General features: G+C 42.8%; 2 protein-coding genes across 2 annotated transcripts; both read right to left on the reverse strand.

Moving 5' to 3' along the window:
* Window positions 1–629: 629 nt before the first annotated feature.
* On the reverse strand, window positions 630–82,800 carry lrpprc (leucine-rich pentatricopeptide repeat containing). The gene is made up of 38 exons (XM_049600437.1): window positions 82,592–82,800; window positions 81,585–81,787; window positions 81,327–81,449; window positions 81,085–81,206; window positions 80,897–80,955; window positions 79,908–79,994; window positions 79,673–79,799; window positions 79,380–79,524; window positions 79,114–79,271; window positions 78,909–79,014; window positions 78,603–78,710; window positions 69,263–69,381; window positions 69,009–69,099; window positions 67,591–67,660; window positions 65,532–65,559; window positions 64,782–64,839; window positions 63,724–63,830; window positions 62,298–62,375; window positions 61,986–62,057; window positions 61,016–61,129; window positions 60,765–60,895; window positions 60,385–60,470; window positions 51,843–52,050; window positions 45,689–45,813; window positions 42,737–42,843; window positions 32,566–32,634; window positions 32,330–32,420; window positions 31,595–31,737; window positions 28,754–28,880; window positions 25,925–26,051; window positions 22,480–22,568; window positions 22,187–22,391; window positions 19,451–19,578; window positions 19,210–19,325; window positions 12,822–12,896; window positions 10,064–10,148; window positions 5,129–5,271; window positions 630–929 (listed from the first exon to the last, which is right to left on the reverse strand). The coding sequence occupies exons 1-38, from the start codon at window positions 82,795–82,797 to the stop codon at window positions 858–860; spliced, it is 4,308 nt and encodes a 1,435-aa protein (XP_049456394.1). The 5' UTR covers window positions 82,798–82,800; the 3' UTR covers window positions 630–857.
* A 1,379-nt stretch (window positions 82,801–84,179) lies between these two features.
* On the reverse strand, window positions 84,180–86,414 carry znhit2 (zinc finger, HIT-type containing 2). Its single transcript, XM_049600411.1, has 2 exons — window positions 86,339–86,414; window positions 84,180–86,078 (listed from the first exon to the last, which is right to left on the reverse strand). The coding sequence occupies exon 2, from the start codon at window positions 86,023–86,025 to the stop codon at window positions 84,280–84,282; it is 1,746 nt and encodes a 581-aa protein (XP_049456368.1). The 5' UTR covers window positions 86,026–86,078; window positions 86,339–86,414; the 3' UTR covers window positions 84,180–84,279.
* Window positions 86,415–106,698: the final 20,284 nt, after the last annotated feature.

The following is a 106,698-nucleotide window of genomic DNA, read 5'->3' on the forward strand; positions in this document are numbered from 1 at the left end:
ATAAACAAATGTCAGTATAGTATGTCGTAAAAAATGTCATTGTATGTCGTAAAAAAGTCATACTTCAATGTTATAAAAAATGTCATAGTATAGTATGTCGTAAAAAATGTCATTGTATGTCGTAAAAAAGTCATACTTCAATGTTATAAAAAATGTCATAGTATAGTATGTCGTAAAAAAGTCATACTATAGTATGTTATAAACAAATGTCATGGTATGTCGTAAAAAAGTCATACTTCAATGTTATAAAAAATGTCATAGTATAGTATGTCATAAAAAATGTCGTGTCGTAAAAAAGTCATACTATAGTATGTTATAAACAAATGTCATAGTATAGTATGTCATAAAAAATGTCGTATGTCGTAAAAGTCATACTTCAATGTTATAAAAAATGTCATAGTATAGTATGTCATAAAAAATGTAATAGTATCGTATGTAATAAAGTCATACTATAGTATGTTATAAAAAAGTCATAGTATAGTATGTCATAAAAAAGTCATACTATAGTGTGTTATAAAAAAAGGTCATACTTTGGTATGTCGTAAAAATGTAATAGTATAGCATGTTATGAAAAATGTCATAGTATAGTAACAGACCACTACATTTCAAACCACACAAAGGACTCAGGCTCAGAATGTGGCATTTATTAGCATAAATACTTTTGTACATTTTTCATCATCATCGTCATCGTCATCATCATCACCATCACCATCATCAATATTATCAATTGCGCATTGGACAGAGTCTAACACTCAGCAGTTATAACACAGTACTCAACATTTCAACAACCTATATAAAAAAAGAGACAAAGGAGGGTAACATTTGGATGGAGGGCAGAGGAAGAGGAGGATGAATCTTTATGCCTCAGCTGTCGCCGAGGATTTGGCTGTTTTCTCTCTCAGCTTGTCTGCATAAAATTTAAAGGACTCCTGGAAAGAGAGAGAGAAAGACGATTCAGCATCAAACATACAAACCAAACAGCAGTGAATGCTCATCTGTGATGTAGTAAGGCTGTAAGTTGTGTGTGTGTGTGTGTTTCTGTGTTGCCCCTCTCTTCAAAAGTAAGCAGCAGTGGAGCTCTCCTGAGTCCGCCTAAACAGTCTCCACTCTCCAGCCAGGTTTGTCTCGTTTCATCTTTAAATCCCCACTAATACACAAATTAGGGATTTGTAGCACACTCCCTGAACACACACTTTCGCTCCCTGCCTCTGTTCCTGGCTAATTAATCAGTGTTTTGATCCAGACAAAGTGTTGTGATGGGTGTTTTTTTTTTTGTTTTTTTTTTGGAGGGGAGAAGGTGAGAGCTTTTCTGCAGATTACGCCAGCGTCTTACTTTGTATGTTTGTTTATTAATGTCATCATCAATGCTGATAAATAGCTGCTGGAGAGAGAGACAGAGAGAGATTCTGACAGGAAGTTAAAACACTTCGATAAATCATCAGTTGAACCTCATCACAAAACATATTGTCTCACTAGATTTGGTTTGATTGCTGCAGGCAGGTTTTGAGTTAACTGTAAGAGATTTGGGCCTCTTCAAACATACTGTAGAGATACACTGGAAAGATTGAATTTGAAAAATTAAACTGCAGCATTTCTTTTCAGAAACGATGTCGGTAATATTCAAGCTAATCCACAAATCTCTCTGTGAGCACTGGAGCTACTTTCTATTGAAGAAATAGTCCCTATGAAAACTGTTGACAGTGTGGTTTTCATGTTCTTATGATAAATAACTTTCAAGTAAAATTCTACAAACTCTCTGAGCAACTACACAAACTTCTTGTAAATCGCTCGTTTCAACTAGATTAATTCATGAGATTTGATGTCAAGCATAACTGACGCCCCCAAATTGCTATATAAAGCCACCTGCTCTGCCCCATTTGTGGGCAATTTCATTTACAAAATGTTACTCAAGAGTAAAAAGAAGAACTTCCCACAGTGTGGAGCTTCAGGATGATCAAACAACACATTCAGCAGCGTCAGTAGTCGTATTAGGGAACCCAAAATTAAAGAGAAACATTCCGGTTGTTGTCATAAAAGCCGTACTGTGATAAATAAAGAGATAACAGTTTGATATGAAGTTAGTTTTGCTATAAAAATTGCAGTCACGAGCACGGACCATGAGGCTACAGCTGATGTTCACTGTCAGGTGTAACAGAGGTCATCTGGACAGCGTCCAACATGAAGACGCCGTTGGATTTTTGCAGCCAAAATACTCTATATACATGACTATAATCCAAAAGCAACTGTGAGGTGTTTTTTAACATTATTTTTTGAGCCTTTGGCCTTTATATGATGGGACAGTAGTAGTGTGAAGAGGTGGACAGAGAGGGGATGATATGCAGCAAAGGGCCACAGTTTGGATTTGAAACCCATGGCTGCTGCAGCAAGGACATGGCCTTTGTACATGGGGTGCTAGCTCTACCAGCTGAGCTACTCATTGCTCCTGCAAGGAGGTTATGAAACAGTCTGAGTTATATACTGACGAGACCGTCATTCTCAATGTCTGCCCCCACAGTCCGATTCCCCACAAAAACAGACCAAACGATTTACAGCGAGCAGACCAGAAGAGCCTGTGTTTACGTCTTTCCAGGCAAAGTCTTGAGATAATTTTATTTTGACGTTATATTTGTGGTTATGACTGATATTGAGGCAGAATCAGCAAAGAGAAAAAGAAAAGAATTGACCAAAGAACAAAACAAGGGACAGTGATAGAGCACAGGTGAAACACAAGACAACTTTGGTCGCTCACTCAACAGATAGAGATGCAGGATTTAAAAGGATTCAAACCTGATCCTAAATTCTTCCTCTTGAACAGGTTTGTAATTTGTCTTTTTATTTAATAAATTAAATCATATTAATATGCTTCAAAGCCACAAAGACTTACGTTACTTCAACGCTGTGCATCCTGCAAACAGCTGTGTTCAAAAAGTAAAATATATACTTAATTGCATCTTTCATTCAATTCCTAAACTGCGCTCATGGAAACATTACCGCTTTTGTCCACAGGGGTCGCCAAAATCAACACTAAATGAAAGCTCCTTGTTGTTGCTTCAAGGCATTGATTAAACACTTCATTTTCCTGCAGTCTGTATCCATCAGAAAACTTGAAATAAATTTTGTGAATACAAGTTCTGTTTACTTGTTGCTGTACATGCCACTTAACAAATAAGGTTGTATGTTTCTACTGTGGAAAAATGTTGTTACTATTTCTGCAGCAGCCTCTATATAAATGTAGAGGAGGTAAAAAGATGAGGACAGGTGGATTTCTACCTGAAACATGTTTGCAGAAACTTCTGAGCACCACGACTCTTCACCTTCCCCTCTCCTTGTGACTACTCTTACTCTCCTTTGCTTATAAAACCCTGCATCACTTAACTACCCTGACATCCGGTGAATAATGCAGCAGCTGCTCTGCCTTCATCCCTCTTTCCCCTTCTATCTTTGCACTGCAGGTGAGTGACGGGAAGGTAAGAGGTGGGCTCCGTTCTATACCTGCCTCCAGGGGACAGCGCATTAAAGTGCTGGGGCTGAGAGGGCTGTGTGTGTGTGTGTGTGTGTGTGTGTGTACGAGTGTGTGTGAGTCCTCTGCCAAAAATAGGGCTGCATCAAGTTACAAAACGTGCAACGTGCTGAAATGCTCAAAAACACTCAGAGCCAGAAAGAGAGGGCGGCTATTGCAGTGACACCATCTCGCTTACACAATGTATGTACTTTGACCTCACACACACACTCGCTCACACACACATACAGGAGGCCTGAGTATATTGAACTACCCTGAGCAGGTGGACCGCTCAGTCACATTACTGCGGGTCACACACAGACCACAGCATACACACACAGTGGCACGCATTACAACGCCATCCGGACAACTGCCAGCACCAGTTTAGAGGCAGTGATGTGTGTGTGTGTGTGTGTGTGTGTGTGTGTGTGTGTTTGTATTTGTACACAGATCTGTTCATGATATGTTGTTCATGGTCGAATCAATATGGACAGGTGTGTGTGTGTGTCTGTGTGTGTGAGTACAATGAAGAGTTGGAGGATGACTGAATGAGCATTCATCGACTTTCAGTGAAATCGTATAATTACATGATCGTGACACGTTACCTGAATTATTGATTTCAATCACACTGTAATAAAAACTAATTTAAACTTTGAGTTATTTAACTTTTTGTTATCATGTGAGGAGTCATTTCAAATTAAATTTCTAACAACGGAGCACAGATCACTGCACCGAACATTAATTAATGTGCCATATGGGGACATTTCTGGACATATCAGATTATTATTGTGACACTAATTTCACCCAGAGATGCAACGATTAATTGATTTGTTGATTAGGTAACTGGCAGAAAACTAAACGCGCAAGTATCTGGATAATCAAGCAATCATTTTAGTAATTTTCTTAAAGTAAAAAAAGCCAAAAGCTTGTCAGTTCCAGCTTGTCATTTGTGTGGATTCGCTGCTTTTATGTGACAGTAAAATTCAAGATTTTTTTAAAATATTTTGGACAAAACAAACAAACAAACAAAAAAATCCACAGATGAATCAGTGATAAAAATAATCAGGTAGTTGCATCCCTAATTTCAACTCCATCGTCCTGCCACACTGTACAGCACTGCAGTAAGAGACGTAACAAGGTGAGAGTGGAAATTATCAGCACTCAGAGAGTCAAAATTGTTTGTGGCAAAACAACGTACCCAGTGCAGCCTGGCTCAGCACTCATCCATCATTTCCTAGTGCTTTTCTACTTCTGTTCCCTGCTGCCGGCCACTAAGCAGCAACACAAGGTCTGAGATGTTGAGTGTGTTATTCAAGGGCGCATCAGAAGTGGCGACTGAATGACGCGGAGAGAAGTTATCTATGCTAATATTTTTGTGCTTGTCTGTGGAGCGGAGGTGGCAACAATACAGGCACAGTCTCTGACTTGTGTAACTAAGAGGACGCAGGATCACTTTTTGTTACTGACAATATGATCTGAAGTCTCTGCGTCTGTGGGACATTCAAATACATTCTGTGCAACATCCTTAAACACTGGAGTCAATCACATGTACAAGTGAGTGACTGTGTAGATCAACTCCTATTTGTGTGTGTGTGTGTGTGTGTGCGTGCGTGTGTGCGAGAGACTCACGGGGGGCTCAGTGAAGGGCACCGTCTCTCCTGCATCGCGGTAAAGCCCAGCCAGCCGTTTGAGTGACAGCTCGTCTACCTCAATCCCCTCCTTCTGCATCTCCTCATACAGAGCCTTCGCTGATGGTAAGTCCTTATCCAGAACTGCCAGATGAGAGAGAGCGAAAGGAACAGTTAGCAAATGACACAAAACTTAACATAAGTGCTCAATATATCGTATTTCTTTAGTTAGTTATCTGAAATTATTTTTTGTTATTGTTGGTGCCTTTTGTTTCAAATGTGTTGTATCTGAGCATGTTGACATATAACCACATAATTGAGCAAGTACTGTATCTCAATACACATACATGGGGTTGGATCATAATACGCTCTTTTCCCTTTTTTCTGAACCTAAGTAATAACTTAAGTAATTTCTAAACAGTAATAACTGAGAAAACATATATACACATACACACATACCCACAGCATATACATGCATACACATACAATAAAATGAAAATAAAAATACAGTAACACCACCCCACCAGCCCTGGCCTTCCGTCAAAAATGCCGATTTTAGGTCATAGAAGTAAGATAATTAGTGAGAGATGACCGAATCTTGTCAAAATATGAACGTTTGTCCGTAAGTGTGTCCTGTTCTTTCCAGGCGAAGTGCGTTTGTAAGGTCCCTGAGCCAAATCTTTTCTTTTGCCACTGAATAAAGAGCAGTCTCTGCAATAATGAGACTATAGGACAGGAAACATTGCATGGTGTTGCTTGATTTTCTGACATCGTAAGACATTCCTTAAAGGCGCTGTATGTAAGAATGTGGCCAAAACGGTTACTGCACTCAAATTTTTGAGGTTTTCCAGCGGACCGTTCGAGCAAGTCCGGCTTCTCTGCTGCTAACGCTGCTGCCGGGATACAGCTGAGGAGAAGCTGGCTGCTAATGCTATGTACTGGGACACTGCTAATGCTGCTCGCCGTGCTGCTGTAGCTCAGTCGAGACTGTAACTGATGCTGAGACTCTACTGACTGCGTGACTGGTAGACGGTGGTGGGTGGTGCAACAGGCGAAAACACAAATTCAAAACTGAGGCCCAATCCTAATACACCCCCTAACCCTACCACTTGCCCCTACCCCTCCGTTTTGTGCGTTCACGCATAGGGGTAGGGATGTCCTGATTCTCATTGAGGCAGAGGGGAAGGGCGGAGTGCTAGGGCTATATGGCCCTCAAACGAAGTTTTTTCAGAGGCACACTTCAAAGCGAGTGCTACGAGAAATCTCCCAGAATGCCTTGCGAATCACCGGCAAGATGGCAGGGAAGGCTTCACAGGCAATGAAAGAAAACCATAAATGTAAGTATTTTCCTCGTAACTAAAGATTTAAAGACTATGACAACCATCGGAAATGTCATTTCAATGTATTATATGCATTTGTTCTAACAAACATAACAAAAAAATAAATAAAAAATCGCTAGTTGTGAGGTTTCCCTGGCAACATACTCGTCGCGTCTTTTTATGACATCACTGACGACTAATGATGATGTTTCTGGATATGAAGGGTTGTCCCATTTCATAGGGGAATATTTCAACCCCTACCCCTTGTAACTTTGTTGCAAGAGGCAAGGGGCACCCGAAAAAGAGGGGTAGGGGTAGGGGCGAAAATGAGAAATGGGATTGGGCCTTAAACATGATATGCGGACCATAAAATTTTTTTTTTAAATACAAATATTCTGGCTGTACTGTTGTTGTCAGTGAGATCAGTATGTTATATGAACATTATTCCTTGTGACATATTAGGATGATTTTACAACTATTTGCTTTAGATTTCTTACATATAGCTCCTTTAATGATTGATATATATATATATATATATATATATATATATATATATATATATATATATATATATATATACAGTACAGGCCAAAAGTTTGGACACACCTTCTCATTCAATGCGTTTTCTTTATTTTCATGACTATTTACATTGTAGATTCTCACTGAAGGCATCAAAACTATGAATGAACACATGTGGAGTTATGTACTTAACAAAAAAAGGTGAAATAACTGAAAACATGTTTTATATTCTAGTTTCTTCAAAATAGCCACCCTTTGCTCTGATTACTGCTTTGCACACTCTTGGCATTCTCTCCATGAGCTTCAAGAGGTAGTCACCTGAAATGGTTTCCACTTCACAGGTGTGCCTTATCAGGGTTAATTAGTGGAATTTCTTGCTTTATCAATGGGGTTGGGACCATCAGTTGTGTTGTGCAGAAGTCAGGTTAATACACAGCCGACAGCCCTATTGGACAACTGTTAAAATTCATATTATGGCAAGAACCAATCAGCTAACTAAAGAAAAACGAGTGGCCATCATTACTTTAAGAAATGAAGGTCAGTCAGTCCAGAAAATTGCAAAAACTTTAAATGTGTCCCCAAGTGGAGTCGCAAAAACCATCAAGCGCTACAACCAAACTGGCACACATGAGGACCGACCCAGGAAAGGAAGACCAAGAGTCACCTCTGCTTCTGAGGATAAGTTCATCCGAGTCACCAGCCTCAGAAATCGCAAGTTAACAGCAGCTCAGATCAGAGAGCAGATGAATGCCACACAGAGTTCTAGCAGCAGACCCATCTCTAGAACAACTGTTAAGAGGAGACGCGCGAATCAGGCCTTCATGGTCAAATAGCTGCTAGGAAACCACTGCTAAGGAGAGGCAACAAGCAGAAGAGATTTGTTTGGGCCAAGAAACACAAGGAATGGACATTAGACCAGTGGAAATCTGTGCTTTGGTCTGATGAGTCCAAATTTGAGATCTTTGGTTCCAACCGCCGTGTCTTTGTGAGACGCAGAAAAGGTGAACGGATGGATTCCACATGCCTGGTTCCCACTGTGAAGCATGGAGGAGGAGGTGTGATGGTGTGGGGGTGTTTTGCTGGTGACACTGTTGGGGATTTATTCAAAATTGAAGGCACACTGAACCAGCATGGCTACCACAGCATCCTGCAGCGACATGCCATCCCATCCGGTTTGCGTTTAGTTGGACGATCATTTATTTTTCAACAGGACAATGACCCCAAACACACCTCCAGGCTGTGTAAGGGCTATTTGACCAAGAAGGAGAGTGATGGAGTGCTGCGGCAGATGACCTGGCCTCCACAGTCACCGGACCTGAACCCAATCGAGATGGTTTGGGGTGAGCTGGACCGCAGAGTGAAGGCAAAGGGGCCAACAAGTGCTAAACACCTCTGGGAACTCCTTCAAGACTGTTGGAAAACCATTTCAGGTGACTACCTCTTGAAGCTCATGGAGAGAATGCCAAGAGTGTGCAAAGCAGTAATCAGAGCAAAGGGTGGCTATTTTGAAGAAACTAGAATATAAAACATGTTTTCAGTTATTTCACCTTTTTTTGTTAAGTACATAACTCCACATGTGTTCATTCATAGTTTTGATGCCTTCAGTGAGAATCTACAATGTAAATAGTCATGAAAATAAAGAAAACGCATTGAATGAGAAGGTGTGTCCAAACTTTTGGCCTATACTGTATGTATATATATATATATATATATATATGATATTAATTTTCCTGAGCCAGATGCTAGTTGAAGGCATCCGTTAAAACTGGAGGCTCTAAATTACTGGGGCTTTATGTATTCAGTTTAATTTGTTCAATTAAAGAATGTTAATCATTTCCTTTCTTTTTTTTAATTCAACAAGCAATTTGTTGTATTTTAGTGGTATACTGAAAGCAGCGGAGAGGCCGAACTGAGAACACATTTAGTCGTGAACTTAAAGCTCTCAGGCTTTCATACAGTCTCTTCTCGTGAGCATGGTAAACATGACCCCATATGAACACAGCATTTAGTGGTACTGAGAACTGATGTCTTGAATGCCCATGCATACCGTCCAATATTTGCATTCACTCCTGCTTTTAGCAGGACAATGCGTTACTTCTAAAATGCTGCTGGTTTTGTTGTTAAACAAGCAGCAGGCAGAAAAGAAAAACGTGTGTAGTCTAGTTTGTTTCCTCCAAGTGTGACGTGACGATGGAACATGGGAGAGACGGAAAAAAACAAAAGCAAAATCAAAAATGTTGTCCGAACTTTGAGTTTCACTGCTTTAAAAGACCCTAAAATTTCACTTGCACAAACAAAACTTTGTAAAATAAACACCATATGAAGATAAAGCCCCATCTCCCTCTGCAGGCAGATGAACCCTGAATGACGACTGAAATCATCTTCTGTAACTCTGAAACAGCACTAGTGTGTGTGCTGTGTGTTTCAAAGAGACAAAGTGGAAGGTGAGGTCACTGTGGTCCAAAAAAAAAGAAAAGAAAACCCCTCAAAGAGGAAAAAAGAAAGACGGGGCAGAGAACAGAGGCGAGCAGAGCATCGCTAATTGTGTCCCCTATGGCTGCTCTGACCGACCAGCTAGCTGATGCTAATTAAATAGTCATGTCTGCTCATCTCTGGTGTGACAAGGTACGAAAGAGGGGAGACGGGAGGGTGAGAAGGTGAAGGGAAGGGGAGGACGTGAGGAGAGGAGGTAGGTAAAATAGAAGGAGGAGAGGAGGATGAAAAAATGAGGAGAGTAAAACAGACAGGAGTGAAAAGGTGGAGAGGGCGAGAGGAGGAAAATGTGGGAAGGGGGGAAAAAAAGAAAAGTTGAGTGGTGTACTGTGTTGCGATTAGCACGCTAGGCTAGCCAGGACAGCTAACTCATTAGAGGACATGTGTTCTCCTAACCCCTGAATGTCTGCACACACACACACACACACACACACACACACACACACACTCACTCATTGACCTGATGCATTGTTAATGCGTCCGCTAATGTTGACTTAGCCACAGGCCAGCGAGCCGCCTGCTGCACAAGACTAACTGTGTGTGTGTGTGTGTGTGTGTGTGTGTGTGTGTGTGTGTGTGTGTGTGCGCACGTGTGTGAGTCTTACCATGACACTTTATCAGGTACGCATTCAACAGCCCCTTTTCAGCCAAGTCTGGAATCAGGCTCAGCAGGGTCTTGATCTTTCCCACCTGCACAGACAAACATTAATTTACACACAAGAACAATTAACGCCGGGGTAGGCGGATATTTGGAAAACGCCTCCTGGAGCTCTCCTCTTTGTCTGAAGCTCCTCCCACCAGACGACCACCGGCATACTTCATACAGTGACCCAGTGTTTCCCAATTACTGATTTATTCAGGTCTACTCTTATTTCATAATCACTCAGCCCCTCCTGACCCCGCTCTGATACCCCGTTTTAAGCTGAGTTCGACCAAAGATTCATGACGAGACGAAACCGTTTAAGAATGTTGCAGAGAAAAGTTGAAGCGGTGTGAACTGGCCGTCTGAGCTCGACTCAGGCCGGCTGATGGTGTCACCTGCAACTCAGCTGGTCAAATCACCGGCAGCTGGTTCATATTTTTTTTTTTTGAACACTTTATTTGTAATTTTCCAAATATCCTATAAAACAATCATATTCTCTGTTTTACAAATAGCCATAGCAAAAACAATCCCAAAAAGAGACAAAAACAAAGACAAACCAAACCGAAAATCAACCTGATCAAAATCAAATCAGAAGACAACTGACAGACCAAAAAAAAACAAAAAAACAAGTGCACCTAGTATTCCTTATCCAAGGGCAGGTATAAAAACTCAGAGTTCCAGTTCCAGACCAGGTAAATTGTTCACATAAGTTATTAGAGGGTCCCAGGTTTTGTGGAATCTGTGGATGGAACCGTTGAGGGTACATCTGATCTTTTCCAGCTTTACATTCTGCATAACATCCCTAATCCAGTGGTGGTGTGATGGAGGAGCAATAGCCTTCCATTTAAATAAAATCAAACGTCTAGCTAACAAGGAGGAGAAAGCAATGACCCTCTGTAAATGAGCGGGGAGGAGATCCGACGGTTCAGAAAACCAACCGAAAACAGCAACCAAGGAGAAGGTGAAATGTTATAACCATACGCATTAGAGATGACTTCAAAAGGATGACCAAAAGAGACAAGTTTCGACAAGACCAGAACATATGATAGGAGGTAGCCGGGGTCTGTTTACATCTATCGCACGATGGATCTATATTCTGAAATATTCTTGCTAGTTTAGCTTTTGAGAAGTGTAACCGATGCAACACTTTAAACTGTATTAAAGCATGTCTGGAGCATATGGAAGAAGAGTGGACTCTAGTAAGAGCCATATCCCATTCTTCATCGGACAGTGGGACCCCCAAATCACTTTCCCACTGTTCTCGAATATGGGAAATGGAGAGGTTGCAGCTATCCATGATACGGGAATAGATAAATGATGTTCTCCTCTTATTCAGCATATTGACCCTTAATAGAGAATCCAAACAGGAAGGAGAGGGAAGGGTAGGGAAATTAGCAAACTTTTTACGAGTAAAATCTCTAATTTGCAAGTATCGAAAAAAATGATTACTGGTCAGACCGAATTTTCTGGATAACTGTTCAAAGCTAGCAAAAGTATCATTAACATACAAATCTTCAATACTACGAATTCCCTTGTCATACCAAATTTTGAAGCCATTGTCCACTAAAGATGGTTGAAAAAGATGATTACGTATTATTGGTGAGTGAACTGAAATACTCTGAATAGCTGGTTCATATTTTAAGAAGCTACAAATTATATTCAGCCACAAAATAAAACCGGAAAGCTGCAATTCAGAATGTAAGTACAGAGAGTTGTTGGCAGAGAGATGATACACCATCTCATCTAGTTGCACTGGTGTGAGCCGGCAGGTTTTTAGAACATGGCAGAACGGCACATTGCAAGTTGTTGCCTATTTCAACTTGTCTTGTCGCGAATCTTTGGTCTGAACTGGGCTTAACAGACCACAAATGAGTCAAAAATTTGCAAGCTAGCCACCCTAAGCTCTGCCAGGTTTCGCCAGGAAGAGAGCAGGCAGCAACGACAGAGACAGACCTCCTGTAGTGACTCACTTTCGATGGCTATAACCTGTGTAACAGCAGCAACAGAAAGTTTGCTGATCCAGTGGCAAGTCAGAGCTGTCTGGTCCACTAGAGCTGGAGTTTGTGCCAACTGGATTAAGGTGTCTTAGTCGCTGATTGGGGGTCCGTCTTGGTAGCTTCTGCCAGCTCTCCTCTTGGCAAGGTGGTGGGTAGCGGCGTGGGGCAAGGCAAAGCACACACTATGATTCCAGGCTGTAGCGAACGTTAGCTACATAAATGTGAACATGAAGCCGCAGCCATGAGTCTTCTGCTTCAGTTAGCAGAAAGCTAAACTATTAGCAAAGTTTCTCTCCATCTCTGAAATGCTTCGCCAATATGGTTAGACTCTCTTTTAGACTCTCTTTTTAGGAAGCCCGTCTTCCTTAGCTTTGACGTGTGGGCAGTTGTTGCCAATGCAGGAATAGCAACTTTCTCTGCTTGCTCAGCTTTCACTGAGGGGACGTGCACACGCATCTGCACTCATAAAACAGCTGATAGGAACATCCTCTCTCTCTGAAATGACCCGTGACTGAGTAAAGGCTCCCATCACATATTTTCTAAAGCCTAAAAAAAAAGTGCCAAGAGGAGGTGCAGGAGTCTAGTTTTCTCTCAGTCCACTTGAATTACAATTTGCTGAAAGGTTATGAGATTTTTGCCCAAACGCCAAAATAAAAGTGACGACCCTAACACAAGTTATCCTTTACAAGTGTAGATCCTAAAAAGAAGAATGTGTGATTTTACCTGTCCAGGAACCTGAGCCTTCTGAGTCAAGTAGGACAACAACACCCCCTTCTGTTCAGCCACGGCGTTACAGCGCTACAGCAAGACAAGAGGGACAAAAGAAAGGTGTGAGTGATAACATGAGGGGAGGTCAACAAGACTCTCCAACTTATGCTCTTTCACATATATGTACAGTATATACAACACACATGCACTCCAACACACCCACGCATCCATATAAACACCCGACCGCCCACGCTCAGGTTAAAAGGTTAATTATGGATTTAATAACTACTCGTTTCTTTATGAATTTAAATGCACAGCGCTGATCACATTAGAAAGCCTAATTATCCTCACTTATCACACTGAAGGCCATATTTAGTGCTCAGTGGAATTTTAAGTACAGCCTGAGCTGTTCATGTCTGTGTAGCTGAGAGACTTGAATCAATTACTGGAAGACTGAAAGTAAAAGACATGAAAGGAAAAGAAGAGATTTAAAACAAACCTGACGACAATAAATTGTCCAACATTCATTTTGCAACATGCTACAAAACACACATTTTTGATAAGGATCCCTTGAAGCTGTTTTTCATAGAGTTGTCACAAATATATGAACTGTGCGGGACATTAAAAGCAAAAACAGTGCTAAAATATTTTAAGATAGCACTGTTTCTATATCTACATTTTTGGCATTTATCCTCAACATTTCTGTTTTACTAACTGACCTACGTGTACACCGAAACAACATATCGGTGATAGCAGGGTTCTTACAGGTAGAGGCAAGTTAGATTTAATACTGCTTAAAACTTTTTTAATGCCATTCCAAATTACACTTAAGACCAATTTTACAAAATTGAAGAGAAAAAAGTTTCGGGACAATTTTGACCAAATTGGTTTTATTGTAACATAAAACACGACTTTTTTTAGTCAAGTTAGAAAGTTCAATGATCTGCTTCAAATGTGGGACACATACATAAAAAACAATGAACATATTTTATTATTATAAAATAATCCATTTGGTTTTCTTTCTTTTTTTTTTTTTTTTTTAAATAAAGCTTGTTTATTTGTCATTTGACCGGATGTGGTAAATATATGCGAGTTTTGTTGACCCCTCTCTTCTCACCTGTGTGACATTAGCAGTGGCATTCAATAAGTTATTTAAAAAAATAGATATTATTGATTATTTGGGGATGTAATGATGCAACATCAGAAAAAAAACATTTTATAATATCCTACTTTTCATGTGTAAGCAATTTTTAGGACTTTTAAAAAGGTTGATTTAAGACATTATGATGCCAGTTAAGGCCGTACTTCATGATTTCAGTGCCTTTTAAGACTTTTTAATGATCTGCGGGAACCCTGGATAACATAATACTGTCCAATGTATCAGCATGAGGAAACACTAAACAGGACAAGTTGATGTGGAGTTCAAGATGCAGGATAACATTGCATTAAGTCACGGCAGAAGTTAGACAATTTTTACAGGACTGAAACTGTAGTAAGAGATGTACGATATTGGATTTCTGCAGATATCTGATCTGCTGGTATTTTTCAGCTCATTTTGGCCGACAGCCGATGTCATACCGATGTATGCACATGTATTTTTTCCACCTAAGTGCAGAGAACATCCAGTCTTTCCTGTAGTGGAACTGATATATTACTATGCTTACTCTTATCATGTTGGCCCACTGGCAGATGTAGACATAAAACACAGTGTTTTTCAAAATGTACAAACTCACTTGGCAAAATAAGAAAACTGCTTTGACTTAGGGAAGATGTGAACCATGCCATATTTATTGTTTTCTAACATTTTTTTTTTTTAATAAAACTGTAAAATTCATTCTATTTCAACAGGCTTATATGATTTGGACAAAATTTGACTAATAATGACTAATTAAGGTTGCACAATTAAAGAATCATCTTGTCGGCAGAAATGTTCATTGCAGGCAGAAGCTGCTTTTTTATTTTAAAGCCTTCATAACAGGGGTGTCTAATTCATTTTAGTACGTGGGCCACATACAGTCTGATTTGATCGCAGGTGGGCTGGACCAGTAAAAACCATTACAGAATATCCTATAAACACCTCAATTTTTTTTTTGCTTTTTTGTTTTAAGAAGAACATTTAAAAAATGCTAATCCATTTACAAAACAGATGACTAACAGCCTGTGAACCTGGCACCTCTTAGTCTTCACAAGTGCTTCACTGTTAGGCGTGCAAGGCCATCCAGTGGGCCAGACTGCACCCTTTGGTGAGCCGGTTCTGGCCCCTGGGCCCTAACTGTAGTGGTTGCTCCTTAGGTAAAACTACAGCAGATCCTGAGTCTGTATTGGCAGTAATGCTGCAAAAAAAAGAGCGATTTGAGTGCACTCGACCTCAATAATACGATATTGATATTCAAACATGGCACAAGACTTTGTAAATGAAGAAAATCTGACAGTGACAGACTCATGGTGCTGAATGTTAAACCTGTGCACGACTGCTTATGATGAAGACATGCAAGCATACATACCATATGTTATGTATTTACAGTGTGTGTATGTGTGTGTGTGTGTGCAGGAGGTGCATTAACGTTGCTGTGCTCTGAGTGAGTGTGTGTGTGTGTGTGTGTGTGTGTGTTCTCTTGGCTGAGCAGTGATGAGGTCCGATTACCAGCCAGTCATAAACTAACGTGTTTCACTCTTTCTGCACCTCGTACAGAATTAAAGGCCTGTAAGGCTTTTAACAGGATGACACACACATTCTCTCTCTCTCTCTCTCTCTCTCTCTCTCACACACACACACACACACACACACACACACACACACACACACACTGAGCAAGCAGCCTTCTTTCGGAGCCACCAAGCGGCAGAATGGCTTGAGTACAATCAGGCAATTAGACCGACACTATGCCACTTCACTCAACTTTGCTCCGCGCTCTCACTCACCCTCTCCCCCGTGTTTTTTTCTACCCCTCGCTACACCGACCGCTCCCAAAGGTGACGCCACAACCGACTGGGCCTACCGTCTCCCCTGCTCCTCACACATACTGCCTAAAAGCTCTGGATACCCAGGGAATGCTTCCCCCTTTTCCTCCATGACCCCCCCCCCCCTTTATCCCAACACACACATGCACAGCTCCTCGCTGCTTCTCTCTGACACTGTTTCACGTCTTAATGACTAACTTCATCCCTCTCGCTCTCCTCTCGCTCCCCACCGACCTCACCTCCTTCCCTCCCGATAGCCTTGTCATCATTATTGTCTGCTCGCCTACTTAAAAGCTTTTCAGAGTTTTGGGTCCTGCTTCACTTATGAGGGAGGGATGGAGGAGTCGGGCCACTACCCTCCAGTGACCCTGGAAGACCAGCTTTGAGCAGACACAGTCGGGAAGACGGGAAACAGGCAATGATGACGGACGGAAAGGAGCACACCAGTTTAGCCTCGGCAGAGTCTGAACTCAACACAAGACAAATAAGAGAACAAATAAGTTTTAGAGTCGTTGTTGCAGCGAGATGTCCTTGTAGTTCCTGAACATCATGATGTTGTGGTGCTGTATAAAGTTCAAGAGGTACAACTAAACTTTTACATCATGCTGGACGACCAAACGTCCTCCCTCTGTCTCTATTTGATCTTCTAACTGTCTATCTCATAAAGAGAAAGAGGAAGAAAAAAAATGGAGCCAAGATGCATATCAAGCAAGAAGCATATTATGGCTTTGAAATCATGTAATCCATAGTTTGTGTTTAAATAGTGATGAAGATGAGAGTAGTGAGTAATGTATCTGTTCATTAACATGCATGCTCGTCAGACATCCCTGTTTAAAGATTGAGAGGGATAATCACTCAAGATGTCAGGGAGGGATGAAGAGCAAACGCATGTCGCCTTCATGTCTGAGTATATGATATATATATATATATATATATATATAAATAAATAAATAAATAAATAAAAGATGTAAAGACGAAGCCAGGCCTCAGCACAAAGGCCATTTTACCTTTTCTTACCAATAAAGAACTGTATGCACCCACTTTAACACCTATCTCTGACCCAGTTTCACAGTGTTTTTACATGTAATTACTAAAATTTGTTTTAAACATACTGCTTTAAATTTACTTCGGTTGCATATTCAACTTATTATAATGTGCTGCCCCCCTGAAAGTCGAACATCAGTTGGAGACCCCTCAGATGACTGAGATTCTTCTAGTCGAGCAGTGTACGGTGTACTTCTGAGGATGCAACAGTCCCCAGATGTAGCTGCAGAGTGAGTGCTCCTTGCTTTCATGCTGTTCTCTAGTACAGGCAGCTGTAGACCCAGTGTGAGTCGAAGTGAAGGCACATGTCCAGAGAATCTGTCATTTCCATGCTTCTCATTTATTGTCTATGCAAGAGCTGTGCAATGCATTCTGGTAGCACCACACTGCATTTCGAGACATTGGATGTGTGTTTCTTATTTGCATTAAGTTGAATCTAGGCTACTTTATGCAAATCAGAGGCATCCTGCACAACTTTAAGTTTTTCAGAGGCGACTAAACTAACCACTGTCAAACTCTGGTGTGGCTCGTTTGTGGTGAGAAGGTGTTCTGACCTGGATGTGAAGCAACTGCAGACACATTGTTTGGGTTAAACATGAGCATGTTACAGTCCTGGAGGATTATTAATGTGCACCTCCTCCTGTACTGCCTTAATATGCACATTCAGCACATCCAATGCATCAAAACATTGTTTTCTAGTTGGAGCCGCGCCTCGTTTTCAAACTGTATGGTTTGACTAAAATGAACAATGACAGCAATATAGTCCACGATGAGCAGCGCTAAAATCAACCTGCGTAGTTGTCCCTCCATTGTGACATTAGAAAGTGTCACATTTATCTTGCAAGTGTACTCTTCTTCAACGTTTGCTTTACTTCCTGGATTTTTCCCACATGGAAATTCTGACCAATCAAGAGCAGCTTTCTCACACAAGGCATTTGATCTGGTCCGCTTATAAATGCTGCCGTGAGAACATGAACCAACTCTAGGCAGTTATACAACAAAATTAGTCCCTGATTCAGACCAAAGCAAGACAACTCTAAGTCTGGAAGCACCTGTTTTTGCAGCGTTATAGTTTTATAATTATTCAATATGTCCAAATCAGACAGCAAATGCATGTCAGAGTGAAAATATGAGCAGCTCAGATCGTGTGACAAGAACATTTTAAGAGCTGAAAACACAGATTCATTTTGTTTGTGTTTAAAAAGTGATGAAGTGTAGTAAGTGAGGACAGTGAGTTATATATCTGTGTTCATCAGTGTGCATTTTCAGTCACACGTGCAACTGAATGACTGTCAGGTAATAACTCAGCAAGTGAGAGTGAAACAATCACTGTTAGAGAGAGGAGCATCTTCATCTCCATCTTTGTGTCTCTGAGTTTTTCTTGATCTCATCCTCTTCCTCCTTCCTCTCGTCTCTCACCCATCTAGCTTATACATATTCATGTCCCCAGGCTCAATGCAAAGTCATTGAGCTGTAATGTATGAACTGTGTTAAATAAGTGAAGCAGTTGGAGGCCAACTTTCAGACCACCAGACTCACTGGTGGAAATGTGGGGGAGCACTTCCTGACATAAATGTGAGGTGGGATGAATAAGTGAACGATTGTGGCGGAAGAATGTCTCCGCCATCGCTCGGGTCTGACAACTGGACGAGTGCATCAGCAGCTCCCTTGTTGATTTGTGTTTTTCTGCAGATTTTAATTACTTTGATGCGATAATTTAAAATGTAGCCAAGAGACACTCAAAATGGAGGAGTGCACACCGGGACAGAATGCTCCAGATGATTTAAAATTTAGTTAAAGTGGTCACAAAAAGTAAAAAGAAAACATTTCACAGAGCTTTCTCCTCGTGGTGTGCAGCCTGAATAATGAAGAGCAGCAGCTGCACTATATAGCAGATCGTTGTGTTAACGTATTTCTATAGTAACAATCACATTTTTTTATTTATTTAGAGGTACCACAGCATCATCTCCTCTTTACATGAGGATAAAACAGAGAATACTAAATGCATGTATGACGAGAAACACAGCCTGACCTGAAAACCCATGGATTTCTTCACTTCATGTTTAAATAGTGATGAAGAGGAGTGAGTGAGAGCAGCGAGTGATGCATCTTTATGCATTTGCATGAATGCTTGTCAATTTCCCTCCAGTATAAATAAAAGTGCATCTCATCTCAGCCTCTGGTGACCACAACTGAAAACCTTACACACACAGTCATGCAACAGCTTCCCCATCCCAAACCCAGCAGTGAAAATAAAAAATAAAGTACTGAATTTGAATCTCCTGACGTGCCTGTGGATAACACTCAGCTCAAAATACACTGGTGATTCTTAAATGTGTTAGCTCTCTTGCTTCCAGCTTTGGGACGCACACACAAACACACACACTCTCATACTCACAGCCAGCATGAACTTGGCGTCCTCGACTCTGCCCACATCCAGCAGCTCGAGGAAGAGGTCTGAGGCTGGTCTGTAGCAGGCAAAGTGGTTGGCTAGCCGCTCTGCCATAGCACTCACTGCAACACAGTGTGCACAACTGGTCAAATGGTTTTATCGTAACGTGTTTTTTCAGGACTCTATGACATCATTCTTATAGTCATTTTACATAGTTTGTATTTCTTGTGTGGATTCTAGGTCTTACACTTGTCCAAGGCTTTGTCGTTGTCATTTTCCAAGATCCGTCTGAAGACGAAGGCCATACTGGGGTTTGCGTTGTCTGGACTGGTGTAGATGGCCTCCATAACCTCCACTGCTGAGTCAAAGTCACCACTGAAGAGAGTGGGAAGGAAATAAAGGGTTAGAGTAGATCAAAACAACGCACAAAAAACTGTACATGTTTGACAGGAAACAGGAGGAACAACCCTATCCCGAAACAAGAAAGTCAGTATTGGACAAGTCTACAAAACTTCTCTAATGGCCTCTAATGGCCACTTGAGGACAATCTCCAAAGACCACCATGTTGAAATGCCGAAATTTAACATGTTTACAGTCTGGTACAAAAAAAGGTTTTGGTCTCTACAGCTAATTTCTCCCTTCATGACAACTGTACAGGGGATGAATTTTTATGTAAGTCACCCATTTACAATCTATTAAGGCTTAAAGTTAATAGTCTGTGAGTCAGATCCACTCCTCGCTCCTCCACTGCTCCACCCTCCCCTCCAAATATGGTCACTTCTGGCCAAAATGCCGAGGCCGTAAAATGGGAGTCCACAAGCCAACAGATGACATCATGGAGGTGTCCATTATTTTTATTCACAGTGTATATTCCAATGCCCGTGCATGGCAACTAAGGTGTGGTTTAGATTAGGGGAAAACTGCGTTATGGATTACGAAGGCGAGCAGGTTACTCTGACGTGTCCGCACCTCTTCTTTCATTCTTGTTACATAAAGGGCACGCTTCCTTCTGTATTGACGCTGAATGCTCACTGGATGTAAATTGTGAGATTGTGAGACAGCTAGGGTTGAAATAGTTAACAAATTCACAATAAATTATGGTGAAATTTTCCATGATTAATATTGTTGTTTCAGATTTATTTATCATTAAATCCAAGTTAGATTACTGCACTTTGAAAGACTGACATTAAATACTGTCTAGCTTCAACCAAAGTTCACAACAGCCTCCAAGATGCATAGCCACATAGTTCCATCCCTAATATTAATGCACGTTTAATATGGTTTTCATATGTTTACATTAAGGTATTGGCTATGTTATTATTTTAATACTTATGCAAACAAAATGCTAAATGCTTATTTTATTTATGGTTTTCAACATAAAACTTCAGTGTGTATATCAGTACTTTCTAAACATTTTCAGCACATTTTAAGAACGCCACGATAATACTGATAACTAATAATTTTGGTCTCTACGATAGTATAATTTTATCTTTATAGTGTTTAAGCTTGAAAGACAACAATGTATAATATGGCCGTAGTTGCTGGAGACTCTGGGCTGGGAGAAAAACAATACATCAGTAATAAGCCAAACCATGAGTCACCTCTCAGAGTGTGATTTGACCCCTTGGGGTGAGATATATTATTAATATGAGAAACTGGTTAAAGAACATTAAAACTGCTCCGACGTGCTGATTTTAGACTTTGGAAATTTTAGTACGTTAATATTAAAATGATATTGGTTTCATGTTTTTCCTCCCACAGAGTGCAGACCAGCTCGTTCTCCACTCACACTGTGAAATGTTTTTCTGCTGAGGTTGCCACAACCAAACAAAGCCTGCACACCAAAGAGCTACAAATCTAAAACAACTCAATCTGGCAACCCGACCTCGCTGCTAACACTTTACGCTCCCTGCTCCCTCCGTCAGCAGTCGTAATGAATATTTAACACACTGGGTGTGTGTGTGCCCCTGTATATGTATATGTGAGAGCGTTCCAGAGGTGGGGGAACATATCTACGCTGATTGTTGCGACTGGGACCGTCTGAATAATTCAGTGGGGGGCCCCTCTAAATGTGGTGCTACGCTTTCCGGGCCTGCTTGCTTTTCCGCCCGGGCTCTTAACCAGTCAGCTTGACTCAGATACAGCGGGGACGCACGTGTCAGAGCTGCTCAGAGCGCAGCTCCTTGGAGGTCAGGGTTCAAGCTGACAGGCCGGCGCTGCGATGGCCAATCGGGCGTGAGACTGTCTTGCTATTCTTCACTTCCTGCTGTCCCTCCGAGATGGCACGGGGACGCTGCCGCTCGAGCTGGGGGACAGCGCTAATGCGGCAAGTAGCGCAATGAAAGTTTGATGCACAATGTGTTTCATGTATTTGTTCTCTGTTGTTTGAGAAGCGACAAAGCAGAAGTGGAGGATGGGTCGTTTTATGACATTAAAAGGAATCCATGAATAATCCTATTACGCCTGTGTTTCCTATTTGTTCTTGACGCCCCACTTGCCCTGTAAGCTTTTACTTTAAGAGTGTGTCAACGTGGGTCTTGTCACACTTTGCTGCTAGTGTTGCATTTAACAGTTCATCTCTGTGTGCTGCACAGTAATGCCACACAGTCTACAAAATAATATAAAAGACTTCACACAGCACAGCAAATTGCATCATAAATTGAAATTACATTTTGCTTATGCAGCCCTGCTCATCTGCAGTGCTTTGTTTCCCTGATTGGTGTCTGTCTGCGCTCAATTTACTACACTTGGCGAGAGGGATTAGAGATGATATGATGACAATTTTCTCAAAAAGTTCAATTTAGGGAAATGTGTGTCTCATACGTGACCAAAATCCAGAGTTAAAGCCTCTTTGTGTAGACATTTATGTGTTTAAAGGATGTTTCAAATTGCTGAGATGGCTATGTTTTGTCTTTGCAGAAAAATGAGACACCACAGTCTGAAATCCTTAAATCCTACACGTGCTTTAAGTGCCTCTTCTTACTTCTTGATGTGGGCGAGGGCCATGTTGTTAACAAACACCATGCTGGTCAGGTTGAGGTTCGCGCCGAGGCCCTTCACCAGTGACTCCACTTCCTGGATCCCCTCCACGTGGCCATCATTACCCAGGGCCTGGATCACCCTGGTGAAGGCGAGCTGTGAGGGCACACGGTGTGCCTCCAGCATTGACTTCAGTTTCTCAAGAGCCTCTGTGGAGGAGTGCCGGAGGTGAGTTAATGTGAGTATGAAGTGAGACGTACATGAGTGTGTGTTTAAACATACGTGTCTGTTTCTTACCTTTAGACTGGCCTTTCTTGCTGTGTGTGATGATGAGCAAGCTGGTGGCGAGATCGCCCAGCTGGAAGTTCGGCAAATGAGACACAGCACTGAGGGAGACACAGAGGATGTTCTTGGTTTGGTATACACTTCTTATTTGTGTCATTCTCTTAGCATGCCTGCTAATAGTCATGACTGGTGTGCAAAATATGATCACGGCAACTGTTAAAATGACATTTGATGATGTACAGTACAGTGTACAGATTTGGATCTTGCAATGAGGAATTCCTGCTTTGATGTTTTGCTGAATTGTTGTAAAGACCTACTTTGAATAAAACAACTTGTGAACACAACTTGGAAAAGCCCAGACTCAGACTGGCAGGCTGTTTTAAAAAAAATGCAAACAGGCCAGAGCATTTCTTCCAAGTATAGCAGAGTAATAATATATGTTTGCAGACTTCTCTCTCGGGCTGACACGCACAGCGCTGTGGAGATGAAGAGATCTAACTACGTGAGACTACTCTACCATTAAAAGGAAATCGTTATAATCTGTGATGACTGAGTTAATATCTCTGTGACATCTCAGTCTTTTGCACTTGGGCCTTTATAAGGCATCACATCAGAAATCGCAGAGTGGAGAAAGACATGAGCTGAAAGACAGAAGACAGATGAAACAATGGGAACGAATGTAATTGACAGAACAAATCTGAGCCTCTTGTAAAGTGCTCGCTGTAACCCCGAAAATAATACAGACATCAAACACTTGATTACTTCCCGCTGAGCCGCTGCACGTGCGTGTTTGTACATATCCGTGCATGGTATTATGTGAGAGGATGAGGCTGTGTTGAGGCCTCTGGGATCTGCCCCTCATTCCTCATCACTTCCTCCTCCAGACGTTCCCTCCCTCACTTGCTCGGTCTATTTGCAGTCCTTTTCAGTCCTCCTCCTTTTCATTTCCTTGCCACTAAAACCTCAATCAAGCTCGCCTCCCATCTTTTTTTTGTATTTGTTATTATAGCCCTGCAACCAGATTAATCCGTCCGCTCAACTGAGCATCAGGCCGGCAATCCTTATCACCACGGCGACACCAGGCCAAGCAGCATCCGGCAGCTGCTGTGACAGGGTCACGGTGGAGATTGGAGCGGTAACAGGGTCGCTGACGGATTGCCGTGGAGACCGAGCAGAGGGGGGAGCAGGGTCAGAATTATTCTTATCGGGTGGGAGGAAATCTCTCGAGGCCGTCTCCCACTCACACACACACACACACACACACACACACTCTCTCACCACCGCTCTCTATCGCCTTCTGCTTCTAGGGGTATTGTGCTTCAGCCAATGAATCCAACATCCACCCCTTCCTCAGTCTCTCTCATCATCATCACTCTCTCCCAATCCCTTAATCTCGCCATAAGCACCCCGCTGCTCAATTCTGTACAGATTACCCAAAAACAAACACACACACCCACACGCACAGAGAATTAATGCCTATAGCGTCTTCATTAACCTCGTATGCGATTAAATCTAGCCCTCGTCGCCTCCTTCACTCCTTTCTTCCCGCTCATCTCTTTTTATCTCCCTCCTTTCCTCCCCACTTTCCATCTCTCTCCGACTCTCCTCTCAGCTCATTTCACTTCTCATTTAGAGTGCAGATAAACGAAGCTTTTATCCAGGCAGGGATGCCATAAACCAAATCAAACAGAGACTGGAGATGGGTTATCACTTGTATTGCCTCGCGCTTGTTGAAACAGGGGTCTAAAATTGATACGATTATTTCTCATCACATAAGAGCGTGAACCATGTAGAGAGCCTGAAAACAGGAAGAGACTGATAGTGTAATGGATGTTTTTACATGTTTTTTCTCTTTCCCTCACAAATTAGTAACCGCATCTCTTTTTTCAGTGTATCATGTCATTATATTATTATCTCTGTGCTTCTGTGTTGTTGCCTCTGCAGCAAGAAAGTGATATAAAGACAGGGACAAAAGGAGATAAAGAAAAAGCAGGAGATTACCTAAAAGGACAAACTGAGAAGATCAGCGCTGCACTAAGCTCAGATCTCTAATACCTCTGTCCGTCCGTCCATTTGTCTCCAGGCTCGAGCCCTGATACGGCCCCCGTAACACAACAACACATGATACGTTACTAATTGGAAGAAGATTGATGTTTTTACGCAAAGTCACCCGCTTCCCAGAAAACCGAAATTAATCTGCACATATGAGCGTGTGTGTGTGTGTGTGTCTGTGTCTCAGAGCTTAGTAAGAATCACTGTTCATATCCAGCAGGGCCGAGAGTGTTCGCACACAATCAGTTTATAATCCTCATGTCTATTGAGGAGATGTAGTTCTAGCCTGAGGTGACCCGGTGCCACAGACTGAGAGCATTAACCACACTACATGTTGAATTTGTTATGTTTATAACCAAGATACACTGCTGTGCTGTCTGTCTGCGCTAAGAGCGGATATTTCACAATATATTCTCATGCGATAAAGGGATAGTTTGGATCTTTTGAAGTGGGGCTGTATGAGGTACTTATCTATAGTCAGTGCATTGGTACTTCCCACCCTCAATGGTCGCCATCTTGACTACACAGCGAAAGGGGAGGGACAACTTTTCAAATGGGAAATGGCGGCCAAGGACTGTTGCATTGTGCAAATACATGTGTTTTTTGCACTAAGCACCACTATACTGTTGCTAGCAGTATGTTTGCTGGGTTGATTTAGCAGTCTGTAATGATTTGGTACCGCGAATGATAACGCGAATGCTAATGCTAGTTTGCTAACTAGCTAATTTGCAGTTGTCATTTCCGGTGAGTGCACAATGGCCGCCTTTAGTTTGAGACAACACTACCCTGTCGAAATTCGTGCACTACACCAATAAGTACATAGTGCACATAGTATACTACATGGAAGCGTACTGACGTAAGTATGTGATTTGAGACACAGCATTTGTGTGTGTTAGCTTCACCCTAGCCCAGCTCTTTGCTAACTGCGGTTACATATAGATTGTAAAAAGCTTGCACTCCTGTTTTTGTTTAGTTTAGGGAGTCAGGCCTAATATTGTAATTTTGTTTGCTTTTTTATTTGTAGGGTCTAGACAGCTTTCTGAGGCGAAAATAAGTGGGTTTGTGTGTGTTATTTTGGCCGTGGTTCACCCTGAAGTCCTTGCTTCACACTGTGCATGAATTTCTTCTGTTTAACCTGCGTTTAAGTCACTCATAGAACCCTCTGTCAAAAGATCCCAACTATCCCTTTAACTGTTTTGAGCCTGGATGATCTGAGAAACAAAGTTCACTATTAAATGGATCCTCGGTTTTCAGCTGCTGTTAATATTTGTACGGAGGGGCTGACACAGACAGCTGTCATGACACCAACTATCATGAAACCATTCAAACATCCTCACATATGTTTTGTCAGGCTTCACCAAAATACGTCATTTGTTGTTGCAGAATGAGATGTTGAGGCACTCACATGTCCTTGACTGCTATGGCTTCCTCCAAGTATCCCCCGGCCAACAGGGCTCGGATCAGCTGATCGTAAGGGGAGGGACCTAACACCATGCCCCTTTTATTGGCATCCTTCAGTATCCCATAGGCTTCTGTAGACGGAGAGGACGAGGGAGAGAAAACAGCAGTCAGAGATTATAGAGAGAAATAGAGAAATCTGCTTTTACCAAGATGTTTAAAGCTTCACGTCACTGAAATTCATATGAAATCTGGTACTACTTACTGCAGGTGACCCCAAACAGCAATGGTGGCATGTAACTAAGTACATTTACTCAAGTGCTGTGCTTAAGTGCAATTTGAGGTACTTGTACTTTACTTGAGTGTTGTCATTTTCTGCTACTACGTTATACTTCTACCCCACTACATTTTGGAGGCAAATATTGTCCTTTTTACTCAACTACATATCTTTGATAACTTACGTTACTCTGTAGATGTAGATTATTAATTCAAAAAATAATTCAACTATTAAATGATGGTCTTTTATTATCGGTAACCCAGCAGGATATGAAGTAATTAAACAAATTCCCACCTCTACCAGCTGCAAAATTCCAGTGATTATTATGACATTATTGCAGTAAAATTATGTTCAGTAACATGATACGTATGAATTACCTTCATAATGAGTAGTATTTTTACACTTAAGTATTGCAACTTTAACTTCGACAAAAGATCTGAATACTTCTTCAACGACTGCCAAATACTCAATAAATAGGCTGAAGTCTCTTTAAGGCTTTATCAAACAATATTTTTATAGCGACACTGAAGCAATAAAGCTTCAGCCTAGAGATTTAACACTGAACTCTTGCAGCTCTACACAGCTTTAAAGATGTCTGAGGTGCTTGTCAGACAGCTGAACAGCTTCTGAACCCCCCCAGGCTCAGGCTCAGAACTGGGAGGTGATGTGTCCTTCAGTTGCTTTAACTTTACAAAACAGGTAATCTAACAATTCACGTAGCAACTGGCAGAGTGTGCAACAGTGAGAAAAGATGTAGGGTCGCACTATAAATAAAGGAAAGATTCTCCAAAAGTTTGCATCCTTGTCCCCTATACATTTGAGTGTTTATCGACTCTTGCCCAGGACTATCTCAAGCAGAAAAATCCCACTTAACGCTACCTGCCTCACACAAATCAGCAGACAGCAAAGTAAACGAGTGAACTCCAGGAAGCTAAATGTTCCAGAAAGGAAGTAGAACTAAAACACAAGCGTGTAATGGACTTCCACAGAATCCAAGTGGAAGCCCATGCTGCTGACTGTGCTGTATGTTTTAAAAGGCCATTATTGCGAAAATAAAACCGATAAGCCAGAAGTAAGTCAGAGATGTAGGGCGTCTCACTCCCTCATGGTCAGAAATGTCACTCAGATCAACTTAAAATGCACAAAGGAAGTGCAGGCTCCATGGCGCTAACCACTGGTTTGTGGACTTCCGTTAGTAGCCTTGTATTTGGCATTTGGGCCGTTGCTATCTTCAAATCAAATCAAACTTTATTTGTACAGCACTTTTCATACATTAAAAATGCAGCACAAAGTGCTTCACAGAATAAAAACAAACAAACCACCCCGACCCAGACAGACTGGGGTGGTCTCCCCACATGGTGCAGAGCCCCCCAGTCCTCTGGGCCTGAGGGATCTCCAGGGCGACGTCCCCGCAGGCAGACCGGACACACCCCTTAGTGTGGAGGCCCCCCATGAGGAAACACTGGAGCTAAAAACTAAAAGACTAAAAGACTAAAAGGCAATATGATAAGATAAAACAAGTATGAGATAAAATAATGATAAAATGCATAAAAATGTAAGATTAGGAAAAATTAAAGATTTAAAGATTAAAATAATATTAATAATAAATAAATAAATGAAGATTTAGAAACTAAAATGCATAAAGATTTAAAAATAAATCATTTAAAAGCACTAGAAAGTAAAAACTAATATAACAGAAGAATTAAAAGAGTAAAAGAAATCAGTTAAAAGCTAAATTAAAAAGATGAGTCTTGAGCCTCCTTTTAAAAACATCAACAGTCTCTGCAGTCCTGATGTTCTCCGGCAGGCTGTTCCATAAGTGAGGGCCATAATGGCTGAATGCAGCCTCCTCGTGGGTTTTTGTTCTAACTCTTGGAATGATTAAAAGGCCGGTGCCGGAGGACCTCAGGATCCGCGAGGGTTGATATGGTAAAAGCAGGTCAGATAAATAAGATGGCCCAAGACAGTTAAGACATTTAAAAATTAACAAAAGAACCTTAAAATCGATCCTGAGACACACAGGGAGCCAATGCAGTGATTCTAAAACTGGTGTAATGTGCGCCCGCCCTCTGGTCCTCGTTATCACTTGTGTGGCTGAGTTTTGGAGTAGCTGCAGGTTAGAGATGGTCTTTTTGGGAAGACCAGAGAGCAGGGCATTACAGTAATCTAAACATCTTGGATTTTTGGGACTAGATGAAGGTGAACAAGAGAGTGGAGTTAACCCTAACACTAGCTGCTAGCTTGGTTGGCATGGTGCATTTACAGTCTATGGTTAGCTGTGATCCTGAACAGTTGTCATGAACGGGGAAACTAGCTATAAGAGACCAAAACCATTTTTTGTACCAGGCTGTGAACATGTTCATCTCTGCTGTAAAGTTGGGGGGTGTATGGGGACTGACTCACATCTGGAGCCGGCCTCAATGTTGGCTTCATTTTTCAGCCCCGGAGGCAGCAACTTGCTTCAAATGGAAACATTACACACCTCAAACTAGCTTCTTATGTGTTTAGTTGAGCTCTATATCATGTGGGACAACAACACTGGGACCTCCTGCTGCTTACCTTTGGCTTTGCCCCTTTTACAGAGGGCCATCACACGGGCTCTGAGTACAGCATTAGGCTCAGCTGAGGGGAGAGTTGCTGCTGCTGCCGCCTCCGCTTTCTTGATGGCAGCTTCTTGGTACCAGGTCTGGAAATGACACACAAAGGGACAACAGTGATGAAACTCAGTCTGATGTTGCAGCTACAGCCAGCATTCAAGCCAGCACGCACACACACACACACACACACACTCAACTATGTGCTGCAACGAGCTGCTGTGTGTGTATGACAGTGCAATAATGCCGGGCAGGCAGGGCAGGGTCCCCTAATGCTCGGTCACCCGTGTAGCAGTGAGGGGAGGGGGTTAAGCTGTATTGGCTAGGGGCAAATTAGGTCTGGCACCCCAGGGGCAAAAGAAAAGTGTGTGTGTATTTGCGAGTGTGTGTGTGTGTGTCGGAGTGGGGGTGTCAACTCAAGAGCCCCCAGGGGTCAGCAAGTTCATCGCTCCAGGCAACAGCAATCACTTCCTGTCTCATCATGCTTCAGGCTACTGAAGCACACTCACATGCAAACTGAAGCTGAGGAGAAATGCAGCAATGGAACACTAACAGTGTATTATTTAAAGCAGAAGTCCCCTCTGAATTTATTGTATTCAATTTATTTATTTATTCACATTCTGTCCTCGTCACTCAGCCAAATACGGTCGAGGCCACGCGCACATATATAACTAAGAATCCAGCGGCAGCCATATGGTGGCATTTAGCTGCTGGCTAAATTAGTCTGGCATTACAGATTTACAGACAGATCAGGCTGTAATTCCTTTCACCAGCCAGCCGGTCTGATTGACCACACTTCAGATCAGAGCTTCAATCCTGTTTCCTCTGCATGTAATGAACAAGAGCTTAAAGTGGAGCAGAGTGAAGGGGGGGGGGGCTGTATGGACAGAGCAGTTAATGAGAGTTTTCAGAGGTTTTTTGGGGTTAGCTCCTGCCATCAGAGGCTGGACTCAGCGTGCTCTTTGGTTAATATATGCAGTATGAAAATAGGTGGGAGTGACACCACTGCATTTTAAATAATGGGAGATCAGCTTCCGTTTCTATTTGGCTATAATCAATATAAATCTATGCAGCTCAGATGTTGATGATAGTGAACAGAATACTACTGGGCACCGTCATTGTATATACTGCTGCCTCCAAATGGGGTTGTGTTTATCATGTTCACAAAATGTTCTAAAAGCTCCAAGTTGTGACGTGTTTTGTGACATTTTCAGAGAAGGCGGATGCTGTGGAAGTCTGAGGAAATGGATGATTATTCCAACAGCCTCATCTTTTACCTCTGTCACTGTGACTTTCCATTTCCTGAATTATGTTGCCTGCTTGCTAAACTGACACCTTGGTGGAGATGTCGACAATCCCCATTGCCTAGCAGTGGTGTTCTTACAACTCACCCACTTGAACACAAAGCGTATCATCCGCACAACTTCCCCTGTTGTAACCACAAGCTCACAAGTATAATCTGAAGGCAGCATATTTACAGCTGGAAGGTCCTTTATAGGGTTGGGTACCATTTACATTTGACCCGATAACAGTACCTGGAATTTGGCACTGTTACCCAAAGGTACTTTTTTTCAATACGTTACTTTCTCTGTAATAACAAGAAATGTAATTTTTGAAAAAGCTGCAGGGTTGAAAAAGAAATTCTCCCTTTTTCTAACCAAACAGAGAGATAATCTTTTGTCTCTCTGTCTCTCAGCTTGTGTGTGTCTATATGTTTCTGCCCATTTGGCATTGGCTTTTACTAAAATAATATAGAAAAGAAAACAGACCAGACGCCACAACTATTGCGGCAGATGTGCGCTGCGTAGAGCGGCCGTGGAGCTCTATGCCCTGCTTTTTGGCTTTGGGGCGCTTCCACTTCCTGTCTGAAGTTGAACCCAGTAGCTCCACTAGCAATTAGCTCCATTGCCAAGTTGCTTCGCAGCACTTCCGCCTTTTGTTTAAGCCTGGCGTTCTCATCCAGGCATGTTCTCTGGTACCAAAATCTGGCACCGATGGTTGGTTGGTCGGTGCTTTTAAAAGTACCCAGTTCAGTCCCCGACCCTCGTCCTTTACTTTAGTTTCTAGTTAAGATTTAAATTATTTATGTTCTTATTTGATTGATTATCTTTTTGTGCCTTATGTTGTGTGTTTTAAGATTCATGTGTAATTTGAATGTTGTAACACTGCATCTTTACATAGGGATGTAAGAAAGTCCTCTATCTATCTGGCTTTTTGGAAAATGACCTGTAGTAGCTTTAATGTTTATCATATACGCCTCAAATATAAAGGGAGGGCTGCCATTTGCATTTTTAAGAACCTATATAATGTCAGAAAATAGTGAGACATAACCTTCACAAGTTGCCAGAGACCAAGGTCACATCTATAAACTGCTCTTTGTACAATAAAACGAGATTTATTCAATTTACACTGACATAAAGCAACAAAAAAAACTTGTTTGAGATGCTGTACACTGAGAATATTTGTTATTTTTGCTCCATAAATTACTTAAAACATCAACAGACAGGATATAGTAGATAAACATGGGGACGTTCTCCTCATTTCATTTAACATTTAGGGACAGAAATGTATGCATAGGCACCATTGTGATTTGTATTTGACCATCAGTGCTGCACGCTTGTGTGTTATGTTTGACCTCGGGCACTTTCAGAGTCCTTCAGAGCTCTTGGGAATCTCCTGGCCTTTGCTTTCAGCTTTATCTGCTCTGCTCCCCCCCTCAGGAACCTCCAGGCAATTATTCTTCTGAATGACAGATCTGTCTAATGAGCATTACTGGGATGTACATATTATAAAGCTGGGGTTTTACCTCGGGCACCTCAAATGGCACCTCCTGGCCATTTTCCTTCAGGATGTCTGCCAGCAAGCGCAGGGTCCCCTCCCTGGGAACAAGGTTCTCCTCCTGCATCTTCGTCCACAGCGCTTCTGCCTTCTGCCAGTTGTTTGTCTCCTCTGGAAACAACAAGAAACAAAGCAGCGGAGAGTTTCATATGTAATCAGTTATAAACGACATATCACACAGACCCGTGTGGTTGTATAGTGCGTCCATATTGCTGTAGTTTATCACTCAGCCTGCACCAGAGAGTAATTTCAGACAAAGTGCTACATGCTGGGAGAGGGCAATCAAAGCACTAATCTGATCAACTGACCGACCCTCAACGATGCTGTAATTTAGGAAACACACTAACTAGAAGGTGTGTGTGCGTGAGTGTGTGTGTGTGCACGGAAGTGGGGGTAATGGGTTGACAATCAGCTTTAACACTCCAATCACAACTGTTATCTGCTCTGCTCTCCACTGCAGCAATCACACCATGTCTTCTGCTCTTACTTCTGACTGATCCCATTCTCTGTCTCACACACACACACACACACACACACACACACACACACACACACACACACACACAGAGCCTGGGGCAAGAGCACACCCAGAGGTGAGAGGTCACGACAGCAGAGGAGATTGGGGGTAAGTGGGAGGCTGCAAACTGAGAGACAGAGAAAAAAACAGAACAAACAGACGAATGAAAGAGAGGAAGAGACTTACTGCAGAGACGGAGGATGTAAGAGTACATCTGATCTCTGTCGCACTCAAACAGCTTGGCCGTCGAGTCCACCATATGCTCCAAGGCCTCCATCTATACACACAAACACAACAATATATAATTTAAGTTGGAATTTTTGCATTTTCACTCTCTGTTTACGTCCCGCTTTTTGGCCTTGAGTCCTTCAGCCTGTATCTGTGGTTATGTGTTTGTTTGTTAGCATGTGTTTGTGTGTTACCTGATTGGACGAAATGCATCTCTCTGCATACCAGTGCAGGCGTCCAGGTCGAGCCCTAACCCCGGGGGTCTGGAAATACAAATAAAATAAAATTTTAAAAAAAGTAAACAATAGATGAGAATTTCTATGGAAAGAATCCAGTTAGCAGATAAATAAACATATCAATAAAGAGTAGCTGCTGCACTGAACATCTCCTGGGGTGGCGCCATGTGGAATTATTTCTTTTCTCACCAAGCTGGATTTAATTTTAGGCTGTCACTGTGTTCCCTGATCTCAAGCAATCAAATCATTCGTAGGAAATGTTATCATTAGTGGTTGAAATGACAACATAATCCACGTAAATAAGGTCCAAGCGAAAATAAGAAACTATAAATGTGATAAACTACAATTATCCTTTAAACCCAGTCTGCAGTAATTAAAAGCCTCAATCTGAAATCACAGAACAATCAACACAAATGTCTATAAAAAGACTAGGTTAAGTTAAATACCAGTTATATGACAGAACCAGCGTGGAGGGATACAACACTGGATTAAAGGTGAAATGTGTCCTGTATGAGCTTGTGAACTTCAGTCAGCACACTGATACATTTTCAGATGATCTTTAACTGTAAGAAGAAATGTGAAGTGAATGTTTGTGTGGCCTTGAGATGGTTTACAGCACATAGGTGCATACAAGCTGCAAGGCACACATTTAACACACCTGGTATACAGTGAAATTTGTTTAGAGGATCCTGATACATCTGTTTGACCTCAGAGCTGCAACAAAAGCCTCTTGGTTATTTTATTTTTTTTTGCTGATTCACGAATCATTGAACTTATTAAATATCAGAAAGTAGTGCAAATATCCGTCACAAGTTCCACAGAGTGTCTTCATCTTCCCGATGAACAAACGGACACACACCTTGAGACTAAAAGAAGCACAACAAAAATGTGAAATAACTCCACTTATTGAAGAGTCAAAACTCTTTTCAACAACACTGAAACAGAGCTACGAATAAATCAAACAAAAGCAATACACGAATGATGGGAAAATTGTGGTGTTGCATTTCCCACGAGGGATGGGAATCAAGAACTGGTTCCAACTTGTCTGATTCATCTGAATCGTATGTCTCTGAGCTGATCAGATCTGTTAGTGCACACTGCAAAACAGTGATGTCAAACTTGTGCGTCTCCACTGCTGGAAACTGGAAAGGAGTCATGTCAGAGAGGAAGAAACAGTCCAAAGCGTGGCTTCATTTCACGAAGAAAGATGACAACAATGCTGCTGTCTGAAACCCCAGGGGTGGGGGAGCCCTTCTGTGCAGAGTTTGCATGTTCTCCCTGTGTCAGCGTGAGTTTCCTCCAGGTACTCCAGCTTCCTCCAACAGTCCAAAGACGTGCAGGTTAACTGGTGACTCTAAATTGTCCGTAGGTGTGAATGTGAGTGTGAATGGTTGTCTGTCTCTATGTGTCAGTCCTGTGATAGTCTGGTGACCTGTCCAGGGTGTACCCTGCCTCTCACCCAATGTCAGCTGGGATAGGCTCCAGCACCCCTGTGACCCACAACAGGATAAGTGGTTACAGAAAATGAATGAATCTTTTAACACAACATGGGATTAAATTCCAGGACTGCCATGTATTAACCAGGCAGCTCGTCCATTAAAGAGGGTAAATATCCTATGTTATAATAACAGGCTGGCTCAGCAGATTTTTTCTTTGACACAGAAAACTTAAATGGAAGTTAATGCTGTACAAATATTCTGACATTTCATCCATTTTAAAATGATGACAGACGGTTGCTTCAGGTAGCCCTCAGGCTACAGGCAGCTCGACTTGCCCATCAGCCTCTCCTTTCACCCTCACTGCACACTGCACTGCAAATAAGCATAAAGGATGAACAAGTATCACAGCTGCAATGGCGCTGACAACATGTGTATGCCCACTTTTACTCCACACAGAAAGCTGATCAGGAGTCAGTTAGGTTACTGATAAAGCCCCTCAGCTCTGGAGCTCCCTGATCTGAGGATCTGAGGCTGCTGAATCAGTGACATCATTTAATCACTTCTTAAAACTTATCTGATCAAAAAAGCCTTTTATTAATTTCTGCACACTTGTTTATTTTATACATGTCTAATTTGATTATTTGTATTGTTTTATCTTGTGATAAATCTATCGCTCTGCGGGGCAGTTAGTTGCCAACTTTGCTTATCTGCTTCAGTGACTATTTTTTTTTTTTATTTTTATTGTTCTTTGTAGTTTCTTAAAATTGCCTCATTTTATTTGCTTGAATCCTGCATTGTTTTAAATCTGGGATCAACCATCTGAAGCACTTTGGAACTTTGTTTTGAAAAGCGCTTTATAAATAACTTTTATTATTATTATCATTTATTATAAATACCCATCCAATTTCCCACAAGCTTATTGTGGAATGGGTCATTTTAATTGAATTTAATTTTAATTTAATTTAATTTAATTTTTGATTTTTAATTACTATTCATGCACTTATTTCAACTTATTTTATTTTATGTCTATTTTAATACCACTGTGTTGTGATGAAATTTGATTGTTTTTTTATAAGCTGCTAGACAGTTGAATTTCCCTTTGGGGATGAATAAAGTTCTTTCTATTCTATTCTATTGCCAATACTCGTTTGAGTGGGAAAAAATGTTTTGTTTCCTCCCTCAACAATCAGGAGAAAACAGAAAAGACTGCTCAGAACAACTTTAGATGTAAATTTACAGGTTAAAAATTCAAAACGGAACAATAACTTTAAAATTTACTGAGCATAAAGTCCCAGCAGCCCTGAATAAGCTGCACTGTTGGAGATTTGTCGTACTTTTGTCGTGCTATGCAGATAGACAGTGTGTGTGGGCGGTGAAATAAGGGCTGACATAGATTGATCTGCAGGCTCGTGTCGCTAAGATTTAGCCTGATATGTGGAGTGACTAGATGATTATTATCATGGAATAACAGTGATCAGGATTTCATCTGTCTCTTTGGGGCTTTGATACAATCTGAATAAGACTAGGATTGAGAAACCTCGCCCTCCCCTCTCTTCCTGGTAATCTGAAAAAAAAGAGAGACAGAGACAGAGCGATCTGCCAGGAAGTTAATCTGAACGGGGGATCAACAGCGCTCAATCCCCGCTGGCCTCTTTGATGGGAGCCCATCATACTGTGAGAGGGTGGGGAGAGTCAAGAAAAGACGGGCTTCATCCCTTTCTCTGACCGTCCCTCGCTGCCGTCATCCTTTCCTCTGTCAATCCCCTCTTCCCTCAATCCCTCCCTCTTCCTCCAAATCTCCCCTGCTCCTACTCAGTCTTTTCCCCCTGCCTTTCCATCCCTCCATCCGGCCCAGGCAGAGGCATTATGTTCTTACCCAGCCAGCCAAAGGGACAAATTAAAATGTGTTGCACTCTCTCTGTCTCTCAGTCTGTCTAATCTTCTTAGAGACTAAGGCCCAGTGCAAGTGCTCCATCTTTTTTGCCTCCCATTCCCTTTACTTGTTAAAGTCTTGCGGGCTCAGAGCAGCCTTCTGCACATCTACGCGCTACACACACACGCAGGAATATGTTTGGCATTCTGAATCCGTCAGGACAAATCTCCCTAATCTGGGCAGAAAACAAAATCCTCAGAAATAAGACGGCACATAACTTACACACGCAGGGGTGGATCAGGAGAATGCAAAGTAGAAACAAACAACAGCACAGACACTCTCACTTTCAGGAAGAGATGACGGGAAAATGTCATCGGGTCAGATTATCAGCACAAGCCCCTGACTCACACACACGGCCGACCATCACTCTGCCTCTTTAAGAGTCTTGTGTGGCCTTTAGGTGCTTCCTTTCTCATCCTTATGTACATGTACACAAAAAGAAACACATAGAGCCGACCTTGTCTCACCTCCACTTAACAAACCCTCTCCATCTCAATTCCTAATGTTCTAATTCCACTAATCACCTGGCCACTTAGTCACACACACACACACACACACACACACACACACCCCTCTCCCTAACACAAAAACACATAATGGCTCCACCACTCTTTAGCAATACTACCTAACCTTGACCATCGCACACATGCGCGTGCCGCAATAATAGGCCCCGGCCACCTGACAATCCTCTACCTAACCTTGACCATTTAGCACAAAATTGGCCACCTTTCTCTATCATTACATTTAATTAGCTGTGATTAATCAGCTGCCAATTATACCAAACACAGCCCAAAGAGAGACACCACTCTGGACTGCCACTTGACGCTCTCAGAGAGGGGAGGAAAAAAAAGTATTTGTGTGTTTGAGTGTGTGTATGCATATTTGAGAGATAGATATGATTCTATTGTGTTATATATCCTGTCGTCAGGTAAGTTTAACAAGTGACAGTAACTTTGTGTTCAGTAAGTTTGTTCGAAACATCCACACAGGTGACATTTGTCTGATTATACAGCGTAAGTGGGCGACTGACAACTCACAGCTAGTCACCACTAAACCTGCATGAATCAATACTGTCAAATTAACAAGGGATGAAACGCGTAATCTGAAAGGGACGGCTCATAGTGATGAACCCAGACAGACTTATCACCCAACTCTGCACTTCTCTTCAGCTCTACAGGAAGAAGCATTTTCACATTTTTCAGGTTTCAGGCTTGGTTTTCAGGCTCACAACTTCACTGTTTTAGTTCACTCTCACTGCTCTCATCGATCTGATTTCCAGCTGCAGCACGCAGCTGTTTTTAAAAAAGAAAAAAAAGAGAGAGACGCTCTGGTAAACTCACTGTACACGGCCTGATCAGCACCAAACTGCAGACAGAGTTAACAACAAGCTGGTGAACACAGTGGAGCATTTCACAGCAGTTAAAAGCCAGCGGCCAGTTAGACTTAGACTTACTTTATTCGTCCCAGAGGGAAATTCGTTTCCACTAACTGTACATTTACAGAGACTGATCAGTTAAGATTGTCCTCAAAAAGCCAGTTGCTCAAAACATCCTCAAGTCCTCTCCTTAAAGGGCCAGTGTGTAAAATGGGTTGAAAACAGTAACATCAGTGGTCAAATTCTAGATTGCAGGGCTCACTCGCTCACCCCTCCGGTCAGGTAAATGACGGTGGCCTCGTAGGGACAAAAAGCCTTGCGCACAAGTTTTTCAGGAGTAGGTCTATCTAGTGAATATTTATTTAGAAATCTAAACCATGTTACGATATTGTAATGAATCCCTCACGAGCAGGAGACCAGAGGAGTGTTTGGGAAAAAGGCCCGTTTATTTGAGCACTCCAAAAACTCCGGTAACACTCCACTCCGTCCCAAACTCTGACTCTTCTAGCGTAACAGACACACTTCATAACTTTACACACATACTCGTTTACCATACTGAGTGGGGACCCCCTCCCCTCTCTGCTCCACCAATCTCCAGCCCGCACACTGACTGACAGCGTAGCCTGTAAACAGAGCTCAGCTGTTTATTTAGCCTAGCAATATCTCTGGACTATAGTAGCTGCAATGGACGACTTTGAACGCGATTTTGAAGAGTTTCTGTAGCGGACACAGACCCAGAGCCATACCTGTTTGAGCCGGAGCATACAGATGAGGAACTCCATGTGTTTGATGCTGAGCGGGCGAGAAGAGAGGCTGAATGCACAGAATGGGATTCGGTGCTACTGCTGCCATCGTTGGGGAGATATATCATCAGGAGGAAAAGCGCCGCAGAGAGTGCATCACAAGGAGTGAAGTTGCGTCTTCTTTTCCTTGCAGATGACGGTTCGGGTTCATTCTCTCCTGTTGCGTGGTAAGTGTGGTCCATTCGCAAACTTTATAACTAAAAAAACTTTTCACTACTCTCTACCGACGAACTACTAACACTCTCTGCTGTTTCTTCCTCCTTCTTCCTTCCTCCAGCTGTCTTCGTTGGTTCATTTATACACGCGAAACGCGTTCTCTGGCTGGCTGGATTGTCCGCTCGGTCTGCTGTACATACATGGCGGCGCAAGATGGCGACCTCTCTAAAGCAAGGCCCTTGCTATATATATATATATATATATATATATATATATATATATAAAAGCATAATTATAAGGCTATGAAAACCAAAAGAATTTTATTTTATAGCGACTGCACACTTATATAAACATATTAATGGGTAGAATATTCAGATTCAGATTCAGATTGACAATAAACCATGCCAAATATTACACACTGGCCCTTTAAGGTTTCCTTATAAAGTTTACTTCAGGATTTAAGTGTTTCTCCTTAACTTGGTCTTATTGCTTCTAGTTTGTTAGACTGTTGCACGGTAACCAAAGTAAGGACAAAAACATAAAGTGCCTCTGACTCCATCTTAACCACAACATGTTTGAGTTTATGGAGATAAATGAGAACAATTAAGGCATCCAGAGAAGAGCGTTCCACGGGAGGAAGAACCTGATGGACGCATTTAATGTTGATTTTGCGCTTCAGATTTTACCAGAAGTCAGTTCAAGACTGTGACTGTCTGGGGTTGGATCACTCAACTTTCCAAAGCTGCACTCTTCCAGCCCCTTTACAATGAATGATTATTCTGCGGCTTTATGCAACAGGATCTTTACAGTCAGTTATTGGCGAAGTAGTTCATATCAGCCACAAATGTCATACTTAAGGTGTTTTGTGCAACTGGCCCCAGATACATTCCTCATGAACTAAAAGAAAAAAAGAAGAGCGGAATCAGATTTACAGTCATCGTTTTACTCAAAACACAGCTTCCACGCTGTCTGCATGGTACTGTTTTCAAAATCCTGCTATGCTATGCTATGCTATGCTAAGCAACAACTACCCTTACATAGCCACATCTCTCTCCACACTTTGTTTTAGCACTGTGCATAAAAACCCACCTCCAAACCAGCTACCTACACGCCAATACATCTCTTAATGTTTTATGTGGCATTTTCTTTTGCAGGAATTTAGACATATTAATGCCAATTCCCTCCCGACGCTATTTTGCTCTGTCGTTGCACCCTGGGCTTAACACCGCCCATGATGATTGTGATTGGTTTAAAAAAATATTAACAACCAGAAGTGTTTTTCCCCCTGTCTAAAGAATTAAGATAAGTTCAGACAAAAATATCTCACACTGTGCCTTGCTATGCGAGACTACACTGTGCCAAGTAAGTAAGTTAACGTAAACGACCCTCATGACCTCACAAAGAGAGAGAAAAAAAAAATCAGATTCAACAATAGCTTCGTCACCAAGGCCATCACAGAACTAAACAAAACTCAAAAACGGCAGTGACGTGTAAATGTGTCTGTGTTATACTGTATGTTATGTGTTGAGAATCCATGTGTGTGTGGCAAATGTATGTTGTATCTGCGGGGTATGTGTATATGTCTATGGTTGGCACTCAAGATGTATGGAAGCGTGAAGAAAACTTTCCTAATAGGACAAATAAACTAATCTAATCTAGAATTTCTAAAATCGTACCCATAGTCCTGAATGTGATCGATTGCTCTTGTTTTATATCATTATAAACTGAATAGCTTTGGTTTGAGAGTTGGACAAAAACGTCACACCTTTGGCTCTGGGAAATTGTTTTTACAAATTGTCAATTTGATATCTATTACTATTAATACTATAACACTGCATCGAATACTACTATAACTTACAGTTTACAGTGTACTACAGCATCCTATTTGGTGTTAATACATTATACTGTCTCACCACATCATAAACTATGTTAAATTTCTATTTTGCTTTAATACAGACAACACTAAATATCATTATTCAGTTAAGGTATACAGTATTTTGGTGTACACTTTCTACATATTTACTAAACTAATCTTTATTTCTCTAGAACTTAATTCTGTCCTTGCGCTGCTGCAATGTCTGAATTGGAAATGGATCGATACAGGCTTATCTTATCTTTTAAAAACTAAACGATTAATAAAAACAATAAAATACAAACATTTGAGTCCATAGTCACCGTTCAATCAAAACTGTGGAATTTGTGGCATTCTGACACTTCACACACTGAACAATAGCCATCACATGTAGAAAGAGCCATATAATTAAATGTCCTCATGGGTTCAAGGTCATAATTTGAGAAATGTTGTTGTTTGTTTTCTGTTATCGAGGGGAAGATGCAACAGTTGTCGCAGTGAATCCCTGGGTAAGCACAATAGCTAACGTTCTGCTGTAAATGCTACAGCTGGGTCATCCATACACACAAGATCTGCAGCTTCACCTTCACTCTGTGTGTCCATGACAAACCAAACTCACCAGATGGGGGTGAGGCAGCTGAGCTTTTTGTCTCTCTAACCTACATCTTCCCTCTGACATCAAGGACAACATGTACATTTACAAGGCATCAACAATCACTCCTGGGCATGTAGCTGACTCTCTGTTATAAGTAGGATAACAGCAATACAATCTAGCAGAAGGGGAATGAGAGCCACAATAACATGTCGATAATATTTAAGAGGGTTTGGAAATCCTCAAGAGGGACAAATCCCTCTTTTAGTGCACACCAGGACACGAGAGTGAGCGGCGTCAGAGCGAGGGAGTTAAGGTATTTTCCCCCTCAGTTTTGTTCTCATCCTGATCAGACAACATAATGGCCTTGTTCTCTTTCCTCCCATGTCAGGCTCATCCCTCTTTTCGTTTGTTCATCAATCTCTCTGTTCCACCATCCAGTCCCCGACCGCCCATCCCGATTTATCCATGTGAAAATCGCTTCTCATCTGTCCGCTCTGCCTCTCTCTTTTTCTCACACTAATCTACAGGGCTTATAGCAGGACTTAAGATGACAAAGATATAAATATACACAAAATATTCAGGTCAGATGAGCCACAATAACAACAAGAGTATGGCTTTTACATCATGTGTGTCCTCTGTGGCTCCTGACAGTCATGCAGATGTCATCCTGACTTTTGTTCTCCTATTTTGTTGTCAGGTAGCAGCCAGGGAAATCAAATACAAATACCTGTCTTCCACTCATGTAGGAGTTCTCAGTCCTGTGAAATCAGGCCCCATCATTGTTCATTATTTACACTATTTATGCTGTTCATTAAATGATCAGTTATCCCTCTACTTGTAAAAATTTGCTCCCCCAGATCATCTGAACTTGTTGTCATGTACAGAAATCAAAATCTGACCAAGTGTTTGCTGCTCAACAGCTGCTCTGTGCTATAGACATATGATGATTGCTTTGTCACTCAGGATGTAGTCCGATTTCTTTCCGTTAAAACTGGTGAAATAACATTGACAGAGATTGTTCTCATAATAATTAATAGTAATAGGAGTTAACTTGTGTCTTGTAGAAGTTACTTTAATCTGCAGTTAAGTGTGTGAATCACACATCTGAAACACTGAGAATTTCGTCGGTGGTTAGGTTTGGGCAACAGGACAACTTGGTTATGGTTAGGAAGAGATTGTGGCTGGCGTTAGTCAAATGCGGCGACTCACAAAATGGGTTAGCAGTTGGGTTTTGGCAACAAAACTGCATGGTTATGTCTAGGAACAGATTGCGGATGTTACCAAAAACACCTGGCTTTGAATGCAACACCCGCGTCAGGGAATGTGGCAATATGTTGCCAAAAAAACAACAGCTGGTTTCTAGAGCAACAAAAGCTGCAACCAACGTTTGTTTTTGATGCCACTCTCCTGGTTCAAAGTCTGTGGTCTGTTGGACCCATCAACCTCCAGTTGTGCCCATCCTGAGCGGACTTTCAGGTTCTTGAAACTACGTTCGTTGCTCTGAGCCTAATAATGATGCTGATGGATTTACACTGGAATTTTTGGACAGCACGGTCCACCTCACACAGACACACCACGTCACAATAATGATGCTGAATGCACAGGGGCGTCGATGGCTTAGTGGACAGAGCAGGCGCCCCATGTACAAGGCTGTTGTCGCAGCGGCCCGGGTTCGAGTCCAGCCTGTGGCCCTGTGCTGAATGTCATGCCCTCTCTCTCTCTCTCTGCCTTTCACACTTGGCTGTCCTGTCCATTAAAGGCAAAATGCCCCAAAAAAATGCTGAATGCACTGCCCAAGCAGCGCATTCTGACCCTTTGGAAATGAGACCAGGCTGGTTTATACATGTCACTTTATAAAAACTAGGATACACAAAACCCAGGAAGAAGCAATGTCAGAATATCCTACCTGGCTCCCAAAGTTCCTTTGTGATTAAGTGTGTGTGTGTGTGTGTGTGTGTGTGTGTGTGTGTGTTTACCTCAATAATCTTGCGAGCCTCACGGAAGCGGCCTGTCTGCAGGAATGCAAAGAACAGATCATACAGCATGGTCATCTCTCCTCGCTCTCGACTCAGAAAGTCCATGGCTGAGGGGAGAGACAGAGACGCAGACAGCGAGACGGAGACGGGGTTAACAGAGCAGAGAAAGGCTGTGAATAAAATGCCTGCAAGGTGAACAAACACACTGCACACTTCATCTTTTTCCTTCTGATTCCATTATTTGGCACAATGTGCCAGGCACAAAGCAGCCGTATCAACTCTGCTCTCAAACAAACACACACACACACACGCGCACGCACACACAGGTCCCGAATGAAAGCCTAAGCTCTGATGGTAAAGTTGCTAAAGCGCTCTGCTCAGCGTTACGTACTATCTCTGTCCAGCAGCTTCAGGACAGGTACCACACACACACACACACACACACACACACACACACACACACACACAATGCAAACTTTCAGTTATCCAAATGGACCTGCATATTCAGCAAAGCAGAAGAAAGAATAATCCCTCTCCCTTTACTTGCTCTCATCTGAAGTCAACAGAGAGAACTTTAATCATTAAGGAATTGATTCATGGTCTAAATCTAAATGTAGACACATTTGTAGACAAGTTTCTGAACCAGTGGACTAAATTAAAGTCGCATTTTGTGGGTGCAAATCCTAAATTAAGGTTTTGGTGTAAACCTTCAATGCATTGGCTCATTAATAGCATTAATTAATTCACTTGTCCTCCTCCACCATCCTGTAGGTTTCACCATGACAGAGACCTCCAGGTTAAAAGCATGTTCTGTGTGATGACCTTTTCTTGTTTCAAAGTAGTTGAGCGGTTGCTATGGTTGCCAGGACCTCACAAAACCCCCACATTTTACTTTTCTGTTGATGCTTGAACTCAAACCAAGGTCAGACATGTGAGTCAAGATCTTTTGACAAGCAATGTTTTAAAGTGTTTTGGAGTGCTGAAGGCCGGTCTGCTGGAAGTCTGCACATTTTGGTTCCAGTACATTTCTACTTTTTTTTCTGGTGGTGTATTTTATTTTAAGGTGACTATCCATGCACTGTAACAGCACGGGTCCAAAGGAGCGTGGCGTGGCACAGCAGGCTACGGCACTCAACATGCACTCACGATGCCGTCAGGTTGAGTTTGACTCAAGGTTTAGGTCATCCCTCTCTCCTGCTGTATGTGAAGGAGTGGGAGACAGAACCATTTGTTATTCCCATAACCACTGGTAAGCTGGCACTGGTGTGCACGCTGGCCTTTGTCAGACAATCATTGTGAAAGTCATTTTGTTTTTTGAGGGTGCAGCGCCCGACTGTGAGGGTCTGTCACCTTTCCGGGGGGTCAGAGACGAGGGTGGGAGGGACGGGTGGATGAGGGAGTGGGTGAAAGGGGAGGGAAGGAGGTGGAGAGGTGCTCCACTGCACGGTTTCAACCTTTACGCACTCCAGAGCCACTTGCCCCCCGCGGCACATTGAACTTGACCTGTTCACCGCTCCGCTGTCAACATACAGGGAGAACGCTCAAAACGTGATCGTCGGACGTGCTTCACCACGACCCCGGTCTGAACCTTTCTCACTCTCCTGTCCTCTTACACACTCTTGGAGTTGTTGCCACTTGTTACGTGAAGGTTTAATGCAAACACTGCTTGGGCACTTTGGATCAGCTTTGCCCCACACAGAAATGAATAATAGAGGGTTTGAGTTAATCAGCAGAAACACAAAGTATAAAAGAATATTAGAATATATTTCTGAGAAGTAGTGACCGTGTGTACAGCCACTCTTTATTAGGACATGATAAACCTTTAACAAAATGTGATGTTTGTGCATTTTTAAATAAAACATGGCTCTGGGACACCAATGTGGCTTAGGACTTTTAGGTGCTGACAATGAACCCCAACATCCCCTGTTCAAATCCAACTGGTGACCTTTGTCTTTGTTGACCTTTGTTTTATCACTCTTTCTTGATCCTGTAATTTCCTGACATTTCTTCATGAGCCCTTTTACATAGAGATACTGCCGCAACAGCCGTTGCTTTATTACAAAGAACCAAACTAATCTAACTTGAGTTCTATTTTTTATTATTGTTGTTTCACATGAAGGGAGACTAGAAAATTAGGAATTTCACTGTATGGTGTAAACCACTGTGATTTTACTGTGCTTATGACAATAAACTTCTTGAACAACACCGTCATAATGCTGCCCCAGTTTGTGCTTTTAGACATCATGCTGGTGGCCTTGAGGTTCAGCACCACAGCGTCAGCCTCAAGTGTGACATGACAAACTTGGCGGCTGATCTTGCCCTCTGTTCGGCCTGTGAGGAGCTCCTGGACCTCATTTTGCATGACCCAATTTGCATTTTCAGTTGCCGTTCTTCTTTGAATTAACTGCTAACTACTACTAGCTGCTTTTTAAATCTTCCAGTGGTGGCTCACACACTTGGCGCATCATCAAAATGTCACACCTGCCCCGTCCTGCTGGGTGTCCCTTTTATGTACATGTCAATCAGCACTGCCCCTACCTCCACACCTGACTCTAAGGCAGAACAACTCTGTCACTCTATTCTGTGGCCCTAAGTTTTACACAGATCGGCGAGGCGGAATAATGGTGTGAAGTTCCCCCCATGAACAGGCAGTGTAAAAGGGGGCTATGGTTCAATTAAATTATCTGGGTAACGTGGGGATGCTGCAGGAACTGTAGTTTTTGTTGACCAAACAGTCTGTGAAATTCAAAATTTCAAGAACTCCAAGTGAAGTATTCAAATTGCTTATTTTGCAAAAGTATCTCATTTAGAATAGCAAACATTAAAAAAAAATATCGGTAAACCTCAGAGGGTAGAACCAGCAAATGCTTGACTTTTCTTTTTGTGTGGTAAACTACGGAAATTATTAAGCAACAGATTAATGGATCACAAAGAGATGAGAAAATGTGTCACCTTTCTGCAGCTGTTCTGTGTCTCCTTTCTCCACCAGTCGAACAAGGATGTCATGGATGCGAGGAAGCTGGCTGTAGAGCTTGTGACACTCCATTGCTGCCTCTAGAGCTCCGGGCAGGTCCTTTCTGCAAGCATGCAAGCACGTGACCACACACACACACACACACAAAAATACAAAGAAGGAGAACAGAGAGCAAGTTAGATGTCAGGTCTGTCCAATCAGATATGTACAGAATTGTGTCTGCAGAGAATAGAGAGTGTATCATGGGGTGTTAACCCTGTGACCTCCTTTTCAAGCACTGTGACCCTCCGCAACAATACAGGCCTTTGATTTCATGACAGCACAACTGCAGGTGATGAAGCCTTTTGGCCCCAATACATCATTCTCACACAATCAGGCACACTCTCACACACCTGTCGGCGAGGGGCTAATGTCTCTCTGGACAGGCTTTTAGAGGAGAAGCAATGCAACAGACAAAAGGACTCGACTGATCTTTACCCTCTCTGCCCGGCTCCTCTTGCACCTTCCAACTTCTCTTGCTTTCTCCTCCTTTGTCCTCTCCAACCCTCTTTAACCTCCCCTCATTTCCTCTTCTCTCATTTCCCTTTTCCTCCTGATCCTCTCTCCTCCTTCCTCCCTTCCTTCTCTTTTTAACCACACCGTGCTGCTTTTGATTTCACGCTGTCAGCTCTCACTCCCCATCCGATGACCTCGCCCCCCAGCTGAGCAATTTAGCAGAAATATGGCAACAACATTAGAGACCCCAACCACCACCACCACCACCGGCTTGCTCCCTTCGTCTCATGTCATCCTTTTCTTGCTCAATCTATCCTCCTGTCCTCCCTCGCTTGGCCCGTCCCTCCCGAACAAACAAAAGAGCGCGAGCGGGAGGATGAGTGCGCCTGATGGAGTGATAACGAGAAAAGTAGAGAGACGCAGACAGCAAAAGGAAGCGAGAGAACGTGAAGCTGAGAGAAGGGGGAGGGAGAGAGACCACTTCAATCCCCTCTATTGTGACAGCGCTGCCATCAATCTGTTGATTGGGTAATTACCATGTCAATCACGCAGAGGTCAAAGCAGATAGGGCACCTATGGGGGGAGGTAGTAAGTGAATGAGAAACAGACTGATGGACAGAGCGTGAGAGGGAACAGGTATAATTTCTGAAGTGTTTTCTCCTCTAATCAATTAGACAAGTGGGTAAGAGAAATATGCCCAAAAAGACCAACAACCCGGGGGAAAAAAAAAAAAAAAAAAAACAGGAAATGGTGTGACCTTGAGTTCGGCTTCTGTGAGCCCACAGCAAAAGAGAGCAATGGAGGGGAGGAGGAATGGAGTGATTAAGGTTGGAAGGTAAAGAGGTCCGCTAATTGAAATGAAGAGGGACAACATTATTCAGCAGCGCCAGTCAAGAGGCTGTTCAACCGCACAACAGTCTGATTGAACAACGCAGAAGAGAGACTAAGAGATTTTTGAAAACAGGAGAAAGAGTGCGGAGACAGACTCTGACCGAGGGAGTGGGGCGGGTGCAGTCCTGGGTGCGCAATTTACCCCAAAAATGAGACAAGGACGAGAAGAAAACTGCAGAATTAACGTAACAATTACCTCAACTGTTGTGGTGCAGTGTGGCTTTTTACACTTGAGCCGTTTCTACATGTGAGGCCAAGTTGTGTTGGTGGATGTTTCAGCCTGTCTATCTGTCCACCTCATTTTTTCCTCCCTCACACTCCTCCACACCTACTTAGAATCCCTCCATCCTAATGAGACATCTTAAAAAAACATCCCATCACTCTTGGCAAAAAAAGGGCCTGGCGTTGCAATTACACCCCCTCTGCCTTCCTCCCCTCTCCCCCTCTCTCCGCCCACCGATCCAACCCAAAAAAGAGCTAAGGATGTCGAAAGATGGATAATTTCCCCTAGGTACAATTTAACTGTCACTTTGCGTTGCCATTTACTGCGGCGCACAGCCCTGTTAATGTCCTCAACTTTGCATGTCAGCCACTTTCCAGCCAATTAAGCCCTGAAAAAAAGGAGAGCGCTTTGCTCAGTGGAAACCTGAAGGATTAGACAAGGAAGCTCATTTTGCCTCATCTCACTCCTCCTCCTTATTTCTCTCCCTCTCCGTCCCCCTCTTTTGTTCGGAGGAGATCGGCAGGCCTGTTATCAAGCCACTGTCCTTGCGTGGGGGAGGACGAGGTGTCTGTGTCTCGAAACGCAAATGAGACTGCGATCATGACACCACTAGCCAGCCCGCTGTTACATCGGCCGAAGAATGGCACTTACTAATGTTTATGTCAGCCACACAGGTGAGTGCTCACATGATGCAGTTACTGAAGCCTACATCACTGGGAGTGTGTGTGTGTGTGTGTGTGTGTGTGTGTGTGTGTGTTTGTGTTTGTTTATTGATTATTTTGGCCCCTTTCCCACTGGACAAAAAAACCCCACTAACACCCACAAACATCTGGCTTTTGTATTTAATGGGAAAGGTTACAATCAGCATTCATTACCAGGACAAATGACTCTGCAGTAGTCCTTTGTATTTATTGGCTCCAATCAGCAATAATGGAAATATGATACCAGGTTGGACATGCTAATTCTCACCCCTTTCCAGTGTTGTGAAATGACGCAACCACAAAGTACTGTCCATCTCCATCCAAGCACTGCTCGACCATCGTTCAAAGTTAGCACAGAGTTTGAGAGAGAGACTTAACAAGTAACAGAAGCAGAAGTAACCGACGTACACTTTCACTGGCCTCCATGCTGCTTTCTACTGTTTACTAACCCTGTTTCACAGCGTGTCCATGACGCTGAACGTGGCATTCCAGACACATTCGTCTAATGCAGACCAGCGTAGATGGCTCTGGTCTACTGCCGATGGTCGGTTTAGCCTATCACCTATTTTTAGCATGTTTTCCCGCACACATGCACTAATTTTGGTGGGAAAAGGGTGTTAGAGACAGTTAAACCAGGTGAAAATGACATACAACCTGATAATGTCGATATGGCACGGCTACATTAGCATTAATCTGGAGTTTTGTTTTTGGCAACCTGACCAGTGTAAGTTCAATATCTTTTAGCTATGTTTTGGTCTCCTCCAACCCCTGAGGGAAATATCTGTCTCTTGAAATGCTGAGCACTCAACTATGTTAACCAGCTAACTGCTAACTTTGTTCGCCTGCTATTGGTGCTGGATAGGTGATGTACAGTGAGTTTATTAGAAATTCTTAGCTGAAACCAGTCGTCTCTAAAGCAATGAGCTGAAAGAGGCCAAAGGTGTCCCTTAGCAGCTGCTTCTATTTATCTACTAAAGATGTCTTTGTCTTTGCAACTGTGCTCATCAGCTATGGGATGCTCTCCTCTCATTTTAGGCCTCAATCAAAATCCATGAACACAAGACAGAAAATAGTGGAAGTGGATGAGGTACGTTTTCCTCCAAGCCACTCATCTCCCATCAGCTCTCTAACCCCCCTCCCAGCTCCTCCTCCTCCTCTCCCGCCACCGTTTCTCTGTCTTATCACACATGTCCTGCCAGCTCTTCATTTTGTTGGACTCATTAGCATTTCCTGTCGCTAATCACTTCCATGAGGATGTGGCAATCTGGGCTAGTGTAGCAGCAGGTTAGCGCACACAACACTGAGCGGACGGGCATGAAGGCTAACAGGGCGGCGCATATGATGGGCTGTCAAGGGCTAATCTGCCGGAGAAGTGTTCATTAAGTCATTAGCGCTGACGCAGCGATGAGACGGGTGCAGGCGGGAGTGATGCCTGCTTTGTCCTCTTTTATCGCTTCTCTCCGTCCCTCCTCCCCCCCGACTGTCTGTCTGTCCCCTGACTGACGGAATGAAGAGGTGGGGACGACTGGATGAAGATAAAAGATGAAAAACAGAGGAGAGGAGAGCGAGGAGATAGATTCAGCTGGAGCGCAAAAGTCAAGTGCTGTGGTGCTCAAACCTGCCCCGAGGCCTGGCCAAACCACTGCTCTAACCACATGTTCAATCCGCTTTACAACATTTCACACTTGTTATGCATCTTCACAAGAGACAAAGTTATAGAACGATTCAGTTCCCTAAAGCCTTTTAACACAAAGGGTTTCATGATAGAACGAAGAGGGACGCATCCTGTCTCTTGTCATTTTCTTGATGCCGATGAAAAGCAAAGCTGTTCATAGTTACAACTCTGGCTTCATTTATTAATCTGTTGTTATTCACCAAACCATTTTCAAGACTATTCATGACCTGAATTTTGTAGGAATTCACAATTGTGAAATTCTGGGCCGATAACTTCTTTAAAATAAAAAATTAGCTGATAGCATTGTTGCTGTTCTTCTTTAAACAACTGTATTCATTCGATTTCTCACCAAAAAACTAAACTTTACAAGATTACATTTTAACACATCATGATAACGTTATAATTTGCCTTCGCCCAACACTAGTTTTTACTGAACAGAGATTTAAGGCATCACAATGTAACGCAATGCCACCTCCCTTAGCTGTTAGTTCAGTCACTCATTTACTAGCTCTCCTCTCTTGCTGATTTCAACACCTTGCTCACATTGTAGCACTATCAGGGAAACAGTTTGGTGCGTCCCCTGCTGCTTTGATAGTGAGTTTACTTTGTTGTTTTATCCCAAAGGCATACTGGCAAAGATCTCTTTTCGTCTCAATGACATTTTCTATTGTCGACGGGACGCTGTTTGTTTCGAGCCCTGCTTTTTAGCCTGTGCAAAACTGATGCGACAGAACAAAAAAAGTATCACTGCTGCCATTGGTGCATGTCCTCTTATTTGCAGACTGATTGATGGTCAACAAGGCGAATATCGGCCGATACTGACGTGCTGCCAATAAGTTGGTGCAATAAATTATCTCACTCCAGCAGGGAGGAGGCTAAAATAAAAGTTGGTAAAGAGAGAAAATGAGAAGAAATATGTTGCTGCTGTTGTTTAGAGAAGCTAAACTCTCTCAACAACAATCTACCCTATGCTCAGGTGAAGTGGACCACAAACTCATTTTATCTGCACATCAGGCTCTACCTTTAATTTGTTGACTATTTCAGAGCCTTGACAACCAGCCAGCTAAAATACCAGCAGTTAGCTTAGCTTGTTCACTTGTGTTCATTAGTGTGTGTTCACTGCAGTATCATTTGGAGGAAGTACAACTGGCACTTGATTTGTGAGCAGGGCTACGGTAAGCTGGTGTGTGCGAGTGTGTGTGTGTTTGTGTTTTGGCTGCTGTTGATGACCCAGGAGTAAATTAGCCTGCTAATCTCACAGAGGCAGTGATTAACGAGTGAACCTGGAAACTCTGTTGGTGCCAGAGACCAGACTTACAGCAAAACAAACAGCGGCAGGGGAGCACCGGTGTGTGTGAGCATCTGAGCACGTGTGTGTGGGTGCACAAGCTTCTACCTCTGCTGCAGCATGTACACTAGAGGTAAACAGTGTGTATGAAAGCATGTGCGGGTGTGTGTGTGTGTGTGTGTGTGTGTGTGTGTGTAGCCCCTGATGGCGCACTGCGTGGCTGTGGTAAATCCAGCAATTAGTGCTCTGTACATAATTAACATGCTAATGAGTTGATCTACTTAAAAGCCGCTCTGACAAATAGAACACACACATACGCTGAATAGAGTCGAGGGGTGGGGCAATACCGGTAACCCCAGTGTTTGGTAACGATCATTTGCATGTTTGCATTATGGGAAGAAGCATCGATGGCCATCTCTCGCCCACACGTACACACTTACACCTCTGAGTGTAGCAGTGGGTGTTTCAGGGGATCAGGGGTGGGGGCTCATGGGAGAGGTTGCAGCTGGCGAATCCTCTAACAAACAAAACCTGGCTCTAACACACATAAATGAGCAATTTCCACATCCTCTCTCTGTCTGAATCGCTGACCCAGAATGTAACCTCAGCTATGATCATAGGGAGGGATGAGTGACTCATTGAGACACACATACATACACACACCTGGCAACTGGATTTGGCAGATGAAGACACAAATCTGAAAACAAAAGTGAGCTGGCTGGCTGGCGAGCGGAGAACTTCGGCCATAGAAATAAAACATACCATAACACCAATTGATGTTTTAAATCTGTGTCTACGTGGGCAACGTGTGTTTGGCTGTGGTTTTGTGATTTGTAACACTGTTAAGAGTTTGTTTTACCTTTCCAGGTAGGCACTAACAAGGGGCGAGCAGAGATTCGCTGAGGGTTTGGTCAGTCCGAGGGTGAAGACGGTGTCCTGCAGGCGTCGGATGGTGTCGGGGCCGCCCTTGGTCACCAAAGAGTTTAAGGTGTGGAAGAGCAGAGAGACAGCCGAGTTATCCAACACCACCTCCTTCGCCTTCATCTCCTTCAGGATGTCCACTGCCTCTGTGATGGAGGGAACGAGAGGTAAAGTAAGATCACTCTCAACATATGTGATGCTCGGTGAGACTCTCGATCAAACGATGAAGAGACGGTGGGAGTGATTTAGAGGTGAAGACGAAAGGACGAATGAAAAGAACAAAAGACAAGGAGATAAAGAGATAATGCAGGGGATAGAGAGTGAGAGGTGGGCAGAGCTTGGCTGGGAGAAGAGTAGGGTGTGTGAATATGATAAAAGGCCCCTTTAGCTAATTCCATGTGGGGAAAACAAACCCATATTAAAACAGCATTTTGTGCCCAGCGGGGATGCAAATCCAACCCCGTATAATGCCAACTCTGTGCTAATTGCTACTTGCGGTTTTCTAAACGAGACTACAATTACCGGACCCCTACAATGGAGGCCGGCTTTTTGCCGTGGCCATGTGGAAAGCACTTGGGGGGCTAAATTATAGGTATGTGGCGACAAGGGCCCGCCGTGGCCCCAGTGAGACCTCGGGAAGCGGGCTGAGGGGTGGATCAGTTTGGTCAAGTCCAGCCGGTAATGGAGGGCTTTTTACCGGGCCACGCGCCCATCTGGCCAACACTAGGGGCTAAATGGTGAAAAAGGGAGCGTGTGTGTATATGTGGTGTATCAGGGTAAGGTAATTAAGATGCGTTTACTGTCTATTTAGACAGCTGCTAATGGGCTGACAGCGATACAGCCGCTCTCCACCACAGATACTAATCTATACAGCGTGACCAAGAGGAGGGGAGGAGATGGAGAGATGCGGAGACACAGAATACATTTGAATAATGTGTATTTAGCCGGTCCTCCAACTGCAGGGCAACATGAGCACCTTGCTTAAAATTCACCCGACAAATATCTCCTTACGTTGGTGAAAGACTGAAGCGCACACAAACACAGAAAAGCAAATAAAGTTAAAGTGAACAAACGTGGGTCTAATGATACTAACACCTACATAGCTGGTAATATAACAAACCCTTCAAAACAGGAGTGTCACTCTCTACTGGGAGCACACACACACACACACACACACACACACACTTGTGGGCTGAGGGACAGGGCCACTGGTGAGTGCTTTGGCATCCTAATTTCAGTCTGTCTCTCCATCTCTCCACCTCTCTGTGCCAGTTGTTATGGCGATGGGAACCAAAGGCTGTCACAGATTTAATGGGACAGGGGAAAATAGAGGGAGGAGGGAGGGAGGGAGGAGACACGGCTAAACAGGGAAGGGGGGGGGGGGGGGGGGGGTACAGGGAGGACAATGAGAGGGGGGTGAGGCTTGTCAGAGGGATAAGTTTGGTTTGCTGGAGGAGGGTTTGACAGGAGTGGAAAAAAGGCAAACCGTGAAGTTCTCTGTCACTCGTATGATGATGCATCACACTTTCATCGCCACTGTAACATAGATTTCTGCAGGAAAATATCTGTACATTCAGAAAGTAGCTGCTTCAGTAGCTTGCACCAGGATGTCGCCATGTTGCCATCACAACAATTAACACAAATTCAACTAATCCCATTGAATTCTGCACGACACTGCAATTTTGTCCACAGTTTCCAACGAGTCACCGAACTCTCTTCCTTGTTTCTGGCTGTGAAGATTCAAACGTGTGACATGAATGGCTCACATTTACCCACAAAAATCACTGCTGAGGGCGGTGCAAGGCAACTCCCTGATGATATGCATGAAAGTGAGGGGCGCTTTGATAGAGGCGTGACTGCCTGTCTGCGTGACAAACTCTGCATGCGTGTGTTCTCATACACTTGATGAAGAAAACAGTTTAAAAAAATAATATGTTAAAACATGATGTGAAACCTTCATTCTACCTCTTTTGGTTCGGTAATTTAGGACACACTGAACAGTGTGGTTTTATTCTCACATGAACAATTCGTGCAGTTATTAATGAGTCAATCATGAATCAATTTTCACCTGTTCATGCTGCTTTGATGATGCACGAAGCCTATGAAACCCAGGAGGAACTACTTTTGCCTCTACTATTTTGTAATTTGGTTGATTACTGTATTGGCTTCACAGGAAAAAATTTGCAGCTACTTCACAGCAAAACAGCTCTCATAGAGGACATATACGGTCATGGCCCAGAGAGCATCTGCTGGAGTCCATCAGACCCTAAAGTGTAAGTTAACTCAATTTAACCTGCAGGAGTAAGCAGCAGTGTTGCTGCCGCTAAGGAGATAAATTCTCAATGTTTGGAAAAGTGTAGGGATGTCCTGATCCGATCTCAAACATGAATATCGGGGTAGATCAAAACATTTTTTAACTGATCGAGGCTAGCTATATTGAGCTATACAGAGCCAGATCAGAGTCTCTGTTTTATGTCAGCTGTCACACATGTTATTTTTCTTGCATTGCTTTCATGCACAGCAATGCCGACGATACTCGTTTGTGATCTATGGTGCATGGTGTTTCACCGCAGACACTCACAACGCCACTGCAAGTGCAATTTCAAGGGTTTAAATTTATTAATGTAATCCGTGCAAAAGATGTGCAGATGAAATCTGTCTGCAGTCATTAGTTTAAGGTCCACACGGTTTAATATACTCGGCGTCATACTGCGATTGGCCATGTTGTCGTGCTAGTTTGCTGCCTCTGTCAGGTAGCGATCCGTCAGTCACTCACTGTGCAGCAGGAAACGGCACTTCAAAATAAAAGCTATGTGCCAGATATTCTGTACTTCAAAGTAAAGTGTGTTTTTTACAAACTTGACATGTTTGCGATCCACTTGTGGTCCATTCAGACCCACTTTTGGACCTCGACCAACCAGTTGGGAACCACTGGTATATAGTATATAGTACACTGTAATAGTAGTTTAAAAAGACATTAAGGAACAGCTTGATGCAGGGGTTTTTCCTCCTTAATTGCATTCCAGAGCTGTTGCAGAGATATTAAGTTGGCAAACATATACACTAGATTGATTTTAATAACTTCAAAGTATTTTTGAAGCATGCAGTGTGCAGCTGAATTAAGTAGGAAAAAAGAAGTATCGAATCAGGACTCAATATTAAATGACTTAGATCAGGATCAGCTGCAGAAAAACTTCCCTAGAAAAGTCTCACAAGTTCTACTGTAAATAGCCTGGACAGAGGCAATTCCTCCATGGTCCCAAAACCAAGCGCTTTCAGGAGCCTGTCATAGAGCGCACGTCTGAGTATGTGACTGGAAAACAGAATTAAGTAACCGGCGCTGTTATTCTGCTGCCAATACAGTGGGGCTGATGTCCACTTGTACTTGAGCCATTAGTGTAAACACAGATAAGAGAGTCACAAACTAAAGAGGATAAGTGTCTCTTTTAAACAAAAACACAAACAGCTTCTGACATGAAAACACAAAGATGCAGTGAAGATCAATCTGCTCACAGATGGTATCAGCATTAAGCAATTGCCCTATAATGACCTGACCTACTGTCACGTCTGTACTGTTTATCACTTCATATGCAACTTATTCTCGCTTTGTGACTCTCTGTGTCTCTCTCCATGTCTACCTCCCTCCCTCCCTCCATCCACACCTCTCTCCATCACTCTCTGACAGACCCGCTAATCACTGAGACCAATGGCTTGGAGTTGATCTGCCCAAATGGAGCTACACTAGCTAACATCCCTCCGCCCTACGTCCAACCCCACCTCCCCTCGTCCCCCCCTGCCATCTCTCCCTTTATCCGTCCGTTTAGCCAGTATGCATATCCATCAGCTCAGCCGAGCATCGTGGCCAGCAAAGCGAGCCAGACCCCACACACACACACTGACACACACACATCAAGAGATGGGGAGGCAGACAGGCCAGGTAAACAAACATCACACAGCCCAATGGTTCATCTAATGTTCCATGACTTGACTGCTAGTGACACACACACACTCACACTTACACACAGGCAACACGAGTCCAGGACCACCTAAAGCCAGAACAAGTTGTCTTTACCAAAGTGGGAGGATGGACAGACGGAGGCTGAGGGGCAAGGGCAGGTCAAAGAGACGCTTGGTGATAGAGGAGAGGTGTATTTAAAAAATGGAGGGAGAGAAGTGGAGGTAGAAGGAGGTAAGTGGGGTGTTCAGGCCCATGGTGATACGTATGGCAGGTTCACTGGGTCGCAGGAACCATAGATTACAGGATGCACTCACTCAGGGAGGGATGCACAAGGATGTGTGTTATGGAGAAAATATCATGATATTGTTTTGTACCAAATACCTCGATATTTATATTTTGATGATACTGGAGAGTTAAATGATGGTGCTTTAAGATGCAGCCTTCAAAACCAGGAAAAGAAAACACTTACAATGTTATGACAGCCAAAATCTAAGACGATATCTAGTCACATATAATATCAAAATAATAAATATATTGCAGCACCCTAGGATATACAAAAAAGTGATCTAATGATACACTGTTTGTACCAGCGTGCTGTTTTTAAGTTAAAAGACATTTTAAGCCAAAACTGGTTAAAAAAATATTTTCGGCATTTTTAGAAGCAGCTTATAATTTTTGTAAATTACATTTTTGTTAGCGAAGAACACTGGATTTTATACAATTTGTTTTCCACTGCCTTCAAATGTGTGAAATTATAGTTTTAATTTAAAACTAATAACCAGCATATTTAAGTTTAGTACTTGGGAGTGGGAACAATCACTGAATCCCAACACAGATGAACAATAGTTAATCTACACCTGAACCTGTTTAATTAAGTTAATTTACTTTGTGTAAATTTAATAGAAACATTTATGCATATTGTGTCTGCCAAGAGGTTAAAGTTGAAACATAGTTGTTACTAAGTGATCTCTAAACTGAATTCAACTCACAGCTATGTGTTTAAGTCAAACTGTTACCATACGATCTGGGTAATTAATAACAAAGACACTATTCACAGTAAAACAGAAACAAGTCAATCATCATGTCAATTGTATTTGATATGGACTGCAGCAATGACGTAGATATATTATGTTAATATAAAGGGATTCACACAGTTTAACACCTCTTCCAACTCTGGCAGATGGAGCAATGTGTGCACATATATTTATGAGCGACAACAACATTCAGGAAGATTATCAAACCCTGAGTGAGCCTTAGTAACGGCTTGCTGTTGCTCTGAAAATAGGTTAAAGGTGCCCTAAGCTTTGCCAAAGCAGAGCCATGGCGAGTCGCTGAGCCTGTTTGCTGACGCACGGAGCAGGTTAGGATATTTTCACTGGGAAACACTGCAACTATCTGATGTTTGCTCGCTTGTTCGCATCGTGTCCAGAAAAGAATTGCTGTAAGGGGGGCATGACTGAAGGGGCTGCAGCCTAATATAGGGTGGGATGGTGAGATCAGCACTTAGAAACTAACAGGTACATATTATGATTTCAAGGAGAAGCTAGAACACAACCTTTTGATGTCAAAGTCTTTCGTAGTTTTTATGTACAGTTTCTGAGGCTGGATGATGAAGGTGAGCTTAACACAAACGTTGATGCCACAGTGCTTACAGTGCTTAACAGGCATGTACAGTGTGTGTGTGTAAATGAGTTCTCTGTACAGATAAGTAGGAATGGACATTTTAAGTAATTTCCATATTCAGTTAATTGAATTTATTAGTACTCACTAACTCACAAAAATGAATCTAAAATAAGAATAGGGTCTGAAATTAGCACCCAAACAAAAGTGTGTGTGAATATGCCAAACATCACTTTTACACCTGGTCACCATTCTGCCTGTAACCTTAGATCAAGTGATGTCTGATGGAGCACAAACTGAATGCGTGAAATTCATGCCTATCCCTATTACATTAATGGCTAACATGGAAGCTGTACGTTACCTAACAGTGTTGGTATTGTTTCTGCACCCAAATCTTCCAGGAAAAAAACCCCACACACAAATAAAGAGATGGACGGTTAGACAGATGGATAGATGGACAGATATGAAGACAGATGTGAAGATGGAGGAAGTAATTATAAAGAACAGTAAGAGAGTAATGGTGGAAGGAAGGCGGCATAAGGATAAAGTCAAAAGGATGAAGTGAAGTAAAAACAAAGTTGCCTGGTGAGGTGGGAGGCTTTGAACCAAGGGCAAAAACAACAAAGCCATTAGAGAGGGTGAGAAATAAAGCAAGATGCCAGGAGACATGATCTTCAGCCGGGCCTGGTGTGTGCTGGGAGCCGGGCGGACCAGCGTCTGGGTGAGGACAGGCTAACATCAAGGTTAGCCATGTGTGCTAATGTGGCTGACAAGCGTCCCCTCCATATGCACACTCTGGCTAATGGCAAATGCGTTAGGGCTGCCTATACACACCCCAAACACACACACACACACACACACACAGGCGGACACACCAACCGCCGTGCCCACCAAATGCCTTTTGCTTGAATTCACATGCAAATTTGCGTGGCGCAGCGTGTGTGTGTGAGTGTGTGTGTGAAATGCTCAAGCACTTCGGCGGACATGATCTGCCATTAGCATCAAGGCGGATTTCAATAATTCTGGAAAAATACACACAGTCCTGTAATTTTCCCCCTCTCTCATTTCTCACTGACGCGGATGTGTGTGTGAGGGGGGGTGAGAATGAGAGAATGACACGCTTCGAGACAGAGTGGGGGAGAGAGGGTCAGGTAGAGAGACAGAGATGAAGACAGAGGGAAAGAGAGCGGAGGGGAGGAGAGGCGAGGACAGACAAGGGAAACATTTTGCCTGTCATTGTGTGCAAAAAGCAGAGCGGCAAAACTGATGGTAATTGGGTCTTCGATGGGCTGAAGGAAACCCACCGTAGCATTCTGAAAATGGCCGGCTAATGTGGTTTGAGGGAGGGAGAAAGACAGATTGTGACAGAGTTGGTGACACACTCACACACGCACATACACACACACACACACACACACACACACAAGCTCAACCACACACACACTCACATCTGAAGGCCTTTTTACTGTCAGAGAAAGAGTGGTGAGGGACTAAGTGCGGGTGGGATTAGTCTGTTAATCAATTGTCACAAAGTTACGAACAATCTTGATATTCGATTTAAATCCCTCAAACAAAAATGCTGTTGAATATATTTTAGTTTGTGACAAAATAAGCAGTTTGGAAAAGTTGTGTTGGCTCTGACAAGTTGTCATGTGCATTTTTTTAAATAGAAAATGACACTTAAAAAAAAAGTGTGTAAGATTTAGTGGGATCTAGTGGCGACGACTGCAGATTGCAACCAGCTGAAACTTCTCCTGGTTAGAATTCCTTCAGTGGTCATTGTTCAGAGGTCTCTTCCTCTCCAAAACAAACAGACCAGGTGCCATCACCTGTGGTGACCACAATGTATCAGGGTTGTGATCTGTTCTGTTGTGGCCGTGTCTTCAAGGAGCTGTTATAAACTGACTTTTTATCCAGTGTTCAGTAGTGTTGTCACAATACCAAAATCTTTGTTTCGGTACCAATACAATATGAATTTCAATACTTTTCGATACTCTTCGGTACTTTTCCTAAGGAAAAGTCCTTTTGGATACAAACCTTTAGAACAATAAATAGTAGGGGTGTAACGGTACCAAAAAAATCATGGTTCAGTCAGTATCTCGGTAAGGACGTCACGGTTTGGTAACTCAAATGTTCCACCAAGTTTGTGTTGTCTCGTGTTGTCTCCCTTTGCGAGGCAGACTTTCTCTTGTCTTTTTACACATGCGCCAGCTGCGGATGTTGATACAGGTGTTGTCATACACAGCACTTGTGCAATCTGTGCTCCAATAGGAACAAGAAAGGTGTTTGTGTGCATAAATGAGTAAAATAAATTAACTAAATTAATGAATTGAATCAATTTCAAAGTACCGGTATTTTCCAAATGCATTATAGTACCGTTTGGAATACTCTAGTACCACGGTACTATTTTAGTACCGGTATACCGTGCGACACTAGTGTTCAGCCACATTTAATTAAACACTTTTTAGATCTTGGTTGTTCTTAACTATATTCCTTAACCAGATGAAGGATGTTAGTTATCAGATGTCTGGATCTGAAGTTATCAGAGAAACAAGCTGAGCAAATTTCAGCATCAGCTCTGCGCCAGCCCCTGCCGTGCCGAACAGCATCGGAGAAAGACTGATTTATTTAGCGTTTTCAGCAGTTTAAATAACAGGGTCTGTTTGTTTTGGAGAGGAAGAGTTCTCTGCGGATAATTCGGCTCCTCTTAAAAACCTCCTGAACAATGAACACTGAAGGAATTCTAACTGGGAGAAACTGGCTGCAATGACAGCATTGTTGCGTCTTTTGTTACTGCTTTGATTGAGAGACCCTAGCAGCAGAAAATCCCATATCGTATGTTAAATGGGCTCAAAAATTAATGGCAAAAATAACCATTAGTGCCAGCCCTGGATGAACTTACCCTCCACTTTGTCATTCTTGGCAAAGGTCCTGACCAGTGAGAGGTATTTACTGGTATCCAGCACTGTTGATGAGTCCTTACGATCTCTAAAAACAGAGAGCGTGAGAGACGGGTGAGATTAATGTATTCCACTTACAGTAATGCAACTCATCTATTGTACGCTCTCCTGTTGGACTTCAGTCTGACGAGGTGTTGAGTGAAGAGAAGGAAACACGGGAGGAAGGGAGAGTTTCCTGTGTTCTAGCCAGTCAACAGAGCGGCTGGCCCCTGCATTAATGTCTTCCCTAATACCACTCAAGTTAAACTTTAATGGCCTGCTGCTGGTCGCGGCGCTACCTTGTGTGTGCGTCGCAAATTTGTGTGTATCCTGCTTCACTCACATTTCCCTCTTCAGGTTGAGCGCCTCCTCCACATTGTCGTGGCGACAGCACAAGCTGATGAGGTGCGCGTAGCTGCCGACTGACATCTCCTCCCCGTACTGCTGCTTCAGCTCAAGGGCGCGCTGCAGGTTCTGATCAGATAACAAAACTCTCAGAAAAAAAAACCCCCAAGGCTCTCTGAATTAAGACACACAGACAAAGCAGCTAATTTCAAGAAAAGGAAATGACTGAGGCATCCAAACAAATCCTACCTCCTCAACGCCGAGAGCATATATGGTTTGTTTGAGAATAAGGCCGACTGGTTGGTTCTCTGCTTTCAGTTCGGCCAATTTGCTCTCAAGTGCCGGCACCTTATCCTCATTTTTCTGATGGAGATAAAAAGGTGTTAGACAAATGTACATCACCAAACACATACATACATGAGCCTATTCTAATAGACACAAAATACATCTTATGCATGCACACCTGTCTCCACAGTAGAGTTCTGTTTTAAGTGTAAACTACCCAAATTATCTTACAAAATTACACACGCCTTCAAAGCCCAGACGCACCAAACTGACATCAGAGAGCAAGTGGTGATGAAGGCCTCACATTGCCTGTGTGTCGGCCAAAGAATGTGCTTCAACATGCTGCATAGACTACTGACAGCCAATTAGCACATACGTTCGAGTATGTAGTACGATGTAGTCTGTACTCGTCATTCAAAAAGAGAAACTGGAAGATCGACAGGATCGCACAAACATTTTTCCTTTCCTGCTGAACAGCTCAATCAAACATCTTCCCAAATATTATAAGTTTGTTTTGATCTCACGCTCTCCGAGTTGTTTGTTTGCTTTCCTCACTTCTGTTTCTCTTCTCGTGCGTCAACTCCGCCACCTATTCAACATTTTAAGTCAGCTGACGAGGGCTGACTAGTGCCAATGGTGCAGGACATACCGCAAAAACTAGGGCGACAAACGCCCACCAACAGCCCGTCATTGACCAACATTTGACTATCAGCCTGGTGTGTCAGGGCCGTTAAAGGAAATTATTAGATATTAGATTATATGCTCTATTAAATCTTTTTTTTTTTTCAATTATATTGAGATTCGAAGTTAAAGCAAAGTCAAAGCAATACAAACTGTCTCAAAGATAAACATGTGCATCAAAATGAATTGTGTTGCACCTCATAGCATTTTTCCACACAACTTTTCACTCTCTCTTTCACACTGTCCTACTTACAGGGACGTGGAAAACAACTGGCATAGAGCCATCAGCCGGTTTGTCTTTGGGGTTCACCAAGAGGATCACATCCTGACACACACACACACACACATTACACAGAGTTAACATATGACATCTACATCATTAGGACAACTATAAGAACAGTACAGACAACATTAACAGTACAAATATGACTTCATGTTGTGCCTTTGCCTGCTGAGTGTGTGACTCTACCGGTGCAAGTGACTCTTAAAGATCTTAGAGTTCAATGATAAAGTCACTTCAATGGGAACAATGTGACAGTAACAGACCAGAGATCAGGCGCTCTACCTTGATGAGCTCTGGCATGTGGTAGGACTCCAGAAGGTTCCTGATGCCTCTGTAGATGTTCAGGGGGATGGTTATGTTCTGCAGAGAAACAAGAGGGAGGGAGGATAAGGTCAAAGGTTGAGAGCTGAAGGGGAACACCACCTTTGCAGAACATTAGGATGTGACAGTAAAGCTGACCTTTGACTTGTTGCATATAAAACGTCATCACTTCATGAGTTTATTCTTTAAGATATTTATGTCAAAATTAGAGCGTGAATTCTGGAGCTTCGGCCAGAAACATATTTCGTTAGGTCACAGTGGCGTTTTCAGTTCATTGATGAGCGCAAGTGGACGTTTGGGTGTCATTGAGATATCGGGTACACGAGAACTGGACAGGCAGGCAGACAGACAACCCGAAAACATAATGCCTCCAGCCATGGCTGTCTGGTAGCCCTGGCCTTTAAATGTGTATCTAAGACTTAAGACTTAAAAGATACTACTGTTGATGAAGAACTCACCAAAACAAACATCAGTCCCTACTTGATAAAAGTTCCTGAGTGCTTATTGACAACTGAAGGTTCTCAGTGTGTATAAACTCCACAGCGTCCTGAGTAACATGATAAGATATAATTTTACATGACATTTTTGATTATTTTGGGACTTTTCTTTGACTCTAAAAACGTTCCACATTGGACCAGAAAGCTATGTTACTGAACTTCAAACGGCCAGTTAAGACGTGACCTTTGACCCAAAGTGTAAAACATGATTTAATCTTCCACAACATGTCTGGATGTCCCAGCTCAAACCACTCTTCAGAAATGGAGCGCCGGGAGGAGGTCATGTGTTCCGTAGTGTGTGTGTGTGTGTGTGTGTGTGTATTGTGAATAATCCAAGTGTGATTACACACTGCAAATCATCTCAGATCAGAGTGTATAAGCTCCTTTAAAGCAGGAAGGTTATAAATGAACTGGATATTGTATATTATACCCTTTTTCCACCAAAATTAGCGCGAGTACGCAGGTCTTTGTAGAAAGCAGCGTGACGGCCAGTCAAAAAGTTCTGGTGGTTACTCCCTTCTTATGTCTCCTACTAAGTCAGCCTCTCCTTCAAACTCAATGCCGACTAAATCGGAACCATGTTCTAATGCTGCTTGGGTGAGACGGTAAGGTATCATTGCATTGCACTGGCAAAGGGGCTAAAATTAGTGGCCCACCCAGGTGTTGTATTTCCATCACTGCCGATCAAAACAAAACGGAGCTGGAGCCGATAAATACCTGTGACTACTGCAGTCATTTGTCCCGGGAGTGAGTGCCAACTATGACCTTTCCCATTAGATAAAAAAGGCCAGATGTTAGCAGGTTTGTGCAGTGGGAGAGGGGCTTTAATGTATGGTGTGTGTGTGTTTGTTTTTAGGAAACCTCATGTCAATGTGTGTGTATGTGTGTACCTGAGCCTGTAGTTGATTGAAGTATGCCCGCAGTTTGTCTTCGTGCGCCTGCACCTCTGTGTCTGACATGCTGTCGATCAGATTGTACAAGAGGTACGATGCCGTCTCTGTCGGGGAAGTAATCACACACACACACACACACACACACACACACACACACACACACACACACACAGTGAGCATTTGTCTTGGGAATAAATTTCATTTGCGTCCGTGTCAGTCACTGCATCCATTTGTGCATTTATACTATTTTTCTGTAACCTCTGCAGAGTGTGTGTTTGTGTTTCTGCTGACAGAGGCTGCTTTTGGGGCTGGAGTGTGAGTGAATGTGTGATGGCTGGCAGTGACAGCTTCCCCCTACTTCAACTCTCTCTCTCACACACACACACACACACACACAAACACACACACGCAGATGTCGTCTAATGGGATGTGACATGGATAACAGTCTCCATCGCTCCCACCAGCACAAACACCAGTTCCAGCGCTGGGGACTCTCCGTGACACACACACTGACACGGAGCGACATTAACGCTCTACACACACACAGCCAGACCGGGGACGCTGCTCAGTAGTGACACACACACACACACACACACTTTTAACTACTCAGCGCTGTGTCAGCAGCCAGGCTCTATTTCCTGCGATGGAGAGAGCAGGTCTTTCACTTACACACACACACACACGCACCTGGACATAAACACACACAGGCTTCATGTCGAGAAGAGGGCCGGTCAGCAGTTTTCTGCTACTGAGACTGAACATAAACACACACACACAGATACACACACACACTTATACACTGGGCATCTTTCTGTCATCTGAATTATAGTTGGAAGCTGAGTGAGGCAGAGGCTGCAGTCTGCAAGTTTGAATACCGATACGTGATAGATGACACACACACACACACACACACACACGAAGGGGCCCTCCCTTTCTCACCTACACAAACACACACACACACACACACACACACACACATCTAGCATACAAGGACACTGTCACATATGAACGTCTTGCCTTGCCGGTGAGAACAGTTTATAGAAATGCTTCCTTACCAGAACACTTGGCGTTTCCTTTGGAGAAGCGCTTGTCTTTGTAGAAGAGCTCAGTGATCTGGGGAAATAAATGAATGTTTTAAACACACAGTGGGACAAACATTGAACTTTATAAGGTCACTATCCTGTTGCAATTATTTTGGCAGATATTGCTTTCGTGACATGAGCTGCAAATTTAGTGGAAATGGTCATTTTTGCATTTTATTTCAACCACAGAAAACTTAAAAATGATAATATAATTTTTGCCAGGGTCTGTTCCTAACAAGCATGTTCCCTTGCATGTGGAGTATGACTTGCAGGACGGGACATCTCTGTAGCACCATTTATAACGGCATGTTGCGGCACATTTAACCTTTACAAAAATCTTAATATTATTTTGATTAATTGTGCAGCTGTAGTTAGGGCTTGCATTGACTAATCTGCAACCCAGTCATTTCTTTTTTAATGTATCTTTTTTACCCGTAGCCACCTATATTTTGTAGTAGTTTAAATTTTGGACATCTTTATGCGTGTGAATGAACTGTGTGCTTTTTATGTTACCAACCTTATCTAAAAATGTCCCTTAAGGGATAAGCTTTTTAATTCATCTTAATAACCACCCTTAACAGACAGCTGGAGATTCACCAAATGCTGTAAATAATCTAACTTTAATAATCATTTTTACAAAGTTTTCTCTTTCACTGTGGTCCATACTCTTGTATGATTCTCCACAGACACTCAACTCACAGTGTGGGCACATTTTCAACGTACCTTCACCATGCTCTCCACATCCGAGGACCTGCAGGGGGCAGTAGAGGACAAGACATGAGCACCATGTCGACATGCACCACCAGTGGGTCAACAAGACTCCCATCGTGTCAGGTTTAATGTGCAATTTGCTCATAAGTGACGCTACGTTTTGCTTTTAGGCCACAAAACATAAAAAGGACATTTCTGAAAATACATCTCCTTAAGAGACACAGCTCCACCACACACTCACACACACACACTTCCAACAGAGTTTTTCTCCTCTCCTCTCCATGTGTTTCTTCACTCTCCTACAAACTCTGCTTCGCTCCCCATGAAACTGTCAAATCACAATATTGCGACATGTCTCTGAACTAAGCTCTCTTTACTATCGAATGTTTGTACTCTCTGTGAACTTTGTACTGTTGCTGAACCGGGGATTTATAGTTAATCTGTAGGTTGTGAGTACTGTTTTAAATCTGTAACAATATATTAGATTTTATCTATTTGTGTGAGATTTTTTAGATTTTCTCCTCCATTTGGAATATCCAATTCCCAACCTACTGTGTAAATATTTCGTATATACGAATTTAGATGGATTAACACACTGTTGGCAGTAACAGGGATTTGATTCAAGTAACCATAATCCTGACAATGTCATAGCTCCTGAACTGACAGTGTAGCACAATACAATACGGCAAGTCAGAGCAACGGATTTTTCAGTTTGACACCCTCGATCCCACAGTACAAGAGAGGAGAGACTGCAGCACAAAAGCCTGGGAAACCACAAAGACACACACAAACTCACACACACACACAGGCTAAATGATGACAACGTGTGACATTTCTGGCGTTGTCAGCTAGTTGGCGGAGAGGAGGAGAGAGGGGGAGATGAGAGATGAGGAGAAGAGAGAAGAAGAGGTCTTTAATGATTAAATTATCCCCTGACCTTGTCTTTGACAGGGGCAGGTCCCGCTTTGCAATGACACGACGCTCGCGCGCACACACGTACACACACACGCGCGCTCCCCAAGTGACAAGCCCAATTATGACCCTGTCAGGCAACCTAACAGTCAGAGGAGTGTGTAGGTGTGTGTATGTGTGCGTTAATGCAACGAGAGCAAAGCAAATGGAGGAGAGGGAGCAGATTCAGACACAAAAAGAGAGGGACAAACAGTTTCTGGATGCACTGGTTTTAAATATTTAGAACGGCCACACACACACACACACACACACACACACACACACAGAAGACATGCCAAATTCTGCACCAAAAATCAGGTAATCTATTTGTGGTTTGGAAATGAGCTAAAACTCTTTTGCTGCAATCGTGCATCTGCTGTAACTACTCCCATCTTTACTTTATCCATTATGTTAGTTAAATAATCAGAGTCCACTGAGGAGAGAATGTATTGACTGAATTTAAACTTTGCAGTTGAGCTCAGCTGAGTGAGTTTTGGCTTTTTTTGTAGAGGAAATAACTTTGGTTCCTGCAGACAAGTCAGCACTTTTCTCTGTGACCCACCTCTAGCCTCGCTCAGGGGCCCAAGTGTTTTTGTGCGGATGTGTAGTGTTAAACTGTAAATATTCATAAACACCCCGTCAACAAAAGCCCACGGGTCAGACCCTGGTCCTAGGGCCAACTGTGTGTGTGTGTGTGTGTGTGTGTGTGTGAGAAAGAGAGTGTGAGAGAGAGTGAGATCAGTACGGGGTCTGGGGTATGAGGGGCAGTGGTGGGCATCTGCTAATTTACATATCTCCCACGGTGCTTTGGGGCGAGAGCTGAGGGATGACTGCCTCCATATGCATGAGGCAGCCGTGTATATGTGTGTGTGTGTGTGTGTGTGTGTGTGTTTGATGGAGTGTTTTTCCCTGCAGCTGCCCACACACACACAGACGCTGAAGATGGTGTGATAGGCTGCACATGTCATAGTCGTAGCATATGCCGCAGTGACCTCCATAGTGCTACGGGCCTCCCTAAAACGCCAGTCAGGAGTTATGAGGCAAAATATGGAGAAATATGGAATATCAAATGACGGAGAACACATTAAGACACAAACAGACGACGGGCTAATTGACTCACTTTCTAAAGCCCTGGATGAGGCTGCCGCGGAAGCTGCCGATGTCCAACGCAGGGAAGGAGGGATCTGACACTGGGAGACAGAGAAGAGACACAGATACATAATGAGATGGAGAGAAAGAGAAAAGATAGACTTGTGTTTATGTGGACTGAATGATATGGAATGGAGGAGTCGACACCTTTGTTTAACCAGCACACCAAAACCCAAGAAAAATGAGATTAATGAATAAATATATGTTTTATAAATAAACTACAATTATTTTCATGATTGGGTTTCTCAGTAATAAATTTAAGTTTAATTTATAAAATGTCAATGAATTGTTAGAGATGCCCGTGAACAGTTTCCAGTGCCTGCAGCGGTATCTCTAAATTGTTTGTGTGACCAAAAGTGAGCCAAATTATCCGCAGAGATCACTTCCTCTCCAAAAACAAAGGGACCCAGCGATTCGTGTTACAAATCAGTGTTTCTCTGACACTGTTCAACACTGCAGGGACAGGATTTGCCGCCAACATTTACTCAGCTTGTGTCTCTGAAAACTTAACATCCAGACATCCGATGACTAAAATCCTTCATCTGGTTAAAAACAACCAAGATCTATCAAAAGAGCATCATAAAAATGTGGCTTAAAACTGGATAAAAAGTCAATTTATGTCTGTTCCTAACAGACAACCACGACCCTGATGCATGTGCAAAGCAATATGACACCACTGACAGGCCACAGCGACCACATGGACCTTGTCCTTGGTTAAAATCAGATTCCTCTGGGTTTGAACACTGTTGGAAAACTTCAGGATAATGTAAGTAAGATTGGTCTATTTGTTTTTAGACATTTTAAAGTGAAAAAGTCGCACATCTTTAAGAAGCTGAAAGCAGCATAGGCTTGATTATCTTTTCAGAGGAAGCTTTTCAGGGCTGCGCTGTGTTTATGGCAATAATGCATACCGAAGAGAAAACACTGAAAACTGTCTTAATGTGAGGGAAAAAAATCCATTGGGGACTTTCTGAAATACATAAAGCGGCAACAGAGCGACGTATGTGAAAACGAGCGGTGGATGTTTGAGACTAAAACGAGATGAAAGACAGAAAACAGGAAGAGTCATCCATTATTTAACAGCCTTCTCAATCCCGTCCCTCCGCCAGTTGAGGCGCCTCTCGTTCTCGCTCTTTACATATTCACACAGACTAATCTCTTAAAAGGCCTGATGAGCACAGAGGAGTAAGTGGGCAAATGTATGAGTGCGTGTGCGTGTGTGCATGCGTGCGTGCATGTGTGTGTGTGTGTTTGTGTTAACGCTGGTCCAATTAGCCCGCAGGCGAAGCAGCGATTTTTATGATGATGGGTGCTCAAGATGCAGTAGAGCTTCTGTGGAATGTGTAAGTGTGTGTGTGTGTGTGTGTGTGTGTGTGTGTGTAGGCTTACATTTGGTGTATAGTTCAGCCAGGTCTCTACCAGCAATCAAGCGAACCTCTGAAGCCATGAAGCCCTCCGACTCAAAAGACACTTCAGCATCCTGGACAGAAAAAAAAAAAAAAATCACTTTTATGAGAGCAAAAACTTTTTCATACACACTGGCCACACGTAAACACACATATACACACACGTGTACACACACACACACACACACACACACACACACACACACACACACACACACACACACACATACGGATTACCTCCAAGGCCTGTCGAGCTGCTTCCATGCTGGGGAAGGCAGGGATGATGTAGCTGTATATAGTCTCGACATCGAGGCACACCTCAAGCTCGTTCATGCCCTTCACCACCTCGAGCATACCTACAAAGCACACCGGCAAAGAAATTAACATCAGCTTTTTGTCCATGAAAACACAAGTTGAATGGTTTTTGTGTAGTGACAGCAGTTTTACAAATATTAACAATATTTGAGTCAACAGCCATACCAAAAAAAAAAAAGAGTATGTGTTGTGATTAAAGGTTTGACTTGGATTACATTATTAGTCCACAAAACAGCAGAAAATAGTGAAAATGTTCCCAGAATCTAAGGTGATGTCTTCAAACTAATCGTCTCAAACCAAAGAATATTCCATTTGTGATTAAATAAAAGAAAAAGCGACAAAACTACAAAATTTAGACGCTGTAACAAGTGCTGATGCTGGGGTCCTGTGTGGTCCAGTAACCATTTTCTAATTCACAATGAAACTAAACTGATCTCACACTAGGATTTTTGTGTACTTTGAATATGAATAAGGTTCCAGTGTGCATAAAAAAGCATCAAAAAAGACCTTGTTCATACAAAATAAAGGTGTCAGACCCCCCCCGACAGATACAGATATAGGTAGAATATGTCTGTGTGGTGACACATGTAACTGAGCATATTTGGATCAATGGTCAAAACAAAAACATGTGAGTATGAGATTAGTTTCTTGTCTGTGCATCCCTGAAATTCAGGACAATAACATTTTGGGGTGAACACACTTTTCTGTTTGGCTGTTTTAATCCAATCACATGCTGCACTTCTACAGATACAAACACTTTCCTCCACTCACTCTCATGCACAGGCCCCCGAGCTGTGTGGGCACTTTCAAATATGGGTCTAAGAAATGAGCTGGCACACACTTTCTCTCGCCCCTTCAGGTAAATGGCCAGGCACCCCCCCAACAAACACACACACCATCAACAAAATGCTAATTGCTGCTCCCCTCTCCACCTTGGACTGTAGGATACGTGTACATAAACACGCACTCGTCCTGAAGTGGACTCCCGCACCATCACCCTGCTCTCCAGCAGAGCCCCGAGGTCCTGCCCCAGGGAAGGAGGCCAAAACAGCCACATGCATATGGAACAGCCACACGTGCACTCTCAAAACACCCGCAAGTGTGTTTGTGTGTTTGTGCACATGTGGAGGAGGCAGTGCAGCACTTTGCATATGTCTGGAAGCGTGCCCATAAAGGACACTGGCCTCAATGAAGGCATGTACGGGCCCCCGTGTGTGTGTGTGTGTGTGTGTGTGTGTGTGTTCATTCTCAGTGTGTGTTGCTATGTGGTTCAAGGTGCATCTATATGCTATATATGACCACATTCAGTGTACCAATACACCAAGTTCCCATGCGGACTTCAGCAAACTACCTTAAAGTGCTTCCTTGAGTTGACACACCTCAAGACGCTGTGTGTATTTACTCTCCACTCAGGTTTTGAAACACACACACACACACACACACACACACACACATATATACAGCTCTGTGTTTCTGCAGCCTCTTGGGACGTATGTGTTCACCTGGCAGTCTCTCTCTTTAGCTGAATAAAATATGAGTCCCGGGCTTTTATACGCCATTAAAACCTGCGGCTGGGGCTGCATTACCCCAGGTACAGCTACCTGAACCACTCCATCCATCCATCTGGCCTTCTCCTCCATCCATATCACTCATTCATCCACCCCTCTCACTATCCATCTACCCTGCTTTCAGGAAAAGGAGAAAAAGTAAACAGGCAATCTTCTTCTTTCTTCTCAATGGAGGATCCGTCCATTCTGTCATCCGCCCGTCCATTCTTACCCCCTAATCGCTTTCATCCAGGCTTTTTTTATGAAAGAAGAGAGGTAGCTCCTGCTTTCCTCCTGAATAATCCATAATCAATTTCACGGTGAGCCAGACATACAGAAAACAAGTGAATGGAGAGCTGGAGGTATAAACGCATAAGCCAGCCGTCTCACTCTCTCGTGCTTTCCGGTTTCCGCGTGTGAGCTTTCATGATCATCAGCACTTTTCTGTTGTCCAACAAGCACGTTAGTGTTGTTTTTTTGTCAAGTCAAGTCTGTGACAAAGAGCTTTTAACCCTTTGAACCACAGCCTGCTTTGCTCAATTTTCACTCCCATTATTTACAGGCTTGTGGCCTTAAAGGCGCGGCATGTCTTAGCTAAGCAGTAATAAGTCAGGCTTCTAAGAAGTGACATCCGTTTGGCCTGTGAGTGCTACTGCTTACTTTCTAGGGCAGCTTTACTGCAGCAAAACAAGCTTTACACATAACATTCTCACGTCTGGATGGTAAATATGAAACTTCTGCCTTTAGCCAGTTATCTCAGCTTTGCACAAAGACTGAAAACAGAGGGAACAGGTAGTCTGCTCTGTCTGATGAGCTACCTAATCAATGTTGTTTAATCTGTACAAAAACTGGAGAGTGAAAATGACACTAGGGGTGTTGAGATACACTGGTGATAACCGTGATATTTCAAATGATATATATGATATCATGTTAATAATACACATATGAAGTATCGTGTAAACAATCCAGTGCCTCTTAAATAATTTTCCTTTCTTTCTGTTCTCGCTTTGTCTTCCTCTCCACCGCACTAAGGTCAGATTTTGAGTGTAATCCATATATGAAAAAATAGACAAAATGCACAATAAATAAAGTGAAAGATGAATTTACCATTACTATTACTATAGCGATAATGTCGTTATGGTGACTTCTATTGGAAGCAATAATCATGTCAGTCATTAATGATACTTTGTGGTTTCACAAGGGTTGTGTCTTAGACTATTTGTTGGCCGAAATATCCTTGATATCCCACTGGCTGCCTGACAAACTAAAGGCCTTTGCACACTGAGTCCGTTTTGGGGGTTTTTTGGTCCGAAATTGTTGCACATCTAAAATTAAATACGACTTCACATTGTGTCAATCATGTTTGCACACAAAGTACAAAACTTTCATCTGTCAATAAAATTTTCAGAGGTTAGATTTTCTGTCTTTTTTGCATCTGCCAGAAGCCTTTTGAGACGCCTGACCAAGAATCAGTGAAAAAAAAAAATGTTGTGGCGGGACACAGTTGAGACAAGACAGAAGAACGGGGTACATAGAACCATATAATAACTCTGAAAGGGTCACTCTGAACAGGTCCGAAAGTAATATTCAGGTGGATGATGAAGAAGAGGAGGAGGAAGATGTAGACCGCACACAGAATGTGGAGGACAGCTCCACTCCTTCATGCAGCTGTGGTGCCAAATGAAAAACGGGGAGGAGTGGTGACAGCCAGATAGGTAACTCCAGTGAAGCAAGGCAAAGGAGGAAACACGTCCTCTCATTTTGTCACGTATTGCGAGTTTTCACAATGAATAGAACGAGAAAATGCATCAGGATCACTGTGCAAGGTTTCTGTGTATAACGATTGTTTTTGGAAGACGGATTAAAAAAATTCATCGTAAAGAACGGGCTCAGTGTACAAAGGCCTTAACAGTGACGTCAAGACACCAAGAGAAGACCAGAAAGTAAGAGAGAGAAAACAGAAGTACTGTTGCATGGATTGTGACAATGTGTTTGGTAGTCTTAATTAACCTAGTTATGATTTTTGACACAAATTGCCAAATGTGGTTCCTTTCAACCACCTCAGCTTCCTCCCATGACTGCCGTGTGAAGGTACGTGACACTGTGCATCCTGTATAACGTCTCCATAGTCTAACAATACGGACTGGTTTAACGCAACTCAAACTAAAGTGCTTTGAACTACACCAAAAAGCAAAGACACAACATAAAATAATATGTGATATTATGTAGTGTCATTTGACCTGTTCTCCCTTTAGGTCTTTTACTTTTCCCTCCATAATCCTCATGTCAGGAACCCTTTCTGCCTTCTCCCCTGTCTGAACAATTTAAATAAAGATTGGGCACAGAGGAGAATTGAGAAGAGTAGAGGCCTCTCCAGGTTGGTCAGCATAAAGCCTGACATACCATCCGGGCAAGAAGTATCAAAGTAGTGAGTTAAGCATGGCAGTGGTCACAAGATATCATCATCAGATTCATGTCTTCAGGTTAACTGTCACAGACGAGAAGTGAGGACGGAGAAACGAGAGGAAAAGAGGAGTGGAGTGAACCGGTCGCTGTCATCTCCTCCCGTCCTTGGACATGAGTACCTGTCACTTCTCCTTTTCTTTCTCCCCCAACACCATCTGTCGCACCATCTCTCCACGTCTATGACTCTCTCAAGGTAGACTTTGTCTGCTGCGAGGCATTGCCTGGTTGTTGTTTGAAAACAGTACAAGAACACTTCAATCTTATGAGGTAAGAAAAGCGACGATTTCATGCTCGCTTGCTTTTTTCCCCCCTTCAATCAAGGTGATGCCTGGCGCTCATCCCATCAATTAACTCAGCTGAGGCTGGAATTGAGTTCATGGAGGACGACATTACAGACTGCCGTGCTTCTTTAATGCAGCCCACTCCACTTTAAAGAGCCGTATTAAAGGAAGAGTTAAAGGGGTGAAGATGAGGTCACATAAATAGAGTCAGGTGTGGGTGGCCAGGAAGGAAAGCGGACTATACAAGAGAGCCTTTACATCTCTCATCACCCAAATCACACAAGGCCAGAAACACTCTCTTCCTCTGCGCTTTCCCCTCCCTCTCCCTCCCTCTTTTTCTTGCTCCACCATGTCAGAAGTGATAAGAGCGCGCTGCTTCGCCAGGACTGACAAGCGGTGACTAGCTGGCGGCAGGTGGGAAGTATGGCCCAGCATATGCTTCCGCTAAACCCGCCAAATCCACACCTCATCAAAATGCAAAGGGATTTTTTTCCCCCCTTCCTCCCCATCCCTCCCCCGTTGCTCTCCTCCAACTCTACGGCTCTGGCCTCTCTGCCCGCTAGTGACACCTGTGGACAAAAAGTGACACGGCGCTTAATATTTCATGGGCCATGCACAGTGGGGCGCGTAATCCAAAGTGAATTCCCTCAGAGCGCTTGCATTTACATGAAATCAAGTCACTCCTCATCAGTCACATCACCTGCACTGCCCCCCGAAAGCCCCCCCCCACCTCTCCTTCACAAATGTGGACACACACACACACACACACACACACACACACACACACACACACACACACACACACACACACACACACACACACACACACCTCCCGCAGCCAGGGAGTGTGTAAGAGAGGGAGAGAGAGAGGAGGAAAAAAGAGGCTGCATCATTCATGAGGGTTAAGGCTAACACCATCGGAAACGAGCCACTGGTGTGTTAGAAAAAGAGAAGTTTCTCCACTTTTCTTCCTTCCGTTGGTCCGTCTCTCTTTCTGCACTGCGATAACTAAATGGATGCAGTCTGATGTGTTTGTGTGGCTTTGAGAATGTGCGGTCGGTTGGGGAATTGGAGTACGGGTATGTGTGGTTGTGCATGTTTAAACTCATGTCTAGTCCTCTTCTTCATGCTGCCAAGGAAGGCGCTGAGGTATCTCACCATTCAAACTGAGAATCTGTCTGGACCGCACACTGAAGTCAATCTGCACCGTCGCCACACTAGTCAAACCGGCTTCTCCTCCCTGCCAGCTCAGATACTGTCAATTAGCTGACAGGGGAAAAATACATCATTTATTAATCGCTCTAAAAAACCCCAAAGAGAGAGCCAGAGCTCAGCATAAATAAAGCACTTAAAAGCCAAGCTGCTGCTGAACGCATTTGACAGGGTACGTTCATAATGAGTTGTGAATTCTGACAAGTCTCCAAATGACGGCTATCTGTCACTGACACGATTTCAGCCACAAGCTCATCGCTGACAAAAACAAAGGAGGGAAATAACCTTCAGCAGACAGAAATTGGGAACGGGAATATTCCACTAAACTGCACGTGCTGAGCCATAAACTGTCTGAAGACAGACAGACAGAGAGGACAAACTTTAAAACATGGATACCAGTTTTCCATTTAGCGTTGGACAAAGTGTCAACACTGGCTTAACGCTCAGTAGAAAAGGAACGCCTCATGTCCAGCCACCCACTCAGTGAAGGCAATGGGACAAGCAATTTCAGGGTTCCCATATCCAAGGACTTCCCATGTCCAATTTCCTTAAGTTCAAGGACCCAAGTCATAGTTCAAGGTCAAAGATCAAATCTAATTTGCTGCAGGCTCCGCATCAGGCCACATGGACGTCCAGCTGATCATTAACAAGCCTTTGCTGAGTCCAGAAAAAAAAGTCCTGGAATTTACATTTTCAAGGCGTAGCTTAAGGTTGTCTTAACGTTAGCCTTCTTGCCACTACTATACCTGCATCATTTGACTTCAATCACTCAGGCACGCATGATACCATCGCACTTATTCGAGGGAGGTGGCAAGTGACAGTGACGCAACTACAGGAGACACATGTGCAGACAGTAAATACAAAAAGAACTTCAAGCACTTTCAATGACTTGTCTATTTTTTTTGTCTCTTTTCACAGATTTCAAGGACCCATGGGAAGATCTGGGTGAAAATCTGAGCTTAGGAACGATCTGAGGAAAGCCACTGGAGCAAAATGACCTCTGACCCCGCAGCCTCAGACCTGTATGTGCATTCCTGTAGTGTGATTGCATGCGCTTCACGCTACTGAGCCCCCCTGAGTCCGCCAACAAGGAGACTTAGGTGCCCCCTGCCATGGGGCGAAGGTTGCTGGATCAACCATCCTCACACACTACTGTGCACCACTTCCTTTCAGCAGCTTTGGAGCACTTGATACAGTATCAGCTGTAACACAGAGTCAGTTTGTGCAGGAAGGGCCATAACACTAGGTTTACTGTTGGACATTTCATCTTTTCTGAGAGGACATCCACTGGTTTTGTTGGCGAAACACTGGTTTCTGAGAAAATATTATCTTAACTGTAATCTATAAATTTATTAGCCTGAAGCCTTTGTTCAGTAAACAAACAAAAAGAAGCACAATTGATTGGTCACAACATGTCCTTTAGCCGTGCACCCAGGAGGACACAAGAGGCCAGAATTTGGAGACCAAGAAGGGGAATAAAAACGATGACATTCATGTCTGAGCGCACTCTCTGAAAGTCAGAGTGTCTTTTTGGTCCGTCTGTCCAAAGTGGCCGTCATGACGAGTTCTAAACTTTGCGATCTATTTCTAGAGCTCTCCAGAGAGACCTGTATGTGTGTGTGTATTTGTGAGGAAGTGTGCACGTATGTGTCGTTTCATCTCCTCCTGCTCTAACTCTCTCACGCAGGGATCGGACGTCTTTGCCCTTGACTGCCCCAGCCCGGTGAAATCTGTCCCAGTTGGACCACTCTGTAGGGCATTAATATTTGAGGGAAACGCTCCTTTAAAAGCTCTTTCTGGTACAGAGGACTGAGGAAGTCATAATCCCCCTTACACCACAAAAATACCACACATACATGCTCATAAACTGTGAATATCATGCTCTCTATGTCAGATTGGACGTGCAAACAGCTGGTAGGCACATTTTTTTTCCTTCAAGGGGCCATCCATTAAGTTCTCACATACACATGCGATTGTTCACATGAGGCTGGAGTGGCTTTAGGGTCCAACGACAAGCTTCTCAAGACAACTCACCATGTTCACTTTTCAACTACTGGTCTCTCTAAAGCTACAGCCTTCAAAGTTATAGCTAAACGGGTAACTTCATTGTTTTTTTTGTTTTGTTTTAGATAGGTAATTTTTTCCCATGTTTTTGTGTCTAAGTAACTGGGAACAGCTACTTTTGAAAAGGGGCGATACAGGCTGATTGTAACCACTCGAGGTACATTCACCCGTCACACAACGCCTGCCAACAGTGGTTGTTTTCGCCACTGACAGGCTCAGATCATTGTTATATGCGTCTCACGACATTATGAAAAGGATCCCTACAGAGAGAAAACCTTTTGTTATTAGTGAGTTAGTAATATTCTTTTTGTTTAACCAGAAACAGCCCTGAAATCACCAAATCCACCGGACTCCATTTAAATAAACAGCAAACATGTGTAGAGACAGTTACATCTAACTGGATGAATTAAGAGTTTATTTCAACCAAACAGAGGTTAGTGATAGTGACAGAAAGATCAACCAAGACGGCTCCTATTAGGTTTTTTGTTCTGTCAGCTTTGACTGAAGTGTGTTTTACGCTGATAAAATGACTGTTTCGTGTGTTTTTTGGGCAGCACGGCAGTGTACTGTCGCCTCACAGCAAGAGAGTTCTGAGTTCAAATCCACCAGCCAGGTGGGGCCCTTCTTTGTGGCATTTGAATGTTCTTCCTGTGTCAGCGTGGGGTTTCTCCAGGTTTCTCCAAAGAACATGCAGGGCAGGTTAATTGGTGACTCTGAATTGTCCGTAGGTGTGAACGTGAGCATGAATGGTTGTTTGTCATGTGTCAGCCCTGTGATACTCTGGCGACCTATCCAGAATGTACTCCGCATCTCGCACAATGTCCGCTGGGGGATAGGCTCCAGCCCCCCATGCAACCCTGTACCAGGATTAGCAGTTACGGATTATAAATGACTGAGTGAATGGAAATGAAAAGGAGTCTGGTGGCTTTGGCGATAGTGATTTCAGGGCTGTTTCTGGTTAAACAAGGTGGTCTATCTCTGTAGGGTCATTTCCATAATGATGTCAGACAGATCAAACAATAATCTGAGCCTGCTGGTGGCAAAAACAAGCATTTTTAGTATACTTAAAGTGACAGTGCGAATGTGACCCAGGAGGTTACAGTGCAGCCTGTTTCGCCGCTGTCAGCTGCAGCAGTCTCACTCAACATTGGACATTTAGGCACAAAATCATTGGGAAAAAAGGGCCCTGGTTGAAAAATACCCACCCTTCAAGCACAGGATGGAAGTTTATGTGAAGTAAAGTATGAAGTGTTTAAAGGTTTTAGAGTTTTTTTCCCTGTTAAACCACACTTTGCAACCAAAAGACCCTTTTTAAAGGAATTTTGGTCACTATTTATACATGACAATAAAGGAATCTTATTTAGAACAGGAAAAGCTTAGGTGAAATCAATGTCTCTAAAGAGTGGAAAAAAAGAAAAGCCAACAGCCCCCAGCTATTAAACAAAGGTTGGATAAAAACTGATCATGTGGAAATTATCCCTGAAGTGAAGCTGCCGAATCAAAAGGTGAAAAACAGCACATTACACCTCCATAGGCTGTGGATATTCTCATTCATCCAGGTCATAGTTATCTCAAGGTAATTGAATCGAACGCAACTGGACTAAAATCCAGTCCAGTTGTGTTCGATTCAATTACCTTGAGACACTTCCATATAAATTAAAAAGCTGTGTGTGTGTGTGTGTGCATGCATACCCTCTACGTTGTTGTTTTTCAGGTGCTGTGTGAGGAGGGGCCAAAAGTAGTGAGGCCTTACAGGGAAGTCCTGCTCCTTCATTATTTTCATCAGCCCCAAACACATAGCTGCAAAACACATATAATTCAGTTAAATGACTTTCCTAGCTTCCTATCACTGCAGTAACTTGATATAGTTTGCAGCTACATATCTGTTATGAGGTCATTGATCTAATATTCACAATTCACCAAATGCACACGTATGAGTGAAGACACATCTGTGCAACAGTCTCTCTAAATTCAGGTAAATGACAGTGTGTGCTGTACCAGTCTTCCTGGCCTCCAGAGCGCAGGACAGGGCGAAGCTGACTGCCGACGTGTGCAGGTTTGAGTCCTGCAGCTCTTTGCAATATCTGCCGATCTTCTCCAGAGGCTGTAATGCACGTATATTTTTTAAAATTACATTTAAAATCTAAAATTATGATTCAACATATACTGTAATGAAATTAGGTTCAGGGAGCAATGGATGTACCGTATCCATGTTGACACAGTGTCTGAGGAAGAAGTTGCCCACGTTGGTGTTGTCGCCGTTGGCGTATTCAGGCTGCAGAGAGGGGAAAGTCTTCAGCATGTGGAAAGCCGTGTCCTCCTGGCTCTGGGTGATGAGGGTCAGGCACAAGTTCATGGCATCTACGGGAAGAACAACAAATATTGAGCGTACAACACAAATGCAGCAGACTCTCTAATGTCGCTGCTGAAGACTACACTGAAGTGGAAAACCATGAGGTGTCTGTTTACCTGGAATGTAACCCCTGTCTAACTTCACACGCTCACTCATCACAGAGATGTGCTGATGGTGTCCGGCCTTGGCTAGAGAGTAGATGACCTGCATGATGTCCCTGTCCATCAGACTGCAGTCTGCATTCTCAGCTTCCTCCATAGTCTGACACAGAAAGAGGTGGAGAGATGGGGAGGGGATGAAGGGAAGGACGGGGGGGAGCATTTGTTAGACAGCCATTTATTAGATACAAACAAACGTGAATAAAATGGTGTAAAATGTGCATCAGGATCGACTGAATAAACACACACACCTTTGTCAGACCGTCCAAGTCTCCCTTCTCAGCGTAGGCGTTCAGCAGTGACACATAAGTGTCAGGACCAGGCTCAATTCCGGCTCCCCGCATCACAGGCAGGATGTTCTTAGCGCTTTCAATGTCTCTGCACAGTGAGAGATGACAGCGGACTTAAAATTTAATCATTTCAACACCAACACTTATTGTGAGCCATTAACACAGCATGCTACAAGAGCAAAGCAGTGACACTCACCCTGCACGAGCATGGCCCGTCACCAGGGAGTTGAAAACAGCCTCAGTGATGGGCAGATCTTTGCTCTTCATGAAGCCCAATATGGTGCTGAGAGAGTGGAGAGGAACATTTAAAACGCCTCTGGCTGTGTCCAAAATTCCATCCTGCTTTTTAGTATGCTAAAAGATATTTTTTAGTATGTCTGAAACCTTATTATGAAACAAACAGTAAGTGAATTACCAGTGAAATATTACAGTATGCAAACAAGGCGGCACTGTAACGTCTATAAGTACTTAATACCTCTCTGAAGGTGAATGACTTTGGTCACTGACTGTTGCCTGCTGTGCAACTTTGGTAACACTTAATGAAGTAGTAAGGTTACTATTACAGATGGATGACACATTACATGATTACTGAACATTGTTTTGGGTACACCATGATTTAGGCTGGAGGCGTGGCTCCAGAAATGTCAGTATGCCGTGCACTGACAACTGATACAAACATAGATATCAACTTGTTAGCATGCTAATGTTCGCATTTAGCTAATTTAACCATTATCTGGCGACAGAGATGCCTGTGACGTTACATTACACAGTGAGTTCACCTGTGAGTCCCATTTTCAAACAGCTAACACAAAGTTACTAATACAGATGTGATGAAAAACTAAACAGTCCAGAGGTTTATCGTGCTTGCAGATGCCAGTAGAGCTGAGGTTGGCACATGTTACCATGGTTATGAGTCTTCAACTGACAAAGAGGCATTCAGGAGGTGGTGTGGTAAGATGCATACTACTGTTTATGTACGCAAAAGTATACTGAACGACAGAACACATATTGGGTATGTAGTGCATAGTGTGTGATTTTGGACGCAATTTAATGGTAGATGTTGGCACTGTAACCAAGCTCGACCAAAAGTCAGCTTTTGGAAACTTGGAATCTGTCAAGTTGCAGATGGCAGAGTTGGAAATCTGTTGTTGGATGGGTCATGATGAGAACACAAATTCTGCTCACCTGGCTCCCTCGATGTCTCCAGTTTGGCAGTATGCTGTGATGAGTCTCTGATAGGTAACCTGTGCACAAAAATAAAAAAGAAATGTGAATTGTTGAAACATCAATACACTACATCAACCAACATCTTCATATGGTTGTCTGTTTCAAGTGTTTCCTACAATGACTGTACTCTGCAGTGCAGTGCTTACTCTGTTGGGCTGGACGTTAGCCGCTTCCATCTTGGCCAGGAAATCAGTGGGGGAGAACTTGAACTCATTCTGCAGGTAAACCTTCAGCAAGGCGTTGTAGTGACTGACATCATACAGTGCACCTGCGGACAACAACGTGCAAAACCACGGTTTAATACTTTAAGGTTCAGCAGCAGCAAACATTAACACCGTACTTCACAGTATAAGATGGTTAGCTTGATGTCAGTGTTGTAGCCTCTTACCTAACTCCTGTAGCTTCTCCCATATACGGTGTGCCAGCTCAGTGCGCTCCTCCAGGGGCACCTCTGGCAGCAGCGTGCCACAGCTACGCAGCAGCAGCAAGGCCTGGTTACCACTGGGATACCCTGCAAACACACGGGGTGGATAAAGGAAGAGATCTGAGTGTCTAAATGGTGCTAAGCTAAAAGTAAGGCATCAGCAGTTTGATCACCCCACCTCCATCTGCCATCTGACCCTAACCCCTCCTGATCACTGCCTACCTGTTCTGCAGATATCATGGAAGATACGCAGCAGCAGGGTCTTGGTGATGCGACCAGTCCTCCTCACGGAGCTGTCCAGCTTGGCCAGAGCCCAGTCAAAATGCTGCGCCTGCTTGGCCCGCACGGCAGCGCTGGCCTCATCCTTCTGCTCTGTGGCCACGGTATAGTTACGCACACATCCCGCTGCATACGGCCACACACGGCTGTGGATGGGGTAGATCATCATAGTTAAGAAGAGCAAGTTGGATGGATGGAGTTAAAGAGAAGAGATTGATAGAAGAGCCGAGAGAGTAAAATCATTTGGGTGCAGTGCATCAAACACAGATTAACACAGCTCTTCAGTGGATGCATGTGAGACATAAAAATTTATCAACAGCTCTCCTGACACAGAAACATCTTTGGATGCTCTGCCTGCTTTAAGGCTGTTTGTAGTTTCAACAGCCATGACCTTGAGAGACAAAGCCCCAGCAGAGTGACGTAGGCCTGCTATCCATCAGCTTTTGCATCAACTGACGTCACTGTTTCTCTTGTACTTTATGATAAAATACAAAATGCCAAATCTGACAGTAACATATCTGCATTACATGTGCTGCAGCATGGCAACGTGACTGATGCGCTCCAGTGATGAGCCTTAAGCTAACAGCTAGCATGTAGTCACGCTAACACGACGTTTAGGGGCAAACAAACGTATTGCTAACATTAACATTACAACTGTGAGCTAAGTTAGTGACACTAGCTTGTTATGTGGCAGTGACTTGGTTACACAACCTCTGCTCATCACCTTGTGTAAACGGGAGCCATGTTTAACCTACCCAACAGCTCCCCAACAAGCTAACGGTTAGCTAACTTATTATAACGCAATGCTACAGGTGTGAGGACCCCACGTTTAATATCGCAGCTCATATTTATGTGGACAAGTGTGTGTCTCTGGCTGTCATTGAGCCTCAATGACAAATGTGCGTCACGCTCACGCGTGGATCACAGCTACACCGGCTAACAGATGATACCTGGACGCGTTCCCAGAAACAGGGCTGATCTGTCGGGAACAAACTCCGGTCCTCGCGCCGCCGAGAGCTCCGCTGTACAGCCGGCTGAGCGGCGGCCCGTTTCTTTTGGTCCCTGTGATCTGAAGCAGGCCCGAAGGCGAAAACTTGAGTAACCGGGCTGATCTCAAGAGCGCAGCCATGTTTTCTGTCGCACAGTGGAAGGGCATGCGCACCACGTGACCAGTCAAAGGCAGCACCGCGAGAGTTCCGGTTGAGGGCGTGATTTTATTCTTACACACTGTGCCATGCAGTGATGGAAGGAGCAGGATGAAACACACTCATGTTAGATGAATTGTTTTTTGTTTGTTCATTTTCCATTCTTATTTTATTTTATATATTATAAAATTTCTAAACATGTATATGATGATTTTGTAAGTATTTCATCCTGTTTGTAGAATTTCATGTATCTCTCATTGCAATTCATGTTATCAGTTCTCCTGTATTGTTTTGTTCTTGTTTTACACCTGACAATTTTTGTACATTGTGTTATTGAATAAAGATGTTTGTTTTTTTAAGTAGCAATACCACAGTGTATTAATACTCTGTTACACCTAAGAGTTGCAGCTAAAATTTGCATTCAAAATCTTTCTTCAGTGAAAATACAAAAGTATTGGTATAGAAATAAAACCTAAAATACCCAAAGTAAAAGTCCTTATTATACAGATTGGCCCATTTAGGAATAATGTATACTACACTGGATTAAAATCATCATTCATGTGTAAGTATCGCTATTGTTGCAGGTAGTAAAAATGGTTTGACTACTTTATATGCTGCAGGTAGCTAAATCCATATCCATTAGTTGATTTGTATGTTGTACTGTAATCCGAATCTGCAAAGACACATGTAATTGATGTTGTCAAACAAATGTAGTAGAATAAAAAGTACAAAAAGGGTAGTGGAGTAGAACTATACAGAAGCAGAAAATGGAAAATATTAAAATTTCTCTTCAGTATAAGACAAGCGTAAATGTACTTAGTTATGTTCAATGAATATAATGCTGTAAGAGTTTAAAGTTCTGTACATAAGTTAGTTGTAATTTTAATATATTTTTAATAAAGCTAGCCTTGCAATGTATGTGCCTGAAGATAAAAGGTTAACAGAATACCTAGTACATTGTATGTACCTACTTCTTTGGAGCATGAAAGTTCATTCTTGACATTGGAAACAGTGGCTTCACAAAAAAGGCCCACTTACAAGGTTTGTCTGTGGGTTTCAACCACATCTCATGGTCCTCCTCAGTTGAGGTGAAGATTAAAAACTGCCACTTAAGTAAGCCTGTGAGATGGTGTTAAAAAGCCCCAAAATGTAAGTGGACTTCTTTTTTTTCCAAACTACATTTTTATTTCCTATAAATTACACATCATTGTCCCAGACATCTTAACTTACACCTACTCTTACACCTCAATTATCACTACACCTCCGGGTCCAGGAAAAAATGTAAATACCTACATAAGCTACACAAGTAAATAATGATAAGTACATCACTAAGCTACTTCTGGACACAGTGTTTAACAGTATATTAAGAGCAGACCAGTAATTACCTTGTAGCGGTTGAATTTCAGAGTGAGAGAAGATATTTTTAGTTTTAAATACATTTTTATTGCATTAAAAACTTTTACAAACATCAATATGTTCAAAAGATAATTTCATCAGTTCAGTTCTTCTATTAACTTACTCTTCCCTTTGCTCTTCCCTTTCTTCAAGCTCTGCTCAACTACAGTTTTTGCTTTCTCCATGCTGCTCCTTAAACTCTCTCTTTTACTGTGTTCATTCCACAACTCAATAGCTAGTCTACGAATCCCGTGTTCATTGTCCAACACCCAGGCTTGAAAGAATTCACACTTCTTGCTTGCCAGGAAGTACTTGTGTCTCCTTGCCCCTTCCTCTCCCTCTTTAGACAGGGCTGTTCTGGCCTGAGAGAGCACCGAGCGAAGCTGACTCAAAGCTGCCAGGCAGTATCCTGTGGCATCCTTTCTGTCTCTGCCGGTCATGATATGAGCCACGGCTTCCACCGCCCTGGCTGGGGCAAGAGGATCATCCTTGTCGAGGTAACCTCCATTCAAAATGAGCGTCTCTCCACAGTCTAAGGCCTCTTGGGCAGAGCTGAACACCCTGTTTGAGCTCAGCGCCTCAGACAGAGCAAGAATCATGTCACAGAGCTCAAACATGAATGAATCAGTGTCATTGTTAAACAGGCAAAAGGTGAAAGTGTAAGCAAAAAGTGCATTGACCAAACCATAGCATATAAGGGGAGATGGATTTGCACATAAGGAACTCAGCTTTGGGATTTTTGCAGAAATTGGAGGAACGCTGGGAACTGTTGAACTTCCCTTTCCTTTGTTTGTTTCCTTTCTGTTTCCTCCTTTGGACTTTTTCTGCTTTGTAGCTGATTTCTCCTGATTCTGAACCACTTCTTGTGATGTCTTGACTTTATTATCAGCATCCTGTTCATGCATAGTTTTGGCATTTTCTCTCTCCATTTTGCTCACTTCCTCCTCGAGCACCTCCACCAGTGCTCTGCCTCCCTCTTCATGCTCCTCCCACCACGGCTTCCACAAGGGAACCAGCCCACCGAGAGCGCCCCCCTTCATCAGACCAATAAACTTCTCTTTCTCTGTACTGTTGAGAACTTCCCACAGCTCCTCTTCTGAAAGTTTGTCAATATCCATCCCTGAGAGCCTCTCAGCCAAGTCCAGCTCCCCTTCTGCACCTTCAGCGCCCTCATCTATGTCTCCATGCAGCAGCTCCCCTCCTCCGATTTCTTCAAGTTTCCTCAAAATAGCTTCGACCTCAGCTGCACTCCCTTCTCCAGACTGTTGAAGCTCTGCTAACCTGGACAGGAGCTCCACAACCTGCACTTTCTCTGCTGTGTCTCCTTCCCCTTCATCCATGTCTTCTGACACAATACCAGCATCTTTTAACAAACTTTCCATCCCCCCATCTGTCCTTTCTGCCTTTTGTCTGAGTCCCACAAGAATCTCCTGCATTTTCTTTGTCGCTTCACTTTCAGTTTTCCCCATATCCTTCAGCTCCTGCAGAACTGACTCCTTGTAAAACTCCTCGGAGCACACACGGTGATCTGGGCTCTGGTAGCAAGCCAAGCCACAGTAATGCAGGTTACAACGAGGGCAGGTGTAACATGAGGGCTTGCTTTTACACAACATGCAGACTGCCCTCCCTCTGGCGTTACTGACATCTACTGTAGCCTCTTCCTCTTGTGTCCTGGCTGGTGTGAGAAGCTCCTCTTGTCCAGAGGCAGCTCCTCTGGAGGGGAGCAGGATCCCATCTCTGGTCACTGTGTCGGGCTCTGTGTCAGTCCACTCTTCCTTTGGACCGATGTCTGTCAGAAGGCTCCTCACAGACTGAGGAAGTCTCCGTCTAATTGCTGGATTCATAGCGGTTGAGCTGGGTCAAGCTCGGTGTTATAGCAGAGTCCAATAGAGGTGACCTAAGCATTAAAGAAATTAAAATAAAGTTAGCAGGGATGTTTCTAATGCTTAGTTAAGTTTGTGTCATAACGTGGAGTTGACAGCTTGAGCTGCTAACGTTAGCTACAAACACAAACAGTGGGCTTTTAACGTGTCGTCACATCCGTAAAACGCTTTAAACTCACTCTAACGGTCGCCAACAAAGCTTTACCAGCAACTTCTAATGTCACTTAAATAACTGTGTTCCGTTTTAATATCTCAATGAAGAATATGTACTTACTTTTTAGCATTTGCACCAACACCGACGTTTCACGTTTGTTGTCTCAGTCAAACCGCCATGTCGCCTGTTGATGACGTCATAATAGTGGTACTGGCACTGTATACTTCTACCCTAACTACCAGTACAACAGCTAGAGTAAGTAATAATAATAATAATAATAATAACAACAACAACAACAGCAACAATAATAATAATAATAATAATAATAATAATAAATATAATAATAATAATAATAACAATAATAATAATAATAAATATAATAATTTCAACATAAATTATTGAAAAAATTGCATATTTAGAAGTGAAACATACCAAGGTCCATAAAGTAGCTGTTCTGGAGCTTTCAGTCACATCACATTATCTTCATCAACAGACTGAGCCCAGTTATGAATGTTATGGAAGGACAACTTATTTATGTTGACTTAAGGAAGGCTGAAGAACAACACTGAAGTGAGGTGAGATTGCTTATTGCTGCATTTTATCAATGGAAATTGAAGCCGTAAAAGTTATAGATCAAGTCATAATATCACCAGTATTCATTAACACGACTTAAAAGTATTTATTATAATATATGAAAAAAAACAGCATGTGACAGTCCATGTAATTTGGGGAAAAGAGCAAATTAACTTTTTTGTTCACACTGCAATATGCTGTTGATCGTTGGATGGCAAGAAAAGAAATCATTGTTAAGACCGACAGTAGTTTGGACTCAAAAGCAGGACTCAACACAGCAGAAGTTCCAATCAATAATCCTTTTAATGAGGAAATGGGTTCGGTACATGAGTGGGCAGTCAGATAAGGCAGAGGTATCCGGATTGTTGGGGCAGAAATCAGGGTCGAAAAACAGAAGGGGATCAAAAACCACTATAAACTGACACTAGGGACGCTTACAGACAACTGAAAAGACGAACTGGCAGAGAACAAAGGGAAGCACACTGACTGAATAGACAAGGGAAGATGGGACACAGGTGACACTAATCAGGACGGGGAAGGTAATCACACAAGGCGGGAAACAGGAAGTGAATATCTGAAATGAGAGGCATAGGTAATGCTGCGTTCGTTTTGTACTCGGAGGTCAGAAATTCCCAGTTCCCAGTTGGAAGTTTAAACTCAAATGCACCCTGAGGTTGGATTTCCAGCTCGGAAACTCGGAGCAACCACGTCAACCCCGACTTATGAATTCATGATGGCTGCCGGTCACATAGATAGTGAGTAAACACTCTGCTAAAGTACTGTTTATAGCAATTTTATATTATTTGTTTTACATTAGGTCAGCCATACCCATAGTACTGTTAATTTTTTATCTATCTGTGGGCATGTTGCTACGCTGTCTGTATGTGCAAAATGCCACATAGAGCATTGTTATCAACTGATATTGCTAACAGTGGCTACGGCTAGCCCAACAGTAGAACAGTAACGTCCATGTTTTTTCCGACTTATCCACCGTTATCAACTAGAATGCAAAAAACTGTTGTCAACTCGGAGTTGACGTCATTCCAACTTCTGACTTCCGACCTCCGAGTACAAAACAAACGCACCATAAATACAAATATAAAACAGGAAGTAACCAAAAATTCACAAAGACAGAAAAGCAAAACTAAACTCAGGGAATAGATGTTACAGTCATTTCCTGATATCTTGACATGATGTGCCTAATTCTTAAAATAGGCTATATATTTTTTCTACAGAGATCTAAACTTGAAAAATTGCCCTTTTGCTGATAATCTACAGCCCGTATCAGGGAGATACAAGGTCAAAAGAACACAACCTTATAAAAGTCTAAAAATATATCACAATTTTTAGCTTTCCTTTTTTTTACTGTGGCATATTAGTTAGTTGGTTTTGTCCAGTCCCCCAAAATCAGGACATTCGTTGTGTGTCCATGATTATGCCTTGACCATGTAGAGCCTGTCCAAAATCTGCTACCGTCTTTGTTACTGCATCTATTCAGCTGACTAGAAAGTGAAACTGGTTCAAATCTCACTAACAGGTAGAAAATGTTCTCTATATGTGAACTGCTGATCATCTAACTGAACACATACATCCGTTTGACGAGGCCTTATCAAAGGCACTGCCCACACAGCTGAATGTCGTGTTTAGTCCAATTTAAGATGGTAGGCTCCAAAGATGAGCTTATCCCTTGACTATCCTGGCAACAAAATAACCCCTTTGTTGTTGGAAAGCAGCCATCCAGGTGTGAATGACTCATCACAAGCCTGTATGCATGTCTGTCCCTCCATCTTAACTTCAGTCAATCTGTGCATTATGTATGTCTTTCCATATGTGTGTCCTCCTGACTGCGCTGTGTGTCTACATCTCCCGTGGGGCTGTTTGCTATGAGGTGATTGTCTCCTGCAGGGGGTCAAGCATGGTAAAGGTCACGCAGGTGGGGAGTTGTCAGATGGCTGTCCACCCCTCACTGGGCCAAGGGGTTCCCGTGCCGCCTGTCAGAGCCCGTGGGGAAAAGGGGAGGAGGAGGGGGGTCTGAGGTCGACGTGTGCCATGCTGTCTTGGCCCCGCCCCTGGCTGCCGTGCCAGCAGTCCTGGGTGGGCTGCTGCCTCCTCGTGTCTCCTTTATTCTTCCCTGGCATGTCCTGTGACATGTTGGAACCCCCAACACTGAATCTGCAAGCTTACATACTGACTGATGATGTGAAGTAATGCACAATCTCATCCAGGTTAGGAAAGCTATTGTGCTCTTTTAGCTATGAAAACCTGCGTTTATATGCTATTGTACAGATATAATCTCACGATTGTCTCATCATTGTGGTGTCAGTTAATATGCAGATAATTGACACAAGAAAATCCAATTTACGATGAGTATGAAATAAGACCGTGACCAGTAACAGTCAGTGTCACCAGTAACTCTTCTAATCTACAGTGTGCTGCATGTAGCGCTCTGTCCTTGCTCTAGTGCCTTACTGTACAGAAGCGTTCAGATTTTTTAGTGGGATTGGAGTGCATAAAAATGTAAAAAAAAAAAAAAAAGTATAATACCAACACACACACATGTACTCACACACATGTACTCACACACATCCCGCTGTCTGCCACCAGCTGATCGGTGACAGGGAACAGGCTCTGCCTTTTGGGCATGTCCAGCCCTGGCACGTCTGGAACTGTCTACTGTACAGCAGCAGGGTGTGTTTGTGTGTGTGTGTGTGTGTGTGTGTCTGCAATAAAGACAGTCGACCTACGTTGATGTAGACTGTTCTGTCACCTGTCAGCCCAAAAGGATCTGGCATTATCGGGCACCCAAAGGGGAGGCAGTGTGTGTGTTTGGGGGTTGTGAAGGATCCGGACTGTGTCTCATGTCCAGTTTCCAGGCTGTGAGCAGCCAGAAGACAGTGTTTCACTTTGACTGACCGATTTGTGCACATACAGTCAAACCAGAACTTTTTCCTTCTCCTCAGGTGTCACTAAAACAGTGCAACATGTTCTGCAGCGTTCTGAACAACATGAGGAAATTAATGTTGATTTTGTGACGACATCATAATATAAAATAGTTGTAACCTCACCTGTAGTGCACCATACAAGAGCTAAAACAATGGGACATGTGTGTATATAACTTTATTTTATTTAATTTATTAATCAATGATTCAAAATCTACAGCAGTGTCTTGTACTGGTGTGCAGCAGCACATGAAACAAACTGGAAAACACAGAGGTTACATTGCATGTAACACACTTACAATGAAATAGAGAGAAAATATGAGGAGAATAATCACATATCAACAAAACAGATGAGTAACAGGATAGTAAATAAAATAAGATGAAAAACAGCAGTCAATAAGCAGTTACACAGGCATTAAATCAGATGATTGTCATATTCATTAGATCTCGTTCTCTAGAGCGTTCCTGGTGGGTCGAAGTCCAAAAGCAGGGTTCCGTGTCCATTCTGAATGGACCACAAGTGACTCACGAATGTGTCAAGTTTGTAAAAAACACACTTTATTTAGAAGTACAGTGAGTTCCTGGCACAGTGCTTTTATTTAGAAGTGCCAGTGCTCTAGAGAGAGTGACTAACGGACAGCTACTTAACAGAGACAGCAAACCAGCTCAATGACATGGCCAAACACAAGTATGATGCTGAATATATTAACCTTCTGAAACCTGGAGCAACATTACTTTTTTTGTGCTGCTTTCAGGCACCTTTCACAAGTATTTAAACCTTTGAAAACTGGTTTTCTTTCCCACAAATTGCAAAAAAATAAATAGATAAATAAAATTAAAAAAAAGTTTCAATATTATACTGTTATGTATGTACTTGTATGTACTACATTTTAAAATTATGTTACAGAATAATTATAATTTTTCAAGGTTAGTTCCTTTTTGTTTGTTGTTAACTTTCTGTCTTTCTTTCTTTTGTTACTAATTTTCTTGTTATAATTTTTTTTCTTTTTTACTAATTTCTTACCAGTTTTTTTGGGTCATTTCTTCTTTTGTTGCTTTTAACCCTCTTCCCGTTTTTAAAAGAAATCGAGCCAAGCCTTGCTCAGGTTTCAAAGATTAAACTGTGTGGACCTTACACTAATGACTAAGGAGAAATCTGGACCCCGAGGCTGGATCAGCTTGGGGCCACTGCCCTAGAGGACACTGTAAAAAGTGTTGGTACAAAAATTTTCAGAACTGGGGTCAGAGGTCACCTGTTGGGTAATTTCAGGAGTAAGACATTTGGCATTGAGGTGAGAGGACGTTTAGTGTTTTTCATGTCAAAATCTAAATATCCTGCCTGTCTGTGTTTCCCTGCTTGGCTTTTACACAATAGGTTTATAATAAAAAGAAAATATTACCATTAAAGGTAAATATAGGTCCTGAATTCTTCGATTCTGACTCATGGCCCTTGTGCTGCATGCCATCCCCCCTTCTTTCATGTCTATCACCAGCTGTCCTATTATTAAAAGCCCCCCCAAAAAACAGTTTGAAGGTGCAGCAATAGTTTAGATAATTTTTTGTCGTTGCTAGCCTACAACATGTGGTTGTTAGCTTAGCCGCTAGCAAAAACAATCACAGTTGGGATGCTTGTCACATTCTTGTTGGGGTTGGTTGACACATTTTTTTTGTTATATAAGGATGAAAATCGCACTCATAAGAAGTTTCTCCTGCTGTTCTCTTGATGCATGACCTGGGGTCTCATTCGTAAAACAATGCATGGGATCCATACTAAAAATATACATATGGACACATGCCAAAAATGGTGCGCCAAAAACTATTTGACAGTTTCTACAATCAGGCTTCCACCTCACCATCTGCATCTCCAGTTTCCTATTTCCAAAATGTTTGTAAGCATTGGTCAAAGTTTCTCCAATCGACTCTGCTTTTACACATCACAGCTTTTGGGTAGGAAGTGGTGTACACCTCTTTCAGGCCTCGTTTTGTGCATGTGCAATGTTTATAAATGAGACTCCTGGTTAGGTTGTTGGATTTCAATGAAAACTGTCAGTGAAAATTTAACATTTCAAATTTATTTTTAAGATTGCTTTCATTTGTTAGTTTCCCTGTCATCCCTGTCACCAGTGCACAAAGCGTATTTGACAGTTCATATTCTTTGAACAGGATAAGCTTAAGAGGAACAAGGTCGCTTCATTCCTACCTGACACGTCAGGCTTCCATTACACATTGGAAGGAAATCTGTTAAGGATTTAGTTTTTACGGGGTTCAAATGAAAGTAAAAAGTGTGATGACCAACCCCAGTCTCCTTCACATGGTACATTAAAATTGCTGAATGGATAAATAATATAACAAAACTAATGAAAGAGGTGATCACAATGCGTTCTATAATATCAAAGGGATCAGTTCCCAGTTGTTCCCAGTGTTATTTGGAATAATAAAACTGCATAAGAATCTAAGATGCTGAGAATAGAGCGAACCATGTCTGTGAGTGAGTCACTGTGTGTCACTGTGTGTCAGTGAGCGTGTGGTGGTGAAAGGTGCATTGCAGCGAGCTCTTAACTCAAACCTGACATGGCAACAACACCCTCCTCCTCCCTCACCCTCTCATCCTCCTTTCATCTCCCCTCCATAAACCTTTTTTTCATGAATGAACCCAGGAATGTCAGTTCAGCTCCACAGCATGAAAGCATCAATGTACTTCGTCAATAATTCATCTCCAGGATCTATTATTTACCTATTATTTTCACCTCTTCACATCAGGGCCTCGGTGTCTCCTCCTCTTCCTCCTCCTCTCTCCTTCTCCCTGTCTCCCATCCTTTAATTGACAACCTTTGCCAGGTCACTCCGTCCATACAAACAAATCGCTGCTTCCTGTGCAGCTCCTTGATCTGCCTCGACCAAGTGGACTCTCCCTCTTGAGTGTGTGAGTGTGTGTGCTGGGTGCAGTGCGGCGTGTGATGTGCTAAAACACAGGTAGATGGAGCGGTAGCCTCTCAGTGACCTAAAGCGGCTGTTGACAGCGGTGACAGTAGAAACAAGCAGGAAGAAGGGAAGAGAAACCTCGCAGCACTCTAGAAGTCAACCGTCTCTCTGTCTCTGTCTCTCGACCCAGGCAGGAAATGGAGGGTCCCACGTATCACAGTAGCCTACACCAGTAATTTCATCTACTGTTATTTTTCTACACCAGCGATTTCTTGTACTGTTATTTTGCAACTGCAGACTTTTACTAGTGAGTCAGTCAGTCATGTGCTGGTTATCTCACTCCTCTCACTCCTCTAACTCCCTACCTCTCTCCTTATGATGTGTGCATGTTACTGTTATCTTTTTTTTAATTGGTTCAGTTAATTTCTATGGTTGTTTTAAGGTGCTATTGAGGGTGTTTTTAGGATGAAATTTTTTATCTGACTGAAGCCGATTAGCAATTTTATCCATGATTTCATAATCACATTTTGGATTTGTGGCACATTTTGTGTGATCCATTTTTGTTTGTCTTTAATTCATTGTTATTGTCATCCATCCTAGTTATCTTCAGTTTTTTTTTAGATCTCAGTGAAACTTGAATTTCCATTTAACATTGAAGAGCCACTTATTTTATATAGTTATTTCATTTTAAAAACAGATAAATATAAAACAGTGGGATAGAGAGGTCATGAAGCTGCCCCCCCTTCAAAAAAATGGAAAAAATATAATATATAAAATAATCAGAATTAAATGTAGAAAAACAAAAGGTTCTTTTTATTTCATTTTATTTTTATTTTATTTATCTATTTATTTATTTATTTTTGGTATAAGTGAATTTTCTTATTTTCCTTTCTTATCATATATATATATATATTTATATATATTTTCAATTACTGTATATACATATTTACTTTATTTTATTTTATTTTAATTCAATTTAATTTGATTACATTTATTTTCATTAATTAGATTTAATCTAATTTTATTTTATTTTATTTATCTATTTATTTCTTTTATTATTCTATATTACTTATTTGATATAAGTGTATTTGTCACTCTTTTTTCTCCCCATTGCTTTACATTAATGTACCTCAGTCATTATTCTTATTATTAACACATATGTTGCTGTGCTTATTGCCATTCCTCAACCTCGTATGACGGGGATGGGTTCCGTTGTCGGAAAAACTCATATCACTAAATGGTTTTGTGACTGTTCCTAAAATGCTAATAAAATAGACAATGCAGCAGACAATATATTTCAGTCCATATAATCTGTTTTACACTCCGAGCCAGGCGGTTGAATGCTGTGGAGAGTGTTTTCTTTTTACAGTATATGGCACTAAACAGAGAGGGGTTGTTCTGTCAGACTGGGCTGAAGCTTGCAGAGTTTTTACAACAGCAGGTTGTGAAACAAGCAAAAAGCCAGTGGGAATAGCGTTTGCAACATGCGTGACAGACATGACAAAAACATGTGGAGTGATGACATTCAAACCCCTCAAAGGGTGACTTCAGTATTTTTCAACCTGGATTCTATTTACCCGTGTTTTTGTGTCTAAGTGACTAATGGGAATTCCATTTTTTGAAATTTGTCCAGAATTGAGAGAGAGCCCTGCAGCCGCAAAATGGGCTGCAATGTAATCAATAGTGCACTGTTAATGTACATCCACTAAAAGTTCTTGTTTAGCCACTGACAGGCTCAGATTGTTATTTCTGCAGCAACTCAACCAGTCAGACTAAAGAACCAGACTTCTCCTTGAGCAGGATTTGGTTAGACACAGTAACAAACAGACCAGATCAAGCCAAGGACAAGAAAAAACATTTTATTTCTTTGTCAGACACTTACAATAACAATCCAAGCCTGTCAGTAGCAAAAACCAACACGGTCTCACTCCGAAGACGTTGAAATCTAGCGCTTGGACAGTGACTTGCGGCATCAGACACCAACAAAAAAGCCATCTTGGAATGATACGCGGCGGAAATGCCAATGAAAGTTAAGGCAATAAAAGTCCAAGTAGGGTGGGTGGATGGGTCCAACAAACACCGACCTTTACCTGAAAGAGCGGTGTTTGTGTCCTGTAAGATTATAAAGCCAAACTCTGGGTCGTCCACCAATCGGAAGATGGGCAGGTCGACCCCCGGCTCCTCCAGTCTGCATGTTGAAGTATCCTTGGCCAAGATACTGAACCCCAAATTGCTCCCGATGGCTGCTCCATCAGTGAGTGACAGCATGTGAATGGTTACTGAGTAGCAGGTGGTACCTTGCATGGTAGCCTCGGCCACCAGTGTGTGAATGTGTGTGTGAATGGATGAATGTGACGCAATAGCGTAAAGAAGCGCTTTGAGTGATTAGATGACTGGAAAGGTGCTATACAAGTCCAGGTCCATGTTCTTTTTTCCTAAACCCAACCATGTAGTCATTTGTTGAGGGCAAAAAACGTTAATTCACAGTGTGGTACTGACATAGTGCTTTTATTTTGAAAGAGACTGTACGTAAACGGTAAATTTCCTGTGAAAACCAAAGTGTATTTTGAATGAAGATGATGCATGTAACAGGCAGAACTTGACATGGTGTCCCAGAACATCAACAACCAACGCACCCAGGGTACCTTGCACATCGTATCTGGACGTGGAAAGTCCATGACCAAATGATGTGATGTGAGAATGTGTTGTAAAAACAAACACTTTTAGTGGACGCACGTTGACTGCGCACTGTTGCCAAGAAGATTACACTGCAGCGCTCTCGCTCAATACTGGACCACTTCCAAAAATGGTTCTTCCCATTGGTCACATAGACTCAAAGACATTGGAAAATTGGGTCTAGTCACTACAGAGTCATTCTGAGCAGCCAAACATTATTTAACCCACCTGACTTTATTCTAAATTCTATCAGAGATCCAAAAGTTTCTAAAGATACGAAATTTGTCGGGCCAAATTTGGGGATAATGCTTATACAGTAAGCTCAAGACATCTAGAATATTCCTGTTTGATGACTGACATAGAATGTGTATTTTATAAAACCATATCACGATATCAACATTAATTCGTGGTACTTTCTTCTTTCATCTTTCTGTGTAGTTTATAACACGCCTGACCTCTCTCTGTGCTCTCATGACTGGTAAAGGGAAAAAAAAAACAGAGTGGGACTTCCATGTTTTTCCTTCTACTTCCCCTTCTCCATCACACCATTCCCGGAGGAGCAAACCTGAGACTGACTGTGTATCGGTGTATCACCCGCCTCCATCTGTCTAACCTTCGGCCCCGCCTCCCTCCATCCCCACGAGAGGGAGCAGCAGATCAAGGAAAGGGGAGGAATGGAGGAAGAAGCGAGGGAGCGAAAGAGAGAAGCGTGTCTGTGTCCCAAAGGATTGGTCTCTGTCTGTCTAAATCAGGAAGTGAGAATGTGACGGCAGGAGAGGCAGAGCAGAGACATCCCTTCAGTGTGTGTGTGTGTGTGTGTGTGTGTGTGTTAGTATGGACCTTGTTGAGCTGAGGTGTCATATATGTGAAGATCACAGTTTCAAGCTGGTGGCAACCAGGGATGACGCTCTAAATCACTGAAATGCCAGAGACAACTGTGCTGTGATATGTGTGTGTCTGTGTATATGTGTGTTTGTGTGTGTGTTTGTGTCTTCTGGGACATCTGATGGAGATTAATACCACTTTTAGAGTCTGAAAGTGAAAATGTTATCAAGTATGTCACCTTGGAAAAAAAGATGGTGACATTGTCTCATCTAGACCCTGATGTACACACACACACACACACACACACAGTCACAGTCCTGTTGGTTGAACTTAGGTAACCCTTCTTCGACACCACCCGTTATCATACAAATGTTTTTATTACTTTATGTAATTATTATGTTTTATAGAATTCAGTTTGAGATCAGTTCATATCATGTTTTCATACAGTTATAACAATGTTTAGGCTGTTTTGGAAGCTGAACTTTTCAACTGTGAGTTGAAATAAATGTTTATCCACCATTTCAAGCTTTAATTTCAACAGTTTACCCATAACTTGTAGTTTTATTTACACCTTTTTTCCCCTTTACTTTTGGTCAAGCCATTTATCCATGACTTTTAGTTCCTCCACTGAACCATTCATCTATGATTTCAACTCTGATTTTAACCATTTACCTATGAGTGTACGTTTTTTCAAGGCTTCAGGCTTTAATATCAATCATTAATCCATAATTTTAAGGTTTATTTCAACTTTGACTCCTTTTTTATTTTAGCCTTTCCTTTTAGCTATTTTTCAGCAATTAATTTAACCCAGTTGCCAGCAAAAAGGTTAGCACTGTTATTATGTGGATACGTTGGAACTTAACCTTGCTTTACATTTTCAACAATGATATGATTAAATATGTGTTATGTTTAGGCACCAAAAACGCTTGCTTATGGTGAGGAAAAGATCATGTTTTGGCTTTTAAAAAAGAGGTGGTCGATGTCTTGGTCTTTTAAGATGTCTCTTAAAAAAGGGAGCTGACAAAAATAATTCATCTTAAAAGGGTAGATGTAATAAGCGGAGGCTTTTCGGTCCTGTTTAGTTTTAGTGTGTTAGTTTTTAATATTAATATAGCATTAAGTATAGAGGGTTTTTTTAGACAACAAGATTAGGAGATGTTGCTTTACCTTGAGGGCGGCACGGTGGTGTGGTGGTTAGCACTGTCGCCTCACAGCAAGAGGGTTGCCGGTTCGATCCCGGGCGTGGGAGCCCTTCTGTGCAGAGTTTGCATGTTCTCCCCGTGTCAGCGTGGGTTCTCTCCGGGCACTCCAGCTTCCTCCCACAGTCCAACAGTTCTTCCCATTGTCCATAGGTGTGAATGTGAGTGTGAATGGTTGTCTGTCTCTATGTGTCAGCCCTGCGATAGTCTGGCGACCTGTCCAGGGTGTACCCTGCCTCTCGCCCGATGTCAGCTGGGATAGGCTCCAGCCCCCCCGCGACCCTCAAGAGGATGAAGCGGTTAGAAGATGAATGAAGCTTTACCTTGACTGTCAACTTCAGTCTTCAGAAGCATCATCTGACATGCGTCATGACGTGTCTTTATCAGCTGGTGTTTACTTGAAGGAAATTTGAATTTGTTGCTTTCTGACTTTCTGACTCGATGACCTTCACGTTGTCCCATGTCATCGGGTCAGAAAGCAACAAATTCAAACGTTGGATCAAGGAGGTCATAGAGATCAGGAAGCGGTCCAGGGACATCATCAACCAGGACGAGGGGGCTTTTATGCTGTTGCACACCTGCGACTCTCTCCTCCAGAGACCATCGGGTGGCTTGAAGGCGTGACCGGCCTGGCAATCTGTCAGATCTGCCAGGTCGGTCACGCCTTCAAGGAAACACCAGCTGATAAAGACACGTCACGACGCACATCAGATGCTGCTTCTGAAGAAGACTGAAGTTGACAGTTGAAACATGTCAAGGTAAAGCAACATCTCCTAATCTCTTTGTCTAAAAAACAACAACAACCTCTATACTATTTAACTGAGTGGACACAATGAACCTAATCAAGTTAATATAGCATTAACTTGATGTTTGTTTATTGTCTATCTACCTGTGTATTTGGGTTTTATTAGTTGGAAAATGAGCAAACTAAACTAAACTTTAAAAGATGGCTTTTTGTGCCACTACTCCTGGTGGAAACTAAAAAACACCCGCGTTTGGTGGCTAAAAAGCTGCTGGACAGACAGTAATGACTTGGTAAAAAACAACCTGTTTCATAGATTGTTGGTCTCCAACATTATTCTGCAGCTTGGCAGGCGTCTCAGCTAGGTGTCACGCTGTCCGCCATCCCCTCCACCTGACGATGACAAAGTCAGCTCATATATTATATGACCTCAGACACATTGATATGATATGTATGAAAGGCACAAATGGAACCTATCCGTGGTTTGCAGAGACAAACAATACCAATATTTTCTCCTTCCCTTTGTGAATTATTTCTTACTAAAAAATCTTCTCTGCTGGTTTGCAAACTAGTTTCAAACTCTCAATTGCAACATGTCGAATTCAGGTGTTCATTTCTATTTTTTTCTACCCTGTAGATTGTCCACATAACCTTCCTTGTGACGGAAGTCCCTCTTAGAGTAAAGTACCCCTGGTTGGGAATCGCTGCTCTAGATTATGCATCATGCATATGTGTACACACACAAACTGTGTGGATGAATAATTAGATAGACACAGGGCTGTCTCTCTGTTTCCCCTCACACACAAAGCTGCGTGAATGTAGGCCAACTCACTGTCGGCTTCACTTCCCTCTCAGCACAGTCAAAACAACACACTAGCCAATGTCTCCTCTTGTTTATCAACCTCTATCTATCTCTTGTTACCTCTATCTATCTTTAACTCTCTCTTTCAGGAGGTGTGAGTCACCAAGAATTGTCTGGCAGATCAACAAAACAACCGCTCCTGTGATCGGGCAGCGCTCTCACACGATGACTTTGATATAGTTATGGTCACATCATTATATCCGTATTAGCAGGGAGAACCCTTCACGCTCCAACACCTACATGACTTCACCGCATGCTAGCTCCAGTGTCTGATGTGTGTTCTAACTCACTTACTGTGTGTGTGTATGTGTGTGTGTGTGTGTGTGCCCTGCCTTATTCTAGCTTGACAGATGACGCTCGACACATATTCATGGTATGTTCAGCACAATATGTTTATGAAAATGCATGCCCAATCTGCTCTTCTATATGTAGAGCTATGTAGGTATTCTTAAAGCGGGGGTGAGGAGCCTTTACATAGACACAATAAATAACTGAGCTAAGGGTGCTTTCACATCCAACCTGATTGGTTCGATTAAAACAAACTCAGGTCGGTATGCACAGTTAGTATGATTCGTTTGGGCTGGTGTGAAAGCTGTCAGTCCAACCCTGGTGCGGACCAATCAACCGAACTGAGACTGCTCGAAAAAGTGGATCTAGGTCCACTTCCAAATGGACTGTGCTGTTTGTGTTTGTGATGTGAAATAAAACAAACCCAACCAGAGGATTTTATGACAGCAGATATGTGACTTTAGCATGATTTCAACAGCTGAACCAATAATAAATCCATCTGCTGGTCATGAAATCTGTCTGTGGTCTCATAGCTGATCCTGATAAAGGCCATGTACTGTATATCCCATAACCTATTTATGCTAACACTCACAGTACTCACAATTCCAGTGTTTGGTAGGTAAAGTTCACATGTTCATTATTAGTTAGCATCTCAGCATGCTAATGTGTGTGAATTAGCAGTAAACACAAATATCTGTTTTCCATGCACATGTACTGGCTTGGCTTGACTCGGTTTGACTCGGTATGTCAGCACAGCAGGGATTTTCATCTTCATCTTTAAAGTGTGTCTCTGACTGATGACACACTTGTGCTTGTGAACCTACAGATTGTTTTTCTATCTGCCCTGCTGGTGTTCTCGTGGTCAACAACCTTTCTTGTATAGCGGTCAGAGTTTTGTTAATTTTCTCTCAGCGCTCCATCTTGCTTGGAATGTCTCAGCACAGGTTTAGTGTTGCCACAACACACTGAAACAACACTCTGCAACTTTTTTTCTCCAAGTGGGGAAAAGATTATTTGCAGTTTTGCATAATCTGGTTGAAATTCATAGACTTTTTTTAAGCGTTTAAAGATCCAATCATTAGTAAAGAGTATCCCATGCAAAAGAGCCAATCAAATCTAATGGAATGGTCAAAGTTGTCAAATTTAAGGTGTGTTGACTGATTCATTGCATTCAGTAACATGCAAGAAAACGTTCCACCCTAAAAGTTGCTGGTAGCTGCAAGAGCAGGACAGTGAATGAAATTATCTGCATGCATATGAAATATGAATGCCTCTTTTGATGCTTCTTTATTTGCATCAAAACCCATCTGACATCACAACAACCCACTTGGAGGTGGTCAGGCGCACTTCAGCCCAACTCTGGAGATGATCCATCTTGGGCGCAACCAGGGACGGGGCTAAGGGGTGGCTACTTGGACTCAAGCCCCAGATGTTTTCTGTAAAGCCCCGAATGTGAATTTAACTTTGGAAAAAAAAAAAACAACAACTCATGAGTAACGTGCAGTACCAACAGAGAGGCAGCAGCTGCGGGAAAGTAGCCTGCGTACTTCGTAGCCTGCCTGGTCCTTCCCTTTCTTTGTTTATTATTCTCCAGGGTAACATTTTTTTCCATGATAGAGATTATTATGGATTAATAAAGTAACTTGACTTGACTAAAGGGTATGAATTTATGTGTTCTCCAGTTCATTTTTTCCACTTTAAGGTGGTGGTAATTTGAAGGTTGTGTGTTGCAGCAAAAAACAAAAGCACCAATTTTTCATGCGCGCATTTCATTCACCATCTGGGCTAAGCCCCAGATGTCCTACAATCCTAAATCCGCCTGTTGTTTATTAAATAGCGATGATGTGAAGATGATGAAGGAGACTCCTCCGCTGACACCATCTTGCTTGTATATAGGAAGAGTTTATTACAAGAAGTACAGCATCAAATCAAGCGCCTAGGATGCCTGAGAGAGGGTTCGAAGCCAATATGAACTGCTCTGCATAACAGCTCCAAATACCATGCCTATATAGAGCTCGGTTGTTTTTGTGAACTTTGAGACAAAATGTGACAGAGAGACAATCTAGATGGAATCCAACCTTCCATCTTACTTTTCTATCCTTGACCTGGGCCATACTAAAGTCTCGACCTGGGCCCCTAACTGATCATAACAAACCCTGTCATCACATAACATGGCACGTCAGATACTACACGCCTCTGGGCACAACACAGCAAAATGTGACACTGTTATTATTTATGTTAAACTGGTAATAGAAATGCCAATTAACATGGCTTTTTTTAAGCTTATTTTTTGGCTTTTTATGCCATTAGTAGATTGGATAGACTAAAGCGTGAAGAGTCTACCCGCTGAGCTACTGAGCGCCTCAGTGTGGCATGGTTTGACTCAGCCCAGCCAAAATTGCCAGTGGTGAAGCCTTAAAACTGTTTTGCAGGTATTTGGTCATTAACACTACAAAAAGTTAAGGAATCTCAGAAGTTTATCACAACTCATTCTGAGGGGAGCATGAATATCTGAGTCACATTTCAAAGTAACCAGTTAAAATCCTCCAACAGGTTGATGTTTTGGACACAGTTATTATTCCTCTTATTTTTTTGGGCTTTTTTGCCTTTAATGATAGGACAGTTTTGAAAGGTGTGTTCTGACATCACGCTGCCTTCCTCGTGTTGATTAATTTACATTTCACATCCACATATTTGTAATAATGTGAAGCTCTTTGTAAGCAATTAACCTGATCACAAACCTAAACCTCGACCATAAATGAAAGCATAAGACAATCTATTAGTCTAATAAGCAAACCTGAGCGTTGCTTGACTGTATCGAGAACAACATTTGCATCCTTATACTTGTACTGTGACATAATAATGTAAAACCATGACATAAAGGCAATAAATACAGTTGAAATGTCAGTAAATATTATCAGTGTACAGCAGCAGGAGCGATAATTGGAAAGCAAAGATCACACACATACCATACACACAAATACCCGCCCACACACACGGAACATAGGACACCGCCTGTTCACCTTGAAGGCAAGGTGAGACGGCACGAAAGAGGATCTCTCAAATATTGAGAAGGGACGGGGGAACACTTGGCATTTTGGGCATGCACATAATCACACACTCTTACTGTGTTAGTGATAGTTGGAAAAGGTTGTGTGTTAGTGTGTTTGACAGCTCTCCGACCCTGGCTGTGATGTTGACATTAGTGGACTAGGACACATCACCTCTGCTTTGGGAAAAGGCCGACGGTGAGCGTGGCCTCAAGCACAGCACGGGGTTCTCTGTATGTGTGTGTGTGTGTGTGTGTGTGTGTGTGTGTGTGTGTATGGGTGTGTGTGGTTTCACTACATATTTATAGTCTTTGTTAAAGTAAAAGCACCACAGACGTCTGTAATGTTTTAAGCACGTGCTAATGCCTGAGCAGATGTAGCTCTCCGTGTTTCTCTGTGTATTAAAGGCTGCTATATCAAGTGTCTCAGGTTAAAAAAAGTTCTTCCCTTGAGTGCAGCTTCATTTCATGCTGAAATGTTACAGAAGCTGTCATTTCTCAGTTTTCAACACATACATGAGGACAAAACACACGTCCTTGAAACCTTCCCCTGCTCTAATCTCCTCTTTCAGCCATTTGCATGATAGCTTTACAGCACGAGGAGCCTCATCCTCCTCAGAGTGTTGATTTTCACCTTGTGTGCGAGCCTGTTGTTGACTTCGCTTTGTCACGGCTGTCCGGAAATCAAATCCGATCAAGTTTTATATTCCGCAAATTGTCACCGTGCCAACTCCGGAGGATTGAGTGAATGGAAGAGGACAGCGAGACGCAAACAAACAAGCACGTATAGATGAATAGCCCGACGCTGATGTCAACAACATGCCTGTCATCGTCAGAGCAGACACGGACCCTCTCAACCGTGACATGCAATTGCGGGAAAAGAAGAAAAGGTCAACAAAATGATACAGAGCAAACTAATGGGGAGAGGAATTCATACATCTGAAATCTGCCTCAACCCTGACACTCATTGTTTTCCCTTCCTCTCCTTGTGTCCTTAACCCGTGTGTGTGTGTGTGTGTGTGTGTGTGTGTGTGTGTGTGTGTGTGTGTTTCACGTGTGTTTGTGTGAGTACATATGTATGAAGTCTTGAGCTCTCTTTTGATATATGTGGTGTGGAATGTCAGGCATGTCTCGTCGCATTAGGGAGCGATGAGGGGACGCTGCCTGCCATTGCGCTCCGATGAAGGCGCCTCAACAATGGCTACTCCACTCCCACCACCCTTCAGCCCCCCCAGAGCCTTGCCACTTATCAGTTAGAGAGGCTGCGTTCCTCCAGGGGGTACAACAAGGGGGTGGGGGTTTCCTGCGAAAAACTGGCCTGGGGCGATGCAGAAGAGGCAACTTTTCGAGGAATTGACAAAGGCTGTGAGAGGAAGCAGTTTTGTGTTGAAGGCGGTATTGATGTGACATGTTCTCTGTGGCGACTTATTGCCTGTGTGCTGTTGCTCATTGGCCACATGCAATATTACAGCTTTGTGATTCAGCTCAACTTACAGCCTGGCTTCTTAAACATTTCTTCTTCACTTATGCATTGGCAGAATTTGTCTTCTGATTTCCCCACCACTCAATCTGCCTCTTCCTCCTCCTTTCCTCCCTCTCCCTGCTTCGCTTAGATCTCCTCCTGACCTCTGACATCCATCCATACATCCACCAGCCCTTTGGTGTCTTGTCCATCTCTGTATCTGTCTCCTGTCTAGCCCTGGGTCACTTTCTTAATCCCGAACCTCCGTCTTATCCTCAACCCTTTCACCTCTCTGTCCTTGGGCCTGTTGGCTGCAGGTGGATGTAGCAGGTCTGTCGCAGGGTGGCGAAGCTGTCATTCACTGTGCATGTGCGTGTATTTGTGTGTATGTGTGTGTTGAGAGAAGGGTGTGAAGGCAGCTGTCACGCTGTCTCAGGATCATATGTTGGCTGTCAGACATGCTGTAAAGTAACTGACATCCAACCGGCAAAACACACACACACACACACACACACACACACCATGGAGCCATGTGAGAACACAGTAACAAAATCTTTATTTTTCACATTTTATTTGACATTAATTTAGACTTTCTGCAATTCTAATATATCGCTCTACTATTTTGGACGCATTCCTCAAGCAAACGACTCAAGAAAACGACTCCAGTTAGCATTCACTAACATATTAAAGCACATTTATCACGAGGGACAGTAGGACGATCTGATTCTTAATCAAACATCTGATGCATCTGAAGTGTCCTTGACACTGGAACCCTGCCAGCTCCGGGGATGCTGACCCTGCACTGTAACATCTGTTGACAGAGGTCAAGTGAAGAGAAGAGTTCCCTCAAGGATCAGCGAAGTGTTGTATTATTTTTATTCATTATTCATGCCAGTCCCACAAAGCAGAGTTTTATGTCATGTGTCAACACAACAATGTGTCTCTGTGTGTTGAACTGTGGGATTGGAGGGAAAAATGACCACAGATCATCGCATCACACCTCCGCTGTTACTATGCAGCTCTTCTACAACCTGCCGTGTGTGCTTTATGTTTTATTCTGCAGTTTTATTCACAGTATGTGCATGTGTAGGAATGTGAATGTGTGCATTAATGTATGTGCGCTCATGTCTGCATGTGTGAGTGTGAGTGTGTGTTTTGCGGGATTTCTCAGGAGAAGGTGAACGTCTCATCTCTTCAGTCCGATCAACTGCCTGTTCAGGTAAATAACACATTCACACACCACTGGGCACACCATCGATCCTGCCCCCCCCTTCCTACACACACACACACACACACACACACACACACACATGCACACACACAACATCACCCTCTTCTCCTGTACACCATTGATTCGACACACTGTCCTTCTCTTCTCTTCTCTTCTCTTCTCTTCTCTTCTCTTCTCTTCTCTTCTCTTCTCTTCTCTTCTCTTCTTCATCTGGAAATGCCTGCGCAGCTACTTGGTGTGTACGTGTGTGTGTGTGTGTGTGTGTGTATATGTTTCTGATGTCCAGTGAGACAGGGGAGGCGGGCAGGTCTCCGTCGGCCACAGCGCAGCTGTCGTTTCAGGTTAGTGCAGGCGAGAGGTGGCTGAGGAGGAGGTGGAGAGGGATGAATAAGTGAAGAGGCTGCAGACTGGACTCATGTTAAATGTAGAAAGGCTAACGGACCAGACTGCTGTTGAGCTGTGTGTGTGTGTGTGTGTGTGTGTGTGTGTGTGTGTGTGAGACAGAGAGAGAGAGAATGTGTATGGTTGAACGTGCGCACATGGGCACTACAGAGGACCTGCTGCCTGTCCCGCTGAGCTTCCAATTAGCACACACCACTAGAGCAAGACACACACACACAGACACACACATACACAAACACACACTGAGGACCCTAGAGAGAGGCCTCAAACCTGCCTGTCAGCTGCTGTTAGATCACACTGCACTGGGCCGACACCACAACACACACCCACACATACACACACATAACACACACTTGAATGCAAATTTACACTGGGATTACGATCAATAAAAGTTACTCATGTATACGTATTTAGCTGAATTAAATCATAACAGCCACATTAAGAATAATACAAAGTATAGATTTATATGCGTATATAGGCTACAGAAATACAAACAGCCTACTGCAGGAATGTTTTTAAAAGTTTAGCAAATTATCCTCTGATTAAATGCGCCGGGGAGAAATTTGAAGGTCCACGTGAAACACACACACACACACACACACGTTCACACATAGCATTATCACCCAAAACCCTGCACAGCATTGCCTATTTTGTCCTTGTGCATATTTTAATGACATCATCAATAATGGACATGCACACATTCTGTGGCAGGGCAAGCTAGGATCTCACAGTACTACACTCACACACAATATGTGGGTCAGACCGGTTGAATTTGGATCTTTAATTAACCATCTCCAGTTTGGCTGGTTTGTTAGTGAGCGTCTCTCTCTCTCTCTCTGATTGGCACAGACCTCTGCTCAGCGTCGTCTTTACTTCAACAGAACGCCTCCACAAAGCCAAACAAGTCACTCAGTTTTCATCAAGGCTCTTCGACCGTACATTTCTTTACATTCGTTTCAGTCCACCATGGTTACATCATAACGTATGTAACATGGCAACATAGTGGGATGTTCTTGTGAAACATAAGAAGATTTCCTCCTTGTACTGTAGCATGCTGTAGCAGAGCGGGATCAGAAATGTAATGCTTGTGATGACAGTTTGAGCTTTGTAGGACAGAATCAGGCTGTGATTCTTATAAAATGCTGTAAAATTAAAAAAAAGGGGGCCACGATTATTTACCGTAATCTCCAAAACCACCATTTATGTTGATTTCCGTGGAGAAACTCTTGTGATTCTTGCTTCAACAAAGCCAGAGGAGACTTCTGGTAAGGGCTGAGAGATGATATAGTTTTTACTGTCTTTACTTCAAC

Source organism: Epinephelus fuscoguttatus, linkage group LG16 (assembly GCF_011397635.1).
Source record: "Epinephelus fuscoguttatus linkage group LG16, E.fuscoguttatus.final_Chr_v1".
Lineage (NCBI taxonomy): Eukaryota > Metazoa > Chordata > Actinopteri > Perciformes > Serranidae > Epinephelus > Epinephelus fuscoguttatus.

Excerpts from the sequence above, each read along its gene's own strand:
- lrpprc (XM_049600437.1), bottom strand. The coding sequence starts at position 82,797 with ATGCCCTTCCACTGTGCGACAGAAAACATGGCTGCGCTCTTGAGATCA. Across the intron at positions 79,015-79,113 it reads ACTGTGTCAACATGGATACG|CCTCTGGAGAAGATCGGCAG; the intron begins GTACATCCATTG and ends CGTGCATTACAG. Across the intron at positions 52,051-60,384 it reads CAAGAATGACAAAGTGGAGG|AGGCAGTGGACATCCTGAAG; the intron begins GTAAGTTCATCC and ends CCTCCATCACAG.
- znhit2 (XM_049600411.1), bottom strand. The coding sequence starts at position 86,025 with ATGAATCCAGCAATTAGACGGAGACTTCCTCAGTCTGTGAGGAGCCTT.